Source organism: Hyperolius riggenbachi, chromosome 5, assembly GCF_040937935.1.
Source record: "Hyperolius riggenbachi isolate aHypRig1 chromosome 5, aHypRig1.pri, whole genome shotgun sequence".
Lineage (NCBI taxonomy): Eukaryota > Metazoa > Chordata > Amphibia > Anura > Hyperoliidae > Hyperolius > Hyperolius riggenbachi.
In genome coordinates this window covers 309,131,047-309,275,225 of record NC_090650.1, presented here as the reverse complement: position 1 = coordinate 309,275,225, position 144,179 = coordinate 309,131,047, and the positions used below count along the sequence as shown (strand labels likewise).

At 44.3% G+C, this 144,179-nt stretch overlaps 1 protein-coding gene and 1 long non-coding RNA gene across 3 annotated transcripts; one reads left to right on the top strand and one right to left on the bottom strand.

Annotated features, from left to right (window-relative positions):
- Positions 1-39,132: 39,132 nt before the first annotated feature.
- Positions 39,133-47,238, bottom strand: LOC137518830 (uncharacterized). The gene is made up of 3 exons (XR_011020901.1): positions 47,104-47,238; positions 45,738-45,812; positions 39,133-39,367 (listed from the first exon to the last, which is right to left on the bottom strand). It is a non-coding gene; the product is annotated as an uncharacterized lncRNA (long non-coding RNA).
- Positions 47,239-47,269: 31 nt separating this feature from the next.
- On the top strand, positions 47,270-117,781 carry LOC137518829 (NADH dehydrogenase [ubiquinone] flavoprotein 2, mitochondrial-like). Of its 2 annotated transcripts, none has more exons than XM_068237189.1 (8): positions 47,270-47,463; positions 56,252-56,311; positions 76,403-76,465; positions 76,638-76,754; positions 97,785-97,953; positions 99,631-99,740; positions 112,646-112,722; positions 117,622-117,781. In XM_068237189.1, exons 1-8 carry the CDS (start codon positions 47,422-47,424, stop codon positions 117,713-117,715), a joined length of 732 nt encoding a protein of 243 aa, XP_068093290.1. In that variant the 5' UTR covers positions 47,270-47,421; the 3' UTR covers positions 117,716-117,781. The 2 variants fall into 2 exon arrangements, with proteins under 2 accessions (XP_068093290.1, XP_068093291.1); XM_068237190.1 differs by lacking the exon at positions 47,270-47,463 and adding an exon at positions 47,526-47,598.
- Positions 117,782-144,179: the final 26,398 nt, after the last annotated feature.

Below are 144,179 nucleotides of genomic sequence, written 5' to 3'. Positions count from 1 at the left end.
AAGCACAAACAAGAACGCACGTGGCAAGGGCCACGTTGGCACAATGGACGGCGACTGGTGGAATAGAATGTGAGCCACGGCGGGGAATTAGAGGATCATTCCAGGCATGCACTGGCACAGTACAGTTGCAGGGGGCTGGCAGAAGCCCCACATAAGGTAAACTCTTTTTTTTAGCTATGTTTAGGTCCGTAATACAGGGATTGTAGACAATATAACAAGTCATAGTGACAAACCTATAGTAATTAACAAAAATAAATGAAAACCTATAGTAATTAACAAAAATAAACGAAAACCTAAAAGGCATAGTGGAAAGATAACCATGGTCTTGTAAGCTTACACTTTAAAGAAATACGTCTCTGCTGCAGTTTTTGCTGATTGTATGTGAAGGAAGAATTTTGAAAGTAAAAAAGTATAAATAGAAGGGATTTCTAATTTTCAACACAAGGGTCTTTTGACAACTGGTGAAAAAATGACCAGAGGTTTCACACCCGACTGTTGCAGCTTTACTTTTTTTATATCAAGACTCCTCCTTCACATGCATGGCCTCCTCCGTTTCCCCTCATAGCCATGCCACACCTCACCTGATTGGTAGATTAAATTATTACTATGCAGCAACCTTAAAGCGGACTTGAAGATTGTTAAAAAAAAGAGTTTCACTTACCTGGGGATTCTGCCAGCCCCCTGCAGCTTTCATGTGACCACGCCATCCTGAAATGATACTCCGGTTTCCCGCAGGGGCTCACATTCTCTTTTCCTGACAGACGTCGACGTCAACTGTGGTGTCCTCATTCGCGCTCCCATTGGTGGGAGAATTTTACGCAAGCGCAGCATAAGAAATTCTCCACTGTGCTTGCACAGGACGCTTCTAACGATGGAAGCACAAACAAGAACGCACGTGGCAAGGGCCACTTTGGCACAATGGACGGTGACTGGTGAAATAGAATGTGAGCCACGGCGAGGAATTAGAGGATCATTCCAGGCATGCACTGGCACAGTACAGCTGCAGGGGGTTGGCAGAAGCCCCACATAAGTAAAACTCTTTTTTTTAGCTATGTTCAGGTCCGTAATACAGGGATTGTAGACCGTATAACAAGTCATAGTGACAAACCTATAGTAATTAACAAAAATAAATTAAAACCTAAAAGGCATAGTGGAAAGATAACCATGGTCTTGTAAGCTTACACTTTAAAGAATTATGTCTCTGCTGCAGTTTTTGCTGATTGTATGTGAAGGGAGAATTTTGAAAGTGAAAAAGTATAAATAGAAGGGATTTCTAATTTTCAACACAAGGGTCTTTTGACAACTGGTGAAAAAATGACCAGAAGTTTCACCCCCGACTGTTGCAGCTTTACTTTTTTTATATCAAAACTCCTCCTTCACATGCATGGCCTCCTCCGTTTCCCCTCATAGCCATGCCACACCTCACCTGATTGGTAGATTTAATTATTACTATGCAGCAACCTTAAGGCGGACTTGAAGATAGTTAAAAAAAGAGTTTCACTTACCTGGGGTTTCTGCTAGCCCCCTGCAGCTTTCATGTGCCCGTGCCATCCTGAAATGATACTCTGGTTCCCCGCACAGGCTCACATTCTCTATTCCTGACAGAGAAGTTGACGTCAACTGTGGTGTCCTCATTCGCTCTCCCATTGCTGGGAGCATTTTGCGCAGGTGCAGCATAAGAGATTCTCTACTGCGCTTGCACAGCTTTCATGTGCCCGTGCCATCCTGAAATGATACTCCAGTTCACTGCAGGGGCTTACATTCTCTTTTCCTAAAAGAGAAATCGACGCCAACTGCGGTGTCCTCGTTCGCGCTCTAATTGCTGAAAGCATTTTGTGCAAGCGCAGCATGAGAAATTCTCTACTGCGTTTGCACAGGACGCTCCTAACTATGGGGGTGCGAACAACAACGCACGTGACAAGGGCCGCGTTGGCGCAATGGACGGCGACTGGTGGAATTTAAAGTGAGCCACGGTGGAGAATTAGAGGATCATTCCAGGCATGCACGGGCACAGTACGGCTGCAGGGGGCTGGCAGAGGCCCCACATAAGTTAAACTCTGTTTTTTAGCTATGTTCAGGTCCGTAATACAGGGATTGTAGACAATATAACAAGTCATAGTGACAAACCAATAGTAATTAACAAAAATAAACGAAAACCTAAAAGGCATAGTGGAAAGATAACCATGGTCTTGTAAGCTTACACTTTAAAGAAATACATCTCTGCTGCAGTTTTTGCTGATTGTATGTAAAGGAAGAATTTTGAAAGTAAAAATGTATAAATAGAAGGGATTTCTAATTTTCAACACAAGGGTCTTTTGACAACTGGTGAAAAAATGACCGGAGGTTTCACTCCCGACTGTTGCAGCTTTACTTTTTTTTAATATCAAAACTCCTCCTTCACATGCATGGCCTCCTCCATTTCCCCTCATAGCCATGCCACACCTCACCTGATTGGTAGATTAAATTACTACTATGCAGCAACCTTAAGGCAGACTTGAAGATAGTTAAAAAAGAGTTTCACTTACCTGGGGTTTCTGCTAGCCCCCTGCAGCTTTCATGTGACCGCGTTATCCTGAAATAATACTCCGGTTTCCCGCAGGGGCTTACATTCTCTTTTCCTGACAGAGAAGTCGACGTCAACTGTGGTGTCCTCGTTCGCGCTCCCATTGGTGGGAGAATTTTGCGCAAGCGCAGCATGAGAAATTCTCTGCTGCGCTTGCACAGGACACTTCTAACGATGGAAGCACAAACAAGAACGCACGTGGCAAGGGCCACGTTGGCACAATGGACGGCGACTGGTGGAATAGAATGTGAGCCACGGCGGCGAATTAGAGGATCATTCCAGGCATGCACTGGCACAGTACAGCTGCAGGGGGTTGGCAAAAGCCCCACATAAGTAAAACTCTTTTTTTTAGCTATGTTCAGGTCCGTAATAAAGGGATTGTAGACCGTATAACAAGTCATAGTGACAAACCTATAGTAATTAACAAAAATAAATTAAAACCTAAAAGGCATAGTGGAAAGATAACCATGGTCTTGTAAGCTTACACTTTAAAGAAATACGTCTCTGCTGCAGTTTTTGCTGATTGTATGTGAGGGAAGAATTTTGAAAGTAAAAAAGTATAAATGGGAGGGATTTCTAATTTTCAACACAAGGGTCTTTTGACAACTGGTGAAAAAATGACCAGAGGTTTCAAACCCGACTGTTGCAGCTTTACTTTTTTTATTTCAAAACTCCTCCTTCACATGCATGGCTTCCTCCGTTTCCCCTTATAGCCATGCCACACCTCTCCTGATTGGTAGATTGAATTAATACTATGCAGCAACCTTAAGGCAGACTTGAAGATAGTTAAAAAAAGAGTTTCACTTACCTGGGGCTTCTGCCAGCCCCCTGCAGCTTTCATGTGCCCGTGCCATCCTGAAATGATACTCCAGTTCACCGCAGGGGCTTACATTCTCTTTTCCTAAAAGAGAAGTCGGCGTCAACTGCGGTGTCCTCGTTCGCGCTCTCATTGCTGGGAGCATTTTGTGCAAGCGCAGCATGAGAAATTCTCTACTGCGCTTGCACAGGACGCTCCTAACGATGGAAGTGCGAACAACAACGCATGTGACAAGGGCCGCGTTGGCGCAATGGACGGCGACTGGCGGAATTTAAAGTGAGCCGTGGTGGAGAATTAGAGGATCATTCCAGGCATGCACGGGCACAGTACGGCTGCAGGGGGCTGGCAGAAGCCCCACATAAGTTAAACTCTTTTTTTAGCTATGTTCAGGTCTGTAATACAGGGATTGTAGACAATATAACAAGTCATAGTGACAAACCAATAGTAATTAACAAAAATAAACGAAAACCTATAGTAATTAACAAAAATAAACAAAAACCTAAAAGGTATAGTGGAAAGATAACCATGGTCTTGTAAGCTTACACTTTAAAGAAATACGTCTCTGCTGCAGTTTTTGCTGATTGTATGTGAAGGAAGAATTTTGAAAGTAAAAAAGTATAAATAGAAGGGATTTCTAATTTTCAACACAAGGGTCTTTTGACAACTGGTGAAAAAATGACCAGAGGTTTCACACCCGACTGTTGCAGCTTTACTTTCTTTATATCAAAACTCCTCCTTCACATGCATGGCCTCCTCCGTTTCCCCTCATAGCCATGCCACACCTCACCTGATTGGTAGATTAAATTATTACTATGCAGCAACCTTAAAGCGGACTTGAAGATTGTTAAAAAAAGAGTTTCACTTACCTGGGGCTATTGCCAGCCCCCTGCAGCTTTCATGTGACCGCGCCATCCTGAAATGATACTCCAGTTTCCCGCAGGGGCTCACATTCTCTTTTCCTGACAGAGAAGTCGACGTCAACTGTGGTGTCCTCGTTCGTGCTCCCATTGGTGGGAGAATTTTGCGCAAGTGCAGCACGAGAAATTCTCTACAGCTCTTGCACAGGACGCTTCTAACGATGGAAGCACAAACAAGAACACACGTGGCAAGGGCCACGTTGGCACAATGGACGGCGACTTGTGGAATAGAATGTGAGCTACGGCGGGGAATTAGAGGATCATTCCAGGCATGCACTGGCACAGTACAGCTGCAGGGGGTTGGCAGAAGCCCCACATAAGTAAAACTCTTTTTTTTAGCTATGTTCAGGTCCGTAATACAGGGATTGTAGACCGTATAACAAGTCATAGTGACAAACCTATAGTAATTAACAAAAATAAATGAAAACCTAAAAGGCATAGCGGAAAGATAACCATGGTCTTGTAACCTACACTTTAAAGAAATGTCTCTGCTGCAGTTTTTGCTGATTGTATGTGAGGGAAGAATTTTGAAAGTGAAAAAGTATAAATAGAAGGGATGTCTAATTTTAAACACAAGGGTCTTTTGAAAACTGGTGAAAAAATTACCAGAAGTTTCACCCCCCGACTGTTGCAGCTTTACTTTTTTTTTATATCCAAACTCCTCCTTCACATGCATGGCCTCCTCCATTTCCCCTCATAGCCATGCCACACCTCACCTGATTGGTAGATTGAATTAATACTATGCAGCAACCTTAAGGCAGACTTGAAGATAGTTAAAAAAAGTGTTTCACTTACCTGGGGCTTCTGCCAGCCCCCTGCAGCTTTCATGTGACCGCGCCATCCTGAAATGATACTCCGGTTTCCTGCAGGGGCTCACATTCTCTTTTCCTGACAGAGAAGTCGACGTCAACTGTGGTGTCCTCGTTCGCGCTCCCATTGGTGGGAGAATTTTGCGCAAGCACAGCATGAGAAATTCTCTACTGCGCTTGCACAGGACGCTTCTAACGATGGAAGCACAAACAAGAACGCACGTGGCAAGGGCCACGTTGGCACAATGGACGGCGACTGGAGGAATAGAATGTGAGCCACGGCGGGGAATTAGAGGATCATTCCAGGCATGCACTGGCACAGTACAGTTGCAGGGGGCTGGCAGAAGCCCCACATAAGGTAAACTCTTTTTTTTAGCTATGTTTAGGTCCGTAATACAGGGATTGTAGACAATATAACAAGTCATAGTGACAAACCTATAGTAATTAACAAAAATAAACAAAAACCTAAAAGGCTTAGTGGAAAGATAACCATTGTCTTGTAAGCTTACACTTTAAAGAAATATGTCTCTGCTGCAGTTTTTGCTGATTGTATGTGAAGGGAGAATTTTGAAAGTGAAAAAGTATAAATAGAAGGGATTTCTAATTTTCAACACAAGGGTCTTTTGACAACTGGTGAAAAAATGACCACAAATTTCACCCCCCCGACTGTTGCAGCTTTACTTTTTTTAATATCAAAACTCCTCCTTCACATGCATGGCCTCCTCCGTTTCCCCTCATAGCCATGCCACACCTCACCTGATTGGTAGATTTAATTATTACTATGCAGCAACCTTAAGGCGGACTTGAAGATAGTTAAAAAAAGATTTTCACTTGCCTGGAGTTTCTGCTAGCCCTCTGCAGCTTTCATGTGCCCGCGCCATCCTGAAATGATACTCCGGTTCTCCGCAGGGGCTCACATTCTCTTTTCCTGACAGAGAAGTTGACGTCAACTGCGGTGTCCTCATTCGCTCTCCCATTGCTGGGAGCATTTTGCGCAGGTGCAGCATGAGAGATTCTTTACTGCGCTTGCACAGGATGCTCCTAATGATGGAAGCACGAACAAGAACGCACATGGCAAGGGCCGCATTGGCGCAATGGACGGCGACTGGCGGAATAGAATGTGAGCCACGACGGGGAATTAGAGGATCATTCCAGGCATGCACTGGCACAGTACAGCTGCAGGGGGTTGGCAGAAGCCCCACATAAGTAAAACTCTTTTTTTTTAGCTATGTTCAGGTCCATAATGCAGGGGTTGTAGGCAATATAACAAGCAATAGTGACAAACGTATAGTAATTAACAAAAATAAATGAAAACCTAAAAGGCATAGCGGAAAGATAACCATGGTCTTGTAACCTACACTTTAAAGAAATGTCTCTGCTGCAGTGTTTGCTGATTGTATGTGAGGGAAGAATTTTGAAAGTGAAAAAGTATAAATAGAAGGGATGTCTAATTTTAAACACAAGGGTCTTTTGAAAACTTCTGAAAAAATTACCAGAAGTTTCACCCCCCGACTGTTGCAGCTTTACTTTTTTATTATATCCAAACTCCTCCTTCACATGCATGGCCTCCTCCATTTCCCCTCATAGCCATGCCACACCTCACCTGATTGGTAGATTCAATTAATACTATGCAGCAACCTTAAGGCAGACTTGAAGATAGTTTAAAAAAGAGTTTCACTTACCTGGGGCTTCTGCCAGCCCCCTGCAGCTTTCATGTGCCCGTGCCATCCTGAAATTATACTCCAGTTCACCGCAGGGGCTTACATTCTCTTTTCCTAAAAGAGAAGTTGACGTCAACTGCGGTGTCCTCGTTCGCGCTCTCATTGCTGGGAGCATTTTGTGCAAGCGCAGCATGAGAAATTCTCTACTGCGCTTGCACAGGACGCTCCTAACGATGGAAGTGCGAACAACAACGCACGTGACAAGGGCCGCGTTGGCGCAATGGACGGCGACTGGCGGAATTTAAAGTGAGCCGCGGTGGAGAATTAGAGGATCATTCCAGGCATGCACGGGCACAGTACGGCTGCAGGGGGCTGGCAGAAGCCCCACATAAGTTAAACTCTTTTTTTAGCTATGTTCAGGTCTGTAATACAGGGATTGTAGACAATATAACAAGTCATAGTGACAAACCAATAGTAATTAACAAAAATAAACGAAAACCTATAGTAATTAACAAAAATACACAAAAACCTAAAAGGTATAGTGGAAAGATAACCATGGTCTTGTAAGCTTACACTTTAAAGAAATACGTCTCTGCTGCAGTTTTTGCTGATTGTATTTGAAGGAAGAATTTTGAAAGTAAAAAAGAATAAATAGAAGGGATTTCTAATTTTCAACACAAGGGTCTTTTGACAACTGGTGAAAAAATGACCAGAGGTTTCACACCCGACTGTTGCAGCTTTACTTTTTTTATATCAAATCTCCTCCTTTACATGCATGGCCTTCTCCGTTTCCCCTCATAGCCATGCCACACCTCACCTGATTGGTAGATTAAAATATTACTATGCAGCAACCTTAAGGCGGACTTGAAGATTGTTAAAAAAAGAGTTTCACTTACCTGGGGCTTCTGCCAGCCCCCTGCAGCTTTCATGTGACCGCGCTATCCTGAAATGATACTCCGGTTTCCTGCAGGGGCTCACATTCTCTTTTCCTGACAGAGAAGTCGACGTCAACTGTGGTGTCCTCGTTCGCGCTCCCATTGGTGGGAGAATTTTGCGCAAGCGCAGCATGAGAAATTCTCTACTGCGCTTGCACAGGACGCTTCTAACGATGGAAGCACAAACAAGAACGCACGTGGCAAGGGCCACGTTGGCACAATGGACGGCGACTGGTGTAATAGAATGTGAGCCACGGCGGCGAATTAGAGGATCATTCCAGGCATGCACTGGCACAGTACAGTTGCAGGGGGTTGGCAAAAGCCCCACATAAGTAAAACTCATTTTTTTAGCTATGTTCAGGTCCGTAATACAGGGATTGTAGACCGTATAACAAGTCATAGTGACAAACCTATAGTAATTAACAAAAATAAATGAAAACCTAAAAGGCATAGTGGAAAGATAACCATGGTCTTGTAAGCTTACACATTAAAGAAATATGTCTCTGCTGCAGTTTTTGCTGATTGTATGTGAAGGAAGAATTTTGAAAGTGAAAAAGTATAAATAGAAGGGATTTCTAATTTTCAACACAAGGGTCATTTGACAACTGGTGAAAAAATGACCAGAAGTTTCACCCCCCGACTGTTGCAGCTTTACCTTTTTTAATATCAAAACTCCTTCTTCACATGCATGGCCTCCTCCGGTTCCCCTCATAGCCATGCCACACCGCACCTGATTGGTAGATTTAATTATTACTATGCAGCAACCTTAAGGCAGACTTGAAGATAGTTAAAAAAAGAGTTTCACTTACCTGGGGCTTCTGCCAGCCCCCTGCAGCTTTCATGTGACCGCGCCATCCTGAAATGATACTTCGGTTTCCTGCAGGGGCTCACATTCTCTTTTCCTGACAGAGAAGTCGACGTCAACTGTGGTGTCCTCGTTCGCGCTCCCATTGGTGGGAGAATTTTGCGCAAGCACAGCATGAGAAATTCTCTACTGCGCTTGCACAGGACGCTTCTAACGATGGAAGCACAAACAAGAACGCACGTGGCAAGGGCCACGTTGGCACAATGGACGGCGACTGGTGGAATAGAATGTGAGCCACGGCGGGGAATTAGAGGATCATTCCAGGCATGCACTGGCACAGTACAGTTGCAGGGGGCTGGCAGAAGCCCCACATAAGGTAAACTCTTTTTTTTTAGCTATGTTTAGGTCCGTAATACAGGGATTGTAGACAATATAACAAGTCATAGTGACAAACCTATAGTAATTAACAAAAATAAATGAAAACCTAAAAGGCATAGCGGAAAGATAACCATGGTCTTGTAACCTACACTTTAAAGAAATGTCTCTGCTGCAGTTTTTGCTGATTGTATGTGAGGGAAGAATTTTGAAAGTGAAAAAGTATAAATAGAAGGGATGTCTAATTTTAAACACAAGGGTCTTTTGAAAACTGGTGAAAAAATTAACCAGAAGTTTCACCCCCCGACTGTTGCAGCTTTACTTTTTTATTATATCCAAACTCCTCCTTCACATGCATGGCCTCCTCCATTTCCCCTCATAGCCATGCCACACCTCACCTGATTGGTAGATTGAATTAATACTATGCAGCAACCTTAAGGCAGACTTTAAGATAGTTTAAAAAAGAGTTTCACTTACCTGGGGCTTCTGCCAGCCCCCTGCAGCTTTCATGTGCCCGTGCCATCCTGAAATGATACTCCAGTTCACCGCAGGGGCTTACATTCTCTTTTCCTAAAAGAGAAGTCGACGTCAACTGCGGTGTCCTCGTTCGCGCTCTCATTGCTGGGAGCATTTTGTGCAAGCGCAGCATGAGAAATTCTCTACTGCGCTTGCACAGGACGCTCCTAACGATGGAAGTGCGAACAACAACGCACGTGACAAGGGCCGCGTTGGCGCAATGGACGGCGACTGGCGGAATTTAAAGTGAGCCGCGGTGGAGAATTAGAGGATCATTCCAGGCATGCACGGGCACAGTACGGCTGCCGGGGGCTGGCAGAAGCCCCACATAAGTTAAACTCTTTTTTTTAGCTATGTTCAGGTCTGTAATACAGGGATTGTAGACAATATAACAAGTCATAGTGACAAACCAATAGTAATTAACAAAAATAAACGAAAACCTATAGTAATTAACAAAAATAAACAAAAACCTAAAAGGTATAGTGGAAAGATAACCATGGTCTTGTAAGCTTACACTTTAAAGAAATACGTCTCTGCTGCAGTTTTTGCTGATTGTATGTGAAGGAAGAATTTTGAAAGTAAAAAAGTATAAATAGAAGGGATTTCTAATTTTCAACACAAGGGTCTTTTGACAACTGGTGAAAAAATGACCAGAGGTTTCACACCCGACTGTTGCAGCTTTACTTTTTTTATTTCAAATCTCCTCCTTTACATGCATGGCCTCCTCCGTTTCCCCTCATAGCCATGCCACACCTCACCTGATTGGTAGATTAAAATATTACTATGCAGCAACCTTAAGGCGGACTTGAAGATTGTTAAAAAAAGAGTTTCACTTACCTGGGGCTTCTGCCAGCCCCCTGCAGCTTTCATGTGACCGCGCCATCCTGAAATGATACTCCGGTTTCCTGCAGGGGCTCACATTCTCTTTTCCTGACAGAGAAGTCGACGTCAACTGTGGTGTCCTCGTTCGTGCTCCCATTGGTGGGAGAATTTTGCGCAAGCGCAGCATGAGAAATTCTCTACTGCGCTTGCACAGGACGCTTCTAACGATGGAAGCACAAACAAGAACGCACGTGGCAAGGGCCACGTTGGCACAATGGACGGCGACTGGTGGAATAGAATGTGAGCCACGGCGGCGAATTAGAGGATCATTCCAGGCATGCACTGGCACAGTACAGCTGCAGGGGGTTGGCAAAAGCCCCACATAAGTAAAACTCTTTTTTTTAGCTATGTTCAGGTCCGTAATACAGGGATTGTAGACAATATAACAAGTCATAGTGACAAACCTATAGTAATTAACAAAAATAAATGAAAACCTAAAAGGCTTAGTGGAAAGATAACCATTGTCTTGTAAGCTTACACTTTAAAGAAATATGTCTCTGCTGCAGTTTTTGCTGATTGTATGTGAAGGGAGAATTTTGAAAGTGAAAAAGTATAAATAGAAGGGATTTCTAATTTTAAACACAAGGGTCTTTTGACAACTGGTGAAAAAATGACCACAAATTTCACCCCCCGACTGTTGCAGCTTTACTTTTTTTAATATCAAAACTCTTCCTTCACATGCATGTCCTCCTCCGTTTCCCCTCATAGCCATGCCACACCTCACCTGATTGGTAGATTTAATTATTACTATGCAGCAACCTTAAGGCGGACTTGAAGATAGTTAAAAAAAGAGTTATACTTACCTGGCGTTTCTGCTAGCCCCCTGCAGCTTTCAAGTGCCTCGCGCCATCCTGAAATGATACTCCGGTTCCCCGCAGGGGTTCACATTCTCTTTTCCTGAAAGAGAAGTTGACGTCAACTGCGGTGTCCTTATTCGCTCTACCATTGCTGGGAGCATTTTGCGCAGGTGCAGCATGAGAGATTCTCTACTGCGCTTGCACAGGATGCTCCTAATGATAGAAGCACGAACAAGAACGCACGTGGCAAGGGCCGCATTGGCGCAATGGATGGCGACTGGCGGAATAGAATGTGAGCCACGGCGGGGAATTAGAGGATCATTCCAGGCATGCACTGGCACAGTACAGCTGTAGGGGGTTGGCAGAAGCCCCACATAAGTAAAACTCTTTTTTTTAGCTATGTTCAGGTCCATAATACAGGGGTTGTAGGCAATATAACAAGCAATAGTGACAAACCTATAGTAATTAACAAAAATAAATAAAAACCTAAAAGGCATAGCGGAAAGATAACCATGGTCTTGTAACCTACACTTTAAAGAAATGTCTCTGCTGCAGTCTTTGCTGATTGTATGTGAGGGAAGAATTTTGAAAGTGAAAAAGTACAAATAGAAGGGATGACTAATTTTAAACACAAGGGTCTTTTGAAAACTGGTAAAAATAATTACCAGAAGTTTCACCCCCCGACTGTTGCAGCTTTACTTTTTTTATATCCAAACTCCTCCTTCACATGCATGGCCTCCTCCATTTCCCCTCATAGCCATGCCACACCTCACCTGATTGGTAGATTGAATTAATACAATGCAGCAACCTTAAGGCAGACTTGAAGATAGTTTAAAAAAAGAGTTTCACTTACCTGGGGCTTCTGCCAGCCCCCTGCAGCTTTCATGTGCCCGTGCCATCCTGAAATGATACTCCAGTTCACCGCGGGGGCTTACATTCTCTTTTCCTAAAAGAGAAGTCGACGTCAACTGCGGTGTCCTCGTTCGCGCTCTCATTGCTGGGAGCATTTTGTGCAAGCGCAGCATGAGAAATTCTCTACTGCGTTTGCTCAGGACGCTCCTAACGATGGAAGTGCGAACAACAACGCACGTGACAAGGGCCACGTTGGTGCAATGGACGGCGACTGGTGGAATTTAAAGTGAGCCGCGGTGGAGAATTAGAGGATCATTCCAGGCATGCACGGGCACAGTACGGCTGCAGGGGGCTGGCAGAAGCCCCACATAAGTTAAACTCTTTTTTTTTAGCTATGTTCAGGTCCGTAATACAGGGATTGTAGACAATATAACAAGTCATAGTGACAAACCAATAGTAATTAACAAAAATAGACGAAAACCTAAAAGGCATAGTGGAAAGATAACCATGGTCTTGTAAGCTTACACTTTAAAGAAATACGTCTCTGCTGCAGTTTTTGCTGATTGTATGTGAAGGAAGAATTTTGAAAGTAAAAAAGTATAAATAGAAGGGATTTCTAATTTTCAACACAAGGGTCTTTTGACAACTGGTGAAAAAATCACCAGAGGTTTCACACCCGACTGTTGCAGCTTTACTTTTTTTATATCAAAACTCCTCCTTCACATGCATGGCCTCCTCCATTTCCCCTCATAGCCATGCCACACCTCACCTGATTGGTAGATTAAATTACTACTGTGCAGCAACCTTAAGGCAGACTTGAAGATAGTTAAAAAAAGAGTTTCACTTACCTGGGGCTTCTGCCAGCCCCCTGCAGCTTTCATGTGCCCGCGCCATCCTGAAATGATACTCCGGTTCACCGCAGGGGCTTACATTCTCTTTTCCTAAAAGAGAAGTCGATGTCAACTGCGGTGTCCTCGTTCGCGCTCCCATTGCTGGGAGCATTTTGTGCAAGCGCAGCATGAGAAATTCTCTACTGCGCTTGCACAGGACGCTCCTAACGATGGAAGTGCGAACAACAACGCACGTGACAAGGGCCACGTTGGCGCAATGGACGGCGACTGGCGGAATTTAAAGTGAGCCACGGCGGGGAATTAGAGGATCATTCCAGGCATGCACAGGCACAGTACGGCTGCAGGGGGCTGGCAGAAGCCCCACATAAGTTAAACTCTTTTTTTAGCTATGTTCAGGTCCGTAATACAGGGATTGTAGACAATATAACAAGTCATAGTGACAAACCAATAGTAATTAACAAAATTAAATGAAAACCTATAGTAATTAACAAAAATAAACGAAAACCTAAAAGGCATAGTGGAAAGATAACCATGGTCTTGTAAGCTTACACTTTAAAGAAATACGTCTCTGCTGCAGTTTTTGCTGATTGTATGTGAAGGAAGAATTTTGAAAGTAAAAAAGTATAAATAGAAGGGATTTCTAATTTTCAACACAAGGGTCTTTTGACAACTGGTGAAAAAATGACCAGAGGTTTCACACCCGACTGTTGCAGCTTTACTTTTTTTTATATCAAATCTCCTCCTTTACATACATGGCCTCCTCCGTTTCCCCTCATAGCCATGCCACACCTCACCTGATTGGTAGATTAAAATATTACTATGCAGCAACCTTAAGGCGGACTTGAAGATTGTTAAAAAAAGAGTTTCACTTACCTGGGGCTTCTGCCAGCCCCCTGCAGCTTTCATGTGACTGCGCCATCCTGAAATGATACTCCGGTTTCCTGCAGGGGCTCACATTCTCTTTTCCTGACAGAGAAGTCGACGTCAACTGTGGTGTCCTCGTTCGCGCTCCCATTGGTAGGAGAATTTTGCGCAAGGGCAGCATGAGAAATTCTCTACTGCGCTTGCACAGGACGCTTCTAACGATGGAAGCACAAACAAGAACGCACGTGGCAAGGGCCACGTTGGCACAATGGACAGCGACTGGTGGAATAGAATGTGAGCCACGGCGGGGAATTAGAGGATCATTCCAGGCATGCACTGGCACAGTACAGCTGCAGGGGGTTGGCAAAAGCCCCACATAAGTAAAACTCTTTTTTTTAGCTATGTTCAGGTCCGTAATACAGGGATTGTAGACCGTATAACAAGTCATAGTGACAAACCTATAGTAATTAACAAAAATAAATTAAAACCTAAAAGGCATAGTGGAAAGATAACCATGGTCTTGTAAGCTTACACTTTAAAGAAATATGTCTCTGCTGCAGTTTTTGCTGATTGTATGTGAAGGAAGAATTTTGAAAGTGAAAAAGTATAAATAGAAGGGATTTCTAATTTTCAACACAAGGGTCTTTTGACAACTGGTGAAAAAATGACCAGAAGTTTCACCCCCCGACTGTTGCAGCTTTACCTTTTTTAATATCAAAACTCCTCCTTCACATGCATGGCCTCCTCCGTTTCCCCTCATAGCCATGCCACACCTCACCTGATTGGTAGATTTAATTATTACTATGCAGCAACCTTAAGGCAGACTTGAAGATAGTTAATAAAAGAGTTTCACTTACCTGGGGTTTCTGCTAGCCCCTGCAGCTTTCATGTGCCCGTGCCATCCAGAAATGAGACTCCGGTTTCCTGCAGGGGCTCACATTCTCTTTTCCTGACAGAGAAGTTGACGTCAACTGAGGTGTCTTCGTTCGTGCTCCCATTGGTGAGAGAATTTTGCGCAAGCACAGCATGAGAAATTCTCTACTGCGCTTGCACAGGACGCTTCTAACGATGGAAGCACAAACAAGAACGCACGTGGCAAGGGCCACGTTGGCACAATGGACGGCGACTGGTGGAATAGAATGTGAGCCACGGCGGGGAATTAGAGGATCATTCCAGGCATGCACTGGCACAGTACAGTTGCAGGGGGCTGGCAGAAGCCCCACATAAGGTAAACTCTTTTTTTAGCTATGTTTAGGTCCGTAATATAGGGATTGTAGACAATATAACAAGTCATAGTGACAAACCTATAGTAATTAACAAAAATAAATGAAAACCTAAAAGGCATAGTGGAAAGATAACCATTGTCTTGTAAGCTTACACTTTAAAGAAATATGTCTCTGCTGCAGTTTTTGCTGATTGTATGTGAAGGGAGAATTTTGAAAGTGAAAAAGTATAAATAGAAGAGATTTCTAATTTTCAACACAAGGGTCTTTTGACAACTGGTGAAAAAATGACCAGAAATTTCACCCCCCGACTGTTGCAGCTTTACTTTTTTTAATATCAAAACTCCTCCTTCACATGCATGGCCTCCTCCGTTTCCCCTCATAGCCATGCCACACCTCACCTGATTGGTAGATTTAATTATTACTATGCAGCAACCTTAAGGCGGACTTGAAGATAGTTAAAAAAAGATTTTCACTTACCTGGAGTTTCTGCTAGCCCCCTGCAGCTTTCATGTGCCCGCGCCATCCTGAAATGATACTCCGGTTCTCCGCAGGGGCTCACATTCTCTTTTCCTGACAGAGAAGTTGACGTCAACTGCGGTGTCCTCATTCGCTCTCCAATTGCTGGGAGCATTTTGCGCAGGTGCAGCATGAGAGATTCTTTACTGCGCTTGCACAGGATGCTCCTAATGATGGAAGCACGAACAAGAACGCACGTGGCAAGGGCCGCATTGGCGCAATGGACGGCGACTGGCGGAATAGAATGTGAGCCACGGCGGGGAATTAGAGGATCATTCCAGGCATGCACTGGCACAGTAATGCTGCAGGGGGTTGGCAGAAGCCCCACATAAGTAAAACTCTTTTTTTTTAGCTATGTTCAGGTCCATAATGCAGGGGTTGTAGGCAATATAACAAGCAATAGTGACAAACCTATAGTAATTAACAAAAATAAATGAAAACCTAAAAGGCATAGCGGAAAGATAACCATGGTCTTGTAACCTACACTTTAAAGAAATGTCTCTGCTGCAGTTTTTGCTGATTGTATGTGAGGGAAGAATTTTGAAAGTGAAAAAGTATAAATAGAAGGGATGTCTAATTTTAAACACAAGGGGCTTTTGAAAAATGGTGAAAAAATTACCAGAAGTTTCACCCCCGACTGTTGCAGCTTTACTTTTTTATTATATCCAAACTCCTCCTTCACATGCATGGCCTCCTCCATTTCCCCTCATAGCCATGCCACACCTCACCTGATTGGTAGATTGAATTAATACAATGCAGCAACCTTAAGGCAGACTTGAAGATAGTTTAAAAAAGAGTTTCACTTACCTGGGGCTTCTGCCAGCCCCCTGCAGCTTTCATGTGCCCGTGCCATCCTGAAATGATACTCCAGTTCACCGCAGGGGCTTACATTCTCTTTTCCTAAAAGAGAAGTCGACGTCAACTGCGGTGTCCTCGTTCGCGCTCTCATTGCTGGGAGCATTTTGTGCAAGCGCAGCATGAGAAATTCTCTACTGCGCTTGCACAGGACGCTCCTAACGATGGAAGTGCGAACAACAACGCACGTGACAAGGGCCGCGTTGGCGCAATGGACGGCGACTGGCGGAATTTAAAGTGAGCCGCGGTGGAGAATTAGAGGATCATTCCAGGCATGCACGGGCACAGTACAGCTGCAGGGGGCTGGCAGAAGCCCCACATAAGTTAAACTCTTTTTTTTTAGCTATGTTCAGGTCTGTAATACAGGGATTGTAGACAATATAACAAGTCATAGTGACAAACCAATAGTAATTAACAAAAATAAACGAAAACCTATAGTAATTAACAAAAATAAACAAAAACCTAAAAGGTATAGTGGAAAGATAACCATGGTCTTGTAAGCTTACACTTTAAAGAAATACGTCTCTGCTGCAGTTTTTGCTGATTGTATGTGAAGGAAGAATTTTGAAAGTAAAAAAGTATAAATAGAAGGGATTTCTAATTTTCAACACAAGGGTCTTTTGACAACTGGTGAAAAAATGACCAGAGGTTTCACACCCGACTGTTGCAGCTTTACTTTTTTTACATCAAAACTCCTCCTTCACATGCATGGCCTCCTCCGTTTCCCCTCATAGCCATGCCACACCTCACCTGATTGGTAGATTTAATTATTACTATGCAGCAACCTTAAGGCAGACTTGAAGATAGTTAAAAAAAGAGTTTCACTTACCTGGGGTTTCTGCTAGCCCCCTGCAGCTTTCATGTGCCCGTGCCATCCTGAAATGATACTCCGGTTCCCCGCAGGGGTTCACATTCTCTTTTCCTGACAGAGAAGTTGACGTCAACTGCGGTGTCCTCATTCGCTCTCCCATTGGTGGGAGCATTTTGCGCAGGTGCAGCATGAGAAATTCTCTACTACGCTTGCACAGGACGCTTCTAACGATGGAAGCACAAACAAGAACGCACGTGGCAAGGGCCAGGTTGGCACAATGGACGGCGACTGGTGGAATAGAATGTGAGCCACGGCGGGGAATTAGAGGATCATTCCAGGCATGCACTGGCACAGTACAGTTGCAGGGGGCTGGCAGAAGCCCCACATAAGGTAAACTCTTTTTTTAGCTATGTTTAGGTCCGTAATACAGGGATTGTAGACAATATAACAAGTCATAGTGACAAACCAATAGTAATTAACAAAAATAAATGAAAACCTAAAAGGCATAGTGGAAAGATAACCATTGTCTTGTAAGCTTACACTTTAAAGAAATATGTCTCTGCTGAAGTTTTTGCTGATTGTATGTGAAGGGAGAATTTTGAAAGTGAAAAGTATAAATAGAAGGGATTTCTAATTTTCAACACAAGGGTCTTTTGACAACTGGCGAAAAAATGACCAGAAATTTCACCCCCTGACTGTTGCAGCTTTACTTTTTTTAATATCAAAACTCCTCCTTCACATGCATGGCCTCCTCCGTTTCCCCTCATAGCCATGCCACACCTCACCTGATTGGTAGATTTAATTATTACTATGCAGCAACCTTAAGGCAGACTTGAAGATAGTTAAAAAAAAGAGTTTCACTTACCTGGAGTTTCTGCTAGCCCCCTGCAGCTTTCATGTGCCAGCGCCATCCTGAAATGATACTCCGGTTCCCCGCAGAGGCTCACATTCTCTTTTCCTGACAGAGAAGTTGACGTCAACTGCGGTGTCCTCATTCGCTCTCCCATTGCTGGGAGAATTTTGCGCAGGTGCAGCATGAGAGATTCTCTACTGCGCTTGCACAGGATGCTCCTAATGATGGAAGCATGAACAAGAACGCACGTGGCAAGGGCCGCATTGGCGCAATGGACGGCGACTGGCGGAATAGAATGTGAGCCACGGCGGGGAATTAGAGGATCATTCCAGGCATGCACTGGCACAGTACAGCTGCAGGGGGTTGGCAGAAGCCCCACATAAGTAAAACTCTTTTTTTTAGCTATGTTCAGGTCCGTAATACAGGGATTGTAGACAATATAACAAGTCATAGTGACAAACCAATAGTAATTAACAAAAATAAATGAAAACCTAAAAGGCATAGTGGAAAGATAACCATGGTCTTGTAAGCTTACACTTTAAAGAAATATGTCTCTGCTGCAGTTTTTGCTGATTGTATGTGAAGGAAGAATTTTGAAAGTGAAAAAGTATAAATAGAAGGGATTTCTAATTTTCAACGCAAGGGTCTTTTGACAACTGGTGAAAAAATGACCAGAAGTTTCACACCCGACTGTTGCAGCTTTACTTTTTTTATATCAAAACTCCTCCTTCACATGCATGGCCTCCTCCGTTTCCCCTCATAGCCATGCCACACCTCACCTGATTGGTAGATTTAATTATTACTATGCAGCAACCTTAAGGCAGACTTGAAGATAGTTAAAAAAAGAGTTTCACTTACCTGGGGTTTCTGCTAGCCCCCTGCAGCTTTCATGTGCCCGTGCCATCCTGAAATGATACTCCGGTTCCCCGCAGGGGTTCACATTCTCTTTTCCTGACAGAGAAGTTGACGTCAACTGCGGTGTCCTAATTCGCTCTCCCATTGCTGGGAGCATTTTGCGCAGGTGCAGCATGAGAAATTCTCTACTACGCTTGCACAGGACGCTTCTAACGATGGAAGCACAAACAAGAACGCACGTGGCAAGGGCCACGTTGGCACAATGGACGGTGACTGGTGGAATAGAATGTGAGCCACGGCGGGGAATTAGAGGATCATTCCAGGCATGCACTGGCACAGTACAGCTGCAGGGGGTTTGCAGAAGCCCCACATAAGTAAAACTCTTTTTTTTTAGCTATGTTCAGGTCCATAATGCAGGGGTTGTAGGCAATATAACAAGCAATAGTGAAAAACCTATAGTAATTAACAAAAATAAATGAAAACCTAAAAGGCATAGCGGAAAGATAACCATGGTCTTGTAACCTACACTTTAAAGAAATGTCTCTGCTGTAGTTTTATCTGATTGTATGTGAGGGAAGAATTTTGAAAGTGAAAAAGTATAAATAGAAGGGATGTCTAATTTTAAACACAAGGGTCTTTTGAAAACTGGTGAAAAAATTACCAGAAGTTTCACCCTCCGACTGTTGCAGCTTTACTTTTTTTTTATGTCCAAACTCCTCCTTCACATGCATGGCCTCCTCCATTTCCCCTCATAGCCATGCCACACCTCACCTGATTGGTAGATTGAATTAATACTATGCAGCAACCTTAAGGCAGACTTGAAGATAGTTTAAAAAAGAGTTTCACTTACCTGGGGCTTCTGCCAGCCCCCTGCAGCTTTCATGTGCCCGTGCCATCCTGAAATGATACTCCAGTTCACCGCAGGGGCTTACATTCTCTTTTCCTAAAAGAGAAGTCGACGTCAACTGCGGTGTCCTCGTTCGCGCTCTCATTGCTGGGAGCATTTTGTGCAAGCGCAGCATGAGAAATTCTCTACTGCGCTTGCACAGGACGCTCCTAACGATGGAAGTGCGAACAACAACGCACGTGACAAGGGCCGCGTTGGCGCAATGGATGGCGACTGGCGGAATTTAAAGTGAGCCGCGGTGGAGAATTGGAGGATCATTCCAGGCATGCACGGGCACAGTACGGCTGCAGGGGGCTGGCAGAAGCCCCACATAAGTTAAACTCTTTTTTTTAGCTATGTTCAGGTCCGTAATACAGGGATTGTAAAAGAAGAGTTTCACTTACCTGGGGCTTCTGCCAGCCACCTGCAGCTTTCATGTGACCGCGCCATCCTGAAATGATACTCCGGTTCCCCGCAGGGGCTCACATTCTCTTTTCCTGACAGAGAAGTCGACGTCAACTGTGGTGTCCTCGTTCGCGCCCCCATTGGTGGGAGAATTTTGCGCAAGCGCAGCATGAGAAATTCTCTACTGCGCTTGCACAGGACGCTGCTAACGATGGAAGCACAAACAAGAACACACGTGGCAAGGGCCACGTTGGCACAATGGACGGCGACTGGTGGAATAGAATGTGAGACACGGCGGGGAATTAGAGGATCATTCCAGGTATGCACGGGCACAGTACAGCTGCAGGGGGTTGGCAGAAGCCCCACATAAGTTAAACTCTTTTTTTTTAGCTATGTTCAGGTCCGTAATACAGGGATTGTAGACCGTATAACAATTCACAGTGACAAACCAATAGTAATTAACAAAAATAAACGAAATCCTAAAAGGCATAGTGGAAAGATAACCATGGTCTTGTAAGCTTACACTTTAAAGGAACACGTCTCTGCTGCAGTTTTTGCTGATTGTATGTGAAGGAAAAATTTTGAAAGTAAAAGAGTATAAATAGAAGGAATTTCTAATTTTCAACACCAGGGTCTTTTGACTACTGGTGAAAAAATGACCAGAGGTTTCACACCCGACTGTTGCAGCTTTACTTTTTTTTATATCAAAACTCCTCCTTCACATGCATGGCCTCCTCCATTTCCCCTCATAGCCATGCCACACCTCACCTGATTGGTAGATTAAATTATTACTATGCAGCAACCTTAAGCCAGACTTGAAGATTGTTAAAGAAAGTTTTTCACTTACCTAGGGCTTCTGCCAGCCCCCTGCAGCTTTCATGTGCCAGCGCCATCCTGAAATGATACTCCGGTTCCCCGCAAGGGCTCACATTCTCTTTTTCTGACAGAAAAGATGACGTCAACTGCGGTGTCCTCAATCGTGCTCCCATTGCTGGGAGCATTTTGCGCAGGTGCAGCATGAGAAATTCTCTACTGCGCTTGCACAGAACGCTCCTAATGATGGAAGCACGAACAAGAACGCACGTGGCAAGGGCCGCGTTGGCGCAATGGACGGTGACTGGCGGAATAGAATGTAATCCACGGCGGGGAATTAGAGGATCATTCCAGGCATGCACGGGCACAGTATGTCTGCAGGGGGCTGGCAGAAGCCCCACATAAGTTAAACTCTTTTTTTAGCTAAGTTCAGGTCCGTAATACAGGGGTTGTAGACAATATAACAAGTAATAGTGAAAAACCTTTAGTAATATAACAAAAATAAACGAAACCCAAAAAGGCATAGTGGAAAGATAACCATGGTCTTGTAAGCTTACACTTTAAAGAAATATGTCTCTGCTGCAGTTTTTGCTGATTGTATGTGAAGGAAGAATTTTGAAAGTAAAAAAGTATAAATAGAAGGGATTTCTAATTTTCAACACCAGGGTCTTTTGACTACTGGTGAAAAAATGACCAGAGGTTTCACACCCGACTGTTGCAGCTTTACTTTTTTTAATATCAAAACTCCTCCTTCACATGCATGGCCTCCTCCGTTTCCCCTCATAGCCATGCCACACCTCACCTGATTGGTAGATTAAATTATTACTATGCAGCAACCTTAAGGCGGTCTTGAAGATAGTTTAAAAAAAGCGTTTCACTTTTCTGGGGTTTCTGCCAGCCCCCTGCAGCTTTCATGTGCCCGTGCCATCCTGAAATGATACTCCGGTTCCCCGCAGGGGCTCACATTCTCTTTTCCTGACAGAGAAGTCGACGTCAACTGCGGTGTCCTCGTTCGCGCTCCCATTGCTGGGAGCATTTTGCGCAAGCACAGCATGAGAAATTCTCTAATGCGCTTGCACAGGACTCTCCTAACGATGGAAGTGCGAACAAGAACGCACGTGGCAAGGGCCTCGTAGGCGCAATGGACGGCAACTGGCGGAATTGAAAGTGAGCCACGGCGGGGAATTAGAGGATCATTCCAGGCATGCACGGGCACAGTACGGCTGCAGGGGGCTGGCAGAAGCCCCACATAAGTAAAACTCTTTTCTTAGTTACGTTCAGGTCCGTAATACAGGGGTTGTAGACAATATAACAAGTCATAGTGACAAACCAATAGTAATTAACAAAAATAAACGAAAACCTAAAAGACATAGAGGAAAGATAACCATGGTCTTGTAATCTTACACTTTAAAGAATTGTCTCTGCTGCAGTTTTTGCTGATTGTATGTGAAGGAAGAATTTTGAAAGTGAAAATGTATAAATAGAAGGGATGTCTAATTTTCAACACAAGGGTCTTTTGAAAACTGGTGAAAAAATGACCAGAAGTTTCACCCCCTGACTGTTGCAGCTTTACTTTTTTTATATCAAAACTCCTCCTTCACATTCATGGCCTCCTCCATTTCCCCTCATAGCCATGCCACACCTCACCTGATTGGTAGATTGAATAATTACTATGCAGCAACCTTAAGGCGGTCTTGAAGATAGTTTAAAAAAAGCGTTTCACTTTTCTGGGGCTTCTGCCAGCCCCCTGCAGCTTTCATGTGCCCGTGCCATCCTGAAATGATACTCCAGTGCACCGCAGGGGCTCACATTTTTTTTTCCTAACACAGAAGTCGACGTCAACTGCGGTGTCCTCGTTCACGCTCCCATTGCTGGGAGCATTTTGCGCAAGCGCAGCATGAGAAATTCTCTACTGCGCTTGCACAGCACGCTCCTAATGATGGAAGCACAAACAAGAATGCACGTGGCCAGGGCCGCATAGGCGCAATGGACGGCAACTGGCGGAATTTAAAGTGAGCCAAGGCCGGGAATTAGAGGATCATTCCAGGCATACACGGGCACAGTACGGCTGCTGGGGGCTGGCAGAAGCCCCACATAAGTTAAACTCTTTTTTGTAGCTATGCTCAGGTCCGTAATACAGGGGTTGTAGACAATATAACAAGTCATAGTGACAAACCTATAGTAATTAACAAAAATAAACGAAAACCTAAAAGGCATAGAGGAAAGATAACCATGGTCTTGTAATCTTACACTTTAAAGAAATGTCTCTGCTGCAGTTTTTGCTGATTGTATGTGAGGGAAGAATTTTGAAAGTGAAAAAGTATACATAGAAGGGATGTCTAATTTTCAACACAAGGGTCTTTTGAAAACTGGTGAAAAAATGACCAAAAGTTTCACACCCGACTGTTGCAGCTTTACTTTTTTTTTATATCAAAACTCCTCCTTCACATGCATGGCCTCCTCCGTGTCCTCTCATAGCCATGCCACACCTCACCTGATTGGTAGATTAAATTATTACTATGCAGCAACCTTAATGTGGACTTGAAGATAGTTAAAAAAAAGTGTTTCACTTACCTGGGGCTTCTGCCAGCCCCCTGCAGCTTTCATGTGTACGTGCCATCCTGAAATGATACTCCAGTTCCCCGCAGGGGCTCATATTCTCTTTTCCTGACAGAGACGTCGACGTCAACTGCGGTGTCCTCGTTCGCTCTCCCATTGCTGGGAGCATTTTGCGCAAGCGCAGCATGAGAAATTCTCTACTGCGCTTGCACAGGACGCTCCTAACGATGGAAGTGCAAACAACAACGCACGTGACAAGGGCCGCGTTGGCGCAATGGACGGCGACTGGCGGAATTTAAAGTGAGCCGCGGTGGAGAATTGGAGGATCATTCCAGGCATGCACGGGCACAGTACGGCTGCAGGGGGCTGGCAGAAGCCCCACATAAGTTAAACTCTTTTTTTTAGCTATGTTCAGGTCCGTAATACAGGGATTGTAAAAAAAGAGTTTCACTTACCTGGGGCTTCTGCCAGCCACCTGCAGCTTTCATGTGACCGCGCCATCCTGAAATGATACTCCGGTTCCCCGCAGGGGCTCACATTCTCTTTTCCTGACAGAGAAGTCGACGTCAACTGTGGTGTCCTCGTTCGCGCCCCCATTGGTGGGAGAATTTTGCGCAAGCGCAACATGAGAAATTCTCTACTGCGCTTGCACAGGACGCTGCTAACGATGGAAGCACAAACAAGAACGCACGTGGCAAGGGCCACGTTGGCACGATGGACGGCGACTGGTGGAATAGAATGTGAGCCACGGCGGGGAATTAGAGGATCATTCCAGGTATGCACGGGCACAGTACAGCTGCAGGGGGTTGGCAGAAGCCCCACATAAGTTAAACTCTTTTTTTTTTAGCTATGTTCAGGTCCGTACTACAGGGATTGTAGACCGTATAACAATTCACAGTGACAAACCAATAGTAATTAACAAAAATAAACGAAATCCTAAAAGGCATAGTGGAAAGATAACCATGGTCTTGTAAGCTTACACTTTAAAGAAACACGTCTCTGCTGCAGTTTTTGCTGATTGTATGTGAAGGAAAAATTTTGAAAGTAAAAGAGTATAAATAGAAGGAATTTCTAATTTTCAACACCAGGGTCTTTTGACTACTGGTGAAAAAATGACCAGAGGTTTCACACCCGACTGTTGCAGCTTTACTTTTTTTTATATCAAAACTCCTCCTTCACATGCATGGCCTCCTCCGTTTCCCCTCATAGCCATGCCACACCTCACCTGATTGGTAGATTAAATTATTACTATGCAGCAACCTTAATGTGGACTTGAAGATAGTTAAAAAAAAGTGTTTCACTTACCTGGGGCTTCTGCCAGCCCCCTGCAGCTTTCATGTGCCCGTCCCATCCTGAAATGATACTCCAGTTCCCCGCAGTTCCCCGCTCATATTCTCTTTTCCTGACAGAGAAGTCGACGTCAACTGCGGTGTCCTCGTTCGCTCTCCCATTGCTGGGAGCATTTTGCGCAAGCGCAGCATGAGAAATTCTCTACTGCGCTTGCACAGGACGCTCCTAACGATGGAAGCACAAACAAGAACGCATGTGGCCAGGGCCGCGTAGGCGCAATGGACGGCAACTGGCGGAATAGAATGTAAGCCACGGCGGGGAATTAGAGGATCATTCCAGGCATGCACGGGCACAGTATGGCTGCAGGGGGCTGGCAGAAGCCCCACATAAGCAAAACTCTTTTTTAGCTATGTTCAGGTCTGTAATACAGGGATTGTAGACAATATAACAAGTCATAGTGACAAACATATAATATTTAACAAAAACAAACAAAAACCTAAAAGAAATAGAGGAAAGATAACCATGGTCTTGTAATCTTACACTTTAAAGAAATACATCTCTGCTGCAGTTTTTGCTGATTGTATGTGAAGGAAGAATTTTGAAAGTGAAAATGTATAAATAGAAGGGATGTCTAATTTTCAACACAAGGGTCGTTGGAAAACTGGTGTAAAAGTGACCAGAAGTTTCACACCCAACTGTTGCAGCTTTACTTTTTTTTATATGTAAAATCTTCCTTTATATGCATGGCCTCCTCCATTTTCCCTCATAGCCCTGCTACACCTCACCTGATTGGTTGATTGAATGATTACTATGCAGCAACCTTAAGGCGGACCTAAAGATAGCTAAAAAAAGAGTTTCACTTACCCTGGGCTTCTGCCAGCCCCGTCGTGTGCTCGTGCCATCCTGAAATAATTTTCAGGACCCCCACAGGGGCTCACATTCTCTTTCTCTGCCTTAGAAGTCGACGTCCACTGCGGTGACCTCGCTTGCGCTCCCGTGGCCGGGAGATTTCAACGCAGGCACAGTGTGACAAAAACTGTACTGCGCCTGCCCAGGACACTGCTGGCAATGGAAGCTTATTGAGAACGCACATGGCGAGAGCTGTGCATGTGCAGTGGTTGGCAACCGCTGAAATAGAAAGTGAGCCGCGGTGGGGGACCGGAGGATCGCTTCAGGTATGCGTGAGCACAGGACAGCTGCAGGGGGCTGGCAGAAGCCACATGTAAGTAAATCGATCTTTTTTAAAGCTATTTTTAGGTCTATAATACAGAGATAGTAGACAATAAGTCATAGTTACAAATCTACAGTAATTAACAAAAATGAACACAAACCTAAAAGACATAAAGGAAAGGAAACCATGCTCTTGTGATCTTACAATCTAAAGAAATACAGATCTGCTGAAGTTTTTGCTGATTGTATGTGAAGAAGGAAGTTTAAAAAGTGAAAAAGTATAAATAGAAGGGATGTTTAATTTTCAACACAAGTGTCTTTTGAAAACTGTTGAAAAAGTGACCAGCAGTTTCCCACCCGACTGTTGAAGCTTCACTTTTTATTTAATATGAAAAATCCTTCTTTACATGCATGGCCTCCTCCGTTTCCCCTCATAGCCATGCCACACCGCACCTGATTGGTAGATTGAATGAATACTATACAGCAGGGCTGCCCAATTGGTCGATCGTGATTTACCGGTTGATCACGACCGCCTTCTCGGTAGATCATGGCCTCATAGCCGCGTCTCATCAAGTTTTGCTGCCAGCCCCTGGCCAACAGGGGTGGAGGGGAGGCGACAGGCGGCGCAGCCCTGACGTCATGGCTGGGGGCAGCACCAGGGATGTTACAACCACGCACGTCGCACACTGCCTGCCGCCCCTTTGCCCGCCAGACCGCTCCTGGACCCTCAGCTGCCGGATTGAGGTAGCTATCTACTACCTTCTATACTGAAGGCAGATATACCTAGCTAACGTATACTGCAGGCAGATATACCTAGCTAACTTATACTGCAGGCACATGTACCTAGCTAACCTATACAGCAGGCACATATACCTTGCTAACCTATACTGCAGACACACATACCTAGCTAACCTATACTGCAGGCATACATACCTAGCTAAACTATGCTGCAGGCACATATACCTGGCTAACATATACTTCAGGCACATATACCTAGCTAACCTATACTGCAGGCACATATGCCTAGCTAAGCTATACTGCAGGCACATATACCTAGCTAAGCTATACTGCAGGCATATATACTGAACTAAGCTATACTGCAGGCACATATACCTAGCTAACCTATAATGCAGGCACATATACCTAGCTAAGCTATACTGCAGGCACATATACCTAGCTAACCTATACTGCAGGCACATATACCTAGCTAACCTATACTGCACATATACCTAGCTAACCTATAAAGGAGGCACATATACCTGGCTAACCTATACTGAAGGCACATATACCTGGCTAATCTATACTGTAGGCAGATATACCTAGCTAACGTATACTGCAGGCAGATATACCTAGCTAACCTATACTGCAGGTACATGTACCGAGCTAACCTATACTGCAGGCACATATACCTAGCTAACCTATACTGCAGGCACATATACCTAGCTAACCTATACTGCAGGCACATATACCTAGCTAAGCTATACTTGTGACAGTTGGGTTTGTGCGCATTTTTGTATGATTGCGCACATGGCATGTTTCTGCCAGTGAACCCGACCATCACAACATATATCTGGCTAACCTATACTGCAGGCACATATACCTAGCTAACCTATACTGCAGGCCCATATACCTGGCTAACCTATACTGCACATAAACCTGGCAAACCTATACTGGAGGCACATATGGCTGGGGGCAGCACCAGGCACGTTACAACCACACACGTCACACACTGCCCACCGCCCATTTGCCCGCCAGAGTGCTCCTGGACCCTCAGCTGCCAGATTGAGGTAGCTATCTACTACCTTCTATATTGAAGGCAGGTATACCTAGCTAACGTATACTGCAGGCAGATATACCTAGCTAACCTATACTGCAGGCACATGTACCTGGCTAACCTATACTGTAGACACAACCTGGCTAACCTATACTGAAGGCACATATACCTAGCTAACCTGTAGGGGGGGCTAAGCTTAGCATTTGAAACGTTGGTAGATCTCAGCGAATTATAAAATAACTCGTGAGCTAAAAAATTGTGAGCACCACTGCTATACAGCAACCTGAAAGCGGACCTGAAGATAGCTAAAAAAAAAGTGTTTCACTTGCCTGGGACTTCTGACAGCCCCCTGCAGCCGTCGCATGCCCACACCATTCTGAAATGATCCTCCATTCCACCTCAGGGGCTCACATTCTCTTTCGCTGACTTAGATGGCGACGTCCACTGTGGTGTCCTCATTCGCGCTCTCATCTCCGGGAGTATTCTGCACAGGCGCAGTATGAGAAAATCTTTTTTGCGCCTGCTCAGGACGCTCCTGGCGATGGAAGCGTGAACGAGAACGCACATGGCGAGGGCCACGTAGGCACAGTGGACAGCGACCGGCTAAAAGAGAAAGTGAGCCACAGCGGGGGACCGGAGGATCGTTCCAGGTATGCACGGACAAAGGACGGCTGCAAGGGGCTGGCAGAAGCCCCACGTAAGTAAAATTCTTTTTTTTTAGCTATTTTTAGGTCTCTAATACAGAGACAGTAAACAGTAAAACAAGTCATAGTTACAAATCTATAGTAATTAACAAAAAGGAATAAAAAACTAAAAGACATAAAGGAAAGAGAAACATGCTCTTGTGACCTCACACTCTAAAGAAATACGTATCTGCTGCAGTTTCTGCTGATTGCCACACCTCACCTGATAGGTAGATTGAATGAGTACTATACAGCAACCTTAAAGCGGACCTAAAGATAGCTAAAAAAAAAAAGTTTCACTCACCTGGGGCTTTTGCCAGCCCCCTGCAGCCGTTGTTTGCCCACGCCATCCTGAAACGATACCACGGTCTCCCGCAGGGGCTGGAGGGGGTCTTACTCCCCTCACCACCGCTGTGCCAGCTGCCCCTCTTCCTGCCTGCCAACCACTCCAGCTCTGTGCCCCCTGAGGAACCCGCCTCATGGGCAGCCCGGGGCTGGCCATAAAGCTTTGACTAAATCCTAAAGATGGTTTCACATTACAGATCGGCATCAGCAGCGCAGTGTGGCCAAAAAAAGAGGCCTTCAGGGAATACCGCATTAGAACATGGTATTCCCTTTCTGGCATATGGACAAGCAGGAAGTGATGTGTGCTTGCGGTCACTTCCTTTTTCGGGTATGTGAAAGTGCATGGAAACGTATTGCAAAAATACATTTACGTACATGTGCCTCGTCGCAATACCACGGCCAATATTTATAAATCCCTGTATCATTGAGGACTCATCTACACACGACACAGGTAATGTGATTTCCCTCGTAGGTTTTCACTGGAGTGCAGTAGCAGTGCGTCAGTTTGACGCATAGCACTGCCCCAGTATGAAAGAACCCTCTGTTCCCACTGTCCATAAAAACTCTGTTGTGGTGGGACGCACACATCCTCAGTCTATTTGAAAAGGATTGATTCCATCAGTTCTGCCAAATGGACCAAAAATATAGGGAGCCTATGATAATTCTGAATTGACAAATGCATTGCATTGACAGATCGCTAACGGAATAGAAGTCACAGATGAAAAAACTGATGCCCAATAAAAACCGATCTGTTCGATGGATTTTACCTGGATCAGTTTTTCATCCATGCAGTTTAAACCGGCTCTAAAGTGGTTGCCAGGGTGAGGAGATGCCAACTAATGCCAAATTCATACTTTTTCCTCTTCTAAGCCAACTTTCTTTTGGATAACCTTCCATGTGCAGCTCCACTTCTGTATATAACACTCCTAACATGTGCAGGAGCTCACATCCCATTCCACATGTAGCCCCCAGATCCATGTTTAGCAGTCATGTACAGCAACCTGTTTCTCTCGATTTTTAACAATTTATTTGCATTAGCATATGCATTAAAAAAACCTGAGCAGTGCTTTTTACTTTTTAAGAAACAAAGTGGCTCACCTGTCCGCTGGCGCGACTCCTGTCCCCTTCCAGTGGATTCCCCTTGAGCTCATGTTCCACGCGACACTGATGCATACATTTGAAATCTGTCTGCAGTGTGTGTGCCCTCTCAGATCCAATAAGAGAGCTGATAGATGATTTGGTGGCAGATCGACAGGCGTATGGGCACTTCAATTCACTTTTCTATATCTAGCTGCCAATTTGGGCAGCAGCCTCCCAAGACCACGACCAATGTCACCTTTGCACAAATCCTGCCCTTGGAATAACATTATTGCCAACCAGTGAACAAGGATAAATCCTAAAAGTGACCATACATTAGGCAACTTGGCGGCCGATCAACCATTCGATTATCATAACTGAATCAGATGAAAATCGGTGTCGCCAAGTGCATGCCTGATCGACAATGCGACCAATTTCGGGCTAAAATTGGTCGCATTAATTGGTCGGTCATGCTACCAGATGTAGGGTAAACTTGCTCTATTGGGTGTGTGGCTGTAACAGCGAGCAATATTGGGAGCAATACCTTGGTGGCCGCCAGGGGGAGCACACGTACACCTTGCTGTAAGATTACAAATTGATGTTGTCAAAATGGCGCCGGCTTCCGGAGCTCGGTCACAACAGCTGTTATAGCCACGCTCACTGGCTTACCTGCAAACCCCGCCCTCCTCACTGGCCATGCAGACAGCACCTGCTTCTTCCTGGCCACACCCACAGACATGTCTGAGAGCCTCCCTCTCCCCTGACTGGTGAAGCAGTGAGGCTGCACGTGTTATATTTGCGGGCCACGCCCCCTAATGACTACTTACAGGCCACGCCCCAACCTCTGGTTAGGCAGCCGTAAAGATTGTCAAGCTTGCTCAGTCCCTGACTCCGCCCTCAGATCTCTGTGCAGCATGTCCCTGCTGCTTGTTTGGCTTACCTCTCCTCTTTGCTCAGCTCAGCACAGTATTTGAGAAATTGAGAGCTGCGGTAAGGATAGAGATAAGATACATTAGCATACAGCATCATTAGCCTGAGCCCCGCCCCCAGCACATGAGACAGAGGAGCAGACTGGTCTTCTGCACTCCTGTTGTTCTTTAGCAGGTTTATCGCTTTCACTGCCTCAATGAGCCTCTGTTCTCCCTATGGGACTGGAGCTCCTTATTTCACACTTTTATCTCTTTGATCCCCTTCCGTAGACAGCCTGTCACGTCTCCAGTGTGGTTCACTAATTGCTGCTTCTCTTTCTGGGCACTATTGCTTGTTGCAGACTGTTTCTTGGTCATTGGTTCTTTGCACGCATGCCGTTTTCTTTTGTGATTGTTTTGCACAGTTTCTTTGTATGCACTAATCACTTTTTTTCTGCCTGACAGCAATACACTGCAGCAAGATCCTTTCTGCATATTTCATGCACTTTATTTTTGTGATTCATCTTACCTGGTGGTGTACTGTTTGATGTCCTTAAATTCATTTGATTATGTGTTATTTGCTTGTGCAAACTATAACTATATCCAGTTTGATAAATGATTTCCTCATCTAATGCTAAGAGTGATTTTAAAAAACACCTATAACAAAAAAAAATCTCCGTCTGGGAGAAACCCCAGGGAGGGGGAAGTCTCAGGGTTTAAATGAGGCTTCCCAGTCCTCTATAGCCTGGGGGAATCCAGCGCTGGCTCCCCCAAAACTTCCCCGACAAATGCTGACAACTACTGCACATGTGCGGCAATATTTACCTACTGCGAACCTGCGCAGTAGCAACTCTTCGTTCAGGCTAAGGAGGAGATAGTGGAGAACGATCAATATTCTCTACTGCGCAGGCACAAAGGACTCGAACCTGAGCTGTAGAGCGGATACGATCGGGCTCAGCTATTTCCGCCTTAGCCTGAACGAAAAGCTGCCACTGGGCCTGCACTGGTTCGTGGTAGGTAAATATTTACCTCTCCGCTGTTTGGGGGGGATTGCAGCGCTAGATTGCCTGGATCGAGGAGGATGAGGAAGCCACGTTAGGATTCAGAGACTTCCCCTTCCCGAGGTAAGTATCCCCCAGAGGGTTTTTTTGTTTTTTGGTCACAGGTTTTCAAGTTTTTTTTGGTTTTTTTTCCTCCCGTGCATTTATGAATTAATAAAACTCTTGCATTGATTTGCATTATTGTCTGGTGTGGTATTTTGACTTCTTTGGTTTTTGATATGGTGATCCATACAAATATACTGTGGCTCCGTGCGTTGGCCAGTTACGAGCATGCCAGGGGCTGGGCATGGCATTGTAGCTAGGTAGACATACACCTAGCGATGTATGGGCAGATGGATTTATTTGATCTATGTAATTACCTAGCGCTGACATATTACGCAGCGTACAGAGTGTATAGTCACTAACTGTCCCTCAGAAGGGCTCACAATGTAATCCCTTCCCTAGTCATATGTCTATGTTTGTATCAGGAAGTGCATGTATTATAGTCTAGGGCCAATTTAGCAGGAAGCCAATTCACTTATTTGTATGTTTGTGGGATATGGGAGGAAACCAGAGTGCCTGGATGAAACACACACAGACACAGGGAGAACATACAAACTCCTTGCAGATGATGACCTGGCTGGGATTCGAACCAGGGACCCAGCGCTGCAAGGTTCAATCTTGCAAGCGCAAGATTCGACTAAGAGACAAATCAAATCTGATTAGAGAGAGATCTGTCAGCTGCCCATACACCACAGGCCGATTCCTGATCAATTTCATGCTGAAATCGATCCGGAATCAGCCTCGTGCATAGCACCTGCACAGGGTGCTATTGCAGACAGGAATGCGTAGAAGCAGACGGGTGGCCAGGCCTGTTGGGCCTGTAGCCCAAATAGAAAGTAGCTGGCAGCGGGGTACAGGAGGATCCAATTGAGACTGAGGGCACAGGATGGCTGCAGGGGGCTGGTAGAAACCCCAGGTGAGTAAAACTGTTTTTTTTTTCAGGCTTAAGCATCCCTTTAAACTCTGATCTGATTTGAGCATAATGATGAGAAGATAAGCCTGCTTTAAAGGAAATTTTAACTGAATGGTAAGAGTCGGTAGAAAACCCAGTCATCTGACCATCACCACCAGAAATCTATTGTTTATTATTGGGGAAAACACTAGCATTTTATATTTATTTTGGGGGAAATGCTGCCAGAATATGTGTATTTTGGCAGGCTTACACCACTGCTAAGGTCATGTATATTTGGCCCCACCCATGACCACGATCAATATTCTATTGCATGGCCACACCCATTTTTTCAGCACGCCGCAGGGCTATGAGTCAGTAGAAAATATCCTTTGTCAGTAAATGTTTCAGTCTTTGTCAGTTAAAAAATAGTATGAAAGGTTGGCGACACTGTGCTATATACAGTATGTAAACAATAAATACAATTTCTTCTTCACAGCAATAACAGTATGACCCAAGAGCAATTTTACAGAGGCTGTGGCACACAAAAATAGGAGCAGAAATGGGGGAGTTGTCCATTGGAATCTTTTTACAATCCTTGTTTATTTTAAAAGCTAAAATCCGATTGGCTGATCTATCCAATCTACCACTCCTTTCCAGGCCCATTTCTAGGGCCGTGCGGCTGTCCTGAGCGCTAAGGGAGGGGTGGGCGCTGTAATGGAGGGAGGAGCCGCAGCTGCGGGGAGGGCAGCCCGACCTCTCCCTCCCTTCCTGGTTCCAATCACCGATCACTTGCCGCTGGTCTTCTCCTCTGCATAGCCGTGTATACACACTTTACTTCCTGTTTAGCAGGAAGTAAACTACGTATACACGGCTATGCAGAGGAGAAGACCAGTGGCAAGTGAACGGCGATTGGAACCAGGGAGGTGAGTTGCTGACAGTTTACAGTGCTTCCTGCTGCGCTAACTCTGCAGTCGGAGGGGGTAGCAAGGTGGGCGGCCCAGGGAGAGGAAGGGAGGGAGAGGTCAGGCTGTCCTCCCCGCAGCTGCGGCTCCCCCCTCCATTATATGAGGGGGGCACCTACTATCTAACCTATTTTGCGGGCACCTACCTATCAAACCTATATTGGGGGAAGCTACCTATCTAACCTATACAGGGTGCACCTACCTATATAACCTATACTGGGGGGAACCTACCTATCTAACCCATACTGAGGGAACCTACCTATCTAACCCATACTGGGGGAAGCTACTTATCTAACCTATACTGGGGGCACCTATCTATCTAACCTATACTGGGAGAACCTACCTATCTAACCTATACGGGGACACCTATGCCTGGCTACCTATACTAGGGGACCCTATACCTGGCTACCTATACTGAGTGCAACTAGACCTGGCTAACCTATACTGTGGGCACCTATACCTGGCTCCACGGCAGGGGAGGGGAGGGCGCGCTTTTTACTCTCTCGCCCTGGGTGCATTTTAGCCTAGAAACTGCCCTGCTCCTTTCCAGTAATTTCTGCCAGGAATTTGTGAAATCAGCACTACAATGCAGAAGATGGTTTAAAAATGTATCAATGCAAATAACACCAAGCAGTTTTACATACCTGGAAGGATTCCAGGAGATGCAACTACAGCTGAGCTTACAGGAGATTTCATGCTGTAGAGACCCCTGACTGAGATTCATGACATCAGGGGCCTCGTAAATTCTCACCACGCCATCTGCAGAACACGTGGCTAGCATTAAGCCCGTGTGCTTAGGGCAAACTTTACATCTGTTACAGATGTTCTACTGTCCACAAGTTTAGTTCTCTTAAAGGACAGATGCGAGGTGTTGTTTTTTTTTAAAAAAAAGATCTACTTACCCGGGGCTTCCTCCAGCCCCTGGCAGCCGATATGTCACTTGCCCCAGCTCCACTTCCAAATGGTGTCCCGGAGTCCCCTCCACTACAGATGCCAACCGGCATCTACTGTGCCTGCATGAGCGCTGCTCGCAATTCCGCTCATGTGGTCTGAAGTGTTCTGCGCACTCCAGACCACGGTGCTCGGCATCTGCAACGGAGTGGACTCCGGGCCAATGGCTGGGAGCGGAGCTGCGCGAGGGCACAGGATGGCTGCCAGAAGCTGAAGGAAGCCCCAGGTAAGTATATCTTTTTTAGTATTTTCCTTAGACCTCCTCTTTAACCTAAAAGATACACAATGTTTGCAAATGAAAACACAAATGTATATTCATCTTAAACAGCAACCACATAAAACAACAGAAAAATACATGTATAAGACAGTGAGACTGAGGCCCTTTCACACTGAGGCGGTCCGGTGCAGTAAATTTACTGCATAGAAATATGCTTCCGTGCATGTCATTGATTGTTGAACAGTACTAACGCGTTATTCCCTGAAGGCCTGTTTCTGGCGGTGCGGTGCCAATATTCAGTGTGAAGCCGGCCTAAAGATATGTCCTGGTCCTGCTATTACTGCTCAGCAGTAAGAGTTTCTCATTTCTGCACAGTAGCTCAGCTGGACATTGCATTAGTGACACAAGCACGCACTGGGATTTACTTTTAAAGCAGAGTTTTTATTTATTATACACTAGCTGGACGCCGGGTATGTATTTGGCCAGTGTTGGCTCCACCCACTTTTCCTAACATACAATTACTCAATTACTTAATGACCAAGTTTGTGAGCTTTGCGGTCTTTGACCCACTTTTCTGAATATTAATTCCAGTCATCCAGTGACCAACTGTGCAAAGTTTGAGAACCCTACCATTAACAGTGTAAGAAAGGCTGCAGTTTACATTTTCCCGATAAAATTTGTATTTGTCTCCGCCCACTGATGACCCGGCATTGCCCGGGTATGTATTTAGCTGGTTTTGGCTGCACCCACTTTTTCTAACCATAACACACAATTACTAAATTACTCAGTGACCAAGTTTGTGAGCTATGCGGTCTTTCGCATCAATAATTTGCATTGAAATGGAACAAATCTGATTGGCTGTGGCTCCATCCCCTTTTCTAAATTTTAACCTCAGTCACCAAATGACCAACTGTACCAGGTTTGAGGCTTGTGCCATTAACAGTGCAAGAATGGCAGCAAATAAATATACCCCTTCAAAATCAATAGGTGAATTTTGATTAGCTTTTGTAGGCTCCACCCACTTTTCTGAATATTAATCCCAGTGACCCAGTGACCAACTATGCAAAATTTGAGAACCCTACCATTAACAGTGTAAGAATGGTTGCTGTTTAAACTTTCCCAAGGAAATTTGTATTTGTCTCCACCCACTTTTTGGTTTTGGGAATAAAAAGTATCCTATACTTTATTCCAGGTAATGTACTATATGTGTGCCAAATTTCATTCAAATCTGCTCAGCCATTTTTGCGTGATCGAGTAACAAACATCCAAACTTTCCCATTTATTATATTGGTAGGATAACATATTTTTATGTACACATCAGATATACAGTCACAATCAGATATGTTTGTATATCTAAATTAGAAAATGCAGTGACTGCTTTATTGCAGGAGCTAAAAGTAAACCTGAAAGTAAGCCATCTCATGTTCTATATTTACCGTGGGCTTCCTTAATGAAACACTGAAGTCTCTTTTTTTACCTTATTTTGTTTTAAAATCCTCTTCAGCATTAAATTCTACATGGAATCGCCTCTTCGCAATCAATCTCCGCCTCCTCCCTGCCCCTCTCAGTGAACAAAGACTGAGAGAGGCAGGGAGAGGCCGAGATTGACTGCGGAGGAGGCAGAGCTACAGTGCAAAGCTATGCCTCTTCCAGGAAGAAAAGTCCTGCGAGTCCTGGAACTTTGCAGGGCTATTTTTCGGTAATAAATCACTCATCTGCCACGGGGATGCGGCGATTCCACTTAGAAGTTAATGCTGAAGACGACTTTATAACAAAATAAAGTTAAAAAAAAAGAGACTTCAGAGTCTCTTTAAAGAGAACCTGTACTGAGTAAAAATATTTAAAATAAACACATGAGGTAACTTCAAATGAACATTGCATAGTTACCTTGCCATCAGTTCCTCTCAGAAGCTCACCATTTTCTTCTGACAATAATCCCTTCCAGTTCTGACAATATTTTGTCAGATCTGAAATATATCAGTTGCTGCCAGTAAAATATCAGTTGCTGTCAGTTATAGCTGAGAGGAAAACTGATGTACCAGGTAATGTCCATGTTTCCCTATGGCTCAAATGGGCGATGTTACAGTTTAACTGTGTGCTGACCAGAAAGCTGTTATGGGTAATGGCCATTTTCAAAATGGAGGACGGAAAATTCCCTTGATCACAGTGAACAAACAGGACGCGGGACAGGAGAAAGACACTGAGGAGTAGACTACATGGTAGGTAAGTATGACTTGTGTATGCTTATTTTGACTTTTAATTTTCAGTTCAGGTTTTCTTTAAGGAAGCCCAGGTAAGTATGATACCTAAGGAGGCTTTAATCTCAGGTACACTTAAAGAGGAACTCCAGTGAACATTTTTACTGTTGGCAGGTGATGTAGCTGCTGTATGGTTTTTGGCAGTCGTAAACAGCTGTAAACAGCTATTTCCCACAATGCAGCAAGGTTCACAGACAGGAAACTGCCAAGAGTACATACTTTTCTTGTTTCTTGTGGGAGGGGTTTCACCACAATTTTAGTCATACAGCGCCCCCTGATGGTCTGTTTGTCAAAAGGAATAGATTTCTCATGTAAAAGGGTGTATCAGCTACTGATTGGGATAAAGTTCAATTCTTGGTTGGAGTTTCTCTTTAAAGTGAATGTTTTTGTTTTGTTTACATTTTAGTTTCTGTGGACTGAGTGCTACTACTGCTGTATAAACAAGTTATTTATGATGACAATTACAGTATGAAATTGAACATTTTAACATTTTTTTTTAAATGACAGCGTAAATTTATTAAAAGTCAGAGTTGGAGTCAGTACATTTTAAACAACTCCAGGTACCCAATAATAGCTGCTGAAGTCCAGTTTGGAACATATTTAGGCTGCTTTCACAGTGGGACGTTACAGGTGCACAATAGAGCAGCCTGTAACGCAGCCCAACTCACAGTAATGAAAAATCAATGGGCTGTTCACAGTGCCCACGTTAGTGACTAGCCACATGGCTAATTAATATTCACTGCACTGTGTGACGTGCAGTGTTTACTTCCTGGAGCGGCCGCTTTGTGTGGCGATTGGCTGACGGGACCACGTGATGCGGAGTGTTCCGATCACGTGGTCTCCACAGTCTTTGGACGCATGCGCCGTTTTCGTTCTATCACTATCGAACGAAAACGGCGCATAACTAGGCTCTTTTTAGCGTCCACCTTTTATCACCACCATGCATTGCGTTGGGGGCACGTTTTGCCACCTAACGTCCCCTCCAACGCAACGTCCACCTGTGAAAGCAGCCTAAAAGGACAGCTATCACAAGAACCCATTTTCCAAGGACTCCATTAATATTCACAGTGTCTTGTAAAGGGATATGTCCAATAGATGAGAATTGAGTTTTACTCTGTGGGCAGTCCTTATATACCCTGTGTCTGTTTCTCACCAAAAATAAAATAAATTATTTTATTTTTTTACTAGCACTGATGTTTAATGGGGAGATTCTTAGGCATCCATTGCTCACAATATACACGACAATACTGACAGGGCTGAGGTCTTAAAACACGACTCCTTTATTTAGAATCAAAGAACTGTGAATATTTTAGATCCTAGGTTCTGAACACATGGTACCCATATCCCCGGGGGCACTTTAGTTGGGCTCAGGGGGTCACTTGCACTTGTCATAGTCAACCCATTATGGGAAGCTTTGAGGTTGAAAAGGGGAATTCAAACCGTATATGAACATCATCAATCAGTATTTAGTTAAAAAACATTCAATAACGTTTTTAAAGCATTTATGCACAGCTGCAGTACTAACAAATACCATATATATGTGCATCAACTGGTACTTAAAGAGACTCCGTAACAAAAATTGCATCCTGTTTTTTATCATCCTACAAGTTCCAAAAGCTATTCTAATGTGTTCTGGCTTACTGCAGTACTTTGTACTATCACAGTCTCTGTAATAAATCAATGTATCTTTCCCTTGTCAGACTTGTCAGCCTGTGTCTGGAAGGCTGCCAAGTTCTTCAGTGTTGTGGTTCTGCTATGCACTCCCCCCTCAGGGGGGAAAGAAACACACAAATGATCTCTTGAGATTCAAAAGGAAAGCTGTATACAGCCTGCTTGTGTATGGATGTATTTTCTATGTGTGGACACACTGTACATCAACCTACTTCCTGTTTTGGTGGCCATTTTGTTTGTTTATAAACAAACTTTTTAAAACTGTTTTTAACCACTTTTAATGCGGCGGGGAGCGGCGAAATTGTGACAGAGGGTAATAGGAGATGTCCCCTAACGCACTGGTATGTTTACTTTTGTGCGATTTTAACAATACAGATTCTCTTTAAAATCACATTGCTAACAGAGCTGGGAACCTTATCAGCGATTTGTTAATGTTGAGAAACACAGTTTTAGATCATAAATTCATGTCAGCAAGCCAACATACAGTAGGTATAACTCAATGACTCTGCCCACGAGGTTTGTCATTTGATTCGCCTTCTATTTCCTCCCATACTGCAGCTGTGCTGTCAAAAGAGCAGGAAGCCAAAACCTGGCCGAAGTCTGGATGAGCCCAAGTGACACGCCATACAGCGTTGCTGTGTGTCTAAGAAGAACAAAAAACATTTAATCATACAGGTAATGAACCCAGAACAACAGTGATAAAAATGGGGAAGCACTTCTGCTTGAAGCCGCATTGAAACGTATAACCTTCTCCAAAGAGGGGTGAAAGTGAGTGAAGCTCTGGTTCCTATTAATTATTCTTTATTATACCTGTCACTAGTACACAATATAACAGAAAACTGCTGTAAATGAAAGACCACCTAGATTGTTAAGTATTATACATTACGGGCCTGATTCATTAGCTTAATGCTCTGTAGTGCGCATTATGTACTCTTTACATAGTAGCGCTTGCTGCCATATAAGGAGAGAGCCTTCCTTAGTTACGCACATTGCTAAATACTTCACTCGCGCCCGCTACTGTGCTAATTTACATAACAATGTAAATTAACACAGTAGCGGTTGCGAGTGAAGTATCGCGGTGGTAGGAGCCGGACCACCCGCAGTTAATGTTACGTGCATTGCTAAGGAAGCAATGCACGTAACTAAGGAAGGCACTCTCCTTACATGGCAGCGAGCGCTACTATGTAAGGCGTGCATAGTGCGTCCTACAGAACATTAAGCAGCGCAGCTTGATGAATCAAGCCCTACATTTAAACTTAATGCTAACAAGTTAGTATCGGCGACTGCACGAAAAAAGTAACCCAACCTCAATATGGGGGATTGGTATTATTGTCAACCCTACCCCCCCCCCCCCCCCAACGTTTCTAAAGCTTTGTGGCTACCCCCACCTCTTTTGTCTTGGCCTGACCCGCTCGGCAGTTGCCCATTAGGTGTAGCTATTAAAGCCACTCCCTCTTCGGGAACTACTCACGTCCCTGAGTGGTTGTTGCAAAGACAAACGCATCACTATTGCACAAGCACCAGTCATCCCAATCCATGGGCATTCATGACCTCGCCCTATCCTTGCTCTCATCCTACCTCTACAACCGCTCCTTTACGACTCCCTTCAATAAATTATCATCATCCACCCCCATTCACCTCTCGGTGGTAGTACCCCAAGGCTCTGTCCTTGGCCCCCTACTGTTCTCCCTATACACATCCTCCATTGGTAAGGTTATCTCCTCTATGGGTTTTAACTATCATATGTATGCTGATGACACCCATATCTACCTCCACAACCCTGACCTTTCCACCACTACCACGGACAAGGTCTCCTCCTGCCTATCAGCCATCTCCTCCTGGATGTCTGATAGGTTCCTGAAACGAAACGTGGAGAAAACGGAATTCATGAACTTCCCACCGCGGCCATCCCTGACTGTAACGCTCGGTGAAGCACAGAGAGGTCTGATTACCGGTGATCTGCAGTATCACGGGAAATACAGACGTATACCAGATTATATGTGATCTGCAGTATCACCGATAATCCAATATACTAGCTAACCTCTGGTCACCTGAGTAGAGTGTAGTGATTGGTGCAACAGTAATACAGAGGACAAGCCTCAGTGCAGCGAGGAGAACTGCACCGATCCCTTCCGCAGGTCTGAGTTCTCCAAGACGGGAGGAGTCAGACAGACAGTGGGAAGGGAGGTCCGAAAGTGACACTCAGGCGGAAGTGTCACTAACGGGACGGGGAACCGCCTCAAATCGTGAGGTCGGTTCTCGAGGTCGGACAAGCTAGGTTGTAACCAGACGGGCAGATAAGTACAATATCAGTAGGCAAAGGCGGAGTCAAAGTACAGGCAGGGTTCAGCAGCGGGGTATCAGAAATATCGGGGTACAAAATCAGGAGGCAGAGGCGGAGTCAAAGTACAGGCAGGGTTCAGCAACGGGGTATCAGATATAACGAGGTACAAGGTCAGAGTTCAGGAGGATAGTCGAGGCAGGCAAAAGGTCATAACAGATAATCACAATCAAACTAGTACTTTAAGCTATCAACAGAATCTAGCTTAGTGTAGGATTACAGCTCCAGCTGGTCCCGGCACACTAACGGATCTGACTACGGATCTGGGTGCTCCCACATGTGTGAACGCAACGCCAGACAAGGAACAAGTGAACAGCCAGCTGTATATATACACGGAGGCCTCTCCAGCACCTCCCTAAGTGCTGGACCAATCAGGATGGGAGCCAGAGTCAGCTGACCAACCTGGTCAGCTGACTCATCTCTGGCTGACATAAATTCTTCCTGAGTGCGCGCGCGCGCGCGTCACTCTAAACCCTGAGGGACTACGAGTCCCAGCCACAACTGCCCCGCTCTGCGGTGTCTCCGCAGCGGGGGCATGCGGACCAACCGCCGCGTCTGATGCGGCGGTTTCCCCGCTCTTCATGCGTCCCTGCACGGAGACAGCCGCCTCATGCTGAGGAGAGGCGGCTGCCTCTCCGTGTGTGTGGCGCGTGTGTGCGCGGAAAGAGCCACCAACCGCTGGATCATGGCGGCGGCTCTTCCGCGTTCTCACACTGACCCTCCCAGATGGGACCAATAGAGAAATAGAGTAAATGGGCTCTGTCTCTCCTGGCCAATAGAAAACTATGCAGTAGTGCTCTGCCCCTCCTTTGCTTTTAACTCCGCCCCACAGAAGTTCTGGTTAGCAGGCGCCGGACAGGGCAACTGAGCTCTGATGCGAATTGTCAGCCCAGAATGCATCCTAAAGGGTAACAGCGGGGAGAAGAGAGGAACTGGGACATGAAGGGAGCCGCCAGAGAGAAGAGAGCGAGTGCAGGGAACTCGGTAGTGATTGGTGAGTCAGTCAGTGACATAACAAATGTCCGCGATTTGGGAGACAGAACTAGCAGCAGCACCTGCTGGTAACAAGTACAGTATAGGCATCTGTTAGAACAGTGTGTGAGTCACTGTGCATCGCCTACTGCTATTGTTCAGCTGCTGCTGCAGACTGCAATATTTTACCAGAGGTCTGATGATGTCTGGTGGAGAAATGGGAGTGTTTTTTTTAATATAAGTATATATACCATGTGTGCAAATATATTTAATGCAAAATGTCTTCTAAGCTTCCTGATACCCCCCAGCTTTCCTAGTGGAATGTGTTCACCTCTTCAGTGCCAAAGATCTGTGTTCTCTCCCCTCTAGCTCTGTCCCTTTTGGGGTCCAAATACTTGAAGTAAACATGAGATAGCAAGGGAGAGAAAAATGATACATACCTGGGGCTTCCTCCAGCCCCTCCCAGGCTGATTGCTCCCTCACTGCCCTCCTCTGCTGTCTGGAATCTGGCTCCAAAAGTCCTCCGGTCTGATGTGTTCTATGTATGTGCGACTTCGTCACGTTCCCGTCACTATTCTGCATCTGGGCAGTACTACTGCGCTGGTGCAGAACGCTCCCAACAATGGGAATGTGACATTTAAGCACATGTGGACGGAATGCATTTGTGCCGACTGGAGGACTTTCGGTCATTCCAGGCGAAGAAGGATGGTGAGAGAGCGATTAGCGTGGAGGAAGCCCCAGATATGTATAATTTTTCTTTCCGTCGCTGTCTCAGGTACACTTTAAAGGTCCCCATTTGGCTGGGCTTCCCTTCCTAGAGTCACTCTGCCCCCCTCCCCCTAGCCCCAACAGCTGTGATTGGAGAGCGTGGCATGTTCTGTCCACTCCACGCTCCTTGCATTTCCTTGTTTTTCAGCACTCCCACCCAGCTGCAACCAGGCCGTGCATATTTTAGAGGAAGCACTAAATGCTCCCAACAGCAACTGTTGTACACAGGCAGGTGGGAGCGCTCACATACAGGGAGAGAGTAGTGGAAAGAGCATGCCATGCTATCTCGGCCTCCGTTCACCTGCCTCCAGTCAGAGCTGGGGAGGCCATTTAAATGGAGACCTTACAGTATTTGGACCTTACAGTGCAAACAAGAGATTTAACATAAACTGCTACTATAGCTGCGGGAGGGGGTAACATCATGGAACTTGGCCAGTGTACCCAATAACCCTTTATTTTCCAAGGTATGTTCTCCAGGGTCCTGTTGGATAGACTCCCGTCCCTGCTGCTACTTTATTTCCATGTGGCTCTGACTGGAGGCTGCTATCCCTTCCACTCCATGGTCCCTGTTATGTAGGCTTCTGTGCACATCTGGGCGGAAGCACTGTCATTTAGGGAGAGCGGAGTATACAGAGCATGGTACACTCTCTCTGATTCAGTCCAGCAGCCATTAGTCACAGCCCAGAACAGGGGGCAGAGCAGTGCCAGGGTGGAGAGCCCATTCAAATGTGGATCTTTCAGTATTTGCACTCTAGGACACAGATTGGCAAAGAGGCTATTGGGCACTTCGGCAAAGTTCAATGGTGTTCTCCACCCCCCAGCTATCCTAGCAGTTTTTATGTTGGGGGGAGGGGGGCGCCACAGATTTTCCCACCTGGAGTGACAGAAAGGCTAGAGGCACCCCTGTAAAAAGAGCAGCAGGTGTTTACTCACAAACTGACACACGGAGTGCAGAAAATGCATTCTAATAAACATGCGTAGAAAAATGACAGACAGGTGTGCTTCCAGCCTAATGACCACTTTTTCCCAGATGCCAGTCACAAGCGCCATTCGGCTGTAATTACATGCAACCGAGTGGAAGTGATCAGTAACACTGGGTGTCATGTATGACACATGGTGGCATTAAACCATCTCGTGTTGCATCTGAGCGCGGCAAGTGTCATGCTCAGATGCAACTACATGGGGGACGCCTATCCACCACCTGTTCCGAGCACTAGCTTGCACCCTGCCGGCGGATTGGAGCAGCTGTGAATTCAGTGCCTTCATCTGCTTGTGGAAATGAGGCCTTAGTGTCTGCTACGAGGTAAAAAAAATGACTGCCAACCAAAGGGTAGGGTTACTTATGTAGATCATTACTGCCAATCAGAGGCTGAGGTTAACTATTTTGTGCCAGCCACAGGTGGAAATAACATTACTGCTGACAAGGGAAGTTAGGTTCCAACAATGGAAACCTTAGTACCAGCCAGGGAAGCATACATAAGTGTTTGTCAGCAGCTTGAGAATGGAAGGGGCATTTTTTAGGAGAGGAGCTCATGCACTATTAAGAACATGAATCCACAGGCGTTCACAACACCCCTTTTCCTCCTCTATGTGCCTTGCACTGCCTTCTACCGCTCCTTCTCTGCCATTCTCTGCCCCTTGCTCTCTTCTCTTTGCTTTGTGATGAGACGCACAGAGCAGAGATGCAGCGTCGTGACTCTGGGGTCGTGGAGCTTTTTTTTTTTTTAAAGAAACTAGTTGATTTAACAATCCAGGAGCAGCTGTGAGCAGCCCTACTTGACGCAGCTCACCCCCCGGATCAGGCAGTATGCTTTTTTTTTTTTTTTTAAGCCATGCCACCGGCATGGGTCCAGTTTAGGATTAGGAAGGGGCTGGATAATCCTAAATGGCTGCCAGAAGACATGGACTAAATCCGCACCACCAAAAACAGGCCTTCAGGGAATACCGCGTTAGTACACGGTATTCCCTGTCTGGCATACGGCCAAGCAGGAAGTGACCACAATCGCGCAGTCACTTCTTGTTTCGGGAAGAGCACGGAAGCATATTGTAAAAATACGCTACCTTGCGTGTGCATCGTAACGTTGTCGCAACGCTGCCAACATTTTTAGAATCCCTACATCACTATAGACTTAAATGACTTCCGAAAAGTCAAGTGTATCAGCATTCAGACTTCCGGTCCAATGCAGAGCGACGCAAGTAAGCGTGGTAGCGTAGTTTTGGAAGCGCGTCAGATTGAGGACTTTCTGCACCGCGACTCAGGTAATGTGATTTCCATTGGAGGTTTTCAATGGAGTGCTGTAGCAGTGTGTCAGTATGACGCACCGCACTGCCCCAGTGTGAAAGGGCCGTCAGGGCCAGTTCCCACTCTCCATCAAAACTGTCAGTTTCCGGGATGCATCCAAACGGATGTGCACAGATCCTCAGTCTGTTTGAAAAGGATCGATTCCATCCAGTCTGCCAAATGGCCTGAAAATATAGGGAGTCTACGTTAATTCGGGATTGGCGAACGCATTGCATTGACAGATTGCAAACGGAATAGTAGAAGTCACAGATGAAAAACTGATGCCCAATAAAAACTGATCTGTTCGATGGATTTTACCCGGATCAGTTTTTCATCCATGCAGTGTAAACCGGCTCTTAGCGGTTGCCAGGGTGAGGAGATGGCAACTAATGCCAAATTCATACTTTTTCCTCTTTTTAAGCCAACTTTCTTTTGGGTAACCTTCCATGTGCAACTCCACTTCTGTATATAACACCCCTAACATGTGCAGGAGCTCACATCCCATTCCACATGCAGCCCCCAGATCCATGCTTAAATGCAAAGCAACCCCTATTTCTCTCCTTTTTAACAATTTCTTTGCATTAGTGTGTATAAAATACATGCATTAAAAGAACTTTTTACTTTTTAAGAAACAAAGTGTTAAAGGCTCACCTGTCCGCCGGCGCGATTCCTGTCCCCCTCCAGTGGATTCGCCATGAGCTCATGTTCCACGCGACACTGGTGCACCTATTAGAAATTTGTCTGCAGTGTGTGGGTCCTCTCAGATCAGATTAAATCAGAGATCTGATAGCCAATTTGGTGGCAGATCAACAGGTGTATGGGCACTTCAACTCACTCTTCCATATCCAGCTGCCAATTTTGGCAGCAGCCTCCCTAGACCATGACCAATTTCACCTTTGCACAAATCCAGCCCTGGGAATAACATTATTGCCAACCAGTGAACAAGGATAAATCCTAAAAGTGGCCATACATTAGGCAACTTGGCGGACAATCGACCATCCAATCGATTATTATAATTGATTTGAATGAAAATTGGTGTCGTCAAGTGCATGCCTGATTGTCGATATGACCAATTTCGGGCCAAAATTGTTCGCATGAATCGAGCGGACATGCTACAAGTTGTAGGGCCGACTTGCTCTATCAGGTGTGCGGCTGTAACAGCGAGCAATATTGGGACAGGCAAAGAAATCCCCGGTCTTCCGAATCCTCCACTCTTCTATTAGCCCCATACAGTCACACACTCCACCGGCACATAGCGTGCTCGGCCAAGTGTGACATCACACATGCACCATGCCAGCAGCATGTATATGGTAAATAAAAAATGGCGGATACAGAAGAAGGGCGGGCACCACGACACAGGACAGGTATAAACGCACACATACCGGCACATTTATACATTAGGGAAGAGCGACAAAGTGACAGATTCCCAAGAGATTTCATCCTGAACTCAATTGGGATTCGATCTCTCTCTGATTGCATTTGATCAGAGAATTGTCTCTTGGTCGAATCTGCCCATCATCACGTGATGTATGGGCTCCTTTAGATCTCACTAGGGAGGTGGGGAATTTACTGCCAGCCAGATGACGAGGTTATCCTTACTTCCATTCAGGAAGTGAATAGATATATGTTGCCAGCCAAGGGGTGGGATTCGCGGTAAGTAGCCTCAGCTAGAGTATGGATATAATATTACCATTACACAGTGTGCAAGGATAGCATATATGACAAAAGGCAGGTTGGACTTAATGGCAGACAGGAGGTGGATAAAACATTCTTGCTGAGCAGGGGTGAAAGATTACTGTCAGATACTGGTCAGCGGCCAGCACTGAGCACATCATTCTACTTAGTGCCACCTGCAGATCCTGGGGGGGGGGGGAGATCACTGCCCATTCTTCAGAACAAGAAAAACGGCCACAGTCAATAATATCGCTGCTACCAGCCAGGAACGTATGACCGCAGTCCGCAGGAATAAATAACACAACTGCCGTCGCAATACAACGACCAGAGGGTGGTTATATACCTTGTTGCCCGCCAGGGGGCGCACAGCACACACCTAGCCGGCAGATCCCAAGTTGACGCTGTCAAAATGGCGCCGGTTTCCGAAGCTCGAGCGCAACAGCTGTTAACCACGCTCACCCGCAAACCCCGCCCTCCTCACAGGCCACGCCCCAAAACATATACTACGCGGACTCTTGGCCACGCCCATCAACCATGTCCGTGAGACTCCCTCTCCCTGAATGGTGAAGCACTGATAGGCTGCAGTGTGCTCGGCCATCTTGCAGTGCTGTCTGTCTGTCTCCAGCACACCGGGGAATAGGGTTGTGTTTTCCGGGCAGCGATGTTGCTGTGCGCGAGGCTCCGGGCCGGGGTAACGCGATCGGTAAGTGGAAGGCGTGCGGACTGTGGAGGACAGGCAGGGCACGCGGTGCTGACATGACGGCGGGGAAGGACGCTGAGTGTCCCCGCGACCTTCACCATCCACAACATGAGCGGCCCATGGAGGGAAGCCACCCGGGTACGACAGTGTCTGTTGCCAGCAGCAGGCCCCTCACATACTGCACCACAGGCTGCAGGGTGAACAATACTTGAGGAGCCCATGGGAGCAAATGTAAACCACCAATACAGTATAAGATCATTCTTATGCTATAGGCTAGCTACTCTAGTCTGAATAATTCACATCTTCACGGGGAGTGTTTCAAACACTGGATTATTCTGAACTGAGATCTCCGATGTTTTTCCTGGGATGTGTTAGAACCGTAGCTTAGGAGTCACACCCTGAGGGCCCATTCACACTAGAAGCGCTTTTCTGAGTGTTTTGCGATTGATTAGCGTTTTTTTAAATCGCTTCCATTCACTTTTATTAAAATTGTGGTAAAAATCGCTGTGCTTTTCACGTATGCGTTTGCAAAATCACAGCGATTTTTACCACGTTTTTAATGAAAGTGAATGGGAGCGATTTTAAAAACCACGAATCAATCGCAAAACGTTCAGAAAAGCGCTTCTAATGTGAATGGGCCCTGAGTGCTATCACCACTGGGACTGCTTTAGCTTTCACTTACCTCATATTCTACAGTTCCTCTTTTAGGCCTTGATTCTTCAGTTCTTTATATTATATATCACTTGGCCTATCACCATTATTGTTGTATGATCCCCGTCTATGCTGTTTGGTTGGTTGGCCAGTGCATGTCTGTTCATCTGGATCTTATAGTCTCACAGGATCCTAGCCATGTTATTGACCATAATCAGCATTGTTCTTCATGACTGCATGATGCATCATGTGCAGTTATCCAGCAGTGATAAGGGGAGTTCTAATGACCTTAGGGGGCCACCATAGAGGCCAGACAGCCCTGGCTCATTATTAGATATTCACATTCTGGGAATATGGCTTTCACCCTTAAGTACTTAAAGGATAACTGAAGCGTGAGGGATACGGGTGCCATTATTTTTGTCTCCTTATAACTAAGCAATATCAGTTGCCAGTTACATGTCCTGCTGATCCTCTGCCTCAAATTTTTTTAGCCATAGACCCTGAACAAGCATATGCAGCTCAGGTGTTTCTGAAATTACTGTCAAATCTGACTGGATTCTCTGCATGCTTGTTTCTGATGTTATTCACACACTACTGCAGACAAATAGATCAGCAGGACTGCCAGGCAACTGGTATTGTTTAAGACAAAATAAATATGGCAGCCTCTACTTTCTTCTCACTACAGTTGTCTTGTAAGTATTAGGCCATCAATTAAGTGACCTTTCATTTATACTAATATTAAAATATTCCCTGTTGGTTTGACAGCATCAGTGGCTCAATTTAACAGAGTAACCAAGCAGCTCGGGGTGACCCAAAACCACTAGGAAAGTATAGGGGGACTAAAAGAGACTGAAAACTCCTCCTACTGAAAAAACAATTCTTAGTGTGGTTTGCTCTCTTAAAACAGAAGTTACTTGCACACTGCTGTATATTAAAATGAAATGATCTCTTTGCCCCTTAAAGAAAACCCGAGGTGGGTTTGAAGAATATTATCTGCATACAGAGGCTGGATCTGCCAATACAGCCCAGCCTCTGTTGCTATCCCAAACCCCCCTAAGGTCCCCCTGCACTCTGCAATCCCTCATAAATCACAGCCACGCTGCTGACAAACAGCTTGTCAGAGCTGGCTGTGTTTATCTCTATAGTGTCAGTCTGCTGCTCTCCCCGCCTCCTGCAGAACTCCAGTCCCCGCCTGCATCCCTTCCCTCCCTGCTGATTGGAGGGAAGGGACGGGGGCAGGGACCTGAGCTATGCAGGAGGCGGGGGAGCAGCTGAGACTGACACTACAGATGTAAACACAGCCTCACAGCGTGGCTGTGATTTATGAGGGATTGCAGAGTGCAGGGGGACCTTAGTGGGGTTTGGGATAGCAACAGAGGCTGGGCTGTATAGGCAGATCTAGCCTCTGTATGCAGATAACATTCTTTAAACACACCTCGGGTTCTCTTTAACCCTCCTGGCGGTTTATTAAAATCCGCCAGGGGGCAGCACAGACGTTTTTTTTTTTTAAATTTGTTTTTATATCATGTAGCGAGACAAGGTCTCGCTACATGATAGCCCCCAGCCCCTCCGATCGCCTTCGGAGATCAGGAGATCCCGTTCAAAGAACGGGATCTCCTGGAGGGCTTCCCCCGACGGGCGGGATGACGTCCTCGACGTCGTGACGGCAAAGGGGACTCCGATCCACTCGTCAGCGCTGCCTGGCACTGATTGGCCAGGCAGCGCACAGGGTCTGGGGGGGGCGGATCGGCGGCGATCGGATTGCACACGCAGCTAGCAAAGTGCTAGCTGCGTGTAGCAAAAAAAAAATTATGCAAATCGGCCCAGCAAGGCCTGAGCGGTGCCTTCCGGCGGCATAGCCCGAGCTCAGCTCGGGCTTACCGCCAGGATGGTTAAAAGAGGCTTGCACCCAGAACCGCTGGAGTATAGCAAGCTTATAGCTTTACATTTTACAGAGCCATATAAACCCTACATGCAGACAGCCTATTTCAGACTGTAGGTCCTCAGTGCATGGCAGGGATTGATGTGGCTCTATGGGTTTTTTTAGTAGTAGGAGGGCTTTTCGGTCTCTTTTAGTCTCCTATACTTTCCTATTGGTTTTGGGTCACCCGGAGCTAGGTACAATGTTATACTGGTCCAAGACCTATCCCATAGAGCCATATCAATCCCTGCCATACACTGATGACCAACAGTCCGAAACAGGCTGTCTGCAGTTTGGGATGATGTGGCTCTGTAAAATTTAAAGCTATATGCTTGCTAGACACCAGCGGCTCTGGATGCAAGCCTGGCTTCAGAGGAATAGAGGAATATCTTTATTTATAAGTAAAGGACACTTGACCCAAGACAAATCTAAGGTAAGCACAGCAGTGGTATGTTTGGATCTGTGTATTGTCTGTTCCTCTTTGCTCTTCAAGTCCCCGTAATCGCTGTTTGAAAAACTTTACTTGTGGTTAGTCGAACTTTCAGACAGGAAGAGGCGGGCTTGCAATGATCACATTCCCATTTCTTTTAAGGGGTGTGAATAGGGTGGGGAAGAGGAGGGAATGGGAGGTTAATAGAAAGGAATATTGTGGCAAGGTTGCCTATTCCTCTGAAAATTTGACTTTAGCCAAAAGGAGTCATAACAGGACCAAGTGGAAAAAGAACAGACAACGCACAGAGGTATTTGGATCCAGCATGAACATACCGATCAGCTTACCTTTTTCTTGGATCAGGTATTCTTTAAAGGGACCATGAGTAGTACCAGAAAATGGAATACTGAAATTACCTGGGTCTTCGTCCAGGACCCTGTAGCCCGAGAGGTCTCCTGGCGTCCACTGGTTCCCCTCCATCCTCCCACTGGGGGCTCCATTAGCTGCGAGACTTTGGTGGGAGTTGCACACAACTGCGCATGCGTGGCCCATCTGTGCGCCTGGCTTGATCACATGCCCATCGTGAGAGTTCTGTGCATGTGAGGTTCATTCTTTCAAGAACCGCGCATGCACAGAACGCTCATAGTGAAGGGTGCATGATCAAGCCGGACACTGACAGGTAGCGCAAAGGCAGTTGCGCACTACTCTCACCGAAGTCACACATCTAACAAAGCCACCTGCGCAAGGACGGAGGGCGACCAGAGGATGCCAAGGTTTCTCGCGGGCTACTGGGGGGCTGGTGGATGCCCCAGGGTCCCTTTTAGTGAGTCTGTGGCGCAGACATAAGGAGGATGTTGCAATTTTAGGGCCCATTCACACTTGCAAAACGCTAGCGCTTTTGCTAGCGTTTTGCTCTGGTGATTAACGCGAAAAAATCGCCATACACACTTGGCGACGCGATTAGCGTTTCTATAGCATTAAACGCGATCGCCGGGAAATCGTGCAGGATATAAATTCGCATTTGGTGATTTGCGTTAATCAGACGATTAACGCAAATCGCCCAAGTGAGAACGGGCCAATAGGGTATTATGGTACTAGCTCTTTAAAAAACGATAGCGCTTGAGCGTTTTGCCGAAATCGCCAGCAAAACGCTCAGATGTTGAACTGGGCCTAACATGTGATGCAAGATTTTCCCATTCAACAATTACTATTTTTTTTATCAATTAGCTTAAAGGGACACTTAAAGAGAATCTGTATTGTTAAAATCGCACAAAAGTAAACATACCAGTGCGTTAGGGGACATCTCCTATTACCCTCTGTCACAATTTCGGCGCTCCTCGCCGCATTAAAAGTGGTTAAAAACTGTTTTAAAAAGTTTGTTTATAAACAAACAAAATGGCCACCAAAACAGGAAGTAGGTTGATGTACAGCATGTCCACACATAGAAAATATATTCATACACAAGCAGGCTGTATACACCCTTCCTTTTGAATCTCAAGAGATCATTTGTGTGTTTCTTTCCCCCTGCAGCTATCTTCCACTGAAGTGTCAGGCTGTTTCTTCCTGCAGAGTGCAGACAGCTCTGCCTGTATGTAATTCCTCAGTATGTGAAAGCCCAGCCAGCTCAGAGGAGGATTTATCCAGCTTGTAAAAGATAATAAAGCAGAGAGAAGCTGCACTAATCTAAATAACACACAGCAGTGTTCAGAGAGGGGCCTGGAGGGGGGAGATGCATCACAGAACCACAACACTGAAGAACTTGGCAGCCTTCCAGACACAGGCTGACAAGTCTGACAAGAGAGAGATAAGTTGATTTATTACAGAGATGGTGATAGTAGAACGTTCTGCAGTAAGCCAGAACACATTAGAATAGCTTTTGGAACTTGTAGGATGATACAAAACAGGATGCAATTTTTGTTACGGAGTCTCTTTAAGTCAAACAAAAAAAATGAGTTTTACTCACCTAGGGCTTCCAATAGCCCCCTGCAGCTGTCCGGTGCCCTCGCCGTCTCCCTCCGATCCTCCTGGCCCCGCCGGCAGCCACTTCCTGTTTCGGTGACAGGAGCTGACAGGCTGGGGACGCGAGTGATTCTTCGCGGTCCCAGACACATTAGCACCCTCTATGCTGCTATATGGTATATGATATATGCTATAGCAGCATAGATGGCGCTATTGTGGCCAGGAACGCGAAGAATCACTCGCGTCCCCAGCATGTCAGCTCCTGTCGCCGAAACAGGAAGTGGCTGCCGGCGGGGCCAGGAGGATCAGAGGGAGACGGCGAGGGCACCAGACAGCTGCAGGGGGCTATTGGAAGCCCCAGGTGAGTAAAACTCATTTTTTTTTTTTTTTGACTTAAGTGTCCCTTTAACGGTTTACTCAAATTTCATATTAATGTGTTGCACAAGAAGACTTAGTGTATTAAATTAATTTTCCTTTGAAATTGTTTCTTGTGTCTCCATGTATTGTGTATTGTATATTTTTTTTTTTTTTTTGCCAATGAGAGGTGCAAGAGCACCAACTTAGCACCAGGTTACAGTGAGCTTGGCATTACTGTTACATTGTGCATGGCTCACTGCTAAATTAAAGGAGAACTGTAGTGAGAGGGCTATGGAGGCTGCCATATTTATTTCCATTTAAGCAATACCAGTTACCTGGCTGTCCTGCTGATCCTCTGCCTCTAATACTTTCAGCCACAGCCCCTGAACAAGCATGCAGCAGGTCAGGTGTTTCTGACAAATTTGACAGATATGACAAGATTAGCTGCATGCTTGTTTCTGGTGTGATTCAGCCACTACTTCAGCCAAATAGACCAGCAGGGCTGCCAGGCAACTGGTATTGCTTAAAAGGAAATAAATATGGCAGCCTCCATATACCTCTCACTACAGTTCTCCTTTAAGCTGATAATGCAGCTATATCAGCTATCCTAATATTGCTATAAATGTTTTGTCACGTGATGACATTCACTAGTGCTTCATTAGTCCGCTGTTGATGCCACTGTCTCAGGTATTTCCAAATTAAGCAGCACAGCTGTCACAACCTATAAGGATCAACTGTTTGAGGGGGGGGAGGTGGGGGGGGGGGGGGTCAGTTTTGTGTTCTGATGTGAGGCAGTCCTTTCAGATTCTTTGATTTACTGGGGCTGGAGAACAGTGGGGAATATCAGTGATCCAGGTAGACCTGGATATTTTGTTTTGCTGAAAGGTTGGTGAAGTTCTGCTGTTGCAGTCACATGCATGTAGTCACAGCAAGAACTGAATTACATTAAAGGGGAACTGAAGTAAGAGGTATACGGAGGCTGCCATATTTATTTCCGTTTAATTAATACTAGTTGCCTGGCAGCCCTGCTGGTCTATTTCTCTGCAGTAGAATCTGAATAACACCAGAAACAAGCATGCAGCTAGTCTTGTCAGATCTGACTTTAAAGTCTGAAACACCTGATCATCTGCATGCTTGTTCAGGAGCTATGGCTAATAGTATTAGAGGCAGAGGATCAGCAGGGCTGCCAGGCAACTGGTATTAAATAGAAATAAATAGAAGATAATAGCTGTGCTTCTGTTTGTGCTTGTGTGAATTCCGATATAAAACAATCAACGGGTAATACCACCCCCCCGTCAGGTGGGGGCTCACCGGATGGTGCAACCTTCAGGGCCCGATGTCGCATTTGGGGTATTGGCCACCCCACAGCCTCTCTGGCACCTCCTGTCGGGTCCTTCAGGGACTCAAGTTCATCACCAGCTGTTTGTAATGAAAATGGAGACTCCTCATCGCGTAAAAGTCTACTTATGGTTTTATTCGTTTTAAAATATGCATATACATGCAAGAAAGATCAGCAAAAACTTGAAAAAATCCAGTAATAAGTGTTCCCAACATGGGATAGTAACAACTCAATATGAGCAATTAGGGATCACTTAAAGCAAAGTAGTGCACTTAGCTGGGGTGGGTAGAGCACCCAGGGACCACCTAACAGTCTACCCGGTGTCCACAGATGTCACTCCCGCTATCAGTGCTAATACTGCTGACGGGAAGAAATAAAAACAGCTCCTACGCGCATACCGCCGGTCGTGTCTGACCAGACATTCGCACTGACGTCACACCGCGACTCCACCCAACGTTTCGTTGCTACAGCAACTCCTCAGGGGCTCAGAGCCCCACCTGACGGGGGGTGTGGTATTACCCATTGATTGTTTTATATCGGAAGACACACAAGCACAAACAGAAGCGCAGCTATTATCTTCTATTTATGTCTATGAGTGGTACACACACTGAATAGCAGCGCTCCACACCCGTTACATGATATAGGACTCCGTAGTGTGTATGTGGTGCTTGTACATGGACTTTTGCACAAAATCTTAACTGACTCACAGTACAATTTCCTTGAGTATTGAGGAGTCCTCTATATGAGTGCAGTTTTCCAAGTGTGATTTTATTCTATATTGTGTATATTGAATACAGCAGCACACTACTGGTTATTTGGTGCTTGTACATGGACTTTTGCATGAAATTTTAAATTGATTCACAGCATAAATCTCTTAAAGAGAACCCGAGGTGGGATTTAATTATGTTAGTGGGGCACAGAGGCTGGTTGTGCACACTAACACCAGCCTCTGTTGCCCCATGGTGTGCCTTCAGGACCCCCCTGCGCGCTGCTATACCCCCCGCAGTGCTAGGTACACACAGCGTGTCGCCAGCACAATGTTTACCTCTGCCTGTCTGTTAGCGCCGCTCCCCCGCCTTCTCTGTATCGGCGCTACCCGCCCGCGTCACTTCCCTCCAATCAGCGGGAGGGAAGGGACACGGGCGGGTAGCGCCGATACGGAGGAGGCGGGGGTGCGGCGCTATCAGACAGGCAGAGGTAAACATTGTGCTGGCGACACGCTGTGTGTAGCTAGCACTGCGGGGGGTATAGCAGCGCGTAGGGGGGTCCTGGAGGCACACCATGGGGCAACAGAGGCTGGTGTTAGTGTGCACAACCAGCCTCTGTGCCCCACTAACGTAATTAAATCCCACCTCGGGTTCTCTTTAAAGATTGAGTAGTCCCTTATATGAGCGCAGTGTTCCAAGTGTGATTAGGCAACTGGTATTGATTAAAAGGAAAAATATGGCAGCCTCTGTATACCTCTTACTTCAGTACCCCTTTAAAGAGAACCCGAGGTGGGTTTGAAGAATATTATCTGCATACAGCGGCTGGATCTGCCTATACAGCCCAGCCTCTGTTGCTATCCCAAACCCCCCTAAGATCCCCCTGCACTCTGCAATCCCTCATAAATCACAGCCACGCTGCTGACAAACAGCTTGTCAGAGCTGGCTGTGTTTATCTCTATAGTGTCAGTCTGCTACTCTCCCCGCCTCCAGCAGAACTCCGGTCCCCGCCTGCATCCCTTCCCTCCCTGCTGATTGGAGGGAAGGGACGGGGGCAGGGACCGGAGCTATGCAGGAGGCGGGGGAGCAGCTGAGACTGACACTACAGATGTAAATACAGCCTCACAGCACGGCTGTGATTTATGAGGGATTGCAGAGTGCAGGGGGACCTTAGTGGGGTATTGGGATAGCAACAGAGGCTGGGCTGTATAGGCAGATCCAGCCTCTGTATGCAGATAACATTCTTTAAACACACCTCGGGTTCTCTTTAAATCCAGCACTACCGAATTGCTCATTCACAAGAACATTCCCTAACTTTGCTATGGTTTGATATGACCGAGGGAAGGTTGGCATATTTTGCTTCTTAATGTATGTGTATATATAGTGTGTATTTACATATAAAGTTTTTTTTGTGTGTGTCTTTTTAATAGGTCAGACGGTATTTGCACAATACTGCAAGATGCACAGCAGGGGGTGCAGCTACTTTTGTGGTGAGTTTTCCTTGTGATCTGATGCTGATTTCCATATCTGTAACTGTGAAGTATTGCAGACTTTTTATTTGAAAATTTTTAATACCGAATTACAAAGAAACCATTGCAGCTTAAAGGGAACCTAAACTGTGAGGGATATGGGTGTTTCCTTTTGAACAATACCAGTTGCCTGGCAGTCCTGCTGATCTTTTTGGCTGCAATAGTAGCTGAATCACAGACCTGAAACAAGCATGCAGCTAATCCAGTCTGACATCAGTCAGAGCACCTTATCTGCATGCTTATTCAGGGGCTTTGGCTAAAAGTATTAGAGACACAGGATCAGCAGGAGAGTCAGGGAACTGGTAAAAAATAAACTTTTACTGTTAAAATAATACAAGTGAACAGAGAAAAGTACAGTACATAAACAGTTATAGCTGTACAAATGAGAACCGTAGCAGACATCCACATCAACAGCGGTATTATTACACAAGATAATGTAATGACCATGTCCATTATCAATTTAAAGTAATGTTACATCTCATTCGATTGGGTAACAATAACAGCAGTTCCGTTATGCACAAGAAAAGTGTAGAGAAGAAGGAAAGAGGGGTAGTTCCACCCCAGAAAAAGAGGTCTACGCCTGTCTCCAGCCCCGCACCCATCCCCGCCCCACGCTCATAATTCCATGCCTCTCAGTCAATAATTGGTATAAACTTTTCATTGGTTGGGTCCAGTATCCTGCTTTCCCAGACTCCCCATACTTTGTTGAATTTCTTGGGACTTTTTCTATTCAGGTACGTTGTTCTATATAGGGGAGGGCATTATTTATTGCTTTAGCCCAAGTACCAAGGGTCGGGGTAGAGGTTTTCCTCCAATATTTTAGAATCTCCTTTCTAGCATAAAAGCATAGTGTCCTCACCAATAGTTGTTTATGGGATGTAATAATATCCTTGCCTATTCTCCCTAGTAGTAGCAGCCCTGCATCTAGCTGGAAAGAGGTTTGTACTAATTCGTTAATAATTGAAAGTACATTTACCCAGAAGGGGATAAGATGAATTCTGTGTAAGAATTTCGTTTGGATAAGTTGGTCATTGGCAGCTATAACCGTAGTGGGATAATCTTCTAATATTACGTCCCATTCTTTTTTTGGTTAAAGTAGGGACATCCTGTATCCATTTTTGAAAGTACTGGTATTATTTTAAAAGGAAAAATCCATATCCTTTTCAGTTTAGGTTCCCTTTAAACTATATGTGTATCGCCTACATTGATATTCTTGGTAACTGCCTGCCTTTTGTGTCACTTGAGCCAAATATACGAGACACTTACCTTTTTTTACACGTACATTTTTTTAGGTGGCTGGTTAATTTTTTTCTCTTCACGGCTAACTTCTATTTCACTTTAAAATGTTATCATACGTATTGAGCTTCAAGTAACATAAATTGTTGCTACTGTATAATCAATAATGACACAGAACGCTATCTAAACATTCCCAGTATTTTCTGATTGTTTATTGTTTAGCGAAAACTCAAAATGTTAATTAAATCAGATAAAATGATTGGATCTGCTTAAAGGGAAGCAAAAATCTATTAACCCTTCGCACACTCACATGCAAATGTTCAAACAATTGCATTCACAGATTCACTCATCCAGGCACAACTGTTATCCTGTTAGGGTCCAATTCGGTGCACTCCCCCCTTCCCCTGTATGTTTGTCAGCATGCAGACAGCTTATGCTGGTGTATGCGCATGGTGCACATGGACACATAACATTAGCTCCCTTGTGCGATTGGTAAGATGCACTGTCTTTCCCAGGAGAGGAAGTTAGGATGTGTGCTCCTAATCCATTGATAGGTTTGATGCAATGAATGTGGTTGCATGTCTGCACTATGCATGTTACAGGGCCAGAGTTAGGACACCTATGTTTACCTGGGTACTTCTGCGCAGTATAGGTGATTAAGCATAAGAATGCATTCTTCTGTGAACTAAAACCCTGGCTTTTAATTTAGCTGTAGGGATAACAGTTGTGCCTGGATGAGTGAATCTGTGAATGCAATTGTTTGAACATTTGCATGTGAGTGTGCGAAGGGTTAATAGATTTTTGCTGTTTTCTAGCCACACCCCCTTCAGCACCTCCCTTTCCCTAATAATTTATTTAATGTCCTAACTAGAGGCGATGTGCCTGGATATATGTATGTTTATGCTTAAAGGGAAGGTTCAGGGAGGGGATTCAAAAAATAAAAATAAATTTCCACTTACCTGGGGCTTCCTCCAGCCCGTGGCAGGCAGGAGGTGCCCTTGCCGCCGCTCCGCAGGCTCTCTGTGGTCTCCGGTGCCCGACCCGACCTGGCCAGGCCGGCTGCCAGGTCAGGCTCTTCTGCGCTCCATTTCCTGGCACTTCTGCGTCCCACGCCGGCGCGCTGACGTCATCGGACGTCCGCCGGGTTGTACTGCGCATGCGCAGATTTACTGCGCCTGCGCAGTACAGCCCGGCGGACGTCCGATGACGTCAGCGCGCCGGCGTGGGACGCAGAAGTGCCAGGAAATGGAGCGCAGAAGAGCCCGACCTGGCAGCCGGCCTGGCCAGGTCGGGTCGGGCACCGGAGACCACTGGGAGCCTGCGGAGCGGCGGCGAGGGCACCTCCTGCCTGCCACGGGCTAGAGGAAGCCCCAGGTAAGTGGAAATTTATTTTTATTTTTTAATCCCCTCCCTGAACCTTCCTTTTTAAGGGGATCCTGAAATCTGAGAGACATGGCATATTTCTTTAATTTTAAACAATAGTGCCTAATACACACGTTGATATTTTCAGGTAGGTTTCTTACCAGATCGATTTCCGAACGATTTTCCATAGAAGTGAATGGGAAATCAGATCACATATGCTGGAAATAATCATTCTGGCATGAAATCTGCCAGAAAATCTCAGTGTGTGTTTATTAGGCCCTGTTCACATCTGAGCGTTTTGCCGGCGATTTCGGCAAAACGCTCCAGCGATAGCGCTTTTATAATAACCTATGGGCCCGTTCTCATTTGGGCGATTTGCATTAATTGCCGGCGATTAACGCAAATCGGCAAACGCAAATTTATATCCTGCAATATTTTCCGGCGATTTCCCGGTGATTGCATTTAGTGCTATAGAAGCTCTAATCGTGATCGCAAAAAAAAACCCACTAAGTGTGAATGGCTATTTTTTTTTTTTTTTTTTGCGTTAAACGCCAAACATTGCAAAAGTGCTAGCATTTTGAGTTTTACAAGTGTGAATGGGTTCTCGGGCATAACAGTTGCCTGGCTTTATCGCTGATCCTCTGCCTCTAATTCTTTTAGCTAAAGACCCTGAACAGGCATATGCAGATCAGGTGTTTTTGACAAGGGCACTAGAGTTGGAACAGTTTTTGAAATAAACCAATCAAAAAACAAGTAATTTGTGCTGCTGCAATAAAACAGTCATCGATAGTCAGTCAGATATTCATATCTGATTGTGACTGTATATCTGATGTGTACACAGGAATCTTTTATATATAATATCTCTGCTGTAAGAATTAAGCCTGATGTGTAGTTGTCACTACTAAGTGAGATGCAAATAATTCTGCCTTGATGCAGGTTTATGCAAATTTTGTATGCAAATGTATGCACTCCCTTTGCTCACGAAATCAGTTAATTTGATATGTTGTCAAATGTGTGGTTGGTGAATACAAATTAAGTTACACAGTAGTACTATACTCTGCATGTACACTCCCTGCAGAGCTGTTGTGAATCCACTGAGAATGTTGTGCACATTGAATGCAGGGCTCTGGAGTCAGAGTCGAGCAGTCGGAGCAATTTTTTGGTACCTGGAGTTGGAGTCAGCCAGTGGTTTCAAAAACGGAGCAGTCGGAGTAAGATTATTTTTGTACCAAATCCTTTGTTCTGTCAAGTATTAGACTAAGGAGTTGGAGCCATTTTGGGTACCTGGAGTTGGAGTCGATGGTTTAAAAAACGGAGGAGTTGGAGGCGGGTGATTTTTGTACCGACTCCACAGCTCTGATTGAATACAGAGGTGTTATCTATCAGCCATAAACCTGGCTCAGATTGTGCATGAAGAATTATTATTATTATTATTTAGTATTTATATAGCGCCGACATATTACGCAGCGCTGTACAATGTATATATATATCTTGTCACTAACTGTCCCTCAAAGGAGCTCACAATCTAATCCCTACCATTGCCATATGTCTATATTATGTAGTGTAAGTATTGTAGTCTAGGGCCAATTTTTTTTTTTTTCTAAGGGGAGCCAATTAACTTATCTGTATGTTTTTGGGATGTGGGAGGAAACCGGAGTGCCCGGAGGAAACCCACGCAGACACGGAGAGAACATACAAACTGCAAGAATGTGTAATAAAGGAAGAATCCCCTCATTCTCTGGCAGAGTATATGAACATCACTCTTAGATGTACCAACAATTAGACTGCCTAGAGCCCAATCGATGTTCTTTGTTCCTGTCTGCCCCCTCTACTTATACTCCCACCCACGGCTAGTTTTCAGTTCTATTTAATAGATACTCTACAGCTGTATCCTAAGTTTTTAGCTAAAGTGCATCTCTGGTGTACATAAAAAAAGAACATAGGTTACGCCAATGCTTAAAAATGTAAATGTCCCATTGTCCCAACACATTCTAAAGTTTCACTGGAATCCCATATCCTGGCCGCTGCCTTTTCTATATGAGATATAGAAAAGGCAGAGGCATTTTTCTGCAAAGTGGCGGGGCTACATGGTGTAACCTGGCCGATATGGGTCTTTGTTGAATTTTATCATACAGAAGACACGCTACACCTAACACTACCCGGCCCTTTTTTTATGCAGTTTTGGGATTTAACTATGTCCGGCATCCAAATTATACACCAGGTGCTTAACATTAGTCTATAGTGGTGCCCATATTTGTGTATGCTGCGCGGTGCTCAAATTACCTGCGTCTCCTCATTTGCACCCTCACAATAACTTCCTTTTTGGGGCATACAGTGGTGAGGTAGAGGTCCTTGTCCCTCAGTCCCAAGACAGGGTATGTTACAAGGGAGGTAAACGCATAAAGTAAAAAAATATATTTCCTATAGAACATAAATTTGCTTCAGTAGTGTTGACTTGGATCTATCTACCTGTATCATAATTAGGAAAATCGGGGTAGGAGGGACAGTCAGATTGTACAAACATTCTAGATAATTGATGCATGTGCAAAACCTTTAAGAGCATCCACGCACACTATTAGTGTCACCTGTCAGGTTTAAGCAGTGTACATTCGTCTATACCAGAGCAACACATATTGTTGCTATAGGGAGAGGGAGAAGGACAACTGCATGGCACAGGATGGAGTGGTTTCTGAGGGGTAGGGAGAGAAGGAGAAACAGTTCACTGGGGGGGGGGGGGGGGGGGTGTTAGGGGACTGTTTTAAAACTACTTAGTGTGCCAGATCTTAAAACGAGTTCTAATTTCATGGCAGAGAGCTGCAAATGGCTGCTTCACCCAAGTTCCATCTTGCACTCATACATAGCTTTACAGTATTAATGCAAAACTACTGTACAGTACTTCATATCACCAGAATTTAAAATTGATGTTGTTAAACCACTATATGCACTCGCCTATGAGAGCATTTGTTCAACCAGTAGATTTCAAACATTTAACTCCAATGCTATATTGTCCATCATACCTATAAAGAAAAAGTGGGAGCCTCTTTTTTTTTTTTTTTTTGTATTTGTTTTGGAGGACTAGTGAATAGTATTTGGAGGACTAGTGAATAGTATTTTCAGTTCATTTGCAAATGACTTGTTTCAATAGACAAAACTCCTAAGAAAACTGGCAGTATATTGCACAAATGAAATATTTTTCCAAAGAAATGTCTTGGATCCAAAGCATTAAACAGTCCATTTCATCCTGCTTAGTAACAACCTGTGATTATCAGGCTCAACCAGCTGTCCATATTGCACATCAAAGATAAATTCCATAAAACAGCAGGGAAACTGATTGCCAGCACACACATCTTCAAGCACACAATTGCAAGCAAGCAGAATGGCATTCCATAGACCTCAACAGCACAGGAAAAACTGCAGCGTCGTTCTCTATTTTTGCTGCAACTTTACAGCCTCTCCACCATCTATTCAGCAGTTATGCACTGGGAGACATCTCAAGCTCACTCCAACCTGAATTATCGCAAATTCTTTCTGTTTTAAGAAAGCAAACTCCTGTTTTCCTTTTTGTTTCTAGGTCCACCTACTGTATATAGACAGTTATTTGTTCATACAGTACATGTGTGGAAAAATAAGTCTCCTGCCAGCAGTTTACATACCATCTCTTAGCAGCTTACTCACCCTGGTCACCTGGGCATCTTCAAGTCTGTTTGTCTGACATCTTGTTTTTTTTATCAGCACTTTTGCCAGTCTTTTAAGTTTTTCCCGCTTTGCAGTCTTTTAAGTTTTTCCCGCAACCTCCTTTTGCAGGGCACACAGGTGAGGATGAGGCCATTGTTCCCCTTTGGAAAGGATGCTTTACTGGGGGGGGGGGGGGGGGGAGGGAGGGCATTGCTGCATGCCTAAAGATCTACTTCGATTATGAAGTGAAACCCCACTAAGAGTTTTAATTACTGCAAGTCCCCTAATAATCCGAACATTTTGTATAGCGCTTTTCTCCTGTCGGACCCAAAGCGTTTAAGAGCTGCAGCCACTGGGACGCACTCAAGAAGCCACCCTGCAGTGTTAGGGAGTGTTGCCCTGAACTCCTTACTGAATAGGTACTGGCCCTTGACAGGATTCAAACCCTTGTTATAGGCGGTGACCTTAACCAGTACTCTATCTAGCCACTCTACCCCTAGCTGCAAGAGGCATTCTGTACCATTTTGGTGACAAAATATAGCTTTTCAGAACAGAATCTGTGCAGTTTGGGAGGAATTTTGCATCTCCCATGATTAAACATTCCAGGTTTTGGTGCTTCATATCATGTACTGGAGTGCTTGAGGGGGCGCAGAGTTCTTTAGCTACCAGGGCTGTGGAGTAAGAGCAATTTTGGGTACATGGAGTCTGAGTCAGTGGTTTCATAAACTGAGTCGTCGGATGATTTTTGTACCAACTCCACAGCCCAGGTAAGTATTAGACTATGGAGTTTGAGTTGAGGAGTCAGATTCATTTTGGGTACCTGGAGCTGGAGTCGGTGGTTTCATAAACTGAGGAGTTGGATGATTTTCATACCGACTACACAGCCCTTTTGGCTACACTACTGGTTCAAGGATCACAGGCAGATTTAACTAAAGTAATCTAGTTGACTAGAAAATCATCTGAGGTCATGATCACGTTTCTTCATGGACTCTGCTCTCCCCACCTTTGAACAGCTGGTTGAGTAGGCATTTACTTGAGTCTAGCAAGTGAGAATAGCAGATTCTCCCTAGTCTTCTGCAGATTCTAGATTGGTTTAACAACTTTATATAAACGGGCATGCCAGCTTTAACTTTAGGTATGTTTCACTTCTGAGGTGTGGGTGGTGGTATGCGTGGGCATGTAAAATATGTATCACTTTAAAGATATTCAGGCAACATCGTCATCTAACCACAAGCTTGTCATGTCTAGGTCAAGCTCATTCTTTGTACCAAAATGCAGACCTGTTGTCAGAAGAGGTTTTTGTTTCAAACCATGAATTATTTTTATGTAGGAGCTGTAGACAGCGGAGTTCTTATTGTTGACTAGTTCTCCCATACCCTATCCCATCTACATTCCATGGGGGCTTCAAAGTGATTCTTGCCGCCTCTGTAGCTTCTGCTTTTGTACAGTGTGGGTTTTTTTTTTTTGTTTTTTTTTTTGTTCTTACGGTCATTTCTGTTCAATGTTGAGGCAGTTTCGTGTAGCTTCTGGTTTCTTATAATTGAATATGATAAAACCAACATTTCTTACTGAGACATTCCAACAGCTGGACAGTGTTTTTTCCCAAAATATGCATGTATGTTGCCTCATCAGATTCACATTCCTCTTGAGAGAAAATGCCACTGTTTCAGACTTGCTGTGCACTGTCATCCTCTGCCCCACCATTGTTTGATGAACCCGGAAGAACTAAAGTAAAGCTTCTTGGGTAAATGGACCACTTCACTGAACACGAGGCAATGCTGGTGCATAATTGTTGCAGAAGTCTTAAAGTGAAACTAGCGTAAATACAACCATACATTAAATCTCTGGTAACACAAGTATCATGTGTTGTCAGTAACTACATGTATTCATTGCATGAAATCTGCAATCTCTTGTGCAAACACTGAAACCCAAAGTTTGCTGCACTTGCCACGGACACCATCCATATTGTGGCCTGTGATATGCACAGTAGGGACAAATTTGTTAAAAATATTTTGGCTTACTCTGAAATTTTTTTTTTTTTTTTGGACACTGTATTAGGATGGATACGGTTGTGCATTAAACAAACCTGGCAAAAGTCTGTCACTCAGCTGTTTTCAACATTCATTCAGGTCAGAGTAATCTGTTGTTAGTCTTACTGAGCTCCGGCAGCAAGATCAGGGATGTAAAGGGCTCAGCCAATATAAGCAGCTAGCCAGGAGTACAGCAGATTGCTGCTACAGCCCAGTTCACTAACATTTAGATGTGAGTTCATGTTAATGAATGGGCCGACTGCTGCATTCCTGTGTTTTTTTTTTTTGTTTTTTTTTTAATTCATGTAAAAACAAAGCAAACTACTATAGTTAAGACATTTTACTATAACCAAGTACAAAAGCTATGGCTGGAAAAGAGCAGTCTCCTTGCTGACAAACAATGCTGGCAAGTGTCCTATCGTTACAGTTATGGTTAGGTAATTGCACTGTGTTCTTTGAGGTAAGATGAGTGGGTTTTTTTTGTTTTTTGTTTTTTTTATTAGATACCAGCCATTTTTGAAATGTACAATAGTTCATATTTAGGTAGTATGTAGTTGCATGTTATGATCAGTAGATGGCACTGTAGTGATTACTGTTATTAGTGTATAGCTGCTGATACTGGTACACTGTTGTGTGTTGCTGTGTATTATATATTCCATTATATCTTCCAACTGTACCAGCCTTGATTGCTGAATTGCTACTGCAGAATTCTCCCACATTACACTGTCCCTTGATGCTTCAATAAAAGCAACAATATGTGTGCACTCCATCTTTCTCTGTACTTTTTATTTTTTATTTCAACAAAATGTATTGCAAATGTTGAGCCTCCTCCTGTGTCCCAATACTGACCACATGCTAGGTCTAGGCCTGTTATGAAAGGACAAATGATATGCAGGTCAGAACTAGGCCAATCATGTGCACTCCTTGATGAATTTGATAGGCCCTATTCCAGGCTGTATTTTATTAGTAGTGATACATGTAGTATAGTTGATCTTGACCTGGACTTTCCAGCTGCATTAATCTGGAAGCTCCTGGTTTACAGCCAGCCTTTACTGTTTGAAAGTTTTTTGTTTTTTTTTCATGAGGGAGCTATGGGAACATTCTCCTGAAAATGCCACTAAAGGTGGCCACACACCATACAATAAAATGATCCAATTTTACGTTTATTCGATAAAAACGATCGGATGTCTCGAAAAAATCGAAAGCTTTTCAGTGTTCTCCCCAGGCTCTTTTAGCCGGGTGCTCCACCCGGCTAGATTTGGTGACCACCCGGCTGTCATCGGCTCAGCTCCTCACCTCCTCCTATGCTGTAAGCAGAGTTGCCCTTCATTTTCATCTCGCCCCACCCGGCTACTTTTTCATGCCACCCGGCTACTATTTCATGCCACCCGGCTGGAAAAAAATTCTGGGGAGAACACTGCTTTTTTTTCATTCGACTGAAAAATCCGATCGGATTTCCCGTTTTTTCCGATTTATATCGATCCGGACTGCCGGATTTTTTTCTTCAATTTCTTCTAAAGATTGTATGGTGTGTGTTGGATTGGAAGTTTATGTGCAACCTGTTAAAATCGAACAGAAGTATTCAATTTGTGGATAACTTTGAGTGTGATGTACAAACATTTTTTTTATGTTATTAAAGGTGAATGTTTGTATAGTAAATCAACTGTATTTTAAAAAATGATTAAAGATATGTATATATTTCTTTAATATGATATTGTTGTCAGTTATATGTAGTAATATGAAGGTGATTTGGTAAAGCAGTGTTGTATGTGTAATCCTGTAGGATGATGGGATTACTCGCATAACAGAAAATATGATGTTTGTGATTTCATACAGAGGTATGATTATTCTACCATCCTGTTGGTGGTGGTGAATAGAATAGCAAAATGCCTTAAAAGATACCACAGTTGAAGTATATGGCGCTAGGTACATAGCCTACAATTTTCTGGCAGAGTTAACTGACAGAGCTATTATTTCCAACATGTGAATTTGATGATTACCCTCCGGCACCCTCTTTTGGGTTACCGGAGTCAGGCATCAGTGTGCCTGCGCTGGCCCAGTTGCATAAAGCCTACAGCACGCGACCATGCCTGGGTACACTCTGCAAATGTTTGTGACATAATCAGTACATCATATGCATGTATAGAAACTTGTAGCCATGGTCATGCACTGTATGACATGCAGCCAGGCTAGTGCAACGATGCCCGTGTCGGTTATATAGTAATATATAAGGTGATCACTGTTTACATTACCTGTAATGCTGTTCCAGTGGCCATTTTACTTCCATAGTGTGGGTGAATAATATGTATGGTGGCGTGCTATTATGTTATAAATTATATTTTATATAAATTTATATTATAAAAAGAGAACCAATTTAAAGGGACAGTAACATGGATCATAAGATTGTTAGAAAAGATTTTTAATTAAACTTCATTTAGTCCATTTCGGGGCCACTAATGGACTACATCATGCTTTTAATTTAACATGTTTTCTATGAATTTTTTTATCCATGTTACTTGGCCTCTCTTTATCTAAGCTTGTGCACGCCCCTTATGGGTATGTTATGTTGATTATATGTGATATATCTATTAGCACTGACTGTATTCTGTAACACTCTAAAAAGGCCTGCCGGCCTAAACATAGTGTGTTTTATGCTCAGTATAGATAGCCAGGGATAGGTGCCTCAGAATAGGTAGCCAGGCGAAATGGGGATACAGCGGCATGCAGCAGCAGCCGCTAAGGGGACATCAATTACTCACTTCAATTCACACACTGCATCTATTTACTTCTTCCTGTTCTTGTGTTCCATTTCATAGTAACAGCGTCCCCTAGGGGGCACTATTATTGTGAGCTTGACAACAGGACAGGAACAAGTTTATAGTACGTGCGTCGCTGACTCCCAACAAATTAAGTACTTGATCAATCCTCAGCCGCTGCTAGTGTGTAAACCGCTGCTTCCCTCCCGTACACCTCTCTTTAATAGCACTTCACAGAAGGGGAAAATCAGTTGTCTTTTTACAAAAGGAAAAAAGGAGAAGCACAACGGTAGGACCTTTTTAAGTTTTGCCCAGTGGCAACATTCAAAATATAAATAGAGCAGAATAAGAGATTATGGCCTTTGAAGGAAAGATGAAAGTAACTTAAAAACTTAAAAACAAAAAAATCTACTTACCCGGAGCTTTCTTCCAGCCCCTGGCAGCCGTCCTGTGCCCTTGTGGCACCACCGCATCCATACAATGGCCCAGGGTCCCCTCCGGTGCAGAAACCAACCATGCCAGGTTAACATCTACTGCACCTGCACAATAGCCACTCAGGGTCGCAGTGACGTTATCTGGACTTTACTGCGCTGGCACAGAACTATGGCGCATGTACAGTACACTCCAGACTATGTCAGCACAACCCCAAGTAACTCTCATGCAGGGGCAGTACATTCCACAATGGAGGCGACACTGGGCCACTGGAGGGATGCAGAGCTGCAACGTGGGCACAACACAGCTGCCAGGGGCTGGAGAAGGCCCTGGGTAAGTAGATTTTTTTTGTTTTTAATTTACTTTCATCGTGTGTGTGTGTCCGCCTTTGGGGTCCAGCAAGCTAATGTGCTATTGACTCCTATCACCACCTCAAGTAAGGGCCATATCCGTTCTGTATGTGAGGGTTAGGGAGGAATTGTGAATAATTGGCTCACAAACTTTTGCGACTGAAACTACCATCAACGCATTAATAAAAATGCACTACATAATATAGAGAGACTGAGGTTTTACAGGCTATGCTTGATATGAGCATTTTGAGTGCATGCTATACTGCATACATGTTTAAATGTGAAAGGTCAATCACATTTTGCAAAACATTCTGGACCATATTATGTTCAGGGTGATAAGTAGCTTGCACATGCAAACTACTTATCCCCTGGTCACCATTCAAAGATTACCAGCCACTTTTATTGATTTTGCTTGAACTCTGCCAAATCCTACAGACGTGTACTCACGCCATACTGCAGCTAACAACGGGTCAGTCAGACCCTCCCGCTGGGCAGGCGTTCTGCCAACAGTAGTGCGTGTGTACAGTCTGTCTGCAGAGTGATAAGACCGTTCAGTGGATCTGTCAGATCAGTCTGCCGACATCGTGTACACACATCCTACTGTCGGTAAAACGCCTGCCCAGCGGGAGGGACTGAAGGACCTGTTGCTAGCTGCAGTATGGCGTATGCACATGCTTTTAGGGAACATTACTCAGGCAAAGTCTAATGCCTCCCTATTCCTCAACCCCCTTCTTCCACCTTAATCCCCCCCACCTGTACGGCCACACTCCATGATGCCAGTGCACAGGCACAGCCCCACTCCCAACCCACGCATGTCCGCATTTCCACACGTGAATATGCCTGCCCCCCTGCACTGGTCCTCCTGTCGTCCAAAATCTGGCCATGTGCCTGATTACACACTAACCAGAATGCATGACACGGACAGAAGAGGATGTGGGGACACAAGTTTTATTATATCTGACTAGTTGCCCTAAGCACGTTTACAGATAGGCTGTAGGACTCAGTCCTGCCATTATTCAGTGCGCATGCACACTAGTGATGGGTCATTCGTGAACGAGCCAGCTCTAAGAGCCGGCTCTTTGCTGCGAGCGACAAGAGACGGTTCTTAGTTTTTAAAGAGCCGATGCCTCAGCTGGCCCACACAGCACTGATTTGCTCTGTAATAAAGGGTTCTGAGGCATGCTGGGAGATGTAGTCCTCCTCTTGCAGCTTGTAGGAGTGTATGGGGCGGAGCAGAGCAGTAGCAGGAGGGATTGCCCCAGTCAGAGAAGCAGTCTGGAGTTGTCATGGAGACGGGGGCGGGGCTTTTACTCCGATTCTGAGTGGTGTCTAGTGATAGTTAATGAAGAGCAGATTCAGAGCCGTAAGAGCCGGCTCTTTAATGGGAGCCGATTCAGAAGAGCCGATTCTCTGAGAAGAGCCGGAATTGCCATCACTAATGCACGCGCATCTGTCCGACTTCCATGCGTGTGCCCGACCGACGCACATGTGCGTGCGCACCCACCCCCTAGCCGCCTCCTATGAATTCGGTGCTCTGTCCCAATGGCTGTGTCACTGCAGGACAAGCGCTGTGGCGCAATAGCACTGACACACGAACAGGACGCAGGGACACTTGTATTTTATTCAGTAGTATACACACACATGAAACATGATATGCTTCAGTTTATAAAGTACAAACATATAATTCAAACACTTACCTTCAAGTATTCTCCTTTAAGAGCATCAATTATGGCTTTACAGGTTTCTGGCACAATAACTCCCAGTGCTTGTGGTGAAATGCAACTGCTAAATTTTGAAGAGAAACTCCGACCAGGAATTGAACTTTATCCCAATAAGTAGCTGATACCCCCTTTTACATGACAAATCTATTGCATTTCACAAACAGACCATCAGGGGGCGATGTATGACTGATTTTGTGATGAAACCCCTCCCACAAGAAGCTCGAGGACCGCGGTACTCTAGGCAAACTGCCACAATGTAACAATGTTCACAGACAGGAAATGGCTGTTCACAGCTGTCTGTTAAAGCCAGAACAGCTAGAAACAGCTACATAACCTGCCCACAGTAAAAATGTCACCATGTAATACATGTCAGAATGTAAATCGGGGAGAGGAAAGATTTTACAATGAGCAAACACTGACTAAATCATTTATACATAATTATTGTAAAAATGAAGCACTTTTTTTATTACATTATTTTCACTGGAGTTCCTCTTTAAGTCTTCGTATGACCTGCCAGTTGCAAGATAACGTAGTGTCACAATGAGTCTTTCCTCAACAGGTATTGCTTGCCTCATTACAGTATCTTGTTTTTTGAGGTAAGGAGACACTGCTTCCAATAGGAACAAGAAATTTTCATCTGACATTCTGGGGTAATTTTTGAAGTCAGCTGAGTTTTCACTACGAAGTTCTTGTAGCAAAGGCATGTGTGAAAACGTATCTCTGTTTTGTAACCAATTCTTACTCCAAAGCCGTTTTGGTTTCTCACAGCTTTTCAAATATAAAAAAAAGCAAAAGCTATTCTCACACGACGCAATGTCCTTCTGTTCGGCATCTTTCCTGTACCACAGACAAGGTAATAAAAAAAAACCCGCGCATTTCATAAACACGTCATTTACGATCGTATCGAAAGAAACATTTCTACCTTCGATTTCTTCAACAACCCAATTTTTATGAATTATCCGATCTTATTTTCCAAGATTTCCTACAAATCAAACATACGTGTGTGGTGCATTGGATGAAATGATCTGAATTTTCATACAACCCAAAAAAACGATCGGAATTCTCGAATCGAAAAAAAACAAAAAAAAATTGTATGGTGTGTGGCCACCCTAAGCCTGGCTGTAATGCAGATCCATGGCCACAGTACTTCTTGTCACTCACATACGAACAGATAAGCATTAGGCTCTGTACAAGTGTTAACCTCCCTGGCGTTATAATTATTTCCGGCTTTTAGACCCTAAAAATCATACTGCTAGATAGATCTGCGGCAGCCCTGTACATTACAAACCTCCCATGGGTCCAGCTTGGGGTTAACACTCTGAGCTGTGGATTTCCAGCCCGAACCTGACTCGGGATTACCGCTAAAGAGGTTAAAGGATATTTATTATATTTAGTTAGGGGTACTATATGACTTCTCTCTCTTTTTTTTTTTATTCCTCACATTCACTCCCTAACCAGCTCCTGTCATCGCAAACTCAAAAACTTATCTTGCATCCGACCTTTTCTCATTCGGGACACAACTAAAATGTTAGTACATGCTCTTATGATATAACTTGTAGACCCAAGCACATTTAAAAACAGGCTCTAGGTCTTTCACTCTCCGCCCGCACACATGCCCGCCTCCCTTGCCCCGTTGTCCTGTCCCAACGGCTGTCCGGGTCCGTGCCGCAGTAGCAAAAAGCACGGACCCAAGGACACAGGGACAGGTGTACACAGGGACACCGGCGATTGCAATATAATGAGGGCTACTCTAATCTGCTCTTTTCATTCATCTTTTATCTCGCTCTTTCTCTGCTGCTTCTCTCTGTCAAGCTTTTCATTGGCTTCCAATTAGCGAGAGGACCCAATTTCATACATTTAACCCTAAGCTACAAAGCTCTCCACAATCCCTCCCTCCAATCCATTTCCTCACTTGTGTTCGATACTAACTCAACCACAATCTCAGATCTGCACACAACTTTCTTTTGTCCTCTTCTCTTCTATAATCACCTGCTTGTATGCATGTATACAAGACTTCTCAAATGCTTCACTTCTCTGGAATGTACTTCCGCAACACACCGTCACTCATCAACCTTTGAAATCTTTAAACGTTCCCTCAAAACTCACTTTCTCTGACAAGCATGAGATCGAACTTGGGTCATTCCCCCTTTGACAATGGATAACCTAAAACATCCTCCATTCTTTTCGATTGTGAGTTTGCAACGGCATGGCACTCTCTCCCTTTTGTGTATTGGAAATTATTATTCATTTTGTATCTTGCAATTTGTTATACATTTTAGTCATCATGTCACATTTGTCACTAATTACGAATTCTGTATTTTGTACCAGTGATCATACTTAGTGTATACCATTGTCTATATTTTGTTCCCCATGTTTGCTTTTATTACTTTGTACAACGCCAATTAATATGTTGGCGCTTTTTAAATCAATAATTGTAGGTTTTTAAATAACTGTAGGTGAGATTGTGTAAGCAGTTTTCAAGAGCTATGAAAAGGTAACATTGGATTTAAAACGCCTTCTGTCACTTTGTGGCAGAGCTTATTTTTATGCTGAAGTCTGTCAGAGAGGCGCTCATGCTTGCTACACAGCCATAGCAGTTAAGGCACCTGTTGTTTTTTTTTCAATGACCTGAGGAAGCGGGCAAGCACCCATGACACGCGTTGTCAATTTTATGTGCTTTAATAAAAGACCTTTTTCAATAAACTGATCTAAATTCTTTGAGATGTAAGATTACCTCACTTTATAAGGTGAACAGTTTATTCGCCTATCTTTTATGCATTGGCAGCTTCCACCCCTGTTTTAAGTGTCTTGTCATACCTCCTTTAACCACCCTAGCGTTCTATTTATTGCGGCTGCGGGTGGTTTTTTTTTTTTTCTTTTTTTATGGTTTAACTTAGTGTAGCTAGCACTAGGCTAGCTACATTTTTTCCCCCCCCCCCAAGTCCCCCGGCACTGTTCCCCCTCCTCCAATCGCCACCGCGATATTTACCTGGCCGCGATCCCACGATGGCCGAAACTTCCGCCATAGCTTTAGGCGTTGCTATGGCAACGATCGGGCATGACGTCTGCCGTCATCGACATCATGCGCAGTTCCGCTCATCGCCATAGCGACCCCTAGTGGCTATGGAGAGGCTGCGCCAGCGCAGGGTTATGTATAAAACGGCGGCGATCGGGGGAGCAGAGCGGGCCGGCGGTGATCGGAGGGGTGATGTAGCTAGCCAAGTGCAAGCTACACCACCTCTGAAAATTTGGTAAAAAAAAGACCCTCCAGGGCCTGAGAAATCTACCGCGGCGGTAATGGACTAGCTCAGCTCGTCCATATCACCAGGGTGGTTAAAAGGTGATAGTTTTTTAGTAGTCCTAAGGAACTTCCGGAGTGCGACCACCCAGTTCTTGTCACAGACCTGGAAAACCGAGCGTGGGCGGTTAATTTCCTGTCTGCTCTGATGGTGGTTGCGAGGATTTGCAACCCACCTTTGTGTGTATATACATCCTTAGCAATTTGGTTTTCTGAATCTTACACGATTCTGCACCATTGGGCTTCTGGTCTCCTTTTGTCTTTTTAGATGAACCTAGGGTTGTTACAATCACAGGAACCATTGACATAAGCTATCTTCTGATTGGAAGGGTACTCACCGGGGTGTTTTTATAACCAAGAGTGATTGGTCTACCATATTGCAAGTGTGTACATGTTGTTAGAAACAATTAGAGCACAGTTCTCCAACCCTGTCCTCAAGGCCCACCAACAGTACATGTTTTGCAGAAAGCCCCAAACATGCACAGGTGAGGTAATTAATGTCTCAGTAGAGCTGATTAAAGGAGTTGTCAGGAAAAAAAAATGTTTCACTTACCTGGGGCTTCTACCAGCCCCATGCAGCCATCCTGTGCCCTCGTAGTCACTCACTGCTGCTCCAGTCCCCCGCTGCCAGCTAATGAATTTTCGCGTTGCATTGCTAACGCGATAAAAATGTACGCATTAATGTTCCTGCACTAGCGGGAATGCCTAAAAATGTACGCAATGCGGCCCGCCGACCCAGAGGATCGGCAAAAATGAAACTAGCTGGCAGCGGGGGACTGGAGCAGCAGCAGTGAGTGACTACGAGGGCACAGGATGGCTGCATGGGGCTAGTAGAAGCCCCAGGTAAGTGAAACTCCATTGTTTTTTCTCCTGATGATTCCTTTAACTACCTCTGTGGACTTCAAAAACATGCACTGTTGGTGGGCCTTGAGGACAGGGTTGGGGAACACGGATTTAGATATGCTTGGAATTAAGCTTTAAAGAGGAACTGTAACATAAAAAGATCCCCTGGGGGGTACTCACCTCGGGTGGGGGAAGCCTCCGGATCCTAATGAGGCTTCCCACGCCGTCCTCCATCCGTCAGGGGTCTCGCTGCAGCCCTCCGTGGAGTCCGGGCAGCGGTGACGTCAATATTTACCTTCCTGGCTCCTGCGCAGGCGCTCTGACGGCTGTCGGCTCCGAACTACACGGAAATACCCGATCGCCGTCGGGTCCGCTCTACTGCGCAGGCGCAAGTTTCCTGCGCCTGCGCAGTAGAGCGGACCCGAATGAGATCGGGTATTTCCGTGTAGTTCGGAATGGAAAGCCGCCACAGCGCCCCCGCTGGAGCCAGCAAAGGTAAATATTGAAATGACAGTCGGCACAGTCGCCGGCTGTTCGGAGGGCTGCGGAGAGATCCCCGTGGGACAGAGGACGGCGTGGGAAGCCTCATTAGGATCCGAAGGCTTCCCCCACCCGAGGTGAGTACCCCCCAGGGGATCTTTTGAATGTTACAGAGTCTCTTTAAGGTGGCCATTGATATGACAGTAATATGACATATTTTTATTTGGATAGATTTGGACCAGGATCACAGCGTTTCAACTGTAGAAGTTCTGGAATGTGATTTCCCTTATTCTTTTACCTCCCTGTTAAATAATTATGCACATAGTAATTTCATGAACACTTAATTTGTGCATAGTAAATCTTTAAACTGATAGCATGCATATAATTAGCAGGATGCAGAAATAAAAACAAAAAACAAAACTAGGGTTTAAACCACCTGAGCAAAAGTTCAGTCATTAATGCTACGGGCCCAAGCTTGTACCTTGGATTGAGAGTAACTTGGTTTAAGAGCGCACTTTGCTACACTGACCAGCACCAGTTTGTGCAGTACTGCAGTGCATTCCTTGCACACCACCTAAAAATGTTGTCTGACAGTAAGTTACCTGCTAAAAGAAAGAATAGAGCAATCTGTGACTACTGGGAGTGATGCAGGCCATGCTGTTTGTGTTGGAAGTGACAGAGATCCGCACTGTCTTTCTTGGTCTCCCACAGTGGCGGGGAAGGAGTAGCAAAATAATAGGGACCAAGTGAGAAATGAAGTCTGGGCCCCCTTCACTCTTAGCTGACTCTCAAGCCTGGTACACACTTTCAATTATGATTGGCCAATCACTGACCAATTTTACCACCCCCATGTAGTATGAGGGTTTATCTATACAAACTGCTCATAGTATTCAATATCTGTTGATCCTCATGGAGGTGGTAAAATTGGTCAATGATTGGCCAATCATAATTGAAAGTATGTACCAGGCTTTAAGGTACATATACACATCCAATTTTTATTGGCCGATCACTGACCAATTTTACCACCTCCATGTAGTACAAGGACCTTCAGATGCTGAATAGTATACTATGAACAGATTGCAATCCTCCAAAGGACCGGCACCACACAGCATGTTATTTAAAGCTCAATTACTTTATAGCAACATAGGCATATTGACAGCAACAGCCCACTGTTTCGGCCTCATAGGCCTTTCTCAAGCTGCCAATGGTAATTGAGAGTTGGCAACTTGAGAAAGGCCTATGAGGCCAAAACAGCAGGCTGTCGGTGCTGTCAGTATGCCTATGCTGCAATAAAGTCCTTTGGAGGATTGCAGTGTTCGTGACCCCTTGGTACGGGGTAGAGGGACCTTGGCACACCTGTTTATATTGCGCCTTTCTTAGGTGCTTCTGGACTGTCTGTTTCTACTATGAACAGATTGTGTAGGTAAGCTCTTGTACTACATGCAAGTGGTAAAATTGGCCAATCGTTGGTCAATCAAAATTGCATGTGTGTACCAGACTTTAGAGGTTGACTTTATTAGTAGATCTAAGCACAAGGAAGTGGCACAGATGTAAGCCCCCCCCCCCCCTCTTTTTCTCTGTGTGTCTCTCTCTCTCTCTCTCGACAAACTGCTGTCTCTTTCATTCTTTCTTTTGGCTATCCATCTTGCTCATAAACATACAGCTTATTCTTTTCACATTACACATTCAATAGTATGTGTAGTAGTATGTGTAAATTTTTATATTTTTTTTTATTTTGATTAAAAAATACAATTCTTTCTCTATAAAGAGGAAAATGTAGACTAGTTTGTGTGTTAGATCTGGTTAAATATGAATATGTAATTACCAGTACGAGGCTTCTGATGCTATTTTCATTTGCATTTTTTGCAGCACAGAGATACCCCAGAGAACAACCCAGATACACCCTTTGACTTCACTGCAGAAAATTACAAGGTACTTTGTGTGTGCAAACAGGAGACATATCTGTTATGTAACCGAACACACAGGCTTTGCCTTTTATGTAACACCATTAGTGGCTGCAAAGCCTGCATCTAAATTGCTGTGCTAGTCTCCTAAAATACAGATTTATGCTATAACAGACCTCATTTTTTTTCTTTTTTTAAAGAGAATAGAGGCTATAATTGGCAACTACCCAGAAGGTCACAAAGCTGCAGCTGTAATCCCAGTGCTGGATTTGGCACAAAGACAACATGGATGGCTGCCTATCTCTGCTATGAACAAGGTATGATTATGAGAACTGTGTGCTTCCAAATTGAATCCTCTCGCTTATTCCTGCGTATGGCTGAAACTATGCAGCACTTTGTCCCGCGCGCCTCATTTTCAGGACAGTAAAATTGTGTGATAGGATAGTTGATTGCCTGCAAGTTTGTTTTAAGTTTAACTTAAATTGAGGTCTTGTCTGTGACATATAGATTGCTTGCCTGGTCATGTGACCTGCACTGCTGTCATGCTTTATCCAGTGGACTGGCAGGCATTCCTAGTCTTTGGGGGAGTCTTCTTTTGGATCCGCCCCCTTCACTTTCCTCAACTGGAGGGGGGGCGTGTACCATGGCTGCTTAGACATATACCACTTCTTGCAGCTTAGCCACTCTTATCCCTCCCAGAATAAATGATACCTTTACTGGAGGAGTATGAGTTGTAGAAACCTTCATTTTGACAATGTAAAAAAATTGTTTGCCTATTTCAGTGTTTTCCAACCGTGTCCTCAGGGCCCACTAACCCAGTGCATATTTCACAAGAAACCACACATTTGCTCGGGTGAGGTCCTGATTAATCCTGGTTAATCACCTGTGTGGATTTCCACAAATCATGAACTGTTGGTGGGCGCTGAGGACAAGGTTGGGAAACAGTGGCCTATTTTTACGATACTCTTATGGAAGTTCAATACTGGAAATGGGGAATGAGGTCAGGGTCTATTATTTTGGCCCTAACAAGCTGCTTGTCCTTTATTTGTATTAAATTATCAGTTTAACAAAGGAAAAAGTTTGACCAAAAACTGTTACCTGCACAGCATTACTAAAAATGGAAATTGAATAAATATAACTTGGATGAATAGAACAGTTTTGCTTTTTTTTTTTTTTTTTTTTTTTTTTGTAAAATATGCATTTGGTTAATCTTGCCTCACTCTTAAATTTGTCAGTGATGCTAGCATCATTTTTTGTTGGCATGGTGATTAGCTGTGTAGTTGTTACAGGTTCTCTTTAATAAATTACTCATGCAGTAAATATCACCATGTGCTTTACTACTTTTTATGTGGACTAAACTTTCTGCTGCATGTTGTGATAAACCCTCTATATCAGAGGTGTCAAACTCAAATGCGAAATGGGCCAAAGTTGTACATTGTGACTTAGTCGCGGGCCAAAATTGTACACTAGGACCTAGTCGCGAGCCAACCTCGTCTACTGGCCACCTTCCTCCCTTATAAAGTTCTCTGGTGTCTAGCGGTCCTCCCTCTCCTACACAGTTCCCTGGTGTCTAGAGACCCCCACCCTCCCCTATACAGTTCAGTAGTGTTTAGTGCTTTCCCCCTACCTACCCATATGGCTTCCCTGGTGTTCTAGGGCTTCACCTCCAATCTAGATTCCTTGGTGGTCTAGAGTGGGCCATACATAATGCAAAGTGGGAAAACCACTTGAGGGGCAAATTTAATGGCTCTGAGGGCCAAATTTGGCCCGTGGGCTGGAGTTTGACATGTATGCTCTATATAGTGTAAATTTTATATTTTCATTCTGCTATATCATGACTTCCTTGCATCATAACTTCCATGTCTAGTAACGGTGGCCTTAATAGTACCTCTTGTCTACCTACCCGACTATACTCCAACCTGTGCTTTGGAACAGAATCTCACCTGTTGTCAGGTGGGTAGAGAACAATGTCCCCACCCATCTGGTTTTAAGCATTTAACGACATTCTAACGTATTTAAACGTCATGCTTTAGCCTGTTAACGGCAACATGACGTTTAAATACGTCGCGCGTTCCCGCTGCCGCTCCGCAGTGTGCTTGCCGCTCCTGCCGCCGTTTCCATCAAGATTCCGTGTTGAGCGATTGGGGAAGAGGACCGAGCGGTCCTCTACCCAATCGCAATGCCTGGAATGTATTGACGTGACCGCGATGAGCGGCTACGTCCATTCATAAAACGGGAAGCTGTCACATTGTATTTAAATGTAGAAAAAAAAGTGAACACTTCCTATGAGTGTTCACGAGTGCCATCTTGTGGCCAAAAAAGTAAAATTACACATACATACTTAAACAATACTAATAAAATTAATAACTTGCATTACCAAAGCTTCCCCCCAATAAAAAACACTGATAAAAAAAATACATAAATAGTTGCCTTAGGGAATCGGCTTTTTTAATCTATATTTTATGATGGAAAATTACACTTCCTTTACTACATAGGGGCTTGTAATTATGGACCGGACAAAAGAAAAACAAAACAGAAAAATAACACCTACATTTCAAAATAATATATTGTCGCCATACATTGCGATAGGGACATAATTTAAACTGTTAAATAATCGTGACAACTGGGCAAATGTCTGTTTTATCCACAGGAGATCGTTTTAATTTTAAAACTATAGAGGCCGAAAACTGAGAAATCATTTTTTTCTTTCCATTTTCTTATTTTCCCATTAAAACACATTTAAAATAGGTATAGATAATTTTCTTGTGATAAGTAGTAATAAAGTTATTAGGGAATAAAAGGGAGGAGCACTGACAGGTGAAAATTGCTCTGGTTCGTTAGGGCCCTTTTACACTCAATCAGTTGCTCTCAGTCAAAACGGAAATACAACTGACTTTCAAAGTAATGCCCATGTTTTCCTATAGCACTTTTCACACTTAACGCGTATTAAAGGACCACTATCGCGAAACATGATTTTTAAGCACCCCACAGTAGTTATACAAACCATACAGAAGCTTCACTGTGCAAGTTTATTTTCTGTCATGGTCCTTTAAATATCCTGATGTCTTTGTTCCCCATTTTCGTCAGTCCCTGGAATAATGCTGACGGACCTTTGTAACTGTACACCCATAGTAGGGGAAGCCTTGTCAGGGAGTGTGAAAATAAATAACAGATGATTTATTCCTTTTTTTTTTTTTTTTTTTTAACCTTTCCCCTGCTCTCCCTAACTGCCAAAGTCATGCTGGGCAAACTCACGCTCCTCAGTTCCTCTGCGCAGTTAAATAAAAAGGCCCCCCGCAACACTCTGTGCCCTGCAGGCATTGAGGGAGGCATCTGTCAGTGCAGTAAAACAGACTATTATATTATATATATTTTATATTCATGTCACTGTCCCTTAGAGGGGCTCACAATCTAGCCCCACTATTGCTTTTAATTAGCTAAAATACTTATTTGGTGTTTATATAGGGTTTATCATTTTCTAAAACTCTAAATTTGTTACTCTAAGTATATAAAGCCTGGGTCACCCCTGGAACCATCAGAAGTACTCCCTGGGGTAAGCGTACCACGTGTTGAGAACCTAGGTACTAGAAGGCCTGACATGGTGCTAGTGGCCATGGGGATGGACTTGACTTCCAGTCACAAGATCTGCCTGTCCATGGCTTTTTTAGCAAGTATTTGAAAAACGTGTGCTGAATTAAAACTTGAAAGATTTTGTGCATTGTTTTGCGCAATCATTTAATGGCTGTAGGGCTGTAAAAAAAATAAAATAAACTATGATGCTGTGAATGACAATGACAGAAAGAAGATGCTGTTCTTGGCATTTCCAGTGCTGATCCTTTTGTTGTAGTTTTAAAGTGTCATGTTTAAGGCATGCATTATTCCGATGTTCCTCCATTCCGTTCATACGTTACCATGGCAACACAGCAAGGTTAGGTTACGGTAGAATAAAGCTGGCTACAGAGATTAAAATCTAGATGTAAATTCTCTTGTGCTAAGATAGAATTGTATAGGAATGTAAATGTGTGGGCTCATGTAACGGCTAGTATAACCATGAAAATTAGATGGTGTGTTATAATGCTGGGAATACATGGTACGTTTCTGTACCGTGTATCGAGCCGCACGACAGATTCCGGCACGACCTCTCGGGCCCCCGGATCGATTCCCCCTCATCTTCCACGCGGGCACTTCTTATCTTTTCATTTTATTCTATAGTTCTGCCCGCGGTATCGAGCGCGGAATTGATCCGGCGGGTATCGGAGGCGTCGGATATTATCAATCGAGCCATCAGCGGCTCAATTGAGCGTTCCAAAAACGTACCGTGTATGCCCAGCATAAAACAGAGAATGATTACTAACAAAAATTGTTAATTAGATTTAAGCATACACAGCCTGAACATACAAGTTTGAATCTATTTACATTTCTTACAGAATAAGTAATATATTTTAAGTTTTTTTGTAGCATGGCAGCAGAATATAGTCATCATAAAATGACCACTACCTGTGTGGCCTGATTTAGCTGTGGTCATGTCATTCAGAAAGAGACTGTCACTGTACATGAGACCTTAAAGTAAACCCGAGGTGAAAATAAACTGATGATATAAACTATTGTATTTATCCTCCAACTCCTAAAAAATCATTTTTATTTTTTTTATATCCCAAAGTTTATTTTATATTTTAACATTTACAAAGTAGAATTAATGTTTTGTTGCCTCTGCTTAGGGGCAGCTTATTAAATATCCCAGAGTAGAAATACATGAACTATTGACCTTTTAATATCTTCTTCTGCTCTCAGTTGTTGTGTTCTGCCAGGAAAACTTTTTTATGGCTGTAATTATCTTATCAGTGATGTTTACTATATTCCCAACAAGCTACCACAAGACAGACGCTGTCACTTCCATGTCTAATGCTGGGGATACACGGGTTGACCGGCTGCTCGATTGGCCACCGGAACGACCCCAGCCGCATCCCCCCCGTGTGTCCGCGCAGATCGATTACCGCTCGCCCCCACCGGCGCTTTCTTATCAGCGCTCGATTCCCTGCCATTGTCCGCAGGCAGGAATCGAGCGGGCGGGGGTCGAGCGGCTTGATCGGGCCAGCTGAATATTATCAGCTGGCCGGATCAGCTGGTCGATACAGTACAGAAACGTAACGTGTATCCCCTGCATGAGAATTAACTTTAAGGCAGCAAAATAAAGCAAGTAGAACAGCTTGGTTATTAATGTTTTGCAATGTACATACACATATTTATCTCATCATGTCACTTCGGAAGATTTACTAACCAAAAATTATTTGTGTGCAAATATCTGGACACTCAATAAAAATATTGAACAAAGACGCACATGTCTAGTGGATGGTAGTAAGCATGTCCTTTGTAGAGCAGATTATTTTGAACAGTGATGTTTCAGGTTTGTTAATGAGCCATGGCTTACTTAGTATGGTTGGTGGAAGTTCTCTTTCTTATGAAGTGCCATTTCAATATAACTTATGTGAGTGTCTTTTGTCCTGCACAGTGCTTTATTAAAATGGTGTAGACTGTAGAGTCTCCTTTTCAAGCTGCTGCTCGTGTAATTCAAAACCCATTTGACCACTATGCAGTAGGTTTTGTAGTTGCTAGGAAGGAAGTTGGTGCTGTCCAGGTCTTGTAAATCCTGTCATTAACCAATCACAACACTCACTTGTTGGAGGGCAAGTACAAAGGTTCTTACTGCCATGACAGCACCTTATAGGCGATGAAGTAGAGGGAAACCCACAACATGGTTGTTAGGCTGGTCTTGTAACACCACTAGCTCTTATTGCACTAGTGTGTCTGCAACTTCAATAAAGGTGTCGCATTGGATTTGGCACCCAGTTCTTTTGCTTTTCTTTAAAACTGGTTGGATTTATCATGACTGTAGAGCACAGGCCAGAAAACATCTATTGAATTATACCCTGGCATAAGCAGCATTTAATGCCAGCCTGCTGTTTCTCTACTTCTGTGTAGGCTTGAGAGAAGAAACACACGTTAATTGCATTACCAACACATCATGTACTCTTAAACCGTAGTTTCAGGATTTCATCTGTGTACTGTACATGTGTAAACCACTGCTACATAAGAGTGGCATAATTCCGGTTCAATTGGTTAACATTAAGAATAATTCCCATGTAATATCCTACATTTAATAAGAGTATCCATTAATTTGAGTACCAGCTTTTGCTAATAGAATACAGTGTTCTCCCCAGAATTTTTTTTCCAGCCGGGTGGCATGAAATAGTAGCCGGGTGGCATGAAAAAGTAGCCGGGTGGGGCGAGTTGAAAATGCAGGGCAACTGTGCGTACAGCATAGGAGGTGAGCCGATGACAGCCGGGTGGTCACCAAATCTAGCCGGGTGGAGCACCCGGCTAAAAGAGCCTAGGGAGAACACTGGAATATTGGTAATGTACTGTTACCGATATTTTACACTCATTTTCAGTCGTCCCATCCTAAGCTTAACACTAGCCTCCCTCCTACTAACACCAACACCCCCGGGATACCTAAGAGCTGTGTGGCAGCCGTTCCAGCATTCAGCTTGCTTTCCTTGACATTTATGTATTTGGTGTATTTTAAGTGGCTGTGTGTAAGGAAACGCACAAAATTGCTGCAAAATGTGTTTATTATAATTGACTAATGTGCATTACTCTACATTTTTAGAAAAATATGTTTCCTTGCTTGTTTTACAGTAAGGGTTAACAAATGGACATTGAATTCAGGAGCCAGTTTGTCCAGTTCCAAAGCCACAAAGTTTTTAGGAATCAGCTTCATTGTCAAGTAAAGAAAAACTCAAGTTAGGCACCAACCATATCTTAAAGGGATACTTAAGCCAGAAATAAAAAAATCAGTTTTACTTTCCTGGGGCTTCTACCATCCCCCTTCAGCCGTCCTGTGACCTCGCAGTCACTCACGGATCCTCTGGTCTCCCGCCACCAGCTAGGTTCATTTTCGCTGAGAGGCCTGGCCACACGTAGTTTTTTTTCGCGTTCCCGTCCGCAATAGTGTCCTGTGCAGGATGCTATTGAGGACAGGGACATGAAGAATAGGCATGGCCAGCCCTGCGCAAGTACAGAAAGCTCGCCGACTCCGTCAGCAAAAACGAATCTACGTGGTGGCAGGGGACCGGAGCCTCTGTGAGTGATTGCAAAGGCACAGGATTGCTGCAGGGAGCTGGTAGAAATAAAGTAAAACTGATTTATTTTTTTTATTTTTTTTTTTTATTCCTGGCTTAAGTGTCCCTTTTAAGGAGCCCTGGATCCTGGGATTTGTCCAGCTTGTTTTATAGCATATTATTTTCTCATTTACTATAGCTGCACTTTAAGGATTTGAACATGTGTGGTTTACAGTGCACTGTGTAGTAGCAGCTATGGTAACCATTTTAATTTACTTAAATTGATTAGTCTTGTAGATTCTGTTTTCACATTGCTGCTTTTACATAAATGGTCATCAGTATGACCCATCTTTTCATAGGCTGCTCAAGGAACAAGATGAGAATTGCGTCTCTAAAGAAAAATTTGCAAAAATGTTGTCATGGTAGCACACTCTCTGCTGCCATAGCAACCTATCTATAGCCTAATTACAGCCACAAGGTTCAATTCCACATGTGCAGGCATATGGTGAAAACATGTTGTTCTGATTACCCTGCCAACATGTAGAAACTAGGGAAGACATCAGTTTTCAAGCAGAGCTTTCTATTTCAAAGCCTCCTGAAAGTGCTCATTTACAAAATATGTGGCGGCTTTTCTCTGTCAGAGAAAACATTTTAGGGCCCAGTTCCACTGTCTTGCATGCGATTTGAGTACAGTTGCAGACATGCGGTTTTTTACCTCCTGAGCGTTACGCCGCTCAGGAGGTTTTGAAAGTTTGTGCCAAAAAATGAAGGCGATCACATGGCTGTTAACGCTTTTGCTAGCACTAGGCTAGCTAGTACAATTGTTCGGCACCCCCCGATCCCCCTTTTATACATTACCCAGCCTGGATCCAGCGATCGGCGCAGCCTTCCTGCACAGCTCCGGTCTTCACTATGGGGAGGATTGCACATGACGTCACGACGTCGCTGACGTCGTGCTCAAACCTGGTCCTCCCCATAGAAAGACCGAAGCTGTGCAGGGAGGCTTCGCGATCGCTGGATACAGGGGGGGTGTAATGTATTAACGGGGGGGATCGGCGGGGATCCGCAGCAATCGGGGGGAGGTGGACACTTGAGCTAGCTAGCCTAGTGCTAGCTAAAGGATTTACACCCATTTAATTGCACAAAATATGCACTCCTGGGGCCAGCAAGCAGTATGCCCGAAACAGTGTCGGGGATACCGCTAAGGAGGTTAATACAGAACTTTGAAAATGCATGTCAGTGTTCTCCCCAGAAATGTTTTCCAGCCGGTGGCATGTAAGAGTAGCTGGGGGGCATGAAAAAGTAGCCGGGTGAGGCGAGATGAGACTGCAGGGCCGATGCAGTCCGTATTTTTTCTGCATCACAATGCATTTGAAAAAAATGCATTCAATGGAATTGACTTCATTAAACTGCATTGGTTTCCATGTTAAAGTGAAAATTAGCATTATGATTTTGCACACAGTGGAAATGGGCCCTTGCTCATTTTTTAGCCCAGTCATTCAGCACATGTATTTCAACCTCTAGAGAGACCATGGCAGAAGCAATAGCAGGAACTGCCCATTGCTAAAGGATTCCCTGAGCAGTATAACTTTTAAGGCCTCTTTTCCACAAACTGTTGATAGGCAGTGAAATGCCTCTCAAACTCTCTCAGCTGCTCAATGCTGCCTGGTAACTGCTTGTTGCTGCATGATAACTGCTTACTTCTGCATAATAACTGTCAAAAACCCGGGCGGTTCTTGCCTTTTTCATGATTGCTAACTCAGTAAAGGACCAGCCCTTAAAGCGTTGCTATCATATAAATCCGGCACAGTGGGGTCTGAACCCTCTATAACAGTAATTATAGATTGATGGTGTACCTTGAAATGAATCAGAGCACTCAGTATATGATTTTATATAAAACATTGTATTTGCTTATCATACAGCATATATACAAAATATGAACAGTTCTAAGTAGTGTTTCCTTCTAACAGTATTCCATCTCATCAAGGCTTTATAGCCAAGCAATTATCAATCTTCTAAGTACATTAAAAAAAGAATAGAACAGTTGTGTTATGTAGAATAAGATCAAAAGTGATGTCAACTGTATCAATAGCTGTGTATCTAGTAGCTGTTTAAAACTTGTAGTAATCTTCTTAAAGAAATAGCATAAAAAAAGCTTTCAAAAAAAAACTTCTTGCTAACATCTTAAAGAGAATCTGTACTCTGAAATTCTTACAATAAAAAGCATACCATTCTATTCATTATGTGCTCCTGGTCCCCTCTGTGCTGTTTCTGCCATTCTCTGCTGCAAACCTGGCTTGTAATTGCCAGTTTTAGGCAGTGTTTACAAACAAACTAACCAGCTTCTAATAGGCTCAGCTAAGCAGAGTGTGTTAGTCACACAGAGCCTGCAGGGGGTGTGTACAGCTTCTAGCTAATCACAAGCAGCCCTGCACATTCCAGTCTGACTGCCTCAGCCTGACTGTGCCGACTATAGAGAGAAGATTAGATCATATAACAGAGATAACACAGCTACTGTGCAATTAGGAAAAGCTGCAGTAAGCCAGACCACATTAGAAAAGGCATAGGAACTTATAGCATAGAAGAAATAAAGATAAACAATTTGTTACAGAGTCTCTTTAAAGAGACTCTGTAACAACATTTTCAGCCTTATTTCTTCTATCCTATAAGTTCCTATGCCTGTTCTAATGTGGTCTGTGTTACTGCATCCTTTCCTAGTTGCACAGTGGCTGTGTTATCTATGTTATAAGATCAAATCTTCTCTCTTCTGTTAGCTCTGTAGCTGAGGCTGGAATGTGTGGAATGTGCTGCACTGCTTGTCATTGGCAGAAGCTATACACACCCACTCCACACTCTGTGTGAGTCACAGTCTGAGCCTATCACAAGCTGGTTAGTTTGTTTGTAAACACTGCCTAAAACTCTCAATTACAAGCCAGGATTGCAGCAGGGAGAGGCAGAAACAGCTCAGAGGGTCCCAGGAGAACATAATGAATAGAATGGTATGCTTTCTATTGTAAGAATTTTAGAGTACAGATTCTCTTTAACAAAACTTAATGCTGAAAAATTAATAAAGTAAATCACCAGAATATTACGCATATTACCCCTTCTCTGTCATCTCTTCAGCATCTACAGGATCTTCTCAAAAAATTAGCATACTTTGATAAAGTTCATTATTTTCTGTAATGTACTGATAAACATTACTTTCATATATTTTAGATTCAAATACACACAACTGAAGTAGTTCAAGCCTTTTATTGTTTTAATATTGATGATTTTGGCATACAGCTCATGAAAACCCAAAATTCCTATCTCAAAAAAAATAGCATGTTTCATCCGACCAATAAAAGAAAAGTGTTTTTAAAACAAGTCAACCTTCAAATAATTATGTTCAGTTATGCACTCAATATTTGGTGGGGAATCCTTTTGCAGAAATGACTGCTTCAATGCGGCATGGCATGGAAGCAATCAGCCTGTGGCATTGCTCAGGTGTTATGGAGGCCCAGGATGCTTCGATAGCGGTCTTAAGCTCATCCAGAGTGTTGGGTCTTGCGTCTCTCAACTTTCACTTCCCAATATCCTACAGATTTTCTATGGGGTTCAGGTCATCAGAGTTGGCAGGCCAATTGAGCACAGTAATACCATGGTCAGTAAACCATTTACCAGTGGTTTTGTCACTGTGAGCAGGTGCCAGGTCGTGCTGAAAAATGAAATCTTCATCTCCATAAAGCTTTTCAGCAGATGGAAGCATGAACCCACTTTTGAATCAGAAACAGCTGCAGAAGTGCCTGACCTGGGCTACAGAAAAGCAGCACTGGACTGTTGCTCAGTGGTCCAAAGTACTTTTTTCGGATGAAAGCAACTTTTACATGTCATTCGGAAATCAAGGTGCCAAAGTCTGGAGGAAGACGGGGAGAGGGAAATGCCAAAATGCCTGAAGTCCAGTGTCAAGTACCCAGTCAGTGATGGTCTGGGGTGCCATGTCAGCTGCTGGTGTTGGTCCACTGTGTTTTATCAAGGGCAGGGTCAATGCAGCTAGCTATCAGATTTTAGAGCACTTCATGCTTCCATCTGCTGAAAAGCTTTATGGAGATTGTCAGGAACCGGCCCGCGGCACGCCTGTGTATACGGTTCCCGACTGCGGGTTTGACCAGATCAAGCGGGGAGCAGCCTTATTCGAGCTACAAACAAGGCTGTGACCCCTCAAAAGCTCCTTACTGGCACCACTAGCGGTTTTCTAGACACGTCCACTCGGCTGTCGAGTGCTCAGCACGCAATCCGCGTTTTCGTATTCGGGTCAGCTTTGCGCTTTAGGCTGAGTACGGGAACGCCACGCACACACACGCACAGTTGCAATCTTACACTGTAGTGAAGCAAAACCACTAACAGTCGTTCCGAACGATACTGTTAGCCACTCTGCTGTCGAGCTACTCGCACTGGCGTTTTCGTACGTTGGGTCAGCTGCGCGCTTTAGGCCAACGTATGACAAACGCCCCCACACACAATGCAATTACAATCTCATACGGTAGGGTAGCTCAAACGTACAATTAGGCATGGATTTATACACAGTTGCACTTCAGTCTCTTCTAGGCTATGAGTGTTAGTTTAGTACAGCGGAAGTCAACTTATTTAAATAACAAGTTAATATTCCAGAAAAAACATGGAACAATGCAGAACTTAATATATACAAAAGATGTACAAAAACAAAGTAAAAAAGTTACAAGATTAAAGTTACAAAAATACACACAAGACAGGATGCCGAAATAAAAGGGAAAAATAAACGTTACTGCATTGTTTGAACGTCATTGGCAGGAGAACGCCGCTTCGACCAGTAGTCGGGCAGCCCTTAGCGTCCTTGCTATCTCCAGAGAGCTACCAGTTGTGGCTATCCTAGCTGCTGGTTTATACTGTGAGATATGCCTGGAGGCTACAACTTCATTGGGGAGGGGAGGAACAAGTTTTAATTAAATCTCAGACATAATTCAATTTCCACAGGTAAAAAAATGGTATCAAAAAGGATTTCCCCCACTCCAGGTGACCATTGATTGTCTTCCTCAACATTCCAGCCTGTAAAAGTCTATACATCAAAAGAATGTAGTTTGGGTGAAGCTTCCTGGCTGTCATGTAAATTTCAAACATTCCTGTCCACTTTGAACTTGGCAGACTCACTTAGTCGGATAGTGTGTTGACCAACAGGCAGCCGTCTACATTAATACAAAAGATCAAAGCAATGCCCCACATTTGCAGGGTGGCAGACAAAAGGGAACCTAATTACCTATTTCTGGCTGTCCAGAGGAACTGTATGCTAATGTCGGTCTATTGACACACACACACACACTCACACTCACACTCACGCTCACACTCACATTAACAGTCCATGAAGTTAGCCCCACTACCTTCAAAACCAGACTGGCTGACATAATACACAACAGATAGAAAAATGATAATATACTACTGTATTATCCCTAACATCATCAGCACCCCAATATATTCCTGACAGAGATGATTTCATTTTTCAGCACGACCTGGCACCTGCTCACAGTGACAAAACCACTGGTAAATGGTTTACTGACCATGGGATTACTGTGCTCAATTGGCCTGCCAACTCTCCTGACCTGAACCCCATAGAGAATCTGTGGGATATTGTGAAGAGAAAGTTGAGACGCAAGACCCAACACTCTGGATGAGCTTAAAGCGGAATATAACCCTGCATTTCAACTTTGCTCTAAAATATTATTTACAGCATATTATATGCAAAAAGCATTTCTTTTTACTAGACCAGCATTGGAAGGGTTAAACACAGACGTTTCAAGTTCCGTGGAGAGATATGCAGAAGTTCAGATTGTTACATTCTATGTATCTATTGATAAACAGTTACACACTCTTTGGCAGTCCTCCAAGCTCCTTCTCAGTCAGAGAGATGAGTCATTCAACACTTAGATACATTTCTGTAAACAAAATGTATCTCTTTTCAGCTTCGGATGCGTCTGCAGAAATCTAAAGGAACTTTAAAGCCCTGTGTAACCCTTCCAATGCTGGTCTAGTAAAAAAAAAAATGCTGGTTGCATATAATATACTGTAAATAATGTTTTAGAGCAAAGTTGAAATGCAGGGTTATATTCCGCTTTAAGGCCACTATCGAAGCATCCTGGGCCTCCATAACACCTGAGCAGTGCCACAGGCTGATTGCCTCCATGCCACGCCGCATTAAAGCAGTCATTTCTGCAAAAGGATTCCCCACCAAGTATTGAGTGCATAACTGAACATAATTATTTGAAGGTTGACTATTTCTTTTTAAAAAAAAAAAACAAACGCTACTTTTATTGGTGGGTTGAAATATGCAAATTTTTTGAGATAGGAATTTTGGGTTTTCATGAGCTGTATGCCAAAATCAATATTAAAACAATAAAAGGCTTGAACTACTTCAGTTGTGTGTATTTGAATCTAAAATATATGAAAGTATAATGTTTATGAGTACATTACAGAAAATAATGAACTTTATCACAGTATGCTAATTTTTTGAGAAGATCCTGTAGAACCACGTGTGGAAGGTAGTTTCTGCTTCGTGTCTTCTCAGGAGATTGCTGGGCTTCTGCAAACTATGAGCTTTCAGCCCCTACTTTTATAGGGTTTGGATGCAATATGGTTTCCTAATCTGGAATTTCCCTGAATACCAGGTTCTAATTGGCTAAAGCTTCCATGCGTCAAACGCTATCTATGTTTTGAATACCTAAATCACAATATTATTGTTTATAAATTCTTAATTACCTTATCTTATGGGAATTAACGTCATTTGGAGTGCTTGACATTTGATATAGGGTCATTTCTGACGCAGTTAATTAAAATGGACGTCACCAGCCATCTTGTCTGCTGGCTGCCCCAGACATTGAGACTAAGCAATGTCATTCATGACGCATTTCTGATAGTGTTCTCTGCTAATTGTTGGAATGTCTCGGTACTTTCCCAGACATAAGATTGGTCAGGTTGACACTGTAACCAGACCTGTGAGAGTCTTCAGCAATTTAAGACTTATTGAAGCATACAGGGTTTCTAATATACTTATTTAAATATAAAGCTTATTATATAATTCTTCTTAAAACAATTAATCATATAAGATATAATTGCATATTAAAATGTAATAATATAAAATAATTTTCTATATATTTGACTTTCTTATAAATAAATAAATTTAATAATGTCCACCGGCAGCGGTCAGCATTTTATAACAAATAATATTAATTTTGTAAAACTATTAAACCGCCAGGTGGCATCATTTGTCCTAAATACGGGACAATACAAAAACCTTGGAACTTATTATTGACATTCCAAAGGACAATCAGTCATGACATGGCATTATTTCTTGCTGTCTGTAACAAGTACGTCAACAATCTTCTAGCTTACAAGTTAAAACAATTTTATAAAAGTTTTACTTTAACTGTCACCGACAGAATCCAGTATTAAATTAGATTATAGGTTTTAACAATAATTATTTCTTTGTTTAGGACTGTATTGATTATTATTTATATATACATACACATGACAGCTTTTCCTGCATAAATAAAACTGCTAGAATTCTGACATAACTGCTTGCTGAGCACACAGCTCAACAGTCTGTGGAAAGGAGGCCTAAATCTGGTCTTGGGTAGAAGTGCAGTGATGATTCCTGTGGCTTCTTTGGCCACTAGAGGAACAGCACATTGCAGGAAACCTATGTGGAACCATCCAAGATAAATACTTTATTAGCTCAGTTTAAAACATAATAAACAGATTAAAATACAAAAGTGGGTCTGTGCATTATGATCATAATGCACAGACCCACTTTTGGATTTTAATGTTTATTATGTTTTAAACTGAGCTAATAAAGTATTTATCTTGGATGGTGCGGATCGTTTGGAATATATGACAAGACCCTTGTGGCTCCAGAGGTGATCACAGCACATCCCTATTTCCCATTGGTGCAGTAGGCTCTTACTACTATACGGAAACCTATGTGGAGGCAGCTAACCTAGTTCCATTGTCTATCTGCAGATCATCTTCTCAGTGCAGCACTTTCTTTTAGTGCTGAAACTGTTTAAATCCGCCATAATGTTGCAGTGAATTGCATTCTTATTTTAGAACATATCTGGATACCTTATTTATCTGTATTATGTCAGAAAAACATTTGATCATTGTGAGAAAAAACTTGATCATAGTAAGTGAATGGTAGCATTAATTACCTTTACTTTTTTTTTTTTTTTTTTTTGTAACACTGTTTTAATTGAGATCAATCAACATGAACAAAGCAACAGGCCACTATCGGAACAAAAATGCCTGAAATCAGTTCTTCAGAAAATAGAAAATATTTGCATCAGTCAAATATAGAGTGTCTGCCTCAGAGTAAAAGGGCACTCGTGTAGATGAAAAGGAAAGGTGACACTTTTAAAGACAGTTCAATTGAAGGATCAAAAATAAAATGAACTATTACCAATAATTATGATCGAGTCCTTTTGCATTATGCAGACAATGCAATGTCCATGTGTAGAACCGCAACATAATACCTAAAATTTAGCATTAGGAGCTGAAATAAAAAACAAAACAAGGGTCAGGTCGGATCCTATCCACTCACTGCATAATCAAAAAAAGAAAAGAAAATGGAGCATAAATCGTAGGTCTTATGAGTAAACTGGAGGTTCTTTCCACCAAAAACAAAGAAATCATCTTTATCCATAAAAAGCTTCCCAAGGTTCCCAAATGGTTTCAAATTTGAGCTCCGTATCTTTTAACGTAATCGTACGTTTTTCCATTAACTTTGACACCTTGATTTGGGAGGGGATCAGAGCATGTGAGTTAGTACTAAGCAATACATACTGTATATTTAGGAGATCAGGCCCTTTTGATGATCCTTAGCAGAGCATAAGTCCTCAAAAAACACAGCAGTTTATTCCTATTTCTAATAACAGAATTTCTGTAGTCTGAATGAAACATTTTAGGAGTTACGGTACTGTAATTCTGAGTTTGTTTTCTTTTCAAAAACTTTTACTGCATCGTCATTACATAGGTTACAGATGGCTGCTGTGTTATGTGTAATGAATTCAGAAACCCTACAATGCTTAATTCGCTTAGCAATGTACTTAGTAAGCTTGATTTCATAAAATGATTAAACTTTTTAAGGTTGTTTTATGCTGACATTTATTCTTGCAGAATGGGCAGACTTTCAAATATGGAGTTGATGTTAGCTAACTGTATATGTTGTTACAGAGCAGAAAAATACATCTTGCTATATAGAAAGTGTGAATTTTGAGCTCACTTATACAGGAACACTAGCATCTGCTTGCAGTTTGAAGTGTTTTTGATGTAATTGTCAACCGCTATTGTAAGGACAGGGTTATCTTCTATAAATTGCAAGGCAAAAAACTGTGTAGTCCTGGAGATTTTGGAATTGTTGGTACTTGTAGTGCCAAGTGATACACACTGCCCGGACCACATGTGGCCGTTGCAGTGTGTGATGCGGTCTCATCCAGTGCACATGGAGGCCAGATTTCATAAAAATGCGTGTTCATGTTGTGCATGGATGTTTTTCACAGTGTGAATGGGCCCACACCCCTCACACTCAGGGATGATTTAATTCTTGCTTATCCCTATAAGAGACATGAGGGTGATGAAAAGTACACATGGCTTGTATGAACACAATGGCCTCGATTCATAAAGCATTACCGCATTCTGTAATGCTGAAAACAGCTGACTTTACAGAGCACTTAGGAAAATGTCAATTCATAAAAGCTGTTACCGCATGAAAAACTGAAGTTACCAAGCAGTGAGGTAAATGACCGACTTGTGCAGTAAATACCTCAACAAATTTCAGCTAATGTCAATGCATAAAGACTAGATCATGCGGTAAAAGCCTGAAATTTTACCAGCACCTCTGGTGTTGCGATATGAGAGCGGAGACTGTGCGAGCTTGTCTCACACAACAGAAAGGAATAAGCTATGACTGAAACAGCCCCTGTCTCCTGCAAGTCCCGCTTATGGATTTTGATGGGACCTGCAGGCTTCTCCGGTGGGTCTAGATTTTCTACCCCAGGTAGTGAGCAGAGATCACTGAACAAGAGAGGCTTCTCCTGTCACCCTTCGGCGGTTTAACCTCTTAGGTTCCTAGTGGAGGAACTAGTGGGGAAACCACCTAAGCATGGCATCTGTAATGTCTCCTGGAAGTTATTCGAAGCTGTGGCAAATAAAATGTTAAAAAAGACTGACAGATTCAGAGCAAGTAAAGTATAGCAAAACATGTACATCTAAAGGTATGTTGGGATGCCTCTTACTATTGTAATGTGCTCACCGCACTGAGTTTTTGTCTATTGAAGCTACATTACCAAACTTCTACCGCACCTGTGAACATTTTTATGAATTAGCACACAAAAGTCTAAAATACAGAATGCGGTGATTTACTGAGCATTTTAAATTTACCGTACTGTGCTCTATGATTTGAGGCCATTGGCCTCAATTCTGCAGAAAACAGCTGATTTTACTGTTTACCTTGCCAAATTCCAATTCACTAAACCTATTACTGCACTCAAAAATAAAATTACTGACTAGTGAAGTAAATTACCGACTTGTGTGGTAAAGCTTTAAAGAAATGTCATGAAATGGCAAAGCACAAAGAATGAAGCTTTCAGTAAATCAAGTAAAAGTGTTCGGTATTTATCTCCAGCTCTGACCAGTCAGTAACTTACAATATCCATGCGGTAAAAGTTTACAGATGTAGCAGACAGTCAATAGGTAGAGCCACACAGCCCTGTTTCTCATCCTATTTGATCAGATACTCTGGAGGGCGTGACTTCAGAATGGCAGAGCAGGAGAAGGCTTTTCTCTTCCTCTTTAGATGTGCAGATATGTATACTAATACATAGAAGAGCTCCCTCTAGTTAGCACAGATACACATCTAAAGGGATGCACTGGACAGAAAATAGAATGGCTTGTGCACAAACTTGTACATAAGCTGGACAGTGTACTGGTTAAGGGCTCTGCCTCTGACACAGGAGACCTGGGTTAGAATCTTGGGTCTTCCTGTTCAGTAAGCCAGCAACTATTCAGTAGGGAGCTTGAGCAAGACTCCCTAACACTGCTACTGCCTATTGAGCATGTCCTAGGCTACAGTTCTGACACTCAGTCCGCCAAAAGAAAAGTGCGATATAAATAATCTGTGTCTTGTAAGAGAAGACTGATAGTGCAAAATATTAAATGGAGTATTTTAATGAAATGCCTTTAGTGAATTGAGGCCATTGGGCATTGGGGAAGGTGTCAGAAGGGTTAAATGCTTCATTTCGTGCTGAGCAAGGAGTAACTGTAGCTGCAGTGCTGGCCACCCCAAAAAAAAAAAAATCACTGGGGGGGGGGGGGCAGTTGGGCGGTTGGGGTTCGGTGTTCTGCTATTTGCTTGAAAAGGAACTACCACTTGGCTAACAAACTAAAGGATCAAGAAGCAATCATCCGACTGCTACTTTTAAATGTTCTCATATACTGTACATTACTAAAGCAGGAAAAAATTGAATTGTGATTTTTTTTTTTTTTTTTTTTTTGCGATTTTTTTCTTCAAATCAAGCTTTACTATTGCTGAATTTCTTGGAGATTAAATCGAACTCCGGTTTTCGTTCTGGTTCTGTTGAAGCCATTTCACAACCAAAAGCACGAGGAGCTGGAGCAGCTAATTGGAGAATGAGTGCCACAACAGATCCTGGGCAGTGAGTGGGCACTGGTGGTGATCAGAGTTGCTAAGAGTTTGCTCGACAAGATCGTGGACTAGACTGGAGACAGAGAGAATACCACAGCTGCAGCAGATCCTGGGCAGTAGCCATTTACTGGGCAGTGGGTGGTGTTTGCTCGACAGGATAGTGGAGAGATTACAGATCCTGGGTGGGCAGTGGGCAAATGCATAGCAGTGTGACCATGGGAGACAGGGTTTAAGTGCAGAACATGAGTGCCTGTGTGCAGATCCTTCTCTTCCACATGCTGGCCGCGTTACACTACTCAGTACCGCTCTGCCCCCTTTGGCCGGAAGGAGGTGCGCCGCACGGCCAACACAAATAATTCTACGCATTGGACGCATAAATTAATACGCGTAAAAAGCCTGCAGCAAGGTGCCACGCGTAAAGTTGTGTGCATGATAAAATCGCCAATATGACTTTTAGGAAATTGTCTTGCCGCAAATCGCGTCAACTATTTTACAATGATAAATCGTGCAGCCTTTTTAGCTATGGCCAATCAGGCCTATTTCAATAGAAGATGCACAGTTTCTCCAGACTTTGCTGCATCAATCAAGCAATGAACACACATTCATATAAAATTATAAAATCAGGAGCCAGCAGGAAATTTTTAGGAGCCAGCTTCACTGACATAAATTACAGTAAAGTAAACCATAAAGGATACCAGAGCTGAAGTGAGTAGGAGACATGGGGGGGGGAGCAGGCATGTACAGGAAGCTGTCCTGACGGCCCCCGCCCATTTTCCTCTACCCCTTTGCTAGCTAAATGCTTCCTGGCAGCCTCTTCTGGGTCGGCCATTAGTGCGCAGACGCTGGCCAGGTTGGGAAAATCCTACATTGTGCGCCCTACAGCAAGCGCCCAGGGCAAGAAACGTGCATGGCATAGTTGTGATGTAATTTGCATAGTATGTAGGACGTGTGTAGCCGGGCCAGTGCCTGTACACTAATGGCCGATCCAGAAGTGGATGCCGGGGGCATTTAGCTAGCAAATGAGGGGAAGCGGAGGCAGGACAGCTTTCCGTACATGTCTGTCCCCCCCCCCCCCCCCCACCTGTCCGTTTCTCCTGCTCATTCAGCTCTGGTAGCCTTTAAACAGACACTGGAGCGGGAAAAAAAATATATCATCATGAATTGGTTGTGTAGTACGGATAATTACTAGAACATTAGTAGCAAAGAAAATAGTCTTATATTTTTATTTTCAGTTATATAGTGTTTTTTTTATAACATTGCTTTATTCTCTAATATTTGCAGTTTACACACTACTCAGCATTCTAGATGATTTTACAGAGCAGGCCAGTGAACTATTGACCTGTTTTTTTCTTCTGCAGAGGACAATACAAAGACTGACAGTTGAGATAACAAGCTTCAGAAGACAGAGCTCTCTGCGACTTTGAAAGTCGTGGAGCTCAATGGCTCTCTTGCATAGATAACTGGAGTTTCTTAACTCCTCCTGTATTGGAAACAATATTAGACTTATGTCTCTGCTCCTAATGTTTTATTTCTTAGCTGTACTGCACATAAAATCATTATATCATAATTTTTTTCCGCTTCAGTGTCTCTTTAATGGAAATTAAGTGATTAACAATTGTATCTATCCTCTTACTCTAACAATGACTTTGATATCCTACAGTTTTACGTTGTTTAAAAAAGTAGGTTTTTTGTTTTGTCTCCGCTCAATGAAACAGTCTTTTATGTCTCAGAGAGCTGAACTATATGAACTTTTGGCTTTTTTTAATCCATCACCTGCTCTCAGAAGCCCAGTTATCTGCTAGGAATGAAGCATAGGTAATTGTATGCTTGTCAATTGCCCATACACATGTCGATCTCCTGTCACTTTAGGTTCCCTTTAAAAAATGAGGTGCTAGCTGTAATTTTTAAGCAGGCTTGGGTACTGATGAGCTGGTCAGTGAGATGCTAGCACTTTCAAATTGATGTAAATTTTGTTTTAGACAAATGCATGCAGCTTGGAGTTGGGCCAATCAAATGTGGTACCAAATGATTTTGATTGGTCCAAATTCAAGCTGCATAAAATTAACAGAAAATTTGCCTTTACTTAAAATGATTAGCTTCTTATTTACCATCTCCTTAGCTAACATGCTTCTGTAATTTGTTCCTGTGACCTGGTCTGCAGATGGTACACCAGTGGATGGTGCTTGCTTTATTACCATCGATGGTCCGTTACTTTACTCCATTTTCTTCTCAAGCTGACCAATAGCTTTTCCTTTAACAAACGTGTATGTAATTGTAAATTGCGCAAGACGAGTACTTAATAGGTTGCATGCAAGCTGTTAATGGAAACCAACATCCTCCTCTAGTGGTAGACAGGTCATGTGTATGCTCGGTGTGTATTCGACCCCGCAAGTGGGGCTTGCACTCTTTTGCAGGTAGGCACTAGTCTGTTTTTAAGTAGCGCTGCTCATTTCCTTGCTATGTGTATGTAATTGTGAACTGTTTTGTGAAGTAACTTTATGATGTCCGGAATTCTGTCTATACAGGTGGCTGAGGTTTTGCAGATGCCTGCCATGAGAGTATATGAAGTGGCCACCTTCTATACTATGTACAACAGGAAACCAGTGGGAAAATATCACATTCAGATTTGTACAACAACACCTTGTATGCTTCGAGACTCTGATTCTATACTGGAAGCCATCAAGAAAAAACTTGGTATGTCCTATTTTATAGTGCTGTATTCTTTGTAGCGTGAATCCCATTGTGGAACGCGTTTGAAAAATTACTTTTGCTTCTTAGTACAGCTCTCTGATTTTTAGTCAGTAGTGAGGTCAAATTAAGACATTTGGTTCTTTAATGTTGAATATAGACTTTTTTTAGTGGGTAACCTAAAAACCTTATAAAATAGAAATTCTAAAACGTTCACACATTGAAACAAAATTACATTTTGGCTATGGGTAGGTTTTAAAATCTGCTTTATAATCCTAATCCTTTTTTTAAAGGGAGCCTTAACTGAGAGGGATATGGATGTTTCCTTTTAAAAAATACCAGTTGCCTGGCAGTCCTACTGATCTCTTTGGCTGACTGCAGCCAAATCGCACACCTGAAACAAGCATGCAACTAATCCAGTCTGACTTCAGTCAGAGCACCTGGCCTGCATGCTTGTTCAGGGGCTGTGGCTAAAAGTATTAGAGACACGGGATCAGCAGGAGAGTCAGGCAACTGGTAGTATTTTAAAAGGAAAATTCCATATCCTTCTCAGTTTATGTACCCTTTAAGCAGTGTGTCACTTTATTTGTAAGTTAACAGCAATACTTTTGTATCAAATATGGAAGAAACTATTTACAGAGATGTAACATTTATTTGATTACATCATGAAAAGGTCTAGATAATGTGGACCTAATGTGAAAGGTGTCTAGATTTTATTTTTTAACCTCTTCCTACAAAATCAACATAAACATCCTATTTGTGCACCTTTAACCACTTCCGGACCTTGATGATTGAAATCTACGCACTGTTCTGATCCCCTTACCGCTGCCAGGGCGTAAATTTCAATCGTCACGCTGTACATTCCCACCGATTGCGTCGCTTTCTCCCCGTCGCAGAGCCAACGTTCTTTGGTACCAGCAGTCTCTGGTCCTTAAGGGGGCAGAGACTGCTGGTACGGAAGTGGTTATTGCAGTTTTGTAGAATAAGACCTTTCCTAAGGGAAAGCCTGGTCTTACTCACACAAGTCCGTCTCCATCATATACAGGTTTGTCCATTGCATTTCTACAGTACACAAACCTTTGCACTTCCGTGCACAAGGTTTGAGGCGAATAGAAGTCAGTCGGGTTTTATTGAAAGAAACCATAATCCGTTAAACTACTTACTGGAAATGCTTTCCTCTGCTTGTTACGAATGTAGAACAGTAAATACTGAAGTAGGCGGCGTCTTAGCCTGTGAACTATCATTTTCAGAATGGTAACATAAGTATTGGGCTACGTTCGCAGTGAGGTGTTGCATTGCAGCATAACAGCTGTTTTGTAACACGGCTTGCCACACTGCAATGCGATGATCGCAGTGTGTGTGGCATAACAGCATGCAGCATTTTGACTTGCATGCAGTGCTTTACGGCAAAACGCACTTGTTAACAGTGAAGCATACATTTCATTGACCTTGCTTCACTATATGCAACCAAACACCCAGATAATGTGCAGCTCTTCTTCCCTGATCCATTGCAATGCTTTACTGCTGTGATAGGAGATGCTATGGACACTGAACCTAGCCTTACTCTCATGACAATAGTACCTTAATGTATTAAACCATAGTTGCCTTGTGCTGGCTTTGCACTAGTAATTTTCTCATTTGGTAATTTGTGACTTGTCAGGCAGCAATGTGTTCTGATTGCAGGAATACACGTAGGAGAGACAACACCTGATAAACTGTTCACACTGACTGAGGTAGAGTGTCTTGGAGCCTGTGTGAATGCACCGATGGTACAAATTAATGACCACTATTATGTAAGTATACATGGCCTTTATTGCATTGCTTTAATTGCTCCTCTGTTGCCAGAATTTAGAATGTTTAGTAGGTAATCTGTCGGGGCATTTTGTATAATTTTTGGAAGGTGGGGTATTCTTTGACCAGTAAATATTCTTTTTAATTTCTAATCAAAGAAATCTTTGTGAATTGCATAGTGATGCACTGGTGCTGTGGGAACTGTATGTTGATATACACTTCGTGCAGCTCCTCCAGCCTGACTGCAAGGAACCAGGCTGTGCTAAAACGGAGGAATGTTCCAATAGTGTACTTGAGCTTTATTAAAGTTGCACTTACTAGAATCACAAATGCGCATAAAGGACTGCCGCTGGCCGTGAAGATTGCGACCCCGCCGGCGGGTCGGGGGTAAAGCACCTGCGTGGGCATTCCTTCCCCTCGTGTCCACATCATCTCCAAACGTAGTACGCGCCAGATGATGTGGCTGCAGGAGGACGGAATGCCCGCACAGGTGCAGAAGACCTGACCCGCCGGTGGGGGTCACTATCTTCATGGGCGCCAGTGGGACTGGAGGACCGGGGCTGCGGCAAGGGCACGAGATGGCTGATATGGGCTGGAAGAATCCCCAGGTGAGTAAAATCTGTTAAATTTTGTCACGTCAGAAGTCCTTTAACAAGGGGTCGATAGCCCATCAACTGTGCCCGCCTTCATCAGGTATGTCACTGGCATGTACACAGGAGTTGAATATTGTGTTGATTGGTAAATTAAGAGGTGGCAAAGACACTTAACGATAATGAGTTGTTGGAAGACTGATCTTCAGTACCATCTAGGTAGAGATGCTCATGTTTGTAGCTTAATGGTAGTTTGCAACAAAAAATTCACACCGCATGCATGCAATTCATGTGATAAGCGATAAAAGGGACAAAAAAAGTTGAGATGTGCACATACAAATTTGTATATTTTTTTTTACTTATACAGTAATTCTGAAATATATTTCTTTTCTGCTGATTTTTCGTATTAAGTTTCATCCTTTTTAGTAGAGATTTTCTCATACTGCGTCTGCACGCAAACTAATGGCCCATACTCACGGGCAGCAAATGTTGCCTGTCGCCAGCACACGTGAGCGTGTGGGCGACAGGCCGGCGACAGCTCCTCGCCAGGTCCCACCGCGTACACACGCGGAAGAGGGACCAGCGGCATGACGGAAGCTGTCGCCGACGTTCCTCCTCCCCCCGCCGGAAGCTCTGTGTACCTCAATGGAGGTTGCTGTCGCTAGTCCGCGTACTCACGCGGACTAGCGACAGCTGCGGCGGAGTTGCGGCGGCGACTGTCGCCAGGCGATTGAACTTTTCAATCGCCTGGCGACATCAGCGACGGGCGACAGTTCGGGGTGCGCGCCCGTTGCGGGCGACAGTTCGGGGTGCGCGCGGCCCATACTCACGGGCGACCTGTCGCCGCAACACACGCGCGCGCCGCGTGTTGAGGCGTCAAAAGTCCCTCGTGAGTATGGGCCATAAGATGCGTGCAGCCAGGGTCACGCGGACGCAGGGGCCTGCGACTGGCTCAACCATTGAAACCGAGCCGTGGCATGGGACCAGAGGATCGTTGAGTACTGTTGCGGGCGCAGGGCGACTGCAGGGGGCCGGTAGAAGCCCCAGGTAAGTAAAACTGAATTTTTTTCATTCGTTTTTAGGTTCCCTTTAAGTCGCAAACATGAGCATCTCCACTAGATGGTAGCTGAGATTAGTTTTCCAACAACTTATCGTTAAGTGTCTTGGCCATCTGTTTATGAAAATCTGTAATGAAAAAACCTCCCCTGGTGGGTACTCACCTCGGGTGGGGGAAGCTTCCGGATCGTATTGGGGCTTCCCCCGTCGTCCTCGGTCCCGCGGCGGTGGAAATCCTCCCGGAGCCGGGGCGATGTAAATATTTACCTCCTTGGCTCCAGCGCAGGGGCAGTATCCGCTCTCTGCACGGAGATAAGCGAAAATAACTGATCTCCGTCAGCCCGCTCTACTGTGCAGGTGCAAGTCTTCTGCGGAGATTGGCTATTTTCGCCTATCTCAGTCAGAAGAGCCACAACAGCGCCCCCGCTGGAGCCAGAAAAGGTAAAGATTGCACAGCCCGACAATTGTCGCCTGTGCATTCCGTGGGCTGCAGTGAGACCGCCGTGGGACACAGGAGGACGGGGGAAGCCTCAATAGGGTCTAGAGCAGGGGAAGGGAATCTATGGCTCGGGAGCCAGATGTGGCTCTTTTGATGGCTACATCTGGCTCACATACAAATCAGTAGGGGTTGATTCACTAAGCTACACTGATCAAGCAGCACAGCTTAGTGTAGCAGCACAAATAACATTTTCAAAGTAGACACGCTACTGCTGTAGCATACACTACTAACTTACTTGCGCTACCCCAAAACTAATCGCTGCTCCAATTGTCCCACACTGGATCCTGCCAGGCTCAGTGACTTTGTAGAACAAGATTCCTGTACTCTGATTGGCCCAATAGGCTGCCTGTCACTTGACACAGTGCGGGGATCTTGTCCTACAGAGTGAATCAACCCCCAAGTCGGCTAGCTAATTTTAACAATAATATTTTTATAGCGCTTTTCTCCCTGGGGACTTAAAGCTCTGTGACCCTGCATTATGCAGTCTCAAAGGCTCGGGAAAAGAGGTTGAGTTTTTAGCCTTTTTTTAAAGCTGTCCAGAGAAGGAGCCTCTCGTACTGATTGTGGAAGTGAGTTCCATAGAGTAGGGGCTGCATAGGAAAAGGCCCGTGCACCAAATGTTAAGTGTATCCTGGGAATAAACAGATTCATCTTGTTGGCAGAGCGAAGGGTTCGTGGAGGGGCATAAAGTTCCAATAGATCCGCTATGTATTTGGGTCCCATGTGGTTTAGAGCCCTGAATGTCAGCAGGCAGATCTTAAAACGGATTCTCCATTTTACTGGCAACCAGTGAAGAGTTTGCAGTACTGGGGTGATGTGTGAGCTGCGGGGGGGGGGGGGGGGGAGTGTGCATTGACTAGGAGTCTGGCTGCAGCATTCTGTACTAGTTGTAAGGGGCACAGAACCTTATCTGTAGATCTGATGAACAAGGCATTGGAGTAGTCTCGGCGGGAGGACACAAATGCATGAACCAGGTCAGGTAGGTCTTCAGCTGGGATAAGGTGTTTGATTCTCGCTATATTTCTTAGATGGAAGAAGGAAGACTTGACGACAGCTATACCTTACAATTTTGTAAATACACTAGACACGCATTTATGGATGCTGATGGGTCTTGGGTGCCGGGCTTGAAGGACAGATACACTTGAGTGTCATCTGCATAACAATGGTATCCTAGGCCATAGTTCTGGATTATTTTGCCCAGTGGGAGCATGTAGACTGCAAAGAGTAATGGTGATGGCACAGAACCCTGTGGAACTCCATAGACAAGTGGCACTGGATTAGAATAGTGTGTGCCCAGACATACTTGCTGTGTCCTGCCAGATAGGAAGGTCTGAAACCAGCTAAGAACAGCACCCCTTTGGCCACAGTAATTAAGTCGCTGGACTAGTATTTCATGATCCACAGTATTAAATGCTGCAGACAAGTCAAGAAGAATCAGAATTGAGAAATCACCCTTGTCCCTTGCAGTAAGTAGATCATTCATTACTCGGACTAATGCCGTCTCAGTGTTGTGCCTTTTCCTGAATCCTGACTGAAAAGTATCAAAAATGTTATCTGTAAGCCTGGCTTCTAGCTGGTTGGCGACTGCTTTCTCAATAACTTTTGATAGGAATGGTAAGTTCACCACAGGTCTGTAGTTGGTCACAGAATCAGGATCTAGTGATGGTTTCTTCAAGAGAGGTTTTATGATTGCTTTCTTTAGTTCTTTTGGGAAAAGTCCACTTTGCAAGGAGCACTGAGTTATTTTGTGATGTGCTGGCCTGTTCAACTCCGGGCACTGCATTAACCTCCTTAGAGGTAACCCCGTGTGTGACACGGGGTAAGCCGCCGGAGGGTGCCGCTCAGGCCCTGCTGGGCCGATTTACATAATTTTTTTTTATTTTTTTTTTGCTGGACGCAGCTAGCACTTTGCTAGCTGCGCCAGCACCCCGATCGCCGCCGCCCCGCGCCCGATCGCCGCTATCCGGTGCGGCCCCCCCAGACCCCGTGCGCTGCCTGGCCAATCAGTGCCAGGCAGCGCCGAGGGGTGGATCGGGACTCCCAGTGACGTCCCGACGTCGGTGACGTCATCCCACCCCGTCGCCATGGCGACAGGGGAAGCCCTCCTGATCGGAGATCGCCGAAGGCGATCGAAGAGGGCGGGGGGATGCCACTGAGCAGCGGCTATCATGTAGCAAGCCCTGGGCTCGCTACATGATTTAAACAAAAAAAACACAAAAAAAAACTGTTGCGCTTCCCCCTGGCGGAATGTTTCATACCGCCAAGGGGGTTAAGGATCCAGTTGGTCTATAGGTCACCGGTTGTAGGGCGGAGACTTTGAATGAGAATTCCAAAATCTTCTTCACTCAGTGTCAAAGACTTGCCATGGTGGTACGGTAGTAGGCATATGAAAAAGTCCAGCGGTCAATTGATGTTGTTGGTGTAATGCTGGCACGGATGGCAGACACCTTGTTTGTGAAGAAGGCAGAGAATTCTTAACACCTTTCCCTGGAGAATGTGGTTGGGGCTTTTAGGCAGGAAGGATTGCAGAGTGATTCCACTATGTGGAAGAGTTGAGCAGCTCTGTTGTTGGCTGTAGTTATTTTGTGCGAGATGAAGGTATTGTCTGAGGTGTTGAACTAGGCTAGATTTGTGCTCCTCAGACCCTGATTTACGCCACTGTCTTTCTAGTCTGCGCCCTTTCTTTTTTAGATCCATGATGGTTTTGTCAAACCTATTAGCTTTCTGCTTTTTGGTTGCTGATTTGGTGCGCCATGGGGCAATACTGTCAAGTATTTCATATATCATGTTGTTGTACTGGGTTACTAGAGTGTTGAGGTCCAGTGGCTGCATGGTGTAATGGTTCTGCCTCTGACACAGGAGACCAGGGTTCGAATCTCAGCTCTGCCTGTTCAGTAAGCCAGCACCTATTCAGTAGGAGACCTTAGGCAAGTCTCCCTAACACTGCTACGGCCTATAGAGCGTGCCCTAGTGGCTGCTTTGAGTCCACCATGAGAAAAGCGCGATATAAATGTTATTTGTCTTGTCTTGTCATTTGACTATGGAGCAAATTTTTAAAATCCAGGTTGGCAGTTATCCTCTCCGGTTTTCATTTATTCAGGGGACGGATTGATAGGGTGATGTTCAATAGTAAACTATATTACCAGTGGTCTGACCATACCACTGGTACAAGCTGTTAGTAGGTATTTCAATTGCTGATGTTGCTGGAAACCAAGAAAAGCTGAAGACTTATCTGACACTTCCGCTGCCTGGTGGATCAACTGTATACCCATCACCATGGCAACAGGGACATGAGCCCTCTGCTGCGCATGTGCACTGTCCCAGTTTGAAACATAGTGTATGGCTCTCACAGAATTACATTTTAAAATATGTGGCGTTTATGGCTCTCTCAGCCAAAAAGGTTCCTGACCCCTGGTCTAGAGGCTTCCCCCTACTGAGGTGAGTACCCCCCAGGAGAACTTTTTTCAGTACAGGTTTTCTTTAATTAACCAGTTCGGCCTATGTGGCTGGATAGTGTAATGGTTAAGGGCTCTGCCTCTGATACAGGCGACCTGGGTTCGAATCTCGGCTCTGCCTGTTCAGTAACCCAGCACCTATTCAGTAGGAGACATTGGGCAAGTCTCCCTAACACTACGACTGCCTATAGAGCGCGTCCCAGTAGCTGCAGCTCTGGCGCTTTGAGTCCGCCAGGAGAAAAGCGCGATATAAATGTTCTGTGTTTGTTTGTTTGGACGAGCTTTCTTGTCCAGATAGGCACTGCATCTTCCCCTGCATGGTGCGCGCGATCGGGCGCGTGCGTACCCGCCGCCCCCCCGATCAGTGAATGGGAATATGATTCCCATTCACCGATCTAACCTCCCCGCAGAAATACCGACGCTTTCTCTCCAGAGAGCACGGTATTTCTGCCCCCAGGAAACAACTCCTCTGATCTTTAGTTCCTGGATGCGAAATCGTTTGCATCTAGGAATTTTTTCACTGTGGCCATCTTGTGGCCAAATAGTAAACTGCACCCACATACATTTTTAATTAAAGAAAACTATTATTTTACATGTAAAACAAACAGTTTCCCTCCCACACCAAAAATTACCCACATACATTTTTTATTAAAAAAAAAAAAAAAAACAAATAGTTACGCAAGGGTCTGAACTTTTTAAATATGCACGTCAAGAAAGTATGTTATTACAGTGGAGGAAATAATTATTTGACCCCTCACTGATTTTGTAAGTTTGTCCAATGACAAAGAAATGAAAAGTCTCAGAACAGTATCATTTCAATGGTAGGTTTGTTTTAACAATGGCAGATAGCACATCAAAAGGAAAATCGAAAAAATAACCTTAAATAAAAGATAGCAACTGATTTGCATTTCATTGAGTGAAATAAGTTTTTGAACCCCTACCAACTATTAAGAGTTCTGGCTCCCACAGAGTGGTTAGACACTTCTACTCCGTCACCCTCATTAAGGACACCTGTATAAAAGACACCTGTCCACAGAATCAATCAATCAAGCAGACTCCAAACTCTCCAACATGGGAAAGACCAAAGAGCTGTCCAAGGATGTCAGAGACAAAATTGTAGACCTGCACAAGGCTGGAATGGGCTACAAAACCATTAGCAAGAAGCTGGTAGAGAAGGTGACAACTGTTGGTGCGATTGGTCGAAAATGGAAGGAGCACAAAATGACCATCAATCGACCTTGCTCTGGGGCTCCACGCAAGATCTCACCTCGTGGGGTGTCAATGGTTCTGAGAAAGGCGAAAAAGCATCCTAGAACTACACGGGAGGAGTTAGTGAATGACCTCAAATTAGCAGGGACCACAGTCACCAAGAAAACCATTGGAAACACATTACACCGCAATGGATTAAAATCCTGCAGGGCTCGCAAGGTCCCCCTGCTCAAGAAGGCACATGTGCAGGCCCGTCTGAAGTTTGCCAATGAACACCTGCATGATTCTATGAGTGACTAGAAGGTGCTGTGGTCTGATGAGACCAAAATAGAGCTCTTTGGCATTAACTCAACTCGCTGCGTTTGGAGGAAGAAAAATGCTGCCTATGACCCCCAAAACACCGTCCCCACCGTCAAGCATGGGGGTGGAAACATTTTGCTTTGGGCGTGTTTTTCTGCTAAGGGCACAGGACAACTTAATCGCATTAACGGGAAAATGGACGGAGCCATGTATCGTGAAATCCTGAACGACAACCTCCATCCCTCTGCCAGGAAACTGAAAATGGGTCGTGGATGGGTGTTCCAGCATGACAATGAACCAAAACATACAGCAAAGGCAACAAAGGAGTGGCTCAAGAAGAAGAACATTAAGGTCATGGAGTGGCCTAGTCAGTCTCCGGACCTTAATCCAATAGAAAACCTATGGAGGGAGCTCAAGCTCAGAGTTGCACAGAGACAGCCTCGAAACCTTAGGGATTTAGAGATGATCTGCAAAGAGGAGTGGACCAACATTCCTCCTAAAATGTGTGCAAACTTGGTCATCAATTACAAGAAACGTTTGACCTCTGTGCTTGCAAACAAGGGTTTTTCCACTAAGTATTAAGTCTTTTATTGTTAGAGGGTTCAAAAACGTATTTCACTCAATGAAATGCAAATCAGTTGCTATCTTTTATTTAAGGTTATTTTTTCGATTTTCCTTTTGATGTGCTATCTGCCACTGTTAAAATAAACCTACCATTGAAATGATACTGTTCTGAGACTTTTCATTTCTTTCATTGGACAAACTTACAAAATCAGTGAGGGGTCAAATAATTATTTCCTCCACTGTATATTATTTAAAATTATAAGCTTATAAATTGTGATGGACGCAAATTGAAAAAATGCACCTTTATTTCTAAATGAAATATCGGCACCATAAATTGTGATAGGGACATCGTTTAAACGGTGTAATAAACCGGGACAGATGGGCATATAAAATACATGAGTTTTAATTACGGTAGCGTATATTAATTTCAAACTATAATGGCCTAAAACTGAGAAATAATGAATTTTTTTCATTTTTCTTAATCTTCCTGTTAAAATGGATTTAGAAAAAAATAATTCTTAGCAAAATGTATCACCCAAAGAAAGCCTAATTAGTGACGGAAAAAACAAGATCTAGATCAATTCATTGTGATAAGTAGCAATAAAGTTATAGGCGAATGAATGGGAGCTGAACGTTGCTCGGATGCATGAGATTTTCGGACTGCGGTGCTGAACCGGTTAACTTATCAAGCAATCACGCAATGAATTTAACTCCTGTGCCCATGCCAGTGATGTACCTGACAAAGTCCTGTAATGCCAAAAGTGTGGCAATGCCACACAGACGTGCTACTGGAGCCTGGTTCACATTAGGACCATCAGTGCTGCAGGAAGTGGCAGGCACAGTTCACGGGCAATTGCCCTTGTTAGGCGCATTCTTGTTTTCTTCCACTAATTGCAAGTTTTAACTGTAACAGAACCAATAAAGCTTTATTACACGATTGTAGCGCTCCTGTTTTTTTTTGTTTGTTTTTTTTAAATCACACTGGCTTATGAATTTTGTATTAATTTGTCAATCTGTGCTACAGTTATTTCTGTTGAATGGATTTCTTCTCTGCATCATGTTTGCAGAATAAGCTTTTGCTTTCTTAAAATGGAACTGAAAATAAGAGCTTCACTTATTTGGGGCTTCTGCCATTCCCCTGCAGCCGACCTATGCCCGCGCAGCTGCTCACTGATGCTCCGATCCCCTGCCATGGCTCACTTTTCACTTCACGCAGTTGGAGCGCACTGTGCATCCTCGTTCAGGCGCAGAAGACATTTTCTCCTACTGCGCCTGCGCAGGATGCTCCTGGCTACGAGAACCCGTACAAGGATACCCGTTACCAGGGTGCAGTGGATGTCGACTCAGAAATCTGCTTCCACTGCGTTAGGAAAAGTGAGCCGCGGCATGGGAACAAAGGACCGGTCAGGACAGCGTGGGGGCACAGGTTAGCTGCAAGGGGCTGGCAGAAGCCCCACGTAAGTGAAGCTTTTTTTTTTTCTGTTCCACTTTAAGCTTCTGAATCTTTCGTGTGGACCTGATGATATCAAGAGCTAGTTTATATACTAAAACTGTTCTAGTCCAAATGTAGCCAGCGTACCAGAGTTTTGGACTATTTTTGTTGTTTTGAGGTAGAATTTCACTATCCTTCAGCCACACAACCAACTAAAATAGAATCTATGCAGCCTCATATCCCTGGAATGTTGCAGTGGGTGCCTATTGTAGCTGTGTTTTTTTATGTCCTCTCTGAAATCTAGTTCACAGTACTCAGTTGTGTTGCAGAATAATTCTGCATGTCAACTCCCTGCCCAATCAAGTCTATGGGCCTGTTCACAGTACTGCATTGTAACTGATCACGTTGTTCTAACTCTCTGCATTCATGATTTGTATTAAAGAGTACCTAAATTATAAATTACAGTTTCCTTTAAACTTAAGTTTCCAAGATGCATTAAATCGCATATATTCCACATATGGTCTTGAAACCATAGTACGTGTTGCATACTAAGTTTTATGCATGTTCTCAGTATTAATTGTATGCTTGTAAAATATAACTCCTGAAAGATTTTTTCATAGCAAACAAGGTTTTTTTTTGTTTTTTTTTTAAAGACTGACCACATAAGCCAGCCATTAAATTACCTTCTGGCATCTAAAAGATAAATATTTTATTTTTGCTCCAAAACTGTACATAAAATGACTTGACCTATAGATTACATGTATTTGGGAACATTCTTTTTGTTTCTTGAATGAAAAACTGCCCAGCTATTTATATGTGGTTTATGGAAAATGTTCTGTTCCATGTTGGGCGAAGCAGCTACTGTGCTTCTGTATATGTACACAAGGCGCAGAAGCATGGAACAGAACTCTGTGTCAGGGTGGCCGAAGCTTTCAGCCGTTCGCACACATTAAAATATTTTTATGGTCCTCTGCAGGAGCTTGCAATTGCTTCAGTGTTTGTTTAGCTTACATCTAGATTGAGATTGTTGCTGTGTTACTAGCTAGATAATCCACCTGCTAATCTCAAAGCAGTACAGTGAGACTTTCAATAAAGGTTTTTAGATGTGCAGATGGTGTTTATTGTATGGAGAGTGGCGCACATGTACACCAGACAAAAAGATGGCTCTGTTGTCTTTATTACGTATAGAAATAAATGGTGAGAACAAATCTGCCTTGCCTAACATTATTCATATAAAACTATGCCAAGAAAACTGAAATAAGTCATTGGGGTATGAAAATTTGGAAATAAACCGTGTAGGACAATGCTTTGGTGTAATAATGATAATTTAATACCTGAGCTGTTCTATATATTCAGTGTGGTCACATGGCCTAACCATTTACAGTTGAATGGCACAACAGTAGTACAGTATTAGGAGCACCTGACTTCTGGGCCTCAATTCTGGTAGCTATGTGAGGTAAAGATTTTTTTGTAGGTAAAATACCCCATGAGGTAAATTGAGGTAAAAGATGAGGTATTTCAGCGGTAAGCATGCAGTAAATAGTAGTTTTTGTCTTCCATAAGTTAGGATAGTCTTTGGAAGATGTTTTTTTTTTTTTTGTTTTTTTTTTGAGCGGGGAAGGTGTATTTGATTATGTAGCAACCTATGAAAAGTATATTTATAGGCATCCCTTATAGAAAAAAAAATCCAGTAAATATTTGGAGTTTTATTTCTGCTATTCTTTTCTATTACAAAGCCTAAATAGGAACGCCACTACAAACTGCAAAATGCATACAAATTAACTTTCCCTCCAGGTACAGGCAGGTCTTAAACTGATCGGGAAAGTGGCCTCAATTCTGGTAGTTATCAAACAAATTACCTCATGTGAGGTCATTTACCTCATGAGGAAATGACATTAAGCAATTCTGGTAGGTTTTAGTCATGTTTTACCCCATGAGTTAAATTATAAGGTAATTTACCGAAAATGGCTATTCTCATGGAAATTAGGGGGCATGTTAGCACATAATTTACCGATCAGTTTCGGGCCCAGTGCATACCAAAACCGCTAGCAGATCCTCAAAACGCTAGAGATTTTTAGAGCAGATTTCAGAGCGATTCTAGGCATGTTTAGAGAAGTTTTAGTGTTTTTGGGAGCGTTTTTGTGTAGCAGATTACAAATATTGTTACAGTAAAAGCTGTTACTGAACAGCTACTGTAACAAACGCCTGGAAAACTGCTCTGAGCTAGCGGTTTCCAGAGCGGTTTGAGCTTTTCCTATACTTTACATTGAGGCTGAAACGCTTCTGCAAACCGCAAAAGTGCTGCAGGACCCACGTTTACGGTTTGCTAAAAACCTCACACCGCTGGAGTGCACCATTCCATTGAAATACATTAGCCAAGCATTTTCACAGGCGGAAGCGGTTTGGAAAACGCTACAAAACCCGCTCTGTGTGCACCAGGCCTCAGACCTGCCTGTACCTGGAGGTAAAGTCAACTTGTATGCATTTTGCAGTTTTTAGTGGAGTTCCTATTGCTGTTTTAGTGGAGTTCCTATTCAGGCAGTGCAATAGAAAAGAATAGTAGAAATAAAACTCCAAATATTTTGTGGATTTTTTTTTTATTTAACCTCTTGAGGACCGCAGTGTTAAACCCCCCTAAAGACCAGGCAATTTTTCATTAAATTGGCCACTGCAGCTTTAAGGCCAAGCTGCAGGGCCGCACAACACAGCACACGAGTGATTTCCCCCCCCCCCCCTTTTCTCCCCACCAACAGTGGGGTCTGATCGCCCACTCCCCCCATATGTTTGTCTGTGTTTGTTTTTTATACAAAAAGTGTGTTTTTTTTATTTCATTGTAAACCCACCTGACCCCCCCCCCCACCGCCAGCCAGTCCCCGTGATCAGATGTCATAGGCTTCAGCCTATGACAGCCGATCACCTCTGCGTCTCAGGAGGGGACAGCCGTGTCACACGGCTGTCCCCAGTACAGCGCTGCTGCTGATCGCAGCGCTGTACATGTAATTAGACGGCCACTCGGAGACTGAAGCCCACCACGCAGGAGATGCGCGCGCACCCTGCGTGCGATCTCCTGCAAAACAGAGCCCCAGGACGCTGGCGCAACACCCATCGGCGTGACGCGGTGGGCTAGAGGTTAAGGGATGCCTGTAATTATGGAAGACCATTAAACCTCATGTTTTTCCTCATGTTTGGTACTGGAGAAAAATCTTTCAGAATTGCTAAAAAAAGAGGAAAAAGCCTCATGAGGAATTTTACCTACAATAAAATATTTACCTTACATAGCTATCAGAATTAATGGATACACCTTCCTATTCTGGGGCCTACACCTGCAGGCTGCCTTATGGATTAGTGTTCTTGCTGTTTATCTCCTGTTTGTAGAGAGACTGAGAACCAAAGACTTCTGACTAGAATGGTTAATTAGATTATTTTGGGTTGATGCAAATTTGTTAATAAATGAAGTAGCTGATGATTTTTAATGTTACATTTCCAAGCTGCATGATATTAGAATAAAATCTGCATCAATTTGTGATTATTAGCAACTCATTGACAATGCTGACCATTTGTGGCAGTTGGGAACAGTCTTGTAGAAACCAGGATTCTGTCAGCTGGTTACTTAGCACATGTCCAGTACCGTATGCTTTTGTGTATCTGCCAGGCCAGTGGTAGTGAGGATCTTATACATATTACTAGTCCTACTGCAACCAAGAGAATATTTGTAGGACATTTAATCACATTCATTGTGATTTTTTTTTTTTCCCTCATGATTAAATTTAACAATATGACTTGCTTCATTTCTATTTTCTAGGAGGATCTTCTACCAAAGGATATTGAAAATATAATAGATGACTTAAAAGCTGGTAAAGTGCCCAATCCTGGACCAAGGTTAGCATAACCTACGTATAAATTGTGCTTCTGAATAGACAGCATGACCTACATGTAAACTGCATCTAAATAAATACAGTGGAACCTCGGTTTGTGAGCATAATTCGTTCCAAAAACATGCTTGTAATCCAAAGCACTCTTATATCAAAGCAAATTTCCCCATAACAATGGATGGAAACCAGGTGATTCATTCCACAATCCAAAAACAGTTATAGTAAAATAGTATAAAATAAAAATGTAAACAAGACTTTCACTATAACTAACAGACTCATTGCCGTCTGTTAGCTCACCCCAACCTTTTTTTGTGTGTGGCTTTAACTAGGATCTTATTGAGTAACCGTTACTTTTGAGGATGTCATGGAAATGTAACTTTGCACAGTCCCTACACTCAGATTAAGCTCAAAATACAATCCTACAGTGCCAAAGGGAGAACTATCGGCTCAGTTGTGATGACGTGACGCACGAATACTTTTTTATTTTATTTTTTTGCTTATATATCAAGACATTGCTTGTATATCAAGTCAAAATTTCACAAATGTTTTTGCTTGTAATAAAGCGCTCTTTATGTGTACCAGAGACGAGTTAGGTTGAAAGTTTTATGCATACCTGGGGCCTCCTCCAGCCCCATCCACAAGAATCGCTCCCACGCCGCCGTCTTGTCTTCTCCAGCTCCGGTACCGGGTCCTGTAACTTTAGCCAGTCGTGGCCAGTCTGAGTAGGCGCAGTGTGCTCTTTATGGCAGAGAATAGTACTGCGCAGGAAGCCCCAGGTATGGAGGAAGCCCTAGGTATGTATAAAACTTTTAACTGAACTTGTCTCTGGTTTCCGTTAAACAAAGTTACTCTCAATCCAAGGTTTTACTGTACATGAATCTTTTTGCTTTATTTTTCCCTCACAAACGTATTAGGGCCAGTTCAGATGGAAATTTGCTGGTATTTATTACTAGGGACACACTACGTCATAATTAAGTTAAATAGGTTCGTCCACCTCTCGTCATTTACCACCGTTTGCTCAATCACTGCAGTTGTTTGAGTTTCCTGAGAGCCTGCATGCAGCTTCTGAAGTCGGCTACGTTCACGGTTACATTCTATACCCCCTGGGGCTGTAAACGTCACAACAAACCACGTCAAACGCTTTTCTATGCGGTAGTAGAAAAGCATTTGGCTGCAACAAACCAAGCAGCCAGGAGCTGTTCATCAGAACCGACTCTTAACATTTCAGCTAGTCTTTTTATACCTCATCCTGTTATTTCGTAACTGAATTACACACAGAGAACTGGTGAATTTGCAAATGGTGTCTAGGAAATAATACAAAAAATGCCAAACTGCTGTAGGCTTAAAGGGACACTTAAGAGAGGAATACAAAAAATCAGTTTTAATTTCCTGGTCAGCTAGTTTCGTTTTCGCTGACAGCCCTGGCCATGCATATTTTTCTTCGCCTTCCTGTCCGCAATAGTGTCCTGCGCCTGAGCAGGACGCTATTAAAGACGGGAATGTGAAAGATATGCGTGGCCAGGCTTGCGCAGAAAGCCCGGCGACTCCCTGTCGGCAAAAACTAGCTGGCGGCGGGGGACCGGAGGTTCTGTGAGTGATTGTGAGGGCATGGGATGGCTGGAGGGGGCTGGTAGGCCAAGGCACATAAAACTGATTTTTTTTTTTTTTTTAATTCCTGGCTCAAGTGTCCCTTTAACCAGTTCCCTACCCTGGGGTTTCCCCCCTAAAAAACCCAAGCAATTTTCTACATTTCACAGGTCTCCCATTCATTAGCCAATAACTTTAGCAGTACTTATCACAAATAAATGATCTATACCTTGGTTTTTTTTGCCACCAATTAGGCTTTCTCTGGGTGGTACTTTTTGCTAAGTATTATTTTACTTTGAATGCATTTTAAAGGGAATAAGGAGAAAAAAAATGAAGTCATTTCTCAGTTTTCAGGCATTACCGTTTAAAAATAAAAAGTATTACTGTAGATCAAGCCCACATATTTTATTAGTCCATATGTCCTGTTTATTTCAACATTTTAATTATCTTCCTAGTACAATGTATGGCGACAATATAATATTTGTAAATAAAGGTGTAATTTTTCAATTTTTTTGCTTTGCACTTTACTAGCAATTACAAGCCGTATTTGCCAAAATAACACTAATATACCCTCACGGCATACATATCTAAACTGCTAAGTCCATTTATTAGCTCCCACCCCCGTAGTTAGCAAGATGTGCCCCTTTATTACCCTCCACCCCCCATAGATAGCCAGGTGTGCACCTTTATTCCCCCCACCCCCATAAATAGCCCGGTGTGCCCCTTTATCCCCCCCCCCCCCATTATAGATTGCCAGATGTGTCCCTTATTAGCCCCTCCACCATAAAAATCCCAGATGTGACCCTTTATTAGCCAGATTCGCCCCTTTGTCCCCCTACCCCCATTGATAGCCAGGTTTGCCCCTTTGTTCTCCTCCAATAGGTAATCAGATGTACCCTCTCTTCCACCTCCCCCCCCCCCATGGATAGCCAGGTGTCCCCCTTTATCCCCCCAGTATAGCCAGATGTGCCCCTTATCAGCCCCTCCCCCAGTATAAAAGATATATATGTGCCCCCTTGACCCCCCCATAGATAGCCAGGTGTGCCGCTGTATTCCCCCCCCCCTCCCCATAGATAATTAGATGTGTCCCTTTGTCATTGCCCCCCCCCATTTATATAGCCAGGTGAGCCCCTTTGCCCCCATAGATAGCCAGGTGTGCCGCTGTATTCTCCCCCCCTCCCCATAGATAATTAGATGTGTCCCTTTGTCATTGTCCCCCCCATATATATATAGCCAGGTGAGCCCCTTTGCCCCCATAGATAGCAGAGTGTGCCCCTTTGCCCCCCTCCCCATAGATGGCCAGGTGTGTAATTATCCTGCCCCCTCTCCCCCTTAGATAGTCCCCAGATAGCCATTATGCCCCCCTCACCTCCATGCTGCGATCGGGCAAGCAGCATGGAGGATTAGCATGTAAACAGCTCACCTTGCCTCATTCCAGCGCGATCAGCCTCCCCTCCGTGCATTACCGCTGCCTGCGTCATAATGACGAATGGACCGGGTCCCGGCTTGAAGACGTCATCAAGCCGGGACCCGATCCATTCGGCATAATGACACAGGCAGTGGTAATGCACGGAGGGGAGGCTGATCGCACTGGAACAAGGTGAGGTATGTTTACATGCTAATCCTCCATGCTGCCCGATCGCAGCATGGGAGAAGGGGGGGGTAGAATGCTAAATTACAGGGGATCGGGCAGGGGGTTGGAGGATCGGACCCCCGGGAGGGCATCCTTAATTAGTGTAGTTAGAGGGAGGGGGGTTAATGAGCTCAGACGCGTGCTAGCATGCGTACTGTGCTCCTTAAAGGGAACTGACTTATAATCACGTCATGTGGCTTTCAAGAGCCACTTACAATGACGTGATTATACTGCATGTAGGATGCGAAGTGGTTAAACAAGTTCTTCTGCATTTTCCCTATTTTCATGCATCATTATCAGGATCTAAATCCGAAAAAAAATCCCCTCAAGACGTAAAACAGAAGCTTCTGCTTTGCAGCTAATTATTTTTGCAGAAAGATGGTCATTTGTTCTCCAAAACAAATAGTTTCCATGGTTGTTAATATATGCAATCTAAATTTAATACAAATCTTTAAAAGTCAAAGCGGTCTGCTAATTCACATGGAAATGTAATGTCATTGATATTGGCTTTCAAAAAGTCTGTATTTTTAAGAAAAAGCTATAGCTATAAATTGCCCTCTAGTGATTACTGTCATCACTAGAGCAGATGGTGTTTCTACATATTGTTGCAGGCAGGCCACCTCCCTGCAGAATAAACAAATTATTACCCTACCGCAATTGCTCCCACCCCTCCACAGATTACAGATTCAAGGCAGTGTGTACTGAAAAATGAAGCATATAACTACTTTTCCTGCATTCCAAGTTGCAGGCTCTTCTCTTCTGCCTCCCACTTATCAATCACTGTCTCTCTAGTCACAGCATATTTAAGCCTTGCTCTAGATTTCTATATTCATTGTGGGATGGGGGGCATTGCTCCACTGCACTATACAGTATAAGTCAATTTTTGGCCCACAAATCTGTGTTTATATTCAAGTTTAAAGAGTCTGAAGCGAGAATAAATCTCGCTTCAGACCTCATAGATAGCAGGGGCATGTGTGCCCCTGCTAAAACGCCGCTATCCCGCGGCTTAACGGGGGTCCCTTCACCCCCAAATCCCCTCCGTACAGCCGGGGAGCGCTTCCGCATTGGGGCAGGGCTAACCGCCGCAACCCTGCCTCATACGCGTCTATCAGACGCGTACCTCCGCCTCTCCCCCACCCCTCTCAGTCTTCCTTCACTGAGAGGGGAGGGGGAGAGGCGGTGATGCGCGTCTGATAGACTTGCTGAGAGGCAGGGCTGCAACCTTTAGCCCTGCCTCCAGGAAGAGAAAATTTTACGACCAAGTTTTCCGGGGGTGGGTTTGGGGGTGAAGGGAACCCCGTTTAGCCGCGGGATAGCGGCGTTTTAGCAGGGACACACATGCCCCTAATAACTATGACCTCTGAAGCGAGATTTATTCTCGCTTCAGAGTCTCTTTAAAGACAAACTTCAGGTGTGTATCTTCAAAAACCACAGTGTTACACTTTTTACAAAAGATTTTTTCACTGACTCCATATGCGGCTGGGTCAGCCAAAAAGACTGGTTTTGTAGCTGCAATAAGAATCAAGTTCCAGGTTTGCAGTTTTGAAACAATTTCATGTTTTTTTTTCTTTAACATGCAAAATGTTAACTTGGAATTTTCCTATTCTGTTAATATACTGTGATTCTGTTATAAATGTTATATACTTTGCTGCACTAGTGAAGAAACTATATTTTGTTTTCTCATAGGAATGGTCGCTTTTCATGTGAACCTGCTGGAGGACTGACTTCTTTGACTGGACCTCCACCTGAACCAGGCTTTGGTGTACGGGCAGATCTCTGAAATCGCTGTGTAATATTAATTGATACACTCTTGTAAACATTAATAAAACACTGTCTTGTTCCAATATTCCAGTGTTGTATAATATGTGCCACAGTACATAAAATACTTTAGTCCAATTCATAATGTAATGGCAAAGTATAAAAGCTAGCACTATGTTCAGGTCAGTAATGACCAGATTTGTGTTGTAATGTTCAATGTGTTATGCTGTCCCACTGAAATATTCTACGTACAAGCCAAAAATTGTGATCAATAGCAGGGTGTTGGAGTCGAGGCAATTTTGGGCACCCGGAGTCGTTGATTTCATAAACTGAGGAGTCTGAGTCGGATGATTGTTGTACAAAATCCACAGCCCATTAGACTAAGGAGTTGGAGCCATTTTGGGTACCTGGAGTCTGAGTCGTGGTTTCATAAACTGAGGAGTCGGAAGATTTTTGTACTGACTCCATAGCCCTGATCAATAGTATACCTCCTCCCCAGAAAGCTTCTACAACTATATATAAAAAGAATCCCAGAATCTCCATGGATGGATAATTGGACTTTCATATGGACTGCTCTATGCCACTGAGAAAGTGGCAGGCATTTTTTACTAGACACATATTTGTGCATTTGTTTGCTATTTTCAATCCACTAGGAAGGATTAATCTGGGACTTTAAGATTTATGTAACAAGTTACATTTTATGTTTAAAATTGTCCTATCAACTTTATTTTCAAACATAGTTGCACAACACTGTAATCTGACTGAGAATCAAGCTGCTACCATAGCACGGTATCACTGGATGCAGTGCAACATTATGCATTTGTGTGTCCCCTGCCATTTCTCCTCCCCCTCCCTCCATCCCTACCCTGATGAGGAACATTTTGCTATTGCTCCTGCTCAGTCTTTCCATCTATGAACTACAAAATAAACTAGGAGGAGGTAATACACTTGATATTTAGGGAGTCAGGCCTTCTTTACAATGGTCAGTTGCATTGCAGAATAATTCTGCATGTATACTCACTGCTCATAATTATATAGGCCTGTTCACAGTACTGCTTTGTAAATGATTACATTATTCTAACGTGCTGCATGCAGGCTTTGTATTAAAGTCTATGGCCAGTCTCTATTGCAGTTCACACTGATAACACATGCGTTATGCAATTGACCACTGTGAACCTAGCCTCAACAGATTACTTTCAAAAGTGGATTCTATCTGAATGATCAAACCTGCCAGAGAAAAAAAAACTGCTCCCAGTGCCTGAACCGATGTGTATATGATGCATTTTTTTTATAAAAATAGATGCAAAATACTGTTTTGCAGTGGAAAGAAGATGGCTACTATAGTTGGTGGATGAGATTCTAATAATTTTCTTGCATGCAAATTCATTGTGAACTGCATGAAGTTTAGAATTAGACCAATGAAATCTCCCTACTGATTTAAACTGGCCCAATTGTAAGCAGTATACAATCTCTGCATGAAATCTGATGGAATAATTAGTATCTCACCAACCCTCTTATGATTACTTGAGTGCTGTCCTTGCCTCTTAGGATTCACCCCAAATAGAGAGGAAGGAGCTCTGTGCCATCAACATGTACCCAGCAATACCCTGTAAGCATTTTCACTAGATGTTTCCAGTGTTACTTCTCTAATCCCATTTCAGCTCTTCTTTTCTGGCTATACCAGAACTATACAAATCACAGGAAGTGTAATAGTTTATAAGCAAAAAAATAAAAAGGCAATACACTGCTTTGAGGCCTCACACCCAAAACCTGGTAAGAGATGGAGCAGAGGAGTATGTTTACAGATACCACTTGGAATTATCAACTACTGGGTAAAGATCTGCAGTCCACCAATCCCCCCTCAAACTCATTGGCATCAATTCACTAAGAGCATGTTGGAGATAAGGCAAGAGAAAACTTACCTCCACACAGTGAGAGTTTCTTATCTCTTCATTCCTTAAAGGGATACTGTAGGGGGGGGGGGGGGGGTCGGGGGAAAATGAACTTACCCGAGGCTTCTAATGGTCCCCCGCAGGCATCCTGTGCCCGCGTAGCCGCTCACCGATGCTCCGGCCCCGCCTTCGGTTCACTTCTGTAATTTCTGACTTTAAAGTCAGAAAACCCCTGCGCCTGCGTGGCCGTGTCCTCGTTCCCGCTGATGTCACCAGGAGTGTATAGCACAAGCCCAGTATGGTCTGTGTCTGCGCAGTACGCTCCTGGTGACATCAGGGGAAGCGAGGACACGGCGACGCAGGCGCAGGGGTTTTCTGACTTTAAAGTCAGAAATTACAGATGTGAACCGGAGGCGGGGCCGGAGCATCGGTGAGCGGCTACGCGGGCACAGGATGCCTGCGGGGGACCATTAGAAGCCCCGGGTAAGTTCAACTCCTTTTCCCCCGACCCCCCTACAGTATCCCTTTAAGTTACCTCCTCTGTAGTTACTTTCACATGCAATTAATGTACAGCCTGTCTAGAATTCTGGAGTTATTTTAAGGATTGAAGAGTTACCTTAAAGGCAGAAGAGTTAACTTTAGGTTTGCCTGAGGTAAAATGTTTCCTGAATACTACATGCCTCGTCACCATGGTGATAACTATAGAAACGTTATTAACCACCCTGGCGTTCTGATTAAATCGCCAGGGTGGCTGCGGGAGGGTTTTTTTTAAATAAAAAAAAAACTATTTCATGCAGCCAACTGAAAGTTGGCTGCATGAAAGCCCACTAGAGGGCGCTCCGGAGGCGATCTTCCGATCGCCTCCGGCGCCCAGAATAAACAAGGAAGGCCGCAATGAGCGGCCTTCCTTGTTTTGCTTATATCGTCGCCATAGCGACGAGCGGAGTGACGTCATTGACGTCAGCCGACGTCCTGACGTCAGCCGCCTCCGATCCAGCCCTTAGCGCTGGCCGGAACTTTTTGTTCCGGCTACGCTGGGCTCAGGCGGCTGGGGGGACCCTCTTTCGCCGCTGCTCGCGGCGAATTGCCGCAGAGCGGCGGCGATCAGGCAGCACACGCGGCTGGCAAAGTGCCGGCTGCGTGTGCTGCTTTTTATTTCATTCAAATCGGCCCAGCAGGGCCTGAGCGGCAGCCGCTGGCGGTGTTGGACGAGCTGAGCTCGTCCAGACCGCTCAGCTGGTTAAAGACAGGAAATGAGCTTAGTGAATTGAGGCCATTGTTTGGCAAATTGGACTAGCAGAAACAAGATGAACTCTTTTTAGGCCTAACTACTGGATCTTTCCCACACATGGCTTAAAAACAAACCTAGCGATCCACCCCACACAATACACCAAACACTAGCATCCTCTTGAAAGAAAACTTATTTCCTGGAATGGGGGAGGTATAAAGGTTCCTTTACTGAATTTCTATAATTGTATTACTTTAATTAGAGGTACTTGTCATCAGATTACATATGCACAGCCAGAAGTGACTGCCTGCAGCATTAAGTACATATGACATAATTCCCTGCTTTGGTTTCTTATTCAGATGTCTACTAATACAGGGTTCACATGCAACCTTTCAAGGACCATCTAAGTTACACCCTTACATCATTCAAAAGATGCTTTAAAAACAGAGGGCATTCTACTAACCAAAGGCTGCTGTATTTTCTTGCAACAAAAATGGGAGAATTAAAAGGGTTTACCATAACTCTGTTACATTGTCATTCTGTTCCTCCTGCCCATACTGCATTGCTTGCAAACAACAAAAATACAAAAGGAGTGAAATATGTTTCACCAACATGGTTGCTTTTGACAGGGCCAGAGGTAATAAATAAAGCCATTGTGTTCCTTATACCCCACTATGTATATTCATGTTCAGCAATAGGGATTGTATTTCTACTCTTCCCACTCTTTTCAGATTGTGATAAATGGCGGTTTTAAAAGGCCCTATCCCCACTTCTGTGCACATTATTCCTCTTATCCTTTTATAAAGAGCAGGAGAATATCCAGCCTGCTGGCTGGGAAGAAAAGCCATGATTGGTGGCTGGGGGTTAAGTACAGGTCAGCCCCCTAAGCAGGACAAGCCTTATGCCTGGTCTCTGCCATCTAAAAAGTTGCAAAAAAGTGTAATTTGGAACTAAGTGAGACAACATTACAAATAGGATGATGTGATATTTCCTTGTTGAACATCTAATTTTATATTTTGTATCCTTAAAGTTTTTTACATTTCAGTACAGGCTCTGGGTGGGAGCACACTTATTTAAATCCCGGTTTGCTTCATAGCGGAAACTATAATGAATATCTATGAGTTACACAGTGATTGCATAGGTCCTTGATTTGTAATGCACATTTAAAACTCCCACAGCCATTTGCTTTTTTTTCAGCATACTTCATGTGAATCATACACAATGTAAAATATGCTTCACTATATGGTTGTACCGCACAGCTAACATGCGTTTTTACTTTGTTGTGATGGTATCGCAGCTCAATGTTGCACAGTGTTGAAGGACCCTCAGTTATATGACCCAGAGATCTGTGCATTGCAGAGCGATAACGTAACAAAATAAAGGCACCTGGAAGATTAAAATACACTAAAAACAGCTTACAAATTGAAGGTAGTGGTGAACTCACCTCCCCAATGAAAACTTGATGTATCAATTTCAGGCAAAAATGTAATTTTATACTCCACAAAAATGTGACGCGTTTCGCATAATATTTCATCTGCTTCCTTAGGCAATTAACAAAAACAATTTTCCACGAGCTCTTAATGTCTGTTAAATCATGTGTGTATGATGATCTGCAGATCTCATAGACTATCATTGCAATTTGCAGGGATGGATTTTTGGCAGGAACAGATCTTTTGCAGATACTGATCTTTTGTGTCTGTACAGCATCTGTGTGTGCAGCATCTTGCAAAGATTTTTTTCTGATGTGGAGTTCAGCTCCATAGAAAAGACTGTGTAGAGTATGGCTCTCATACTACATGAAGGGTGGTAAGATTGGTCTGTGATCTTTCATTTTCAAAAGACTATGGTCTGATGTGTGTATGTGGCCTTAGGATGAGAAGGTGAGCTGATGACAGCCAGGTGTTCCACAAAATTAGCCGGGTGGAGCACCCGGCTAAAAGAGCCCAGGCAGAACACTGCTCCTGAAACCATGTTGGAGATGCTGTACGTGCAATATAAACAACTATGATGCTATCAGCTCAAATGGATTCTCATGAGCCACAACTCTACATGTGATTGCCAGTTCAGAAAAGCTGCAAAAGTCAAACTGAGTTCAGAAAGATCCCTGTCCCCTGAAGGAGTATTTATTAAACCTGGAGCCAAACACTGATGTTCATTTGAAAAAAAAAAAAAACTACTGAACCAGTTGCACCATTAAGTGATACAAAAACTGGGTCACTACCAGGTTTCTTACGTGTAATCTGTAATTGTGTTGAATTCAGTAAGATTATGGATTTATACTTGCATCAACGGAAAGTAAAAAACAATACCTGTACTGGACAAATGCAGGCTTTGAAGGTACCATTTTCAAATACTGTTTATTTGTGGTTAATTTTAAGACAGCTGTACATTAATGACATATACAATATACTATAAATAATAGTTGTATATGGCAATGAAATCTCTGTCATCTTACGGGTACAAGGTTTTTATGCAAGTTTCACTTTACAGCCTCGTGTATAAAAAGTGTTTAAAAGGAAGATGTTCTTGTTGTGAATTAGCAACCAGTCTCTTCCATGCTGCAGTGAAATGAGATGGAATATCCAGTTTCCGTGGTAACAAGAACTTTTCTTTGCCTAATATATCATTGCACTATACAAAGCCAACATATCCTGAAGAGTTTTATTGTCTGGAAAAAATCAAAAATGTAAAAGCACAACTAGTATACATACATTTTTTTTATATTGCTGCTAAGACTGCTGTATATGCCGGTCTGAAGTCAGCCAAGCAATTCACATACAAATTGAGATTTTGCATGCATTCGAGACTCAAGGTCCCACAGGTGGCAACGGGGGACTGGAGGTTATAATGGGAAGCCTCTACAGGATACAGAGGCTTCCCTCTTCTGAAAGTGTACCTGAAACAAATCAAGTTTCAGGATTTATACTTACCGGGAGCTTCCTTCAGTCCCCATGAGGCTGTTCATTCCCTCAGCGTCTCCCTGGGCTGCTCCAGTCCCCTGCTAGATAGCCCGGTACACTGGCAGAGTAGCACTTTGTTATGCATGTGCAGCCTGGCTGTGCGCCCCCTTCAGACTGTCTGCTCCCTCACCAACCTCCTGCGCTGCCTGTATCCTCCGCTATTTGGTGTGTACTGCGCATGCACGGCCGGGAAACATGATGGGGCAAATGCGCAGCCGGACTGCGCATACTCCAATTGGCCCCAACTGAAGGAATTACCGGGCCGAATAGTGGAGGATCCAGGAGAATTGCATGGGAGCGATCAGCCTGAAGGGGGCTGGAGGAAGCCCCAGGCATGTATAATTTTTTTGTATCCCCATTTCAGGTACACTTCAAAGGACAACTATCAATAAGCTTGTGTTATAAAAGTACAATGTACAAATTCCGTCTAAGTATTATATAATGGCTGTGTAAGCATGTTCCTACTTTTCATGTTAAAAATCGGAGCCAAAAGCTGTACTGTGGTTTGTGTCAATTTTAGCTGCATCCATTAGCAGAGGCGAGTCTTTTTTATTTGAAATGTAACATCACAGCCACTGCTGGTCTCTGTATCGCTCAGAAGATAACAAAATAATTTTCTTTGACCGAAAAAAAAAAGTGAAAATCCTGCCTTGGTATCAGGTTTCACAAATAGTACAGAATGTTTATTTTACTCCATGCAGCAGATAAGACATACATTTCTTTCTGCTTAGGCTACACACCAGTTTTCAGACACTACAGCCATCACTGAAAGCCCCACGTTATCTGGACAGCTCATTCAGTGAGAGGAAGGGCTCAAACCCTCTCGCAGCCTTTCTAAGGGCTCTTTCACATTAGGGCAGATTTTGTGCGTTAACGCAAACGGCTAACGTTTGCGTTAACCAAGGTGAGATGAAAGTCCACACTTTCATTTTACCTTTCACACCCGACGCTGCGTTTCTATGCGTTGCGGTTCCGACGCACCCGGGCGCAGTTTTTCATCCAACGCACCCGCGAGCCGACGACACGCTGCAGGCAGACAACGCGTGCAGGAGAACGGCTCCTGCACGCGTTGTCTAATGCGAAAGAGCCCTTAGCGCTAGTGATTTGAAAAGCTTTTGCTAATGCAATGCTATGGGTGATTTTTATAAAATCACATCACTCAAGTGGAATCACCCTTATAGCATTACATAAGTAAGAGCTTTTCAAATCACAAGAGCTTAGAAATGGCTTAGTAATGTACTGCTAGTGGGTTCCAGGTCAAATGCAGTTAGTGAGATGTGCTGTCACATGCAAAAGCTAGAAAGTACACACAGAGGTAACAGATGTAGCAAGAGGGATTCCCCCCTCCCCTCATGATTAGGGGGGATACACAGCAGTATGTAGGAACACCTAGACAAACTATTCCCATCCCGTTTTAAAAATCATGTTTACTGATATTTGTCCTTTTAAGGAGTAAATACCTTGAAATGCAAGCAAATTGAGGAAACAAACAATCAGTATCGCAATCAGTCAGGAATGATTGGGCCCACCAGCCTCACTGTTTTCATCCAATATGATTGGAATAATCTGATTGTAAATATGATAATTCACTAAAAATTGTACCTTTAAAGGAAACCCGAGATGGGGATTAGCAATGAAATATACATACCTGGGGCTTCCTCCAGCCCCCCTGGCCTGATCGCTCGCTCCCATGATGTCCTCTTCTCTCTTGCCATTTGCCCGCTATTGGCCCAGCAAAGTCCTCCAGTCCAGGGCCAACAGCAGGCAGGCGCAGAACACTCCTGGTGACGCGAGCGAGACGGTAGCGCGCCTGGCTGGACTGGAGGATTTTCTGGGGCCAGTTGCGGGCGAACGGAGAGAGAGAAGAGGACACTGTTGCAGAGATCAGGCCAGAGGGAGCTGGAGGAAGCCCCAGGTATGTATAATTTATTGCAGGGGCACAATAATGGGCACTTTTAGCTTTCTACCAATCCAAGCACTATTAATTTGCCTTAAATCCACCATTACATCCAATCCTTTCCAGATCGATTGAGTATTGGGAACCTTAAGGCAGGGGTCACACTTACCGGCTTTCGTACGCGTTTTCTGCACAGAAAAACTGACTTCAACTGAGAACTCATGTTAATCAATGAGCTAGGTCACACTTTAATGCAGATTTCGCATGCAGAAAAAAAACTGACATCTTACGCAATTTGTCAGTTTTCTCTATAAATTACATTAGCTGTTGTAAGGTAGGGGTCACATTTGTCTTTCAGTTTTCTGAAAAGTGTAGAAACTGAAAGACAAGTGTGACCCCTGCCTAACTGTGAAGGAAAAAAAAAAAAAGTTTCACTCACCTGGGGCTTCCCCAAGCCCCTTGCAGCTGTCCTGTGCCCTTGCAGCTCCTCAAGAGTCATCCGGTCCCCCGCGGCTTAGTTTCATTTTCGGCCGACTGGCAACGTGTCCTTTTCTTCGCCTTCCCTGCCGTCAAGCACGTCATGTGCAGGTGCAAGCGTACTGCGCATGACGCACTTGACACACCATACAGCTGCAGGGGGCTTGGGGAAGCCCCAGGTGAGTGAACTTTTTTTTCCTTCACAGTTAAAAGTTCACTTTAAAGGGAAGGTTCAGGGAGGGTGGGTAAAAAATAAAAATCAATTTCCACTTACCTGGGGCTTCCTCCAGCCCGTGGCAGACAGGAGGTGCCCTCGCCGGCGCTCCGCAGGCTCCCGGTGGTCGACCCGACCGGCTGCCAGTAGTTCTGCGCCTGCGCAGCACAGCCCGGCGGAAGTCCGATGACGTCAGCGCGCTGGCGTGGGACGCAGAAGTTCCGGGCCTTGGAGCGCAGAAGAGCCTGACCTGGCAGTCGGCCTGGCCAGGTCGGGTCGGCCACCGGGAGCCTGCGGAGCGGCGGCGAGGGCACCTCCTGCCTGCCACGGGCTGGAGGAAGCCCCAGGTAAGTGGAAATTGATTTTTATTTTTTACCCACCCTCCCTAAACCTTCCCTTTAAGGCTAGGTTCCCTGCAACAGCAGGAATGCAACAGAACGAAAAGCAGCACCACACGTTATCTATGCGTTGTCATACTGTTGACGTGTGCGTTTTGTGGTAATTCACTGCATGCATTACAATGCCACAACGCACTCGCCTCACCTGAATGTGCATAAGTGGTGCATTAGAGAGCGGCACGCTGCATTTCAAAGCAGCCATTAGGCCACACCATTGTGAATGTAGCCTAAATTGCAGTTGACAGAGGCACTGGTTTTGGCTCTGTTTTTCTATTCGCATTTGATTTCATCAACATGTAATCGTGTGCGGCATTAAAGATTGTTTTTAAAAATTAAAAGAAACTGCAATGCATACAGTTGACTTGTCAGAAATAATAAAGTGGAGCTGCACCATAACATAATAGACATGGCATAGGTCTCCTCTGAATGGACTACAAGCTTACAGAAAGCAGACTACAGTAACCGCGCATCTGCAGGTCAGGACTGATCACACTAGCTAAACAGGCCAAATCACTACAAACACTCACACCGCATGGAACTGTCAAAACAACTGCTTTCGTCACTGTCGCAGCTCGCAAGTCACAGCAACTCCCCCTAGCCCGGCGCATGCGCTGTAGCAACTCGGCGGACAATACTCACTGCGCCATCATAACAATAGCGAAGAGAGAAACGGAAATGGCAACGGGCATACAAGAATCTGGGGGCAACAAAGGTGGCCACGTAGCTGATCAGAAGAGCAACGTGGTCGCCGTCCTCCGCCGCCATCTCCCGCTGCCTCCCGTTCGCTTCCTCTCCCTGCTGCAATTCGAGAACCTTCTTCCAGGAGCAGCCGTTGCCGGGTGACGTCACTGCCATAGCAACCAATCAGCAGCTACAGTTCTGTTTCCAACTGCCAGCTTGTAAGGGTCGAAGCCGCCTTTTCCGTGACGTAAGTGGGGGGCGGGGCTGTACGGGCAGATATAGAGGCATTAGCCAAAACGCGCAGTTTTTCTTTCATTAGTAAGCTGTCGTAGGATGGCTGTCTTTGCTGCGTATGACGGGATGACACTGCAGCTGCCTGCTGGCGTAAATAGCCGTCACTCTCACAGTGCACACTGCACAATAGTGCAGCAGACTGTACGGTTATGTATGGCTTTGAGTGACAGGTGTTGCCCCTCCCACTAACTGGCCCAATCCGCTGAGCAAGCCTGCAGTCACATGGGCTTCGGATAGGTGGCCAATCCGCTTCGGGTAGCTGAGGGCTGTGTGCTGTGGAGGAGGGGGAGGGAAGGAGGGCGCCGCTGAGAGACAGAGGGAAGAAGAGGGGTGTGAGCGCTGCTGTGAGGAGGCTACCGGAGACTCAGCACCCCACTTCAGGCTGCGCTCTGTAGTACGGCCAGGCTCTGGAGTGTAAGAGGTGGCTGGAGACAAGCTTGGCGTAGCAGGTGAGCAGCGAGGAGGCGGGTGACATGGGGAATTCAGGCCCAGCACGGGGGGAGGGTGACAGGGGGAGGGGGCACGTCATTGGGGTCACTAGTAGCCTTGTGATGTGGTGCAGGCGCTCTGTTCTCTCTGTAGTAGGGTGTCCCCGGGAGGAAGCGGCCTGCTTGCCCCTTGCTGCAGGCCTGTATGTGCGGTGCGTGTGGGATTCCCAGGCCTGCCAGTCTTTGGCTGTCTCCCCTGGCACAATGCTGCTAGTCCTATCAACACCCCTTCCAAACCTGTCATGCACCCCAGTATAGAAGACAGGTCCTCCTATGCCTCCTGCGATTGCTGCCCTGCTCCTCTTCTGGAGCTGTGCCTGTGTGTAGGCTGAAAGCTGTATCTAGAGACCTATTCCCCCCTTCACAAAGCTGTGCATAAAGGGACTTCTATCAGGGACCCTTTTTCAATAGTATTCATCTAGATTTTGTGCTCTTGGAATTGGAAAGGTTTGAACCAGAAATGTGAGCAATGGTAATTAGTTTGGTAAAGGTAATGACTGATTACTAGGGCAGCTTGATTAATTAAATTGGCTTTACCAACTGGATTAACCTTGCACATAGTTCTAGTTCAACGGTTGCTGAAATTCAGGTTCATTGTATGGGAAAAGAAAACCCTGGCAAGTAAAATTTTAGATTGGTTATACTTTGTTTTATTTAAATGTTAGTAGATGTGTTTTAAATTGTCAGGTTTCCTGGACAGCTTTACTTGTCATGTCTTGTCTAGACCAGTGGTGGACTTTGTGAGCTGTGTTTTCAGTAGATGTCATTAGGACCTTTATTCTGTGATGTGGGAATAAAATAAATACATATCCTGGGCACCTGTATGCAGTGCATTTGTGTTAATTGCTTTGTATTTTTCCTTTGTCTTTATTTGTATTTATAAACAAGAAGCCCTGAGCCTTTCTTGTTCAAAGGCCACCTGTGAGAATGCTTACGTTTTGTTTGCAGAAAGAGATGTTATATGCCTGTAGTACTGCCCACTAAAATAGGGCTATCAAACGGCACTTGTGGCCTGTGTTGTTTTCTAACCCCTTATCCCAATTCCCCCCCCCCCAAAAAAAACACACACACACACACACACACACACACACACACACACACACACACACCAGGCCACAATTTATGTGGTAAATGCCATTCTGGTGTACTTTAAAGAGGTTTATGGCTTCTGTTTATGATTTCTTTTAATTTTATTTTATGGACCTCAAGTTCAGTTGGATTTCCATTAGTATGGTTCTAAGACCACATTGCTACACTTTGTACCTGCATAGGGCCCTGTAATGCACGGCTGGTGATTGGGGTGCATGCTGCGGCAGCATGCCTTCCAGATTTGCAATGGCAAGCAATTGTGATGGGAAGTCATTGGCTACATGGTTTGCGTTTCCCCGTGCAACTCGCATTTGGGGAAACGCTGCAGATTCAAGCCCAATTCAGCCCTAGTGGAAATTGGGACTATGGGAACAAACACTATGAAGCCTACTGCCCCGTAGAAACAACCAGCGGGAAGAAGATAGATGGATATAGATCTATCTCTGTCACGCAATTGGGTGGACAGAAATCTCTTGGATTGCTAGGTGTCAGTAATAATACCCCCTCACTATTTGGCCAATTAGAATGCTTCAAGTAGACATTGTTGTAATTGGAGAAGGGCTAGTTCACACTGCCCAGATCAAAAACTGATCCATTAGGCATCCGGTTTCCTCCATTCTTTTAGCATGCGGTCAATGCGATACATCCAATCAATCCGCATTTATATCAGCCATCTGAAACTTGCTTTCCCGAATGGCCTGAACAGAGCAATGTGAATGGTTTCTAGTAGTTAACATAGGATCTGATCACATCCTTTAGTCTCCGGTAAACGGACTTTTTTTTTTTTTTTATGCCAGTGTGAACCAGCCCTAACTGTTCCCTATGGACTTTCATGCTGGCTCACCTCAACCGTACTAGCTGCCAAAGTGTCCGTTTATTTACGCTTTGTATGGCTTGGATTGGTCAAATGTGGTAGAAGATTTAGATTGGTCCAGCTCCAAGCTTCATACAATAACATACCAGTAATTTGTATGAGCTAGACATTAGCATTTCACTGGCAATGTTTCATTGTAGGAACACACTAGGCAGAATTGCATATGTGTTTTCCGATATGGGTGGAAAACGTATGCGATTCTGCCTAGTGTGTTCCTACCCTTAGTGACCCATGAAACGTTGATTTGGGCAGCTTCTCTAAACGCTGCATTTTATTTTATTTTTTGTTGTTGTTTTTGTTCTTCCTAGTTCAGATTGTTGCTGAATTAACCACTTGGGGACAGTTCTAGGCAAAAGTTTGGTGATTACATAAATATCCGTTCATCTGGTAATTAAAGTGATAATGGCCATCTGACAGCCAGTAGTAGTCAGCCATTGTGTAAATTTATCAGTTCCATACATTACTTGATTTGAAATCGAGGGAGCTGTCTTTATTTGATCAATGACTGTGGTGGATTGACTAGTGACCCACACTACAAGCAAGATCTTATGTGACTCGCCCTCACTAATCCAGCTGAATGATGTTGAGCCTCTCTGCTCTGTAACCAAAAATAAACTCTGTTAATCGAAATCATGTGAACAGTAGCGGATTCCTGTATGATCAACCAATATTTTCATGATGCCTGGTTGAGTAATTTGTTTGATTTGACCAGACATTCTGTAGTTCAGTGTTTTTCAACCACTGTTGCCACGAGATGTTGCCTGGTGTGCTGTACGGCAGGGGTCCCCAACCACCGGGCCGCGGCAGGTCTGGCCTCTCGCTCCTCCCCTCCCCGTGGCCGCCGCTCCTGTTACCTTATCATGAGCGGGCGGCCGCTTGTCCGATTAGATTCCCCCGTAGCCGCTCTCCTCAGTGGCATCTCCTATTACAGCAGCTCGCTCGGCGGCTGCTGTGATGACCAGGAAGCGGTACATCGGTTCCCATGGTAACGGCGATGCATATCGCCGCTACAGGAAGCCACTGTACCGCTTCCTGCTCATCACAGCAGCCGCCGAGCGCGCTGCTGTAATAGGAGATGCCACTGAGGAGAGCGGCTACGGGGGAATCTAATCGGACAAGCGGCCGCCCACTCATAAGGTAACAGGAGCGGAAGGGGGAGGGGCACTACCTACCCATACTAGGAAGCTATACTGGGCACTATACTAGATATACTGGGCACTATACGGGGCACTATGCTAGCTATACGGGGCACTATGCTAGCTATACTGGGCACTATGCTAGCTATACTGGGCACCATACTGGGCACTATACTAGCTATACTGGGCACTATACTAGCTATACTTGGCACTACCTACCCATACTGGGCACTATACTGGGGCACTATACTAGCTATACTGGGGTAACTAAACTCCCTATACTGGGGCAACTATGCTAGCTATGCAGCCGCACCCCAGCCCCCCATAACCCGCTGCGCACGACACTGTCCACTAGGTCGCGCACCCCCCCCTCCCGCTGTTCCCCAGAGAAAAAATTGGTCAAAGTGTTCCCCGGGCCGGAAAAGGTTGGGGACCACTGCTGTAGTTGACAGATTCCATTGATCACGCAGAATGAAACATAATCTAGTCTTCCCCGATCCAAAAAATGATTAGCTCTAATGGGCAAACAAGCAGGAAAATTGAATGTATGGTATGGGCACCTTTACTAGTCAGCTGGTCCCGATTTTTGCCGTTGATGCCCACTTCCTGTTCATCAGACATTTGCATCGTTAGATATTCTGCTGAGCACAAACGTCTTGAAGAATTATGATACATCCTTCTTATAGTCTACAAAGGTTTTTTGTTTTTTTTCTTCTGTGGTGGGAAAAAAAGACACTGAAAGATTTTATAGCTCCTACCAGCATGCTTGTCTGACAGAGCCTTTACCAGGCCTGTCAGTTTACAGTTTTTTAAAAAATACTGAGGGGAAGCTTGTTTGACAATGGTTTTTGGTGCACATTTTACCCAGTCCAGAAGATGTTTTGCATTATTTTGGGAGCATTAGTTTATGAGCAGCTGTTGTAGTCTAATAGGGATCCAAAAAATTGAGCAGTTGAACCGTTGATGTTACAAGGGCATTGCAGGCCAATATGGGTCAACTACAAACAAAAAAAAATCTGTTGCTGTTGTGGCAGCAAAAGTGTGTTAGGTCAGTTAATGCAAGTCTCCTTCATGTGGCAACAAAACATCGTGATTTCCCCGCCTTTCAGGTGCCAGGATTGAGCACATTCCAGTTGCACTATACTGAAGCCATGAGAGCATTTATAACTATGCATGTCAGTGATTGACATGCGGTGTGATTGCTGTCTGATAAAGAACTACCAAATCTCGCTGCTGTCTGCTCAGATGTACTATATAGGTTTGCAACCTGTGCTGGAGGCTTGCAGCTGGGTGCCAACACGGGCAGATAAACAGGAGGGGCTGATTGGTTGTAAACTGTACCGCTGTCAGCTGTTAATGACAGAACCCTTAAGCTGGCCAATTAACAATCAGATTCAACATCGGTGCTGCCAAGAATGATAGTTTGACCAATTCCAGGGCAAAATTGTTTGCATGTGTTGATCGGACATGTTGGCAAATATGGGGCCGGCATGCTCTATCGGGTGAAGGGTGGTAATGCTGTGCGATAATCACTGACGATTGTGAAGGGAACATCCCCACATGCTCCCTTATATTAATACTTTACATGTCTGTGTGTGTCACTGGCAACCATGTGGGGGGCAAATGAGGATGAAGAGTGCAGAGACAGTGGTTGACACCAGACAGGTAAAGTATTAATGCACAGTAACCGGGTGATATTTCTACATTTGGGGTGGGACGGCCAGGGGCGATGAGGCCGCATCACTAGGTCGACTCCTGAAAGATTTCACCCTGAACTCGTGCATGCATCGGCCTGCTGTTTATGGCAGCCAATATCTATTTGATCAGAATGCGATCTGTCTTTTGGTTGATTGGCTGTTAAATTGATGTATGGCCACCTTTACAGTATTGGAACCACTGATCAGTGAAACAAGTATCTCATTAATTTATAAAATTACCTCTCAAAAGGTGGGATATCCTACGCGTTGTACATACATTTGAGGACTGTTGCCCAGCAGAGATTGGGATCAATTCCCCCAGGCAACAGTTTGGGGTCTAGTGCTGTAGCGATGTCTGTTGCCATGATGAGTGGGGGGGGGGGGGGACGACGACGACTGCAAGTGGTGTATAATGGAGCAGTTTCCTGTGATTGGGGAGAACATTACAATCGGCCTTCTTGGGCAATGGTGGTCGCTAAAGATGTGCCATGCTTTCTGCTGTAGGCATGCTCGATCTATTCTAGATTCTTGACCGATGTGATCCTTATCGGTCGCCTAATTCGCGTGTGTATGTAGCTTTAGGCAGCAAGTGAATGGTATGTGTGTTGAAATGCCTAAGGAGCTGAATGAATTTATAAAGGGCCAAATAAGCAACTCCAAAATGGCAGGTGTAATCAGTATATAGTGAATAGGATCTACTGATACTGTCCAATGAAAAGTGAACCAGCAACGGGGTCTTCGGCACCAAGGCTCATTGATTAACATTGGGAACAAAGACAAGTTCGTCCAATCTGATTCCAAAGATGATGATCCTATCATTTGCATAGTACTTTTCTCCTATTGTACTCAAAGCGCTCAAGAACTGCAGCCACTAGGGCGCGCTCAAGGGACTGCAGTGTTAGGAAGTCTTGCCCAAGGACTTCTTACTGAATAGGTACTGACCCTAGCCTGGTTTCGAACCCTGGTTTTCCATGTCAGTCAGAACCCTTAACCAGTACATTATCCAGCCACTGTAGCTCAAGATGCTGGAAATCTTAATTTTGGCAATGAGAGGTGTCAGAATAGTGTGGAACAGCTTGGTAAGCTGCAGACCCGTCACCATGCCAACCACTGTTCTGTCAGAAGAGCCATTAGTGGAAATATGATCTAAAAAAACAATGGACCAGTGGAAGAGGGTGGCCTAGTCTGCTGGATCACACTTCCTTTTAGGGCCCGTTTCCACTTGTGCCACGCGCGTCAGCAATTCCGGGTCTGCGGGTACGCAGACTAATCCCATCAGCCGTGCCATGCATGGCTATGGGATTTGCAGCCTCCCGTATTCGGATGGAGATGCCGGCCGAATCGCTAGTACAAGCGATTCGACTGGTGGTGCTATTCATCCCTATGGCAGAGTTTCCCCATGCGATTTGCCTGCGGGGTAACTCTGCAGATTCCGTGCCAGTGGAAACGGGCCCTCAGGCCATGTGGATGGACCAGGTGTATGTGTTGATCACCTGGGGATAAAATGGCAGTAGGATGCAAGAAGATATAGCATGCTGGGAAAGGCTGTGTGATGCACTTCAGTTTTCTGCTGGTAAACCTTGGGCCTTGGATATTCATGTGGATGTTACATTGACACATACTATCTAAAGATGGTTGTATACTATGTATCCCTTCATAGCAACAGTATTACATGATGGAAGTGGCCTTTTCAGCAGGTTACTGAGCCCTGCAGCACTGCAAAAAATGTTCAGTTATGAGGAGCAAGACAAAGGGTTCCATGCATTGATTGACTTGGTGTTTAAATTCCCCCTGCTCTGAATTCAGCTGAGCAAATGTGTGATGCTCAATTAGTCAGGGCTGTTTTATCTGAGCAAAGGGATCTACACAGTGTTGGATTGTTTTTCAAGTTTTGGCTGTGTAGTGTTTGTGATATTTTAGTGTGCAATATTACATTTGGAAAACCATCGATGCTTGCTTGTCTTGATAGGTATAATATTTTGTTAAATATTTTCTTTGTAGAAAATATTGTGCAGTTTCTAACCTATTTCAGTGAAACTACCAACCTTTTTATACATCAGTAAATTGTCCTAGGTTTTTTTTTTTTTCCTTCTTAACTTTTTACTCTTCCATACATAGTGCTTTCTTTTCTGAGGTCTGATGTCTCTGGCAGTGTTTTGTCCCTGGGGGGTCCAGGTCACTAGAGTTCAGAAGTTTCAACCTATTTGTCTGTAGGTGAAAATGACAGATGTCATCCTTGGCATCATAAGCTAGCACAGGTTTCAGCCTCCTTTTTTTTGTTACTATGAGATCTCTGTCTGGAGAGGTAAAGTTCTATTTGTATTCAGTACGCTTTTACACAGAGGGATGATTTGTTTGTGCCAGTGAGGTAGTGTTGTGGCTGTGCGGGGTGTTTTGTTGCCGAGGATTGGTCATGAAAGAGCAGCAGGAATGGCTGCTGGATGTGTCACTGCCCATCTGCCTGCATTGCTATCGCTCCAGGCTGCTGTTACAGCCCAACCTCCATGTTCTGTGCTTTTACTTTCCTTTTTATCACGTACACAACCTACCCATGATGTAAATATGTACAGTTATAGTTGGGTATATATTTCCTGTTTATATTATAGATCAGTTATTCATCCCAGTATAAGGATTATTCCTAAAGCTTTAGACTTCCTAGTACTTCAGTTATTTTTGTCCGTAATGTGAAATGGTATTGTATTCTATCTTCTTGTGAATATTTATTGCTTCAGATACTTACAAGCGAAGGTCTAGTATGTGGACATGCATGTAGAAGAATTGTGTTTTTGTCAGGTCCGTTACGTGTCTGAATTGGGTTGTATGATTTAAAGCAGAGGGAAGAAAGGGGGTGTGTTCCTTGTCTCTCCAGGCGAGCATTTAGAGACAATGCAACTCGGGCATGAATGCCGCATAGAAAGGATGAAATGGCATATCATAGCAGTAAGCGCGCCAGCAGCAGTTTGACATGGCATTGGCTCGTGCTTCCTGCGATTGTTTCTGCAATCATGCTACTTGGCTCGTGCCTAATGTGGTATCTGGCATGGAGTTGACTTTCCACCTTTAGTGCTTTTTGAATAATCCCTGTCTTAAAATCAGAGAAATCTTGACTATACCGTATAGCAATCAAAGAGCACAGACAATGCCAATGCTTTTCTCTCTAGCATTTGTTTTTCACCATAAACGTTACATTCCCGACTTGCTCCACCAGACTATTACCAGTGAGATAATTTTTTCCAAGTTGAAACTGATTTGCAAATTAAAATTGCATCCGTCATAATCGTCTGTAACTGCATTGGTCAATCTCCAATCTTTATACAAATTATATACTTATCAATATTCTCATTTTGAAGTATATGTTGTGAAGACATAAAATGTGTTATCTGTAGCAGTGGTCATTTTTTCCTTGTGGGCTGAGGGAGGAGCAGTGAGGAGTCCACACCTGCATGGTCTTGTTCTTGATTAGGCAGCACAAAGCTGGCAGAGTAGCAGTTCAGCTTCTATCAAATTACTGTTGGGAACAGAATTGTAATTTTGAGGGGTATTAACCAGTCATTGCTTCAGTGGTGTAGATATGTCTATGCAAGTTCATGAGAAGCAAATGGGCAGTGAAGATCGCTCTGGTCCTGACTTAAACCATTTCCCTGCTGGCTTGATACAAAGCAATGAAGTCTTTGACCCACAGTGCATTTGAAAAAACTGACCACTGCTCTCAGGTACTTTTAGTTGATAAACCTTGCAAAATTGATTGGCATGTTGGTGTAGTGGATAACACCAACCTCTCGTCTTGCAGTGCTGGGATTAAATCTAATGCTGGGTACACACTGAGATTTTCTGGCCGATTTACTGTCAGATCGATTATTTCCAACATATTCGATTTGCTTTCCGATCGATTTCCAAGCATTTTCTGATTGACTTCCTATTAAAGTGAACAGAAATCGATTGGACAATGCTTGGGAATCGATCGGAAAGCAAATCGAATATGTTGGAAATAATAGAGCTGACCGTAAATTTGTGTGTACCCAGCATAAAGCCTTGTACACACACCTGACTTAAGCTGGCTGAGGCAGCTGATAACGACCACCTCATCCTATAATGTGTACAATGGCCTGCGATACGCAAGTGATTCACCAGATGGATCTAGTCACCCTTAGCAACAGAGGATTCTATTGTTCATGCTGCTTGCCATGTGATGTGTCACACTCGATGCTCCAGCATCACTGTCGCGCGCATAGCAGCAGCCGTTGTCAGCTACACTGATGCGCATCTTTGAACCTCAACCCATCAATATTGGCCAAGGGTATTGGGTTCTGATCCCCGATAAGTGACATCAATCATAGGTTTGTACGCACCTTTAAGGGACTCAGAGCTAAAAAATTAAAAATTTTATACAGACCATGCTTCCTCCAGCTCCATCCGCTCTGATCACTTACACGCCGCCGTCCTCCGCTGCCCGCAGCTTTGGGAACCAGGTCCCGTCACTGACATCAGTCACGGCCAGCTAAGCAGGAGAAGTGCTCCCTCTACCTATCTCTTCGGCGGCTGCTGGAGAGGTATGCAAACGGCGCACTTCTTACGCTAGGCTCCAACTGACAGAAGTGCGGAGACCCGGTTCCTGAAGCTGCGGGTTTTGGAGGACTGCGGCATGGTAGTGATCAGAGTGGATGGGGCTGGAGGAAGCCCCAGGTATGTATAAAATTTTAATTTTTCAGCTCTGGTACACTTTAACATCCTTGGCGGTACACAGTTTCTGAGGCTGCGTCCGCCGGGAGTTTTTTTGCGTACATTTTTTAAAATGCTTTAGCTAGCGTTTCGCTAGCTAAGCGTATGGCCAAAGTTGCTCCGGTCCCCCCTATGCCCGCCGATCGCCGCCGGCTATACGCGCCTAGCCACAATCCCACAAAAAGCGCAGTTTCCCGATCGGCTTTCGGCGTTGCCATGGTGACGATCGGAGATGTCATGACGTCATCCGCAATCCCGATCGCCGTCATCGCGAAGCCTGAAGCCGATTGGGCAGCTGCGCCAGCGTGGGAACGCTGGGGGGTACGTATAACGGAGGCTATTGCGGGGGACTGGAGCAACTTTGTGCATACACTTAGCTTGCGAACCGCTAGCTAAAGCGTAATGCACCGATTTAACCACATAAGGACTGGGCTTGTTTTATCTGATCTGTGCTGCGTGGGCTCTCCAGCCCACAGCATAGATCAGCAGGCAGCCAGGGCGACCAGACTTCCAACCCCCCCCCCTTTTTTTTTTTTTTTTTTTTTCCCACAGGGGATGTCCTGCTGGGGGGGGGGGGGGGGGTCTGCTCGCCGCCGCAGCGTCGTGCGAGGTAAACACCCGGGATTTCTTTCCAGCGTGTTTACATTTAGCCTGCGAGCTGCGATCGGGGGCTCGCAGGCTGTTCACGGAGACACCCTCCGTGAACTGACATGGAAAAGCCGCTGGCCGTTTCCATGTAAAACCACTTACGACCTGCCGCCGCCTATCGGCGTTAGGCGGTCGTTAAGTGGTTAAAAAAAATGTCCTGGGGCCATGTGGTCCTCCGGCGGCTACCCCCGTATCTAGTACGGGTTACCGCTAAGGAGGTTAAAGGACAACTGTAATGAGGGATATGGAGGCTGCCCTATTTCCTTTTAAACCATACCAGTTGCCTGGCTATCCTGCTGATTCTCTGCCTCTTATACCTTAAGCCTAAAGGCTCGTACACATGCCGTACTAAAGGCAACGACAGGTCTGTCGTCTCCTCCTGCTGAACGGGTTTTCAGCAGACAGTACAGCGTGTGTACAGTCTGTCGGCGGACTGATAAGGCTGTTTCTGAACGATCAGAAACAGCCTTATCAGTCCGCCGACAGACTGTACACACGCTGTACTGTCTGCTGAAAACCCGCCCAGCGGAAGGTGACGACAGACCCATCGTTGCCTTTAGTACGGCGTGTGTACGAGGGAATAGACTCTGAATAAACATGTGCAGATCAGGTGGTCCTGACATTAGTGTCAAATCTGATAAGATTAGCCATATGCTTGTTTCTGGTGTTAAGGGGCCCATACACCTAACTATTTTCCCGCCGATATACGGCCGATTCGATCAGTGATCGAATCGGCTGTGAAATCGCCGCGCACACCACTGACAGAACGATCGATTTCCGTCTGAAATCCATCAATCCGTCCGTGTGGAAGATTTTTCTTGATCGCCGGCGGGTCGGGAGTGCGTCGATAGCGGCGTTCGAATGACCGACGCAATACAGCATTACCTGTTCCGGCCGGCACGAGTCCCCTGGTCCCCGCTGTCGTCTTTCCGCGCTGGGTTCTGGACCGGCTGCAGCTACACAGAACTTCCTGTTCCGGCAGGAAGTATAAACAGTAGAGCGACCTCTACTGTTTAAACTTCCCCTGGACAGGAAGTTCAGTAGCTGCAGGAACGGTCCGGAGCGGAGAAGGAGCAGCGGTGACAGCAGGGACTCGCGCCGGCCGGAACAGGTAATGTATGCAGGGGGGGGGGCGTGGCAGCAGCTCCACAGATTGTGATCGGTTTCAGGCTGAAATCGATTCACAATCGGTTTGCAGCAAAGGTGGCCATACGATCCCTCTCTGATCAGATTCGATCAGAGAGGGATCTATCTGTTGGTCGAATCTGATGGCAATTAGACCAGTGTATGGCCACCTTTATTCAATCATTACTACAGGCAAATAGATCAGCAGGGCTGTCAGACAACTGCTATTGTTTGAAAGGAAATGAATATGGCAGCCTCCATATTCGGCTCACTTCAATTGTCCTTTAAACAGAGTCTGTATGTTTCCCAGGCCTTCTCTAAAGGCTCATACACACATCCGGTAAAGGGGGAAGAGGCGCCCAGAGCAGATAAAATACGTTAAAAATGAAAAAATTGAGGTGGCTTACCTCAATGAAGACAAATTCACGTATTAATAGAATTTTATTGCAGTGCAGTGCCAGTGCAATAAAATTCTATTAATACGTGAATTTGTCTTCATTGAGGTAAGCCACCTCACTTTTTTTCATTTTATTTGTTAACGTATTTTATCTGCTCTGGGCGCCTCTTCCCCCTTTACCTTATGCCTTCACCCTCCTTTTGGAGGGGGATCAACCCTCTTTGACCAGTTTAGGTCATTTAAGGTTTTGCTTTTTATCAAGAGTGCGACCATCACAAGCTCTGTCTGGTCACCCGAGTGGAGTCGGGGTTATACATCTCCACCTGCTTCTAGTGGTCGGTTGCCCTTCTGCAACCCACCTTTGTGAGTATAATACATTTGCATATTTTACATGCTTCTGGTACTGTGACATACTGCACCATTTGGGCTCCTGTTGTCTCTGTGTTTTCTTCCTGCAGGGTGCAATTTTTATTATCCCTACTTTTTGTCCGTTCATACACACATCAGACCATAGTCTTTAGAAAATGAAAGATCAGACCAATTTTACCCCCTTCCATGTAGTATGAGGGCCATACCTACACAGTCTATTCTATTGAGCTGAACTCCCCATCAGAAAAAATCTTTGCAAGATGCTGCACACACAGATGCTGTACAGACGCAAAAGATCAGTATCTGCAAAAGATCAGTTCCTGCAAAATGCATTCATAGTCTGATATCTGCAGATCATCTTACACACCTTGTTTAACAGACATTTATCTGCATATCTGACAATTATCTGCAGATCTGAAGATCCGCAGATGAATGTCTGTTAAACAAGGTGTGTATGAGATCTGCAGATATCATAGACTAAAGGCCCATACACACGTCGGAGTTTTGCGAACGACTGGTCGTTTGAACATCCCGTCCAGTAGTCCGCACGCCAAATCCGGCGTGTGTACAGACTGTCGTTCGGGTGAAAAGACTGGTTTTGAGCAATCCGCCGGGCGGATTGCTCAAACTCAGTCTTATCACCCGAACGACAGTCTGTACACACGCCCGATTTGGCGTGCGGACTACTGAACGACGGGACGTTCAAACGACCCGTCCGCAAAAGTCTGACGTGTGTATGGGCCTTATGAATGCATTTTGCAGGAACAGATCTTTTCCAAATACTGATCTTTTGAATGTCTACAGCATCTTTGTGTGCAGCATCTTGCAAAGATTTCTGTCTGATGGGGAGTTCAGCTCCATAGAATAGACTCTGTAAGTATGGCTCTCATACTACATGGAAGGGGGTAAAATTGGTCTGATCTTTAATTTTCAAAAGACTATGGTCCAATGTGTGTATGTGGCCCAAGATATCTAACCATAGATCAGTTAATTGGCTTCCCCAAAAACAGGCCTTTGACTATGATGGTCATACAATATGACTATTGTAGCAATTCCATTTCACACTGGACAGTTGAGTGTCTACTTCCTGTCCACTGTACCTGTGGATCTGCTAGATGCTTGCAGGCAGCTGCAAACGTTAAGAATGAGTGATGGGTTGGTGCCCAATCTGTGCAAGTGCACCTGAGCAGGTGTCAGCCACACTAGATGTTGCATTAATCCTTACCGATATTTTACTATGGCCAAACCTAACCTTACTCTGACACGAGCCCTCTCTCTCAATGCCTAACCCTAAGGCCCCCTGCCGATGCCTAACCCTAAAGACCCGCCAACCCAACCACAAGCAAATCCATCATCCTGAATGCCTAACCATAACTACCATTTATATGGGTGCTGCCATGGACACCAATGTTAATAACTGTGATTAGCAATTCGGCTGTGGTCATCTTGCGTCCAATTTAACTACTTTGCTGTAAAGTGCTGGTTACATTATAGTATTTTTTGGTTTTATTCTGTGTGATTCAATTGATTTCAGCATTTCCTTTGGTCCTCAAGGTGATTATTGAACACTATATAGTGTACAAGTATGTTACAAAACCAGTAGTAAGGGGAAATCTGTCCATGCTACATGGATTCATTTATAAGGCCCCATTCACACTTGCAAAACGCTAGCGCTTTTGCTTGCGTTTTGCTTTGGCGATTACACTACGGGCTACGTGTATGTTTGGCAACAACCGTTTAAACGCTTACCAAGACCACGCCCACCACGTATCCACAAAGGTACACCGAAACCTATTACGCCACCGACTGACCCTAACCTCGGAGGCTCTTCGGATTTCCTTCCGGTCAGCACTCCCGAAGACTCTACGGACAATCAGTCCAGTCAGGACGAACAAGGAGGGGGGGGCAGACGTAGGCGGCATAAAGGAAAGGTTGCGTCAGCGGCCCAGGCAGAAACAAGGCCCACCCACAACCTAGTTGTCAATATTTCTTCTTATACACTATCTGAGTCACAACATATGCTATTGAATAAGGGACTCTCCTTTGCCCCTACCCATTGGCCTGATCCTTTGAGCCTTGATATTGAACTCCAGCGTTTCTTTAGACGTCTTAAGCTTAAACGTTACTTTGCTCAATCTAGATTTGTGGCTATGGCTGGTGGTTCCCAACAGGATGACCCAAGTATGCTCAGACTGGGGGATACCTCACTTAGACTCCCCAGTCGTTTTAATCCTCCATCTTGTCAGGTTATAGATGTCTTTGCTACTACGGTACAAAAAGAAATAGATGAACTTTTTCGATCCAACTACTTGGGCCTAAATATCCGTCATAACCTTACATTAGAGAAAAGAAGAGCATTGAAAGTACTTTCTGCTAACAATTCTTTAACTATAAAACCTGCCAAACACACAATTGGAGAACCTCACTCCCAAACAGTTCTCTGCTGCTTTATAAAGCCTGCAGGCTGCTTATAAGCCAATGAGAAGTGCACACATAATACACCTAGCTTGCAGTGATAATCATGTGTGCACTTCTCATTGGCTTATAAGCAGCCTGCAGGCTTTATAAAGCAGCAGAGAACTGTTTGGGAGTGAGGTTCTCCAATTGTGTGTTTGGTAAGTTTTAGAGCAGTAGGAGACAGGCCTTGAAGGTGGCAGCTGCAAGGTTTTGGCTGCGCTCACATATGGTGTTAGATGCTGGTTCTGGGGCCCCGGGCAGTGAGAGTTCCCGGGGCCCCAGGCTGGCTCATGCACCATTGTTTTTAATAACTATAAAACCTGAGGACATAAGGGGCGCAGTGGTGATAATAGATACCTCAGATTATCTAGATGAGGCAGCTAGGCAACTTAATGATGAAACCACCTATACCCGTTTACCCTGTGACCCCATCACAGATATTAAAAGGAAAATTGATTCTGTATTGGATCGAGCAGTTGAGAAATCTATTATTGATGACAAATTGGCCAAGTTCCTCCAGATGGAATATCCTAAAACCCCATGTTTATATCTATGCCCCAAGATCCATAAGAGGTTACAACATCCACCAGGCTGACCTATTGTGGCCGATATCGATTAAATTTTATCTCCTATTGCTAAATATTTGGATTTCCTTTTGAGACCATTTGTTGTAGCACAGAAGTCATACATTAAGGATACATCTATGTTTCTAGAGATCATATCAAGCTTAGACGTTATACCTGAGGATAGTCTATTGGTGACGTTGGATGTGGAGAACCTCTACACCGCCATCCCTCATGATGGGGGTGTGGAGGCTGTCCGACATGCGCTATTTATTGCTTCTGATTTTGATGACAAACAGCTTAGGTTCACTGTGGATCTGCTTACAATCGTACTTACCTGTAATTATTTTGTTTTTAATAACAAATTTTACTTGCAGGTACAAGGGACAGCGATGGGGTCCAATGTGGCCCGTCCTACGCAAACATATTCATGAATGACTATGAAGAGACTTTTGTCTATAATCATAGTTTATTTAAAAAATATGCCAGATGTTGGCTTAGATACATTGATGATGTGTTTTGCGTGTGGGCAGGGCCACGTTGGACCCTAGATCAATTTGTGGGGGAGCTCCATAGACAGTGTAAAGTGATTACTTACCTCCCACTGTGATATGTGTCAAATTAATTTTTTAGACACTATGGTTATACTCTCTGAAGGCAACCTTAGCACTGATCTGTATGTCAAGCCCACAGATAAGAATGCTATCTTATCATATGATAGCTTCCACCCTAGAAATACAATTAAATCTATTCCTAAATCTCAATTTCAGAGGGTGGGTTGTATAGTGGGTGATGGGGACAGACGTGAGTTAAGATTCAATGAGATAACACAAATTTCTGGACAGACACTATCCTATTGGCCTGGTTACAGAGGCGCGTAGCT

Bases quoted from the DNA above. Each gene is read 5' to 3' on its own strand.
- LOC137518829 (XM_068237189.1), top strand. From the start codon at position 47,422: ATGTTGCTGTGCGCGAGGCTCCGGGCCGGGGTAACGCGATCG. The intron at 76,755-97,784 runs GTATGATTATGA...CTGTCTATACAG, and splicing joins CTATCTCTGCTATGAACAAG to GTGGCTGAGGTTTTGCAGAT. The intron at 99,741-112,645 runs GTAAGTATACAT...TCTATTTTCTAG, and splicing joins AAATTAATGACCACTATTAT to GAGGATCTTCTACCAAAGGA.